This window comes from Spinacia oleracea, chromosome 5 (assembly GCF_020520425.1).
Source record: "Spinacia oleracea cultivar Varoflay chromosome 5, BTI_SOV_V1, whole genome shotgun sequence".
In the NCBI taxonomy this organism is placed as follows: domain Eukaryota; kingdom Viridiplantae; phylum Streptophyta; class Magnoliopsida; order Caryophyllales; family Amaranthaceae; genus Spinacia; species Spinacia oleracea.
The window spans coordinates 79,820,892-79,965,070 of record NC_079491.1 but is presented as its reverse complement, the minus strand read 5'-3'; the positions used below and the strand labels follow the sequence as shown (position 1 = coordinate 79,965,070).

General features: G+C 37.4%; 3 protein-coding genes, 1 long non-coding RNA gene, 1 other non-coding gene and 1 pseudogene across 21 annotated transcripts in view; 2 read left to right on the top strand and 4 right to left on the bottom strand.

Annotated features, from left to right (window-relative positions):
* LOC110778762 (uncharacterized) overlaps positions 1-2,125 on the bottom strand; it is a 2,852-nt gene extending 727 nt beyond the window's left edge. Inside the window, exons 1-3 of one of the 4 annotated variants that reach the window (XR_008920890.1) lie at positions 2,082-2,125; positions 1,547-1,845; positions 1,306-1,425 (exon numbers count right to left, since the gene is read on the bottom strand). This is a non-coding gene — a long non-coding RNA (uncharacterized lncRNA). The other 3 variants (XR_008920891.1, XR_002530927.2, XR_002530928.2) reach the window with 3 other exon arrangements.
* Positions 2,126-16,121: 13,996 nt separating this feature from the next.
* LOC130461635 (protein FAR1-RELATED SEQUENCE 5-like) lies at positions 16,122-18,957 on the bottom strand. The gene is made up of 5 exons (XM_056829788.1): positions 18,937-18,957; positions 18,249-18,532; positions 17,536-17,930; positions 16,652-16,887; positions 16,122-16,560 (listed from the first exon to the last, which is right to left on the bottom strand). The coding sequence occupies exons 1-5, from the start codon at positions 18,955-18,957 to the stop codon at positions 16,255-16,257; spliced, it is 1,242 nt and encodes a 413-aa protein (XP_056685766.1). The 3' UTR covers positions 16,122-16,254.
* A 46,567-nt stretch (positions 18,958-65,524) lies between these two features.
* On the bottom strand, positions 65,525-86,529 carry LOC110778046 (polyadenylate-binding protein RBP45-like; annotated as a pseudogene).
* Positions 75,488-103,838, top strand: LOC110778045 (uncharacterized). 14 transcript variants are annotated; one of them, XR_008920519.1, is made up of 14 exons: positions 75,488-75,840; positions 76,200-76,287; positions 76,393-76,565; positions 78,710-78,927; positions 79,653-79,800; positions 80,014-80,114; positions 80,261-80,333; positions 80,437-80,468; positions 80,879-80,995; positions 81,175-81,286; positions 86,974-87,219; positions 95,693-95,799; positions 101,718-101,773; positions 103,597-103,838. XR_008920519.1 is itself a non-coding variant. In XM_056827962.1 (9 exons), the coding sequence occupies exons 5-9, from the start codon at positions 79,796-79,798 to the stop codon at positions 81,249-81,251; spliced, it is 288 nt and encodes a 95-aa protein (XP_056683940.1). In that variant the 5' UTR covers positions 75,499-75,840; positions 76,204-76,287; positions 76,393-76,565; positions 78,710-78,927; positions 79,653-79,795; the 3' UTR covers positions 81,252-83,296. The 14 variants fall into 14 exon arrangements, 4 of the variants coding, with proteins under 4 accessions (XP_056683940.1, XP_056683939.1, XP_056683938.1 ...); XR_008920515.1 differs by lacking the exon at positions 80,879-80,995 and having other exon boundaries at positions 75,492-75,840; positions 95,698-95,799; XR_008920513.1 differs by lacking the exon at positions 80,879-80,995 and having other exon boundaries at positions 75,492-75,840.
* Positions 103,839-104,760: 922 nt separating this feature from the next.
* Positions 104,761-105,299, bottom strand: LOC130461634 (uncharacterized). The gene is made up of 2 exons (XM_056829787.1): positions 104,939-105,299; positions 104,761-104,852 (listed from the first exon to the last, which is right to left on the bottom strand). The coding sequence occupies exons 1-2, from the start codon at positions 105,297-105,299 to the stop codon at positions 104,761-104,763; spliced, it is 453 nt and encodes a 150-aa protein (XP_056685765.1).
* An 11,947-nt stretch (positions 105,300-117,246) lies between these two features.
* On the top strand, positions 117,247-117,352 carry LOC130462160 (small nucleolar RNA R71). Its single transcript, XR_008922298.1, has one exon. It is a non-coding gene; the product is annotated as a small nucleolar RNA R71 (small nucleolar RNA).
* The last annotated feature ends 26,827 nt before the right edge of the window (positions 117,353-144,179 follow it).

The window sequence follows — 144,179 nt, the reverse complement described above, 5'->3', positions numbered from 1 at the left end:
CTCACATGGTCAACTGACACTTCAGCATGACTTTCAAACTCATTAAACCAAAAACTGAAAACTATCGGTAATACTGAAAATCAAAAATTGAATAGAAACTGCCAACCACAACAATAACAGCACTGAATACAGGATACTCATTAAAAAGGTAACCATGTAAGTGTAACAAAGTAACATACGCATAAGCAAAGCTGAAAGGGAAAAAAAAAAGAGATAACCCTCAGCCAGAACACTGCAGCTGCTGCTGGGAAAAACAGAAGAAAAACAACACTTGAAACAACTGCAATGAACAACCCGTGGCAGCAGACTGTAACAACAGAACAAAGTAACAAACAGCCTGCAAACAATCTAACAGCACAATCAAACTGCACCTGCTAAATTTCTTGACGTTTTTGATAGTTGCTAAATTTGTGGTGTGATTAGTGGAGCAAAGTCGCAAACTAATGTGACTTTCCTTTTTCTTATTTCTGTTTCAATTATGGCATGATTTTTGGTGAGTTAACCTGTATATTCTGTTGTGATTAAGCTGTATATTCCTTATTTATTTTGTTGTTGATTTTTTTTTTAAAAAAAAGTTAATATTTTTTCCGGCTGTTTCATTTTTTGGCTATTTACAGATTTTATTTTTGATTTTTTTAAAATCTGTAAACCACTGCTGTGATTAAGCTGTATATTCCTTATTTATTTTGCTTCTACTTCTACTCTAGCTTCTAAAGTAGAGTAGAAGTAGAAGCACCAAATTGAAGCTTCTGAAAGTTTCTCGGGGAGCTATTTTGCTCACTTAATGAACTTTTCTTGCTGCCAAAAATACCCCCCACAATACATAAAATTCCATGCGTGTCTTTCATAAAAGAACAGAAACACAAATCTGACACTCCACCGCCTTCCTATTACTCATCTTCTTCCTCAAATGCACCGTACCAACATGAAATCAAGAACCCTAAAGAAGAGTCTCTTCATAAAATCAAAGAGACCAAAATTAACAAAAATTGGACAAAATTATAACAAATATAAACAATTTTATGCATGTATCATGAACTTCAAGCTTGACCAAATTGAAAAGAGGAGAGAGAGAATATTTAGTATTGTGCTTCTGTAAATAAGGAATATCAGTATTATTTTACAGCTTAATCACAGCAGTGGGTAATCACAGCAGTGGGTATTTGCCTATTTACAGATTTTGGCTATTTGGCTATTTACAGATTTTATTTTTTATGAGATCTTTTATGAGATCTTATCTAGCTTTTAATAAGATCTAAGTAGTGGGTGCTAGATTTTAAACTGAAATTAATTAAGATGTCATACCATTTGATTATTGCTGATAAATCTAAGCCCCCTGAGAGCTCTGTGCGCGCCAGGCTGAGTTCGATTGAGTTGTGCCAGCTGTTTCCGACCGATTCCTCGCCGCAATCTCCGGGTTAACCACTGCATCAGACCGAGTTCGATTACAAAAATGGAAGGAAAAGTAGAAGAACCCAATAAGTCGATCATTTATAACCCAAATTTGAGCCTATTTTTTTCAGTAATAAATTGAAACAAAAAGCACCTTTAATTTCGAGTAACGAAGATCTTCCATTTTGAAAAGTAGCCTCACACACATTAGCACCTTTAGTTTTAATTTTAGATGTTAATTGTTGTTGCATTAGTAAATTGCAATGAAAAGCGTGAAAGGAACCGACATACTCACTAAAATGCATTCCAGGAGCTTAGTAGAGAGGAACAGAGGAAAAGACTTGCTCAAGTGGGAATAGCTTCAATGAAGGAGAAAGAAACACAAAAAGCTTTAGATCTCACCCTTAGGAAGTTCTAACACGGAATCCAACACCTCGTTTCCACTTTTTTGCTCTGTAAAAAAAACATAACAGATTTTAATCAGCAATTATACAAAACCCAGAAACTCAAATTTCTTAATTTCCCGCCAAAGTTCATCTTCTTTGAGCGCATTATCTAAGAGCGCTAGTAGCCAAATTTTAGTATCAGGTGATTTTTAATCAGATAATTAATCATAAACAACATCAGAATAAAAAAAATCACCATGAAAGTAAGTCTTAAAGAGAAGCTAACTGTCAAAAAACTTTTACCAAGTGTTTGGATTGGTATCACAACTATCAATCACCCATTAAAATATGAAATATGTTATTATTATTAACACATTGAAAGTATGATAATACATACAGGTATGTGCTCTACAAAATGTCATTTTCGGTGTCTGATAGCTTGGATTAATGAAACTAAAGTTGTTGATAATCAAAGGTCCACAACGAAACTACGATAATTCATAATGTTTTGAATTAGAAGCACTGAATTATAGACAATTACTTGGCGCTGTTGTCTATCTTCGGCTTTCGGCTGAACCATTTTCGATTTCACATCATCATAAACACCATCATAATCAAACACGGAAGGGTCTTCTTCTAGCGCTTTCTTGTACTGATCCTCAACCTACAAACAAATGATACACTTTTCACCATTAATTTCCTCCCAATTTCGAAAAATCACAAAACCCGAAGAAATTAAGAGAGGGAGGGAGCTTACCTCTTTGAGGAACCTCTTCTTAGCAGTTTGGCAAGAAATTTCTCTTTCCACATAGTCGTCGTTGAAAGTTAGGGGTTTGGGGACCAATGGCCTGGGCTTGCTGCTGATAATTCAAGACATTTTCCCTCTGTGCAAAATTCAACAGAACTGTCTAATTAGTCAAAATATGAACTATCTTAGTAACATTTTCTAATTGGTGCACCAATAAATCATATCCCTGAAATTGAAAGCAATTCAATGATAAAAATATCAACAAAGCAATAAAATGGCAAATAAGAAATTAAAAACTAACACATTCAAATCCAATTCAGATCTTAATAGTGCAGAAAATACCTGCATAGCAATGATTCAATTGGGGCAGTTGGACCCCTATATTCCACATTGAGCCCCCTACAACCAAAAATTTATGCCAGAAAAATCTTCATTAAGGCTAACAGCTCAAATGTAAGCATGTAAGCATGTACAGACACATAATTCGGCCTCAAATCCATATAACTGTAAACTGTTTGTCACATTTCCAGTTCAAATTAGTGACTAATAAAATTCGGACTGTAACTGCTAAATTACATTATCAATGGGACTATTAAATTCAAAAAGGAAGAAACAATAATGAAGTAAAATTGCAAAGTAAAATTGAACTCACTGGATTAAGCGCTGAATTAAAAAATAAATTAGGAACAATCAATTACAGATCAAAAAAATGTAATTAAAATAATTACAACCCAACAAATTATTATTGGGATTTTGCTGAAACCAACAAATCCAGAAATCAAACATTCTTCCTGAAATTAAATGGTTTTTGAGATTTGTAAACCTTTAAATTTAAATAAATAAAGTACTTCTATCTTACCATCAAGAGGCAAATGCGAGAGAGAATAAGCAAAAAAATGACGATAAAAAATGGGGGAATTAGCAATTACCTGTGGAGATTGACGGAAAACCTGACGGATCTCCAACAGCCCTACAATGTTACCTAGCCATCGCCATCGCCTCCCCTCCTAATTTACCTAGCCATCGCAATCGCCTCCCCTCCTAATTTGCAATTCGTACTTGTTTGATCAGACTTTGAATTTCGACGATTTTCATGGTGAACGGGGAAGAAGACGGGGAGGTTTGGGAGGTTTGAGAGTTGCAGAAGAGGTTTGAGGCCAGAGAAAACGATGATGGAGTTGAGAGGCCAGAGAAAACGATGGAGTTGAGAGGAGAGGAGGGTGTGCGCTCAATCTCAGTGAATAGGGTTTGTAATGAAAGGTGGGGTTAGATTAGGACTGAGGGTATATTTGTAAATTCATAAGGGGACACGAAAAGTTAATTTACTTAAATACCCTCAGGAGTTGGCTTATATAATAGAGATATTTTGCAGATTTAATATCAATACCTAATTTTTTGCTTGCTATATAATCACAGGTTTCTTTTTTTTTCTCTTTTTTTTTCGGGGGTGGCACGTGCCCCCCTTGGCCCTTAGCTGGGTCCGCCACTGTCCCCAACCTGTCAACGGGACTCCATAAACCTTGAGTTTTGCTTCCCTCCATTTCGTTGCACACACATCATTAACATTTCGGATGTCCATGAACCATCTATTGAGCCAGTCACTTTCAAGCATTACCCTTTTGTTTTCAATGTATTCAAAGGATATTAAGTGTAGCATTACTCCATTGGCTAATTGATCGTTAAGCGATTTAGGATTAGGGGTTTGGTTTTAATGAGGCTTTGGGTTTGCTTTGGGTGATTGGGGTTCAAGATTGTGGTTTTGGGTATGATTTAGATTGAGACACATCTCTATAGGACCTGTGATCTCTAGTGAAGGAGGGGGGTAGGTTTAGGTGGGGGTTTCCTTGTGGAGGTATGTGGCTTCAATTGATGATTGCTGTTTGCGGTGGTTTTTGCCGGTGGGCTTTGGTCTTGTTTCGCCGGATGGATGCGAAGCCGATTAGGACCCATTACTCTTCCATCTTCACCTCTAATTGCATTGGGGAGGGATGAGCTGGCTTTGAATCTGACAAAAGCGTAGCAGTGTTTCCAACAAGGGTGGGGTTTTCCGGTAAGTATATGTTATTGATTTCTCCATATCGGCAGAAGAAGTGAAATAGTTCTTGCCGGCTGGTGTTTAAGGGTAGGAAGTTGATGCAGCATGTTTTCTGGGCTGAATGGTTGGAGGTGTTTCTAGGTTTTTTTCCGGTAAACTGTTGTCCATTGGTTGGGGATGGGGTTTCTCTCTCTAAAAACTCTCTCCCTCTCCATATATTTTGTGTTTATTTCCTTTTCCTTCACCCATATTTTATTATATTCAACTACAGTTTTCCAATTTTTGTCTTAATATTGTGCAAATAGGTAACCGTAAATATCTTTATGAAACGGGGGTAGTACTAGATAGGGGTGTTGTTTGGTTACTAGGTAGTGAAAAAGGGGAGAAGTCAAACATCCTTGGGAAGTTGCAATTCCCACAAGACATGGGAAATAGCTCACCCACTTCAATTCCTCCTTGGTCATTCACACTTCCTGGATAAATTGGGAATGCAAATTATAAAATTATCCTCAAAAATAAATCATAAAATAGTGTTTGTGGGAAAAGTATTCCCTCCGTTTCTTTTTGTTCTTTACGTTTGGTTTTTTACACGTTTATTAATGACTAATTAATATACAATGAAAATCCTCTAACTTTTTATTTAAACAAGGCAAATTACGTTTATTTATACTCCCTCCGTCCCTTAATACTCGCATCGCTTTCCTTTTCGGGCCGTCCCTTAATACTTGCACCGCTTCTATAAATGGAAATTTATACCAATATTATATTATTTCTCACACTTACTTACTAACCCCACATACACCCCTATTCCTTACAAAAAATCATTTAAAAATTCACACCACCACTCACCACTCCCCACCTCTTACACATTTCCAACTAACTATATTAAAAAATACCCCACTATCAACTAACACCCATTAAATTAATAAGTCAATTCAAATGTCTTAAACTCCGCACCGGTCAAACCGGTGCGAGTATTAAGGGACGGAGGGAGTAATGTTTTAACTTTTATTAAAATTTTGATATTGGGAAAATGAGAAAAATTTAATGTCGCAATGGAAAAGTGTGAAAGATTAAATGACCCAATGAATTTAATTGGTTAAAATAATCATTGGACACAAATTTTGATAGAATATTAAAACATTTATGTGATAATATAAAAGGAAATGTAAAGAACATTTTGAAACACCCAAAAAGGAAAACGTAAAGAACAAAAAGAAACGGAGGGAGTAGTTAAATTTGGTACAATATGGGAAATAGATCAAGTGAACCCAACAAGGTTTAGGAAGTCAATACTTAAAAAGTGCAAATTCATTAATTTGTGACAACCAAACAACTTATAAATATTTTACTTAATTGTGTTCTACTTCTTACTTTTTAATAAGTTTATTTGTGACAACCAAACTACAAATTATTGAATAAGGCGGACTGACAGCGTCAGACGGGTGACGTGGCAGCGCGGGTCGTGACGCGGGTCGTGACGCGGGTCAGGACGCGGGTCAAATCCGAATTGGGTCGAAAACGGTTATTTTTTCGGGTTTAGTATAAAAGGTTTTCTTTCCCACGTTTTTGCCCATTTTCAAATCACTGTTCACTTTTAGAGAGAGAAACCGCCGAGTTCTTCCATTTCAGGAGAGAGAAAGCTTCTACTCTTTGATCTTCTCTTCGATTTCTTCAATTTCTGTAAGTTTTTTGCATTTTCACTTGTTTTTCTTTGTTCGTGTGTAGTTCTTACTGATTTATCCTCTTTTTTTTCGTTCGATTTAGGGTTTTGAAGGTGTGATTGTGATATTTTCCGATTTACTTCAAGTTTCGGTAAGTTCTTTCTATTTTCATCTACTTTTTGTTCAATTTTGTCATCATTTGATGTTCGTTTTGTTTCTTACTGTTTTTGGTTTTGATTTAGGGTTTTGTAATTGTGATTTGTGATAATTTCGGTTGTTCTTCATTTTCGACAATATTTTTGAAGTTTTGTTGTCATTTTTTCTTCTTTTTGTTCAATTTTGTTATCATTTGAAGTTCGTTTTTGTTTCTTACTGTTTTGGTTGTGATTTAGGGTTTTGTAATTGTGATTTATGATACTTTTGGCTGTTCTTCATTTTCGACAATATTTTTGAAGCTTCTTGTCCTTTTTCCTTCTTTTTGTTCAATTTGATCATAATTTGAAGTTTGTTTTGGTGTTTTTGTTCAATTTGTTCAATTAAAAGTTCGCTGATAAATAATTAGTTTTTTAATCAATTAGTTAATTATTTTTACCAATTAGTTATTCTTTCAAAGCAATTAGTCATATTCTGACATTCATAAATCAAGTATTAAACGAATTAGTTAATTTATTTAATTTCAAACTTTCTTGAGCAATTAGTTTACTTTTTTGACCGATTAGTTAATTGCATAATCCAATTAGTTAACTATTTTAACCTGTTAGTGAAACATTCAAATCAATTAGTTACACAATGAAATTATTTTGTTTTTATTGCTATTTATACTGCTTATGTTCATTACACATTCTTTTTATTTGCGCATTACAATATATTGAACTACATTCATTTATAGTTTCAGTTCACATAATGAGGTCAAAAAATGCAAACAAAGCATCTGATTATCACGATGCTGGGAAGTCGAGTCAAGATGTTGAAGGCAGTTCAAGGCCGACTGAAGATATTCCAGCTAGTTCAAAGCTGAGTGCAGATGAGAGGAAAATTGGAAGGGGGCCAAAGAAGTCGAAAATTAAAGTAGAATATACTGAAGATGGTGGGGAAGTTGTAGAGTTGGATAGGTATAACTCCTATCTTTGTAACTGTTATTTATCACTGTTTAATTAGTTGGATAGGTATGACTATTTAAAAATTGATTTTGCAATTATCATAACTTATTTTACATTTAGTGAACTTTTTGCATAATTTAGTTAACTTTTGACTGCAATTAGTTAAATATTTTTCAGTAATTAGTTAACCGTTTTTAAAAAGAACTTTCCACTAATTAGTTAACTTTTTCCACTAATTAGTTAACCTTTTCCATTAATTAGTTAACTTTAGACTGCAATTAGTTAACTCAATAATTAGTTTACTTTTGACTGCAAATAGTTAACTTTTTCCATTAATTAGTTAATCTATTTCATCAATTAGTTAACCTATTGCATGATTAGTGAAGTTTTTTTCAGTTAGTTAACATATTTCTTCAATTAGTTAACCTATCTTTGTAACTGTTATTTATCACTGTTTAATTAGTTGGATAGGTATGACTATTTGTTATTTATTTTTAAATTAATTACTTTTGCTTTGAAACAAATTATTTTACCTATATGAAGTAGCTAGTTATGTAATTAAAATAATTAGTTAACCTTTAAACACAATTAGTTAAATATTTTTCAGTAATTAGTTAACCTTTTTTAAAAATAATCTTTCCACTAATTAGTTAACTTTTTCACTAATTAGTTAACCTTTTACATTAATTAGTTAACCTTTGACTGCAATTAGTTAAGTCAATAATTGGTTAACTTTTGACTGCAATTAGTTAACTTTTTCCATTAATTAGTTAACCTATTTTATCAATTAGTTAACCTATTGCATGAATAGTGAAGTTTTTTGCAGTTAGTTAACCTATTTCATTAAATAGTTAACATTTTTCTACAATTAGTTAAATTCTTAAGCAATTAGTTAAATATTTTCATTAATTAAATTCTTTTGTTTTGTGTAGGGGGTTACAAACTAAATTGTAGACCAGAGGCGTTGATTAATCTTCTTAATTCTATAAAGAAGAATGAAAACAAAGTGAAAGCCATTAAAGAGATAGGTTTTGGTGGTTTGTTGAGTGTTCGACTTCATGAAGTCAACACACGCCTTGTTCCATGGCTGCTTCAACATTTTAATTGTGTTGGTCATATGCTCCAGTTTGGAGAAACACAAAATGTTCAGTTATATGATTATGATGTCTATGACGTCTTTGGCTTGCCATGGAACAAGGATTTTGATGTTCAAGAGACGCCAAGAAAGCGGGTTGAAGGAGATGCCAACCATGAAATGATTCAAAGATGGAATGAGAAGTTCCACAAGAAACCAACTGTTCAGGCACCCACCTTGACGGAGTTGGAATCTTTTTTGAAAACAGATGAATGTGGAGATGATTTTAAACGTGCCTTTGTGGTATATGTTTTAGGTAAAAATTTCTAAATCAATCATGCTCAAGTTATTTACCTTTAACAGCAAGTATATAGTTCACTATTTACATTAATTAGTTTACCTTTTTTTATTAATTATTCTTCTTTTTTCATTAATTAGTTAATTTTAATAATTAGTTTAGCTTTTTTATCCATTAGTTACTGTTTTCATCAATCATTTAACCTATTTTACATTTAGTTAACTTTCTTCATCATTTAGTTAACTTTTTACATTAATTAATGAACTATTTTTATGAATTAGTTAACATATTATCTTATTGATTTCTGTAATTATCTTATTGTTTTTATAGGTGTATTTTTGGCTCCTACGTCTAACCGGTTGTTAGACATCAAGGTTTTGAAGGCTGTTGAGGATGTTTCACAGATTGTGAAACAAAATTGGTGTAAATACGTGTTAAACCAGCTTGGGTTTGCTGTTGAGAGGTGGAGAGCGAGTGTAAAAAATGACAAGGTTGGTGGCTGTGTTCTATTTTTGGAGATAATTTATCTCCAAAGATCGTTATTTCGGGGTGTAGTCCCCCCTAAGGAAATCCCACTTGTTCAACATTGGAATGATGAACAAGTGACTGAACGTCTGGTTTCCGAAGAGAAGATGGGTTTTGGGGTAGCTTTGGTTGATATAACCAGCTATCCCGTGTCTAAGACTTTTGCTGATTGGTTAGGGGGTCTTAACCCTATCAAACTCGAGGTTCCTGAAGCTTCTGCTGCTCCTGAAGCTTCTGCTGCTCCTTCTGCTTCTCCTGCTCCTTCTGCTTCTGCTGCTCGTGCTGCTTCTGGTGCTCCTGCTGCTTCTGCTAAAGCTTCGGAAGGTGCACCGGGTAATTCCCAAGCTGATCGAAGCAGGATTATTGAGTTTCAAATTCCGGAAAGTGCTCAAACAGATGCTGAAATTCAAGCTACCTACGATGATGTAAGTCATGATAATGTTCATATTTATTTTTGTTCATATTTAATGAATCTTTTTAATAGTTAACCTATTTTGTCAATTAGTTAACTTTTGTTATGAATTAGTAAACCTTTTTATTCAATTAGTTAACTTGTACCATCAATTAGTTAACCTTTTTTATGAATTAGTAAACATTTTTATTCAATTAGTTAACCTATTACAATAGTTAACCTTTTTCTTAAATTAGTTAACCTTTTACAGCAATTAGTCAACTTTTTCCATTAATTAGTTAACCAAGTGTTACTTGTTTTATGAATTAGTTAACCTATTTCAGCAATTAGTTATCTTATTTCATCAATTAGTTAACTTATTTTTTAATGAATTTTTCCAATCTTTCATCATTCCATCAATTAGTTAAGTTATTTCATCAAATAGTTAACCCTTTCCTTTAATTAGTTAACGTTATACAACAATTAGTTAATGTATTTCATCAATTAGTTATCTTTTTTTTGTGTGAAGGAGTTCCTATTTTGCATTTAGTTAACTTTTTTATGAATTAGTAAACCTTTTTATTCAATTAGTTAACCTGTACCATCAATTAGTTAACCTTTTTATGAATTAGTAAACCTTTTTATTCAATTAGTTAACTTGTACCATCCATTAGTTAATCTTTTTTATGAATTAGTAAACCTTTTTATTCAATTAGTTAACCTATCTCACAATAGTTAACCTTTTGCTTAAATTAGTTAAGTTTTTACAGCAATTAGTCAACTTTTTCCATTAAGTAGTTAACCAAGTGTTACTTCTTTTATGAATTAGTTAACCTATTTCAGCAATTAGTTATCTTATTTCATCAATTAGTTAACTATTTTTCTCTATAAGTGAACTTATTTTTTAATGAATTTTTCCAATGGTTTCATCATTCCATCAATTAGTTAAGTTATTTCATCGAATAGTTAACTTTTTCCTTTAATTAGTTAACTTTATACAGCAATTAGTTAATGTATTCCATCAAATAGTTATCTTTTTCCATGAATTATATAATTGTTTAGATAATTCAATTAGTTAATTATTTTGCTGTTGTTTTCTTTTCTTAATGTTTTTCTTTTTTTTTTGTGTGAAGGAGTTGCAATTGGCAATGAGAATATATTGTCGTGATTTATATGTTGTGTCCAGTTTCCATATGGACCGTATAAATTTGTTAAAGAGTCGGCGACAAGAATTATCAGACAGTCCAGGATACAGTGATCCTGTGTTTTTGGAGATAATTGACTCAATTGTTGCCTATGCTGAACACTTGAGAAATGAAAATAATGCTGTTGATGATAATGCTCCTTCTCAAGCTGTTGATGGTGCTGCTGACAAGGGGCCAATTCAGGAGAATGTTGGTGTTGCTGACAAGGGTTCTGGTGATAATGGACCTGGTGATAAAGGGTCAATTGAGAAAAATGTTGAAGGTTCTGGAAATGTTGCTCCCCAAGATGCTGAACCTGAACGAGAAGCTAGGAGTTTCTATAGCAGTCTTCCCATTGGTTCCGCTACAGAAGAAGTCTTCTGCTTATCTGAGTTAATGGAGAGATTTCCGAAGACCCTCGGTCGTCTGAGGAGACTGGAAAAAGAAGTAATTGACTTCTGTTTCTTGGATGATGAGGCACTTGATCAACGGTAATTTAACAATTAGTTAACTATATATGTCATTTAGTTGAGATTTTTACATAATTTAATATTTTCCTTATTTATTTGTTTTAATTTTTGTGTAACATGGCTGATGTTTTTATTTTTGGGATGCTCCACAAAATAAATAGGGAGGAAATGCAATGTTTGATTCCTGAGGAATATATCTTATCCAACATTGTTGAGATTTGGTCTATTCTCTTGAACAAAAATCAGTTCATGTTGAATAAAGAACAAAACAATTTCTATTTTGGTGTTGAGTACACGGTTAGTTTCTATTTTATGTAATTTTTTTTATTAATGTCCTTTACTTTTTTATGTTGTATCGTTTAAATAATGAGTTACTTATTTTTTTACATCAATTAGTTAACATTTTCCATTAAGTAGTTAACTTTTTAACTTTTTAAATCATTTAGTTAACTTGTTCTGACAATTAGTTAACCTTTTCAAACAATTAGTTAAGTTTTTCCATCAATTACCTACACTGTAAAGTAACTAGTTTTGTATTCATTTCAATTAGTTTGTGGTATTATTAGTTAATTTTTGCTATCAATTAGTTAACTTTTTCTATCAATTAGTGAACTTTTTCTATCAATTAGTGAACTTTTTCTATCAATTAGTTAACTTTTTCTATCAATTAGTGAACTTTTTCTATCAATTAGTTTCCCATGAATTAGTTATTCTATTAAGGTACCTAGGTTTGTATTCATTTCAGGTAGTTTGTTGTACATTTAGTAAACTTTTTCTATCAATTAGTTAACCTTTTCTATCAATTAGTGAACTTTTTTTATCAATTAGTGAACTTTTTCAATCAATTAGTTAGCCTTTTCCATGAATTAGTTATACTATTAAGGTACCTAGTTTCGTATTTACTTCAGTTAGTTTGTTGTACAATTAGTTAACTTTTTCTATCAATTAGTTAACTTTTGCTATCAATTAGTTAACTTTTGCAATCAAATAGTTAACTATTTCTATCAACTAGTTAACTTTTTCCATGAATTAGTTATCCTTTTCCATCAATTAGTTACACATGAAAGTACCTAGTTTTGTATTCAGTTCAGTTAATTTGTTTATACTGTTTTCTAATTAAATTTGGTTTTTTGCTTATGCCAGAGGATGCTTGAAGGTGCTCTTAAGACGAAGTCAGCTGAATCTCTAAATCAAATTATTGATGAACTTATCAATAGTTTGAAATATTGGGTGCAAATCAATGACCACAGATTCAATCTGAAAAATGTGGGAATGGTAAGTTGGTATTTTGGTAGTTATGCCTTTATATGTAATAGTTAATTTGTGATATTAAATAGTTAAGTTTTTATATATTTTAGTTTGATTTTTCTTACTTTTTTCCCTTGATTCATTTGCAGTTTTTCTTTCCCATTATTTACCAAGAACACCTCTCTCTGTTGATTGTCAACATAAATCAGAGAAGTCTTGTCTATGTTGACAACATAATTTGGAATAAGAAGATTCATGATGATTATATGGCAATGGTGTCATTGCTTATTGAAGCATTTGCACAGTTTCTGCTAGAGATTGGCCATGCGGCTGCTGCTGATTGCTTAAATTTTGAAATGTCAATTCTGGACTTTGCTAGGAGATCAGATAACCCTGATTATGTAGATTGCGGAATTTTTTTGATGACAGCAATGCAGTACTTTAATGGCAAAATTATTCCCATGGACCTTTCCTATGTAAGTCTACTTTAGTTAAGATTTTCAAGCAATTAGTTTATATTTTCTAGTTTCAATAGTTTCAAATTAAGTATTTCATGAATTAGGTAACCTTTTTCTTCAATTAGTTAACTTATTACTTCAAATAGTTAACCTTTTTTCAGTTAGTTTACTTTTTACATTAATTAGTTTACCTTTTGCATCCATTAAGCTTTTAACAATAATTAGTTAACTTTTTCCATCTATTAGTTAACTTGTCCCATCAATTAGTTATCTTTTTCATCAATTAGTTATTGTTTTAACTTTTTAACAACTTTTTCTATCAAGTAGTTAATCAATTTAGGTAACTTTTTACTGCAATTACTTAACTTTTTACAGCAATTAGTTAACTTTTTACAACAATTAGTTAACTTTTTACTGCAATTAGTTAACTTTTTATAGCAATTAGTTAACTTTTAACAGCAATTAGTTAACTTTTTACTGCAATAAGTTAACTTTTTACAGCCATTAGTTAACTTTTTATAACAATTAGTTAACTTTTTACAGCAATTAGTAAACTTTTTACAGCAATTAGTTAACTTTTTAGAACAATTAGTTAACTTTTTACTGCAATTAGTTAACTTTTAATAGCAATTAGTTAACTTTTAACAGCAATTAGTTAACTTTTAAATTTATTAGTGAACTTTTTACAGCAACTAGTTAACTTTTTTAATCTATTAATAAATCTATTTTTTGTTTCATACAATCAGTATTTAGTACACATACATTATCTTATATATTATGTTTTTATTTCAGCGCGGTACAAGGACAATGTTACGGGCTAAGATTTGTTCAACCTTAGTCCTTTCTGATATGAATGAAATTCGGGCTGTTGTGCTGGAGGAAATGGAATCATTCAACATGATTAAAGTTGGTATTTCCCATGCTGTTCGTGATCGCCGAAAGAAAAAGAAAGAAGAAGAAGAAAGACAGAAAAAAGAAGCAGAAGCAAAGAAGAAGCTAGAAGAAGAAGAGGCTGCAAAGTTGAAACAGCAGGCTGATTTAAAAAAGGCTGAAACTACAAGGAAAAGGTTAGAAACAATTGCAAAAAGAAAAGCAGCAGCCCAAGAGAAGCCAGAAGGAAATGACAATGCTCCTTTGAGAACATACAAGTCATCAAGGTGAATTGCCAAGAACAACGAACCAGTGGTAGCAGCTGAAGCAGTGCCAACAGTAGAAGCAGTGCCATTCTCTGATATGGATCAAAACAAAGCTTCTGTTGCACCGAAACAAAAGAGAGCAAAAGTTGTTCATCATAAGCCACCTTCCAGTTAATCAGTAAACTTATCTATCAGGTTGTTTTTAGTTGTTATTTAGTAAACAATTTATATGTGAATATTTTTATTAACTGTTTTGTTTGGTTGATATATTTTGAGAATAGGTGCTTTAAAACAGAAATTTAATCTTTGAATATTTTGGGCATGTAGCTCTTTTGGTATATATATATTCAGTAGGAGCTTATTTTGAATTATTTACTTGATATATTTCATAAGTATTAAATTCAATTAGTTAAATATCAAATTCAATTAGTTAACTAATTGATGCAAAAAATTAACTAATTGATGGAAAAGGTTAACTTATAGATTGTAAAGGTTAACTAATTGATGCAAAAAGTTGACTACTTTTAGGTTAACAATATTAGTTCAACTTTTGAAAATAAAATCAATTTGTTAACTTATTAAGGGAACAAGTTAACTAATTGATGGTACAAGTTCACTAATTAATGAAAAAAGTTAACTAATTGTACAACAAACTAACTGAAGTGAATACAAAACTAGGTACCTTAATAGAATAACTAATTCATGGAAAAGGCTAACTAATTCATAGAAAAAGTTCACTAATTGATAGAAAAAGTTAACTAATCGTACAACAAACTAACTGAAGTGAATACAAAACTAGGTACCTTAATAGAATAACTAATTCATGGAAAAGGCTAACTAATTGATAGAAAAAGTTCACTAATTGATAGAAAAAGTTAACTAATTGGTAGCAAAAGTTAACTAATAATACTATAAACTAATTGAGGGAACAAGTTAACTAATTGATGGAAAAATTTAACTAATTGGTGAAAAAGTTAACTAATTGAGGGAACAAGTTAATTAATAGATGGTACAAGTTAACTTATTGATGATAAAAGTTAACTAATTTTAAGAAAAAGGTAACTAATTGATGATAAAAGTTAACTAATTTTTACAAAAAGGTAACTATTTGAGGGAAAACGTTAACTAATTGAGGAAGCTTATTTTGAATTATTTACTTGGTATATTTCATAAGTCAGTCAATCTAATTCAATATATTATTAAGCATTAAATTCAATTAGTGAAATATCAAATTCAATTAGTTAAAACTTATTAATGAAAATAGTTAACTAATTGCTGCAAAAAGTTAACTATTTGGTGGAAAAGTTGACTAATTGATGGTAAAGGTTAACTAAAGAGTGGTAAGTTCAACTAATTGATGCAAAAAGTTAACTAATTTTAGGTTAACAATATTAGTTAAACATAGTCATCCTGCATATTGTGACGTCAACAATAATTACAGTAACTTGACTTTTGAAAATGAAATCAATTAGTTAACTAATTGAGGGAACAAGTTAACTAATTGATGAAAAAAGTTAACTAATTGAGGGAACAAGTTAACTAATAGATGGAAAAAGTTAACTAATTATTGTTAAAAGCTTAATGGATGCAAAAGGTAAACTAATTAATGAAAAAAGTTAACTAATTGATGAAAAAAGTTAACTAATTGATGGAAAAAGTTAACTAATTGATGGAAAAGGTTAACTAATGCATTGTAAGGTTAACAATATTAAATAATTGAGGGAAGAGGTTAACTAATTGCTATAAAAAGTTAACTAATTGCTGTAAAAAGTTAACTAATTGTAGTAAAAAGTTAACTAATTGCAATAAAAAGTTACCTAAATTGATTAACTACTTGATAGAAAAAGTTGTTAAAAAGTTAAAACAATAACTAATTGATGAAAAAGATAACTAATTGATGGGACAAGTTAACTAATAGATAGATAAAGTTAACTAATTATTGTTAAAAGCTTAATGGATGCAAAAGGTAAACTAATTAATTGCTGAAAAAAGTTAACTAATTGATGGAAAACGTTAACTAATGTATTGTAAGGTTAACAATATTAAATAATTGAGGGAAGAAGTTAACTAATTGAGGGAACAAGTTAACTAATTGCTGGTACAAGTTAACTAATTTGATAAACACTAAATTCAATCCAATGTCACTAAAAAAGTTGTTCTTTTGGTGTAAAAGTTCCAAATTCTGTAGGTGCTGTTGAAGATGTCCTTATCTCAAAGAATCCTTTTTTTCTTTTACTTCTTCCTTTTGTCTTCACTAGTGGTGGATTTTCAACTATTATTTGTGGTGCATTTGATGATGATGATGATGTAGACGGTGCTATGTTGATTGTGGTTTGTTGTGCTTCAACATCGTCTTGTGCCTTTTGTGCTGCCTCCTTTTCTGCTGCTTTTTCTTTTTCTAGAACCTTATTTATGCTTTCGTTAGCATGAGCATAAGCCTCTTTAAGCACCTATTAGTTAAGATTTAAAGCAAACTAGTTAGACTCTTGAAGTATTTAGTATTTATTGTTATGTATTAGTTAAATAATAGTTATTAAAAACCTTTTTAGCTGCATCACTCCCTTGACATTTAATAACCAAGTTGTACAAATTTCTTGCCATCTCATAACGCCATGGAGTAATTTTTTTCTTTTCTGTTCCATTATCTTCTCTATGTTCCATTCTTTTCCATACTTCACTTTTTGCAAACTTTGTCCACCTTTTTGAAATGTATTGCTCTGGAATGTTGACAATAGAATGTATATGTAGAACTCGTATTGCATGGAAACATAGCCATCCTGCATATTGTGACATCCAAATATTAACTAATTAATGAAAAAAGTTAACTAATTGATAGTAAAAGTTCACTAATTGTTAGAAAAAGTTAACTAATTGATGAATAAAGTTAACTAATTGTACAACAAACTAACTGAAGTGAATACAAAACTAGGCACCTTAATAGTATAACTAATTCATGAAAAATGATAACTAATAGATAGAAAAAGTTCACTAATTGATAGAAAAAGTTAACTAAGTGATGAAAAAATTAATTAGTAGATGGTACAAGTAAACTAATTGATGAATAAAGTTAACTAATTGTACAACAAACTAACTGAAGTGAATACAAAACTAGGTACGTTAATAGTATAACTAATTCATGGAAAAGGCTAACTAATTGATAGTAAAAGTTCACTAATTGTTAGAAAAAGTTAACTAATTGATGAAAAAATTAATTAATAGATGGTACAAGTAAACTAATTGATGAATAAAGTTAACTAATTGTACAACAAACTAACTGAAGTGAATACAAAACTAGGTAACTTAATAGTATAACTAATTCATGGAAAAAGCTAACTAATTGATAGAAAAAGTTCACTAATTGATAGAAAAAGTTCACTAATTGATAGTGTATGTAAAAATGCAATTAGTTAAGAGCATTAACTAACCTGATTCTTCGAAGTTCCTACAAGTGCATTTAATGGAATTTGTTGTTGGATCAAATGCCACATAATGGGCAGTATGTTCAGGCCAAGATTCATGTTGCACTTTGTAACCAATGAAATTTCCATTGATGTAGTTGACATTTGAGATGCAACCCATTGAATACTTGAATTCTTTTTCAAAATCTCTAAACAATGTAAGTGTGTAAACATTTGCCGCATGTTTTATCATTTCGACCATTGGAAAATCAGATTTAGGCAAAGCATTTCCACAATCATATTCATTTTGATCTTCTTGATATCTCCAACGATCCACTGTTGCTCCAAAAATGTGAAAGAATTCTGTTAGTGAAGTTGATTTGTTCCCTTTAAATCCAATAGCATTGTTAGTGCTCTCACTCCTGTGTAACAAGATTGAATTAGTTTAACATTTTATTTAATTAGTTAAGCAGGTACAGGAATTAGTTAAGCAAACAAAGGAACTAGTTAAGAAGGTGAAACATTTAGTTTAATTAGTTAATCTTTCTGATTAATTAGTTAAGCAGGCAAAGGAATTAGTTAAGTAGATGAAACAATTAGTTAAACTTTGTGAAGTATTAAAAGCAATTAGTGAAGTATTCATAGTAATTAGTGAAGTATTTATAGCAATTAGTGAATTATTCTGAGCAATTAGAATAGCATTAATAAAATTAGTGGACTTCTTTTATTTAAGCATTTACCTTTGTGAAGACAATATTCCAGCTGAGAAAAAATCTTTGTTCAAAGATGTACACCATTTTTCTTTTATTGTATAGAGATTTGTAAACCAATCATGATCTTGAAGGTTATACTTAGTAATCATGTCAAACCAAGTGGTTTCAAATTCTTCTTCATTGTAACAACGATATAAGCACTTCTTGAATGTGTCTTTGAATGTATTGTCAGCTTTTAAGTCTCCAAATCTTGACACAGCATTCTTTTGTAAGTGCCATAAGCATAATCTATGTCTTGTATTAGGAAATACCTGCAATTTTTTTGATGAATGATGTATTAGTTAAGAATTTAAACTATATAGTTAAGTCAGAACAGAATTCTGTATTAGTTAGGAATCTGAAAATGATGCAAAAAGTTAACTAATTCATGCAAAAAGTTAACTAATTCATGCAAAAAGGTAACTAATATATTATTAAAACAAAAGTTAACTAGTTCATGCAGAAACTTATCTAATTCATTGCAAAAGTTAACTAATTGATTCAAAAAGTTAACTAATGTATGTAATAGGATAACTAATTGATGGAAAAAGTAACTGGTGAATGGATATCAATTTAGTTAAACTTTTCAACTCATTAGTTAAAGACCAGTAGCAAATAGTTAACAATTTTTAGCAATTAGTTAACTATAAAACCCAAATAGTTAATACACTCTTACTTGTTCAATAGCATTTGCCATTGCTTGATCTGGATCTGTAAAGATAGTTATAGGTGCTTTGCCTCCCATAGAGTCCAGAAATGTTTCCAATAGCCACACAAAAGTGTGTGTCTTCTCATCAGCAATAAAAGCACAACCAAACATCACATTACTCCAATGGTTGTTGACACCTACAAATGGCGCACAAACTAAATTGTATTTGTTTGTTCTGAAAGTTGTGTCAAAGACACAGACATCACCATATATGTCATAATCTTCTTGCATCATTCCATCCCTCCAAAACATGCTTATTACTTGGTTTGCCTCGTTCACCTTTACTCGAAAATAAAAGTTTGGATCTTCTTCTCCTCTTTTAATTAACATGTTCACAACTGCTTGTGTATCTTTTCCTTCTAGTCTTTTCATTTTCAATCTACTTGTGAAATTCATGTGGTCAACTAATGTGTGTCCAACGACCCTTGCGTCGCCAGCTTCATTACACATATATCTATAGGAATCTACTGGTGTTATTCCTGATAGTGTGAGTCCTTCAATTACTTTTCCCTTTTCTTCATCAATTTTTCTTTGTGATCTGGAAATGATGCAAAACGTTAACTAATTGTTGTAAAAAGTTAACTAATATATGCAAAAAGTTAACTAATATATGCAAAAAGTTAACTAATATATGCAAAAAGTTAACTATTCATTGTAAAAGGTAAATAACTAATATATTATTAAAATAAAAGTTACCTAATTCATGCAAAAACGTAACTAATTGATTGAAAAAGTAAACTAATTGATGCAAAACATTAACTAAATGTTTTAAAAAGTTAACTAATGCATGGAAAAGGTTAACTAATTTATGAAAAAAGTTAAGTAATTGATGGTTAAAGATAAGTAACTGTTTTATCTAGTTTATTATTAAAACAAAATTATTTAAACGCTTAAGTAATTAATGTCAAAGCCTAACTAAATTTCTTTAATGGTTAACTAATTACTTGTATTTTGTTTTGTACCTTTGAAAGTTTTGCAGTGACTCTCTTGTTAAGGCATGATTGTGTTCTATAACATGATGAAAGACTATAAACTTTCCATCCTTTTGTAACTTCAATCGTATAGATGCGTTGCACCCTGTTCTAGTAAGGTTTTGCTGCCTTGCGTTCTTTGACTGCTCTTTCTGTTTGCTCTCACTTGATACAGTTGCTTCTTCTTTCTTTGTGTTCTTTGTGTTCTTTGTGTTTTCCTTTCTCTTTCCTTCCTTTGAACAACAAAAGTATCTTTCCTTTATCTCTCCCGTTTTTTGATCTCTCCTTAATGTGTTTTTTCTTATTGAAAATCCAAGAAGTATTGAATGTTTGTCATAAAGTTCATGTAGTTCATCTACAGTGCCAGTATATCCAGTCAAAGGTCCTCTAATATCATCCTCTGTTAAATCGTTCCAAATATCTTTTGAACCTGTAAAATGAACAAAAGTAATAATTAACAAAAGAAACTAATTAGTTACATAATTCAGGAAATTAGTTAACCAATTGAACTAATTGAGAGAACAAGTTAACTAATTGATGATAAAAGTTAACTAATTAAGGGAACAACTTAACTAATTGATGGTACAAGTTAACTAATTAAGGGAACAACTTAACTAATTGATGGTACAAGTTAACTAATTGATGATAAAAGTTAACTAATTGATGATAAAAGTTAACTATTTGATGATAAAAGTTACTAATTGCTTCAAAAAGTTAACTATTTGGTGGAAAAGGTTAACTAGTTGCTTCAAAAAGTTAACTATTTGGTGTAAAAGGTTACCTAAATGATAGTAATGGTTAACTTAGTAAAAAATGAAATTTGAAAAGTAGCTTTAAAAAAAAATAGTTTAGTATTGATATTAATTAGTTAAGTTCCTTTATATATTATTTAGTTTATTATCCAATTAGTTAACTATTTTTACCAGTTAGTGATTCTTTCAAAGCAATTAGTTAACCAATTTGTTTAGTTTTTTAGCCGCTTAGTTAATTGCACAATCTAATTAGTTACGACAAGTAATCAATTAGTTAACTATATTCATTAAATTAATTTTAAAACCTGAAAAATAAGCTGATGTTGTTTCTCCTGTTGTTGCAGAACTTGTTTCAGATGTGTTTTCCTTTGTTCCAGAACTTGTTTCAGTAGTTACTTGCTGCAATGTTGTAAAAGCCCTTTGATTAGGGTTATCAAATCGAGAAGGAGGATGAAGATCGCTTTGATAATGGTTATCAAAACGGGCAGGAGGTTGAAATCGAGGAGGAGGATGAAGGTTGCTTTGGTTAGGGTTATCAAATCGCGCAGGAGGTTGAAAACGAGGAGGAGGATGACGGTCGCGAGGTTGAAAAATCGGTGGTGGTAGAAATCGAGGATGTTGAAGGTGGCGAGGTTGAAAATTCGGTGGTGTTAAAAATCGAGGAGAATGTTGAAGGTGGCGAGGTTGAAAACTCGGTGGTTGAAATTGTGGCGGAAACATCTGTGTTGGTTGTTGAAATTGTGGCGAAAATAATGGTGGTGGTGGTTGAAAGTCGTCGGCCATGTCTGATCTGAAATTTGTCGGCGGTGATTGTGGCGGAAATATCGGTATTGGTGGTTGAAATTGCTCATAGCCGTCGTCGCCCATGTCGGATCTGAAAGTTGTTGGCGGCGATTGCGGCGGAGCAAGCTGAATAATTTCGCGAATTAGATTAGGGTTTGAGAAAGGTTGTCGTGAAGAAGGAAGGAAGAAGGAGGAAGGAGGAAGGAAGAAGAGAGAGAAAGAAAAGCGCTGTTTATGTGGCGCGTGAAGCCCACGCGCGCGTGGGGAGTCAGCGGACTGACAGGCGCGTGGCCGTCAGGCCGCCTGACAGAAAACGCGCTGCAACCAAACAACCAAAAACTTTGGAAGAGAATTTACTTCTTATGTTAATCAAACATTCCCTAATACTCTTATGTAATATTCTCCTATCCAAAGTAGGAAACAAAAGTTCCACCTCAAATTTTGATTTGGACTCCGTTGTATTTGTTCGGTTTAATTAAAGACACGATAGGAAATTAAATTACTCCCTCCGTCTCTTTTTGTTTTTTACGTTTGCCATTTTGTATGTTTATTAACGACTAATTAATGTGCATTGAGATTTCTCTATTTTTTTTATTTAAACAAGAAAAATTACGTTTATTTATAATGTTTTCACTTTTATCAAAATTATGATATTGGGAATATGAGAAAAATTTAATGTCCTTATAGAAAGGTGTGAGAAATTAAACAACCAATGAATTTATTTGGTTAAAAAATCATTTGACACAAATTTTGATAGAATATTAAATCATTAATGTGATGACATAAAAGCAAATGCAAAGAACATTTTGAGACACCCAAAAAAGAAAACGTAAAAAACAAAAAGAGACGGAGGGAGTAGACAATAGCTTTTGTGCATTTATTTCATTTATAACATTGGGTATAGGGGCAGACATTAATTGTCATTAATTAGACATTTAGACGTAGCGATATTAGTGTTCTTTTTCTCGACAACCCGATATTAAGGGCAGACATTAAATCTTATTTCTCGTAAGATTAAAAAGCTCGAGGGATCAAGTTTTTTTCACATTGGCAGAGAACTACAGCATTTCTGAAGAGTGAAATTTAAAGGATAACATCAAATTGATTTATACAAAATAAGGCGTGTATGTTTGCAAATTACACAAATTTCATACTATTTGCACACTACAAAATATGTTAAAAGATACTCCCTACGTCCCTTAATACTCGCATTGCTTTCTTTTTCGGGCCGTCCCTTAATACTTGCACCGCTTCTATAAATGGAAATTTATACCAATATTATATTATTTCTCACACTTACTTACTAACCCCACATACACCCCTATTCCCTACAAAAAATCATTTAAAAATTCACACCACCACTCACCACTCCCCACCTCTTACACATTTCCCACTAACTATATTAAAAAATACCCCACTATCAACTAACACCCATAAAATTAATAAATCAATTCAAATGTCTTAAACTCCGTACCGGTCAAACCGGTGCGAATATTAAGGGACAGAGGGAGTAAACTCAAATAAGATAATTGGATAAAATAAGGATGATGATAGAAGTACACAAGGTGTGCAAGAGCATCTTGCACACCACTACTCATAATATGCCACCTCAATTTTAAAAGATTCTATCTCTTTTGAAAATTTCAAACTGAAATTTGAAATGTGTTTTGAAATTTTAATTTTGAATTTCAAATTTGTTTTAAGTTCCCAACACAATCAACAATTAATTATCTTTAATTCTCCATAAAAGCAATGAGTGCATTCCCCATAAAGAAACGAGTAACCAAAAAGTTATCTAATATTTTGATCTTTTCATGACTAAAATGATCCCGTAAAATGGTTTTGATCCGCAATTAAAAATTTGGTTACTTATCCTCTTGAGAAGAATCGAACACGGGTTTGCACAGTTAGAGTAGATGTTGTAACAGCTTAGTAGTGACCATTGTAGCAAAGGGTATCAGCACGTAAGTCATTGCAAACATAAATCTTTTAATCTAATTTTACCGAGTTTGAGAATTCTAAATATGATTTATGTAAAGGTGAAATGATCATTTATAATCGTAGATAATATTATAACACATTCATGTGTTCTAGCTATTTTTTCTAATCTTTGTGGTGGGTCATAATTTTGTATTATAACAAGAAGTAAACAACTTACTCAGTAGATGTTTATGAAAATGTTAGGAGTTACACATCTATTTTACTTGAGTTTATTTTTGTTTAAATTTTATTTCTTCAAAAGTTATATAATCTTGTGTAATCTTAGCCAAACTTAGTAATTAAAGGCTAACTCTTCGAAGTTTGGTCTAAACAATTCATTTACAACGTACGGAGTTAGATTTTTGGATAACGTTACTATTTTACAGGTTTAGACATACGGTAATAAAAATTTCATTTGGAGATTGGTAAACATTTTCTGGTATCATTAAGTTTTATTGTAAGCTTTTGTGTAATCAAAAAAATATGTAGTATATAGTTTTTAAAAAATAAATTATATTTTTAACAACCAACTCTTTTTTGATAGTGAGGTAAATTAATTATCAGATAGTCCCTATAAAGATAACGATTTACCAAAAAATCATAGTTAAAGGTGAAAAAAATATTCAATATTAAGTTTGATGTTTTATTACTAAAATGATCCCATAATTTGGTTTGTCACATTTAAAAATTTGGTTATTTTTTCTCTAGTCAAGAATCAAGCACGGGTTCTCGCAGTTAGATCGAGTAGATGTTATAGCAGTGTAGTAGTGACCCCCTTAGCAAGAGGGATCAGCACATATGTCATTTCAAACGAAACTTTTTAATATAATTTTACGGAGTTTGAGAATTCCGAATAAGATTTCTTTAAAGGTGAAATCATCCTTTTTAATCGTAGATAATAATACAATATTCGGTCCTAATTCAACAAGGGGTTATTGGCAAAAAAAGCTTTTTTTTATTATATTTTTACTAGGAAGTACTCCGCGTGTTTTTTCAATGATAATTAAATTTTATAAGTATGTATTTTAATATGTGGGATCATTTTATGTATTATGAAATCTAAACATTCGCTGCTTATAAAACCTTATCTATATTCTCAAAATCTCAAATATATTATATATTTTCTAGCACAAATGGATGTGCTGATACCCCTTGCCAAACTGGTTACAACGAAATTTATATGATCATCTTTACACTTACCCTAGACCTGCGTTCGATCCTTTATATGTGGATCTTTTTTTTTCCTTTGGGCAATTGTTGTTTTATGTTATTATTGTTTTTACGGTTTCTTTTTAGTATTTACGGAATCATAATAAACAATACTTCTTTCTTTATGTATTGAATCTTTTTATGGGATCATTTGTGAGTTTATTCATAAATTTTATCAATTTTGTTTATATTTTCATCCAGTTATATGGCAGTAACGATATGATATTTCGACAATATATGATGTGGACTGTAATGACAGATGCTTGAAACGAACAATCTTTTGCATATCAAAAACTATTAGATGTAGTTTAAGCTTCAGATATTATGAATAATATAATGATTTTTCAAAAAATATATTTGTTGTAAACAATGAAGTTTAGACTTTGAGTTTAATTATCATGTGTAGCTTCATCAGAAAACTTGTTGTTATGTCTTGAAAAAAAATGCATGTACTCATATGATTCGTCGATGGATGATGAAAGAAAATGCATGTACTGATACTCATATCTTTAAACTTAAAAAATCATAGTTAAAGGTGAAGAAAAACATCAACAATTTGATCTTTTCATGACCAATGTGATCCCATAAAAATGGTTTGTCACAATTAAAAATTTGTTTTATTTGCTCTTGACAAGAATCGAACACTGGCACACACAGTTAGAGTATATGTTATATCAGTAGAGTAGTGACCATTGTAGCAAAGGGTATCAGCACGTAAGTCATTGCAAACATAAATCTTTTAATCTAATTTTACCGAGTTTGAGAATTCTAAATATGATTTATGTAAAGGTGAAATGATCATTTATAATCGTAGATAATATTATAACACATTCATGTGTTCTAGCTATTTTTTCTAATCTTTGTGGTGGGTCATAATTTTGTATTATAACAAGAAGTAAACAACTTACTCAGTAGATGTTTATGAAAATGTTAGGAGTTACACATCTATTTTACTTGAGTTTATTTTTGTTTAAATTTTATTTCTTCAAAAGTTATATAATCTTGTGTAATCTTAGCCAAACTTAGTAATTAAAGGCTAACTCTTCGAAGTTTGGTCTAAACAATTCATTTACAACGTACGGAGTTAGATTTTTGGATAACGTTACTATTTTACAGGTTTAGACATACGGTAATAAAAATTTCATTTGGAGATTGGTAAACATTTTCTGGTATCATTAAGTTTTATTGTAAGCTTTTGTGTAATCAAAAAAATATGTAGTATATAGTTTTTAAAAAATAAATTATATTTTTAACAACCAACTCTTTTTTGATAGTGAGGTAAATTAATTATCAGATAGTCCCTATAAAGATAACGATTTACCAAAAAATCATAGTTAAAGGTGAAAAAAATATTCAATATTAAGTTTGATGTTTTATTACTAAAATGATCCCATAATTTGGTTTGTCACATTTAAAAATTTGGTTATTTTTTCTCTAGTCAAGAATCAAGCACGGGTTCTCGCAGTTAGATCGAGTAGATGTTATAGCAGTGTAGTAGTGACCCCCTTAGCAAGAGGGATCAGCACATATGTCATTTCAAACGAAACTTTTTAATATAATTTTACGGAGTTTGAGAATTCCGAATAAGATTTCTTTAAAGGTGAAATCATCCTTTTTAATCGTAGATAATAATACAATATTCGGTCCTAATTCAACAAGGGGTTATTGGCAAAAAAAGCTTTTTTTTATTATATTTTTACTAGGAAGTACTCCGCGTGTTTTTTCAATGATAATTAAATTTTATAAGTATGTATTTTAATATGTGGGATCATTTTATGTATTATGAAATCTAAACATTCGCTGCTTATAAAACCTTATCTATATTCTCAAAATCTCAAATATATTATATATTTTCTAGCACAAATGGATGTGCTGATACCCCTTGCCAAACTGGTTACAACGAAATTTATATGATCATCTTTACACTTACCCTAGACCTGCGTTCGATCCTTTATATGTGGATCTTTTTTTTTCCTTTGGGCAATTGTTGTTTTATGTTATTATTGTTTTTACGGTTTCTTTTTAGTATTTACGGAATCATAATAAACAATACTTCTTTCTTTATGTATTGAATCTTTTTATGGGATCATTTGTGAGTTTATTCATAAATTTTATCAATTTTGTTTATATTTTCATCCAGTTATATGGCAGTAACGATATGATATTTAGACAATATATGATGTGGACTGTAATGACAGATGCGTGAAACGAACAATCTTTTGCATATCAAAAACTATTAGATGTAGTTTAAGCTTCAGATATTATGAATAATATAATGATTTTTCAAAAAATATATTTGTTGTAAACAATGAAGTTTAGACTTTGAGTTTAATTATCATGTGTAGCTTCATCAGAAAACTTGTTGTTATGTCTTGAAAAAAAATGCATGTACTCATATGATTCGTCGATGGATGATGAAAGAAAATGCATGTACTGATACTCATATCTTTAAACTTAAAAAATCATAGTTAAAGGTGAAGAAAAACATCAATAATTTGATCTTTTCATGACCAATGTGATCCCATAAAAATGGTTTGTCACAATTAAAAATTTGTTTTATTTGCTCTTGACAAGAATCGAACACTGGCACACACAGTTAGAGTATATGTTATATCAGTAGAGTAGTGACCATTGTAGCAAGGGATATCAGCACGTAAGTCATTGCAAACAAACATATTTTTATCTAATTTTACCGAGGTTGAGAATTCTGAATGTGATTTTTTTAAAAGGTGAAATGATCCTTTTCATCATAAATAAAGTTTTAACATTGTGTTTTCAAATTTTGGTGGTGGGTCGTCATTTTGCGTTTTAACAAGAAACAAACAACTTAGATGTTTATGAAAATGTTAGAAATAACGTATCTGTTTTACTTGAGTTTGGTTTTATTTAAATTTAAGTTCTTCAAAAGTTAAATGATCTCGTGTAAACGTAGTCAAACTTAGTTAGTTATTTAAATCTAGCTCACTAGTACGGAAAAGGCTTCTAGTGACGCTTTATAAATGTCTATTACGACGCATAAAATCGCCGCAAGTGCTTTTACCGACGCTTTCAAAAGCGCTTTGTTTGCCTGTGCCGCTACCCCCTATTACGACGCTATTCTTTTGCATAGGTAAAACTTATGATTAGCGTCGCTACAGACTTACTACGCTTTTAAGCGCCGCCAGAGATCTAATTCACGTTTTCCACTACCGTACCTTTTGGAGTACACTAAAAGCGTCGCAAGAGCTCACTAATAGTGTCGTAGAAACTTAATTTTCATGGTAAATGATAAATAACTTGTAAACTAAAAAAACTCATTCTACAAACACAAATGAATTGGAAGAACAAAATTCTATTGGATGATAAATAACTAACATTGTTTTACATGTTTCTAAAACTTACGAACCAAAAAGTGAATCAAGTACACCATCCAAATATCCTTGAAGACAAAATTCTAAAATATACAGTAGCTTAAACTAAATTGAAACATAAATACTCTTAATCTGTCATTTCTCATCCACATTCAGTTTTCAGTTTGAGAATTTTAGAACATTAACCTGCAAAAAAAGAAAAAAAAAAAGAAATTATAAGTACTTAATAATAACAATTACTTGGAGACGGATAAATTGCAAAAAATTTGGGTACATCTCCATATAATAGGAAGAAAGAAACAATTTTGGACAAACAATTACTCTCGATTGTCAAACGAAGTATCAATATCTAAATTCTAATCAAGACAGTTACAAAACACAGTCAATATACTGCATAAAGTGTGTTGATAAGAAAAAAATGCAGAATCTTGAGGAATAGTCATATAGAAAAGTAATTAAAGAATTCTGTAAACTGCCATAGGGGCCTAGGGGGATTATTATGCATTATAAGGTACGAGAATTTTAACTAGCACAAACAACACAATCTTCTGAGAAACCTGCCAAAATATTCAGTAATAAATGTGTGAAGCCAAGAATTTTTTAAACATACTGTAATTAAACTTCTTTGTCCCTGGTACCTACCGATGAGTGATGATAAAGAGCTGTTGCCATCTTATTAACATCACAACTAGTTGCTCTTCCGAAAACCACAGGGTTACAAAAATCTCGTGAAGCATATGCAATTCATGTAAAGAATGTAATCACTCTCAATTCATGAATTGAAGACATTACGACACTTTTCAAATTAACACCGGTTATTATCTTACTACTACTTTGATAAGAAGCTGGGATTAATCAAAGGTCGAGTACCTGGAAATAGGCCAGTGCCACAGTCCCCCCTTTAACTGAAATCCTGCTCAATACCAAAAGAATCCCCTTTAACAATCCAATCCCATATTTATCATCCCACTTCTAAGCAGTACGGATATTTAGAATAAATGGTAAAACTGAAGTGAAAACATTTGTTGTGGATAGAGAAAGAATCAACAGTAATCTTACTCAAGTAGTCATTGAAATAGGGTGTTAACTGACCCGCTTATTCAAATATAGAACCCTGTGGACAATCACTAAGACTGTTCTTTGGCTTTTGCATAGTGATCAATTAAATAAACCAAACTAAAATAAATTGTGCGTGGTTGAAACCAAACCTATGAGAGACACAAGCACCTTCAACAACACAAGCACCTTCAACAACACACTCTCAAATAAAAAGCTTAAGAACAGATGAGTAGAGAGGCATAGTACCTTATGTAGTCCGATATGCCTAACTTCCCATGTAGTAGCCAAAGTAACCAATCTGCTTGATGTAAGGCTAATTTCTCGAAAAAAAAAATCTTGAACCCAAGCATCGCAACTAAATCACCGACCAAAATCCGGTCAATCCTTCGATCAAAACGCCGAAGAGCGTAGAAACACATCAAAATCTATCGCCAATTTTCGGATTCTTGCAAAATAAATTGCTCCAAAATCTTCAAGAAACCCTAGAATTTGGGGATAAACTCAAGAATAAAAAATCATTTGATTCAAGGTTTCAAAGAAGATCTGTGAGTAAAATTAGAAGATAATTGGGAAAATTGAATCCCTAATTAATCGAATTCAAGCCCAGTTTGAGAAAAAAATATAATTGGGAAAATTAAATCCCTAATTAATCGAGTTTGAGCCAATTTGAGAAAAAAAAATGAAGCAGAAAATTTGGGGGAAAATTGATGAATTGGTAATTTGATTTGAACGAATTAGTAATTTGATTTGAACGAAGGAAAGAGTTTATGAAAAAAAGAAGGAAGGAAAGATTTTTCTGGTTATTAATGGCAGAAATAAGAAACGTAGAAGATGAGAGAGGTGATGTTTTTGGCGCTCAACCAAATTATCCCGCTCAACAAGAGTGTTATGGCGCAAATCAGTGTGAAAAAATACCGCCCAAAATCTCTTTTTTAGTTTTGCTTTCCCTCTCTTTTTTCAGTGGATTATTTGAGGTGTCTAAATATGAGTGGTGGTGTGCAAGATGCCTTTGTACACCATGTGTACCTCTAGCCTTTTCCATAAAATAAACAAAATTGAACACAAATTTTTAGAGTATACGTGCATTTAATTTATTTTGAATCTTCCTTATATAGTTTGATGCCAAAATTAATGCCTATTTATTTTATGTTGCGAATGTTGCTATAAGAATGTAGTTAGAATAGACTTATCTGGAATATGCGACCAATCGGATGAACATACAGCGTGCAATTGTTGTGCCGTGGGATACCACTGTCCTAAAAGACGATTCCGCACTACCTCCTGGTGCAGTAGAACAAAAGCGGTCGCCCTCTAGGATTAACACAGCTCCGAGTTTGTGTGCCCTCACAAACCCGAATGGAATCAGAATACATGCCCAAAACCGAGAGTAATTTGAGAGAGAAAGTATGTGTTTTAATTTTTCTGTGTATTGTGTATGCATTTTGGGAAGTTATAAAGTTTGATTAAATAATCAAACTTTAGGAAAAGCAAGAGACCAAAAACGGCCAGAATAATAAAGATTGTAACGGCCGCCATTAAGGCTAATTAAACCAACGGTTACGTAATCAATACAGATTCCCATAACAATGTTTTAACCGAAACAGCCAGGTACAGAAGAATATGTAAGGCCCACAAAATATGTAAGGCCCACAAAATCCACCCACGCTCGCGCATCACATTCCCAAGAGCCCAAGGCCCATGGCCTGACCCAACCCGGTCGGCCGGTACGCGCGCACGTGTGTGTGCTATGTGTCCACCCATACCACTTTCACACTTTTTCAAACAAGAGTTACACCTTCAACCCAATATATAAACAAAGAGGAAATGAGTAATTCTTTCAATGTGGGACAAAAACACCATTCACATTTTTACACTCTTTTCTTTTGTATTTCCTAACAAGAACTTCCAACAATCCCCCACAGGTTCGAAGATGAGAAAAAGAAAGAAAAGAAAGAATTGGTTTTGGACAAAACATACCAGTTGAATAGGTGCCAATGTCTTTCGACTTGAATTAACACTTAGTGACATTTGAGCTATGATCTCTTTCCTACCAAGTGACTTTCGTATTGAACTTGATAGGGGGTTAGAAACCCGTCACTCAAAGCACGCAACTGAATATGTACGATATTCTGACTCCGCGAATAAAGTGACGCCTTATACTGGCCATACGTCCGACCTGGATATGCTCATAGGTGCTCTAGAGAATAGCCCATATCACAATTCTCATAGGAAGCGGCCAAACTTCCACACCTACGTAGGTTAATCCCATCAAGTGTGAGCTACCTTCACACCACCAAAAATATGGATATGGGTTCATTAAAAGCCGTATGCTCAACCTCTTTCCAATTGTAGCAAGCACGTAATAACATCTAGGGGATGGACAAATATAAAATTTTGTGCTTCCGAATTGTATCATAATGTCGTCCTTTGAACTCTGAGAGTAGGAGTTCATTACTTTACAATTCATCCAATGGGCCTCAAGCCCATCCCTTCCAATGTTTCCAAAACTAGTTTTCATTATAGGCCTTTTCGTTTACGGATCCGCTTTATTCATTTCAAACTTTACACAGTCTAAAGATTCACTCAATAGACAACATATCTTTGACGGCTTTATACCTCAAACGAATGTGTCTTTCTTCCATTATAGGCATGGTTCTTTGCAACAACAATTGCAAATGAAGGAGCTGGCTTCCCCCACACTGGAATATCTGCAAGCACATTCCTCAACCATTTTGCCTCATAACCTGCCAATTCAATAGCAATAAATTCATATTCCACATTAGTCAAAACAGTCTGTACAAGATTGCTTGCAAGATTTCCAAGATACAGCTCCACCCCCTAGGGTGAAGAATAACAACTATTGGAGTGGACTTTATAATTATCAGATACCAAATAGGCATCACATGATCCCTCCAATCACTCCTGGAAATTTGGAGTAGTGCAAACTCCAATCCATGGTACCTACATGGTACCGAAGCAATCACCTTATAGCATCCCAATAATCATTACTTGGGCTATGATTGTACCTGCTCAAACCACTCACGGAATAATCAATGTCAAGCGTAGGGTAGTGCATACGAAACATAATACTACTAACAATCTTAGCATATTCAGATTTCACAAACTAGATCACTTTTATCTTTAAGTGGATATTTGGATCAAAAGGAGTCATAACTTGATCGACATTAAATGAGAAAAAAGTTTTAAGCAATTTTTTCAGCTTAGTGAGACAGACCAAGAAAATTTTCATTTGGAGTCCTTATAAATTTTACTCCCAAAATCACATTTGCCTCATCCATGGTTTAGCATTTCAAAATTCTGAATTTAAAAATTCTTTTATCTTATTTATTCGATCCAAGTTAGTGTCAAACATTATTATATCATCCACGTAAAGACAAATGATCACACAATCAAGAGAATCGTGCTTAGAATAAACACAAGAGTCTCCTTCAATGACATGAAAACATTACCAGACATAGTCTTGTCAAACTTGTAATACCGTCATTTAGGAGCTTGCTTAAGTCTTTCAACGTACGACTTAACCAACTTACAGACCTTGTTCTTTTGACATCTCGAATTCAGCCATATGAGCTCAACTTCATAGTGTAAAGTGCAATATACTTATGCTTTGCATCTTTTCATAACATTACACACTATCACCTGGTGAAGAACAAATTTACTAGTAATGATATGATCGTCCCAACTATAAAGCAACAACAACCAAGAGTAAGTGGGCACCGCATTATACTTACAAACACATTAGCATAATATTTTGAGGTTCTTTCTCAAAAACTAACAATAATATGCTAGAACTACAACGAGTGTACATTAGGTAATTGACGATTACCAAATACTCTCCATGCAGCGAGAATAAGATTAAATGTACATGTGCATGTACCAACTCATTTGCCTTACCAAGCCATCAAGTATCATATAATTGACCTCGAACCTTCATCTTGGCTTAAGACATTAGAAACATTAGTCTCACCAACATCATTAAAGCGTGTGAGAACCGACAATATATGATTACCACAATCCATATTTGCACACTCAAAACTAGTTAGGCTATACACATGCAATGAATCACAAACATTATAAGCCAAGAAAAGGGGTAATGTCAACGTCTTATGCAAACATATACTTAGGTGCTTGTAACGATCCATTCGTAGCTTTACAAACATATATATACTTACAATAACCAAGTTTGAAAGTAAGATTATATATATATGAACAATAGTAGTTTGACAACTATATTATAAAGAAATCAACGACTTTCCTACTACCGTGTCTGATGGGTATGCTACCATCACATCACTTGTTTGCCAAGTAGAGTATGAGCAGCCTCATTAGTATTGATCAGTATTGCCAACATTGCAAGAAAATAGTCGTATCAGCTGTGAGTCTAATACACATGCACAATCTTACTAGCAATAAATTTTGTACCACAACTTACTCGTTAGTGTTCAAATTTTAACCTTAACCCCCACATTCTCTGCTAGAGTATAAAATACCAAGCATTAGGAGACGATACATAAAATAATATATGTAAATAAGTTTAAACTTGACAATAATAAATTTGAGAAGGAACCACCCTTTTTTTTCCACACGTACTAGTTGGAGAGCTAAAGTTGTATATACGAATTAAATCACCATCGCCCAACACTATAATTGCTTCTCATGCTTGTCAAGCCCTCTAAGGCCTAAACTCGTACTATTGTACACTACAACCAATAGTCGTATAGATGGTCTCGCAAAGATCTACAACGTCTCTTTTATCACAAAGAAATATTCAACATTATTTTACTCTTCCTTATAAAGAATAAAGACATCATGTGAGAAACCTCCTTTCTAAGTACTTATATTTTCCAGACACTGCTATTGGCTTATGGCTAGACTAATGGATTCCTTCCCGTCGTAATTGAAGCTGCTAAAACAAATATGGAAATATGTTTATGGCCTTTGTAAATGAAAGGAATATATTTAGCTTCCTAAATGATAGCCTGGGATTACAATTATTTTGAGGAATATAAACCTTGTCATGGTATGAAATAAATGAAGGAATTAGTCCTTTCATACACCCTCATGGCCAGTTGAGAAAACGACCAAAGATCATAAATTAATATGGAGTTCGTCTAACATCCAACCAAGGTAAATAAGTGGTGCAATACATATAGACAACTTAAACACCTTGTACTTTTATATATCCGACCTTCCCAACAACGTCAGTATAATACACTAGCGTCTTCTACCCGCGTCGAGCGCTACATAAACTAAGAGGTTGCTTTGTCTTAATTAGGTGAAGCCTGGGACACTCAACATTTCGTTCATAAGAACAATATTCCAACTTTAATTGATAAAATCCAATATCAGCAATAGCTTGAGCCTAATAACCCAAACTTTTACGAGCACTTCGATTGACAACCAAAAAAATTAAAACCATATCATTTGTCCTTCCACGTGCAACACTTTGAATTGACAAACAACAACCAAATAAATAGGTCATCCCAAATAAGAAAAATATATGCAATTGAAGAAGAAATAACGAACATATGAATTATGGCCAGACTAGAGAATTGAATTTCCATTCCATTTGTCCTTCCGATTACACATTTTACATGACACAAAAGCACAAAATCAGCGGTCGTAGTGTCATGATTGAGTTCAGTAGACCAGGTAGACATTCAAACAAGAAATTCAATAACCACCATAATCATCAATTTAGCGCCTTTAATAATTTTAATTATAAACATTACCACATTGCGAAACCAATTCAATCTCTATTTAACTCAAAATAAATTACATGTGCAGATAATGAAAAGAATTAGATCTAACATGTAAGTAATAACTTAACAATCAGGACCAACCGATCAACTAAGCAATGATCAAACTGCTATATAAGACATTATCATAATGGAAATGATTATTACAAGGAAATCATAAACGAATCATAGACGGAAATCACGTGAAAAACCATTCAGTCCACGATCAATTGAACAGTCACAAATTACGTGATCCTTTTTCACTCGCGCATTCCTAGCTAATTAATATATTACCGTTACAAGAAAATGACCTTCATAACAATTTATATCAACATGTACAACGATATCACTAAGAACATCTGCAATACGCAACATATATCACTCGTCTTTTAGATGAACTTATCTGATTCGATGAACTGAACGAAGAATAATTGTTGCGTCGTGGACACTCAATGTCCTAAAAGACGATTCCGCGCTACCTCCCGGTGCAGTAGAACAGAATGCGGTCGCCCTCCAGGATTAGCGTAACTCCGACGTTGTGTGCACTCACAAAGTCGGATGGAGTCAGAACATATGCCCAAAACCGAGAGCAATTTTGTGTGAGAGAAAGAATGTGTTTTTGTATTTGTGTGAATGATTTTCTGTGTTTTTGAAAGAATCCGAAATCTGATTTAAGTAATCAGAAACAAAGCAAGGCAACAGACAGAAACGGCTGAAATCAATGAGGATTGCAACAGCCAAAAACGATCAGATTTAATCAATGTTGTAACTGACGCAATTAATCCAACGGTTACGTAATCAATACAGAATCTCGTAACAATGACTTAACCAAAACGGTCCAGTTACCAAAAAGAATAGGGTTGACCCACAAAACCCACCCCACGCCCGCGAACCAAGAGCCCAAGAGCCCAAGAGCCCACGGCCCGAGCCCCGAGCCCGGCCCGGCGCGCGCGCGCGTGTGTGTGATGTGTCCACCCATACCACTCTCACACTTTCTTAAACAAGAGTTACACTCATTCCCCAATTAATAAACAAGCAGAATATGAAGAGTTTTTTTTCCATGTGGGACTCTTTATTTTCACTCACTTTTTTCCCTTTGTGTTTCCCAATGAGAATTTCCAACAATCCCCCACAGGTTCGAATATGCGGAAAAGAAAGGAAAAAGGAGAAGGATATTAGTTTTGGGCAAAACAAAACAATTGAATAGGTGCCAATGTCTTTCGACTTGAATTAACAATTAGTGACATTTAAGCTATGATCTCTTTCCTACCAAGTGACTTTCGTATTGAACTTGGTAGGGAGTTAGAAACCCGTCACTTAAAGCACGCAACTGAATATGTATGACATTCTGACTCCGCGAATAAAGTGACGCCTTATACTGGCCATACGTCCGACCTGGATATGCTCATAGGTGCTGTAGAGAATAGCCCACATCGCAATTCACATAGGAAGCGGCCACACTTCCACACCTACGTAGGTGAATCCCATCAAGTGTGAGCTACATTCACACCACCAAACATATGGTATGAGTTCATTAAGAGCCGTATGCTCAACCTCTTTCCGATTGTAGCAAGCACATTATAACATCTAGGGGATGGACAAAAAAAAAAAAATTTGTGCTTCCGAATTATAACATAATGTCTTCCTTTGAACTCTGTGAGTAGGAGTTCATTATTTTACAATTCATTCAATGGGCTTCAAGCCCATCCCTTCCGATGTTTCTAAAACTAGTTTTCTACACAGGCCTTTCGTTAACGGATCCGCAATGTTCATTTCAGACTTTACATAGTCTAGTGATATCACCCCACTTGACAACAATTCTTTGACGGCCTTGTGCCTCAAACGAATGTGCCGTTTCTTCCCATTGTAGGCATGGTTGTTTGCCACAGCAATAGCCGCTTGCGAATCACAATGAAGTGCAACTGAAGGAGCTGGCTTCCCCCACAACGGAATATCTGCAAGCACATTTCTCAACCATTCTGCCTCATGACCTGCCAATTCAAGAGAAATAAACTCAGATTCCATAGTAGACATAGCAGTACAAGATTGTTTACAAGATTTCCAAGACACAGCTCCACCCCCTAGGGTGAAAACATAACCACTGGTAGAGTTAATTTCATCATTGCCAGTAACCCAGTTGGCATCGCAATAGCCTTCCAAAACTCCTGGAAACTTGGAGTAGTGCAAACTCCAATCCATGGTACCCTTTAGGTACTTAAGCAATCTCTTCAAAGCATCCCAATGTTCATGACTTGGGTTATGAGTGTACCTGCTCAATCTACTCACAGAATAAGCAATGTCAGGTCTAGTGTAGTTCATCAGAAACATAACACTACCAATAATCTTAGCATATTCAGATTGGCTAACAGGATCACCATTATTTTTCTTTAAGTGGATGCTTGGATCATAGGGAGTCCTAACTGGATCGACGTCAAAAGAGTTAAACTTTTTAAGTAATTTTTCAACATAGTGAGCTTGGCTAAGACAAATGCCATTTGGAGTTCTCTTGATTTTTACTCCTAAAATCACATCTGCCTCACCCATATCTTTCATTTCAAATTTAGAACTTAGAAAACTTTTTGTCTCATTTACACGATCCAAGTTAGTCCCAAAAATTAACATATCATCCACATAAAGACAAATAATCACACAACCATCAGAATCATGCTTAGAGTAAACACAAGAATCACCTTCATTTTGGAACCCATTACCTGTCATAGTCTTGTCAAATTTGTCATGCCATTGCTTTGGAGCTTGCTTAAGCCCATACAAAGACTTGACTAATTTACAAACCTTATTCTCTTGACCAGGAACAACAAACCCTTCTGGTTGAACCATGTAAATTTCCTCATCCAAATCACCATTTAAAAATGCAGTTTTAACATCCATTTGATGCACAACAAGATCATGAATGCAAGCAAGAGAAATCAAAGTTCTAATAGTAGCAATTTTAGTGACAGGAGAGTAATTATCAAAATAATCAACACCATGCCTTTGGGTGAATCCCCTTACCACAATTCTAGCCTTATACTTGTCAATGGATCCAGTGGATTTCAATTTTTTCCTAAAGATCCATTTACAAGTAATGGGCTTGCAACCCCTAGGAAAATCAACCAACTCCCAAGTGTTGTTACTTAGGATTGACTGAAGTACTAGCATTCTTATTCATAATTTCAAGTTTGACATCAAGAGTAAATAAACCCCCATTACAGAAACCCTTTCCCACAAACTCCCCATGGTGAGTAATAACAAGCCTATCAGAATCAAATGAAAGCTTCAATCCAGCCTTCATTAGCAAGCTACCAGAAATCAGGTTTCTACGCATTTCTGGAACATGCAACACATTGGTAAGAGTAATAAGTTTTCCAGAGGTAAGAGTGAGAACGATCTTCCCTTTGCCTTGAACAGTTGCAGAAGCTGAATTACCCATGAAGACATTTTCACCATCAATTTTTTTGTAGGTAGTGAACATGTCTTTGTTGGTGCAGATGTGTCTCGTTGCTCCAGTATCAACGATCCATTCAGCAACATTACCTGTCAAGTTAGCTTCTGAAACAACAGCAATAAAATGGTTAGGATCAGAAACTTCATTAGCTTCAGCAAGGTTGGCTTGGTTCTGATCAGGCTTCTTCTTGGATCTGCAATCTACAGACTTGTGACTAGTTTTCCCACATTCAAAACATTTCCCCTTGAACTTATACTTCATTGGTTTCCCTTGAGGCTTGAAAGGACTGCCCTTTCCCTTAAACCTATCAGAATATGCATTAGGCTTAGGTTCTACAAGGTTAGCCTTAGCGGAACCGGAAAACACAGATTGACCCTTACCCTTAATACGATTTTCCTCCTCAATTTTCAGGTGACCTACAAGCTCCTCTAAGGTAAGGTCCTTCTTTTTATGCATCAACTGATTACGAAAATCATTCCTAGAGGGTGGGAGTTTCTCAATTAAAACTATAGCAAGAGTAATATCACAAATACCCAAACCCTCGGCAGCCATAGCAATGCAAATATTTTCATAAGCATGAATCTGATCAATAATTGGTTTATCATCTTGAACTTGAAAACCTAACCACTTACTGACACAATAACGCTTAGTACCAGCATCATCAGTTCCATACTTCTTTTCTAATGCATCCCAAATATCCCTAGCATGACCAAACCCCATATAGATATCAAGCAATGCATTCGACATATGATGCAACAACATGCCCTTACATGTCCTATCATCTTTAGCAAATTTCAACTCAAAAGCATGCAATTCAGTTTCATCATCAGGTTCGACAACATCATCAAGCACATAAGCAATCTCAATTTGTTCTAAATAGAATCGCATCCTAACAGCCCAACGTTTATAATTCTTGCCATCAAGAGGTTCTAACTTAGACATATCAGGAATCATGAATTTCGAAGTCAAAGCCATAATAATCGTCTTTTAGATTGTTGCGATTAAACCAAAAAATTAGAACAAACTTATCTGATTCGATGAACTGAACGAAGAACAATTGTTGCGTCGTGGACACCCACTGTCCTAAAAGACGATTCTGCGCTACCTCCCGATGCAGTAGAACAGAATGCGGTCGCGCTCCAGGATTAGAGCAACTCCGACGTTGTGTGCACTCACAAAGTCGGATGGAGTCAGAACATATGCCCAAAACCGAGAGCAATTTTGTGTGAGAGAAAGAATGTGTTTTCGTATTTGTGTGAATGATTTTCTGTGTTTTTTAAAGAATCCGAAATCTGATTTAAGTAATCAGAAACAAAGCAAGGCAACAGACAGAAACGGCTGAAATCAATGAGGATTGCAACAGCCAAAAACGGTCAGATTTAATCAATGTTGTAACTGACGCAATTAATCCAACGGTTACGTAATCAATACAGATTCCCGTAACAATGACTTAACCAAAACGGTCCAGTTACCAAAAAGAATAGGGTTGACCCACAAAACCCACCCCACGCCCGCGAACCAAGAGCCCAAGAGCCCGGCCTGGCGCGCGCGCGTATGTGTGATGTGTCCACTCATACCACTCTCACACTTTCTTAAATAAGAATTACACTCATTCCCCAATTAATAAACAAGGAGAATATGAAGAGTTTTTTCCATGTGGGACTTTATTTTCACTCACTTTTTTCCCTTTGTGTTTCCCAATGAGAATTTCCAACATTTTATAATACGGAGTACCTTTTCTAAGCATCGGACTTAATTTATTCCCCTCTTCTAGGTAAATTTGGAGTAAAATAGGTAGAATAATTAACATTTTCGGTCCCACAATCAATATGACATCCATATATACTTAGTACAAACTTTTATTGCTTTCCCAATAATTCTACTAAAACCCACTTATAACTGTTATAAGAGGTATGTAACAGTTTCGTCTTCAGAAGTCTGATCTTTCGGAAATAATTCTACCAAGGGCCGGTGGGGGGTGAGTCATTATATATATAAGGGCAATAATAGCTTTCCTTCCAACATATGTAGCCACTCGCCCACTCCACACTTAAGAGGTGTACTAACCCAGCAAAATGGTAGTGTCGGTGTCTACAAATAATCAAACTCAAAAAACACTCTTTAGCTTCATCTTCATCTTCATACTCTTCTCTACAAAAACAACGCTACTTCCATGCCAGACTAGATTATTGGAGCTTAACAGCAAGATTACAACAAGTTCATCATTGCCCTGCGAAGGCGATATCAATCTGTGTGAGGCGAATTGTGAAACATTAAATGGATGTCGGTTCACTTGTATTGACGACGTTGGCTTCTACTGCCTTTGTCATTGCGACGGAGAATCGGAGCGGTTCGTCGAAACACCACGAGACGTCTCGTCGTTGGCGGCAATGAGGTAGCTTACTAGTGATTATCGTGGCGGATCGGAGGTGCCTTGAAGAAGGATCATGTTTAAGCTAGTCCAGGGTTGTTTTTGGCATCAAGGTCTCTCCCCCTTTCACTAAAATCTCTATTCTAGCTAGCTAGCTTAATCGTATGATAGTGATAAATTTGAAACATTTAGTTGTCATATTATTAGTTCAAATTACAGTATCTTATAGAGAAACTGATTTGTTTTCTTGAATGTAGATATATGTTTGTGTAAAATCCCACTCCCTTCATTGAACGTATTAGACAAGAGGTTATTCAGAATAAATTAATGTCAATGTAGTAATTAGATTAGCTCCGTGTAATGCAGATTTGCAAAATTAGTTGAAATAATCAATAGTAGCATTTACTCGGGGAAAGCATCCAAAGACCACTGCCCCACTAGAAGGGACTACAAGGATAGCTCGGTTACGTTGTCCCATCAATTTGTTGGTCATCTTTGAATCTTTGTTGCTTACTCCTTTTCAAACAGAGTGATGATTTTACAATTCTAACACAAACTTGTTAACTTTTCCTTGTTTTTATTTTTGGAAAGTTTTCCCTTACTAAAACAAATTTGTTAACTTATCTCTCTTTACAAAAATCATTCATTTCTGTGGATAAGAATTTGTTTATCTGGTAAAACTCGATCTCGTGTGCAGTTTTCAAGTTTTAACTTTTTAGATTCAACATCGTCTACATTATTATCCTCTTTTGTAACTTTCTTTACTCTTAAATTCCTGCTTAACTCTTTAATTCAATTAGGAATAATAATTGGCAAATCAATTCCTAGTATACAGTATTACTCACGTGCAGTCATTAATGCGAAATGAGAGTACTCCTTATAATATAATATTCGTTATTAAAAAAATAATAATCTTACATCTATGATTTTTCAAAGATTTGTCAACACAGGTTCAAAGCTCGAAGGAAGCACAAGCTTGAAACAATGTTAAAAATACAATTTATAAACTGGTATTTTTTCTGATAATATTCGTTAAATCGAAAACAAAAGATATTAACAATCATAAAATTTGTGTGATGTTAATTATGAATTTTACTTGAAAAATCCGCTTCATGAACAAAGTTCTGTTGTGGCTCCCTTTATAACGTCTGAAAACGTATTATATACATTTTGTTTGGGCTCCCAATTGAAAACCAATTGGGCCTCTAAGTCCAAAGCCCAAGGGCTCTATACAACAACATCAACTCACGACCAACTCCCTTGGCTTGTCAGCCACCATAGAGGCCCAAGGCCCAAATAGTAATAAATGACCTATGGGCACATTTATTACTCAAACACTATAAATAAGCCGCCAAGGCACACACCCCAAGGTACGTCCAATTTATCGCCTTAAGACTACTCTTCTAGAGAACTTCTCTCTAGAATCCGAGCATCGTTCTTACTTAGGCATCGAAGGGGCTTTCCTCGGAAACACCACCGAGGCTAGTAACTTGTCTATTGTGCAGGTGAATTCGGACACGACACACTCAAGCTAGCAAGATCTTCAACACGCGAAAGGGCCTTCATTCGAAGCCCATTGTTCCATCCACTTCAACACCGGAACAATTTGGTGCCGTCTGTGGGGAAGAACACTTGAAAGCTTTGAAAAAACTCTCCATTTTTTTATTCCAAAAAAGGGAAAATCTCAACGAAAATCATGACGACGTCCTTGTGCATACAGATTCAGAATCTAACGCGGAGGCGCCGAGAGAGTCAGGGGCGAGGTCGCAACCAACAAGGGCCACCGCCACAACTAGTAGACCACTTCCTTCTCGAGAAGAGTTCGCTGCGGCCATGACCATCATGCAGAACTTCCTCTTCAACGAGAAAGAACAAGCCCAGGCAGCAGCGAGACGAGAAGCGAGGAGAGCCAGGAGGCAGATCTTACTGAACATGCCCCCGGCTGACGAAGACATTGCGAGGCTCGAGCAGGATCTCCCCACAATGTCGGGAACGCACCTGATGACAAGGTGGAGAGAGAGCACGTGGGACACGCAGCAGAGAGCTGCACAACAGCCAGAATGGTTTGAAACACCGTCTCCAACACCGCAAGCTCTTCAAAGCGGGGCAAGTGATCGCACTCGGATCCGAAGCTCGGTCCATAGCAGACTGCGACCTTCGGTTCATGATAGGCTGGGTAGCCCCTGTGGGTCCAGTAGACAGCCCGAGGGCAGTGGCCAGTCGAGAAGGAGAAGGAGAAGGAGAAGGAGAAGTGACCGAACTCCTAGCCCCCTACACGCCCCCGAGCAATCCCTCAGAGGAAACTCGAGGAGCGAAGGTATCGGGGCGAGGCTAGGAAAGAGGATCATGACTCCAGCATCTTCCCCATTCTCGGATGACATTGTCATGGAAATAATCCCCAAAGTGAGGCTGCCAGCGCACTTGACATACAGCGGGATCACGGATCCGAGGGACCACGTCATCTCCTATGAACAACAGATGTTTCTAAGTCCCTACTCCGAGGCCTGTTGGTGCAAATACTTCCCAACCACGCTGACAGGAGTTGCGGGAGAATGGTTCAGATCGCTGCCGAAGGGATCGATCAAAAGTTGGAAGAAGCTGAAGAAGAGGTTTTGTGTGCAGTTCGTGAGTAACAATCGCCCAGAACGAACCACTGCCGAGCTAACTTCTATACAGCAAGAAAGGGACGAGAGCCTGCGAGACTTCATGGCCAGGTTCATGAAGGAATCCACCAACATTCCGAACCTGCAACCGGACGTGGCAATCTTCGCCTTGAAGCACGCGCTACGGGAGGGAAAATTCCAAGACAAACTGACAATGAAAAACCCCTCCAGGATAGCGGACGTGCTCCAAATGGCAGATGCGTTCATCAGAATGGAAGAATTCAACAAGGCCGCAGCAAGGCTAAAAGGATCCTCGGATCCGAAAGATAACAAAACAAATCAGAGTAAGCCCGAGGGCAACTCGAGAAAGGGGAAAGAGAAGGTGGGTGCGAGAGAAACGAGCCTAAAGAAAGATGGGAAAAAGGGTGAATTTCAACCCAAATACACTAACTACACTCCACTCACCATACCCCGAAGAGAAATTTTCAATCTCCACAAGGACGATGAAAAATGGAAGCTACCAGACAAACTCAGATCAAACCCCTTTCGCCGAAACAAGAACAAGTGGTGTGAGTTCCACGATGACTTCGGCCACACCACCGAAGAGTGCAACTCGCTGAAGGATAACATCGAGGACCTCATTTGCCAAGGATACCTAAAAACTTACTTGCTTGACCGAAGGGCGGGGAGGGAAGAAAAAGAAAAAGCAACGTCTGGAAAGTTACAAGAGCAAGCCCAGAGAAGGGTCCATGAGACCGAGGGGAAAAAGAAGAAACCAATTCTCGTGGTGTTCGGAGGACAAAGATCCGGCAACGCCAGCAAGAAACACTTAAGAGCTCTCTCCCACCGAGTCAACTTCAGCAATGTTGGGGAAAATCAGCCTACCCCCCCGAACATGACCTTCACTGCTGATGACTGCCTCAGGACCCAGTACAAACATGACGACCCGTTGGTGATCGAAATGGATCTCAACAACCACAATGTCCACAGAGTACTAGTCGATGGAGGGAGCGTATCATCTTCAGGAACTGTTTCGAACAGCTCATCCTCGAAGAGGGAGAAGAGTCACTGACTAAGGTCAGTTATCCACTGATCGGATTCAACGGATCCGCATCTATTCCCCGAGGAAAGATCACCCTACCCGTCACGATCGGCGAAGGCCTGGCGGCGAGAAACGTTCGAGAGGAAATCCTGGTGATGGACTGCGACTCAGTGTATAACGTCATCATGGGACGAACCATGATCCACAAAATACAAGCAGTCCCATCCACATACCATCAGATGATGATGTACGTCTCGGATGCAGGCTTCGCCGAGCGGATAAAAGGCGACCAAGAGGTGGCAAGATCAACCTGCCACACGACCATCCTAAAGCCGAAGCTAGCAGGCAGTCCCGAGGACGAAGATGAGAAAGGTCCCCCAAGTGGAGAAAAAGAGGCTAAGAGGAGAAAGGCAGAGCCAAGCAGTCTGGTAACACCCGCAGAGGTTGATGCTCGACCGGAGACCCTTTCCCCCGAACCAGATCAAGAAATGGAAGACATTACCCTAGAGGATGATTCAGACAGAAGTGTCTGAATAGGCAGAGGCCTAGGCTCGGGACTTCGAATAGAGTTGATCCAGTTGCTGAGGGATCACAAAGACATCTTCGCATGGTCGGCAGCCGACATGCCAGGGATAGATCCGAAGATGATCTTTCACAAGCTGGATGTCAGTCCCGAGGCTCGGCCAATCAAACAGAAGAAAAGAAACTACTCCTCAGAGAAAGACAAAGCTATAACCGAAGAGCTGAAGAAGCTGCGAGAGGCAGGCTTCATCGAGCCATGCATGTACCCCAAGTGGCTGGCCAATGTGGTCATGGTCAAGAAAGCAAACGGCTCATGGCGCATGTGCGTCGATTTCACGGATCTGAACCGAGCCTGCCCAAAAGATTGCCATCCCCTCCCGAGGATAGATCAGCTAGTGAACTCTACCAGCGGCCATGCATTGCTGAGCTTCATGGACGCCTTTTCAGGGTACCATCAAGTGTTCATGCACCCCGATGATAGAGCGAAGACCGCCTTCATCACAAGCGCGGGAGTGTTTAACTACAGAATGATGCCCTTCGGATTGAAAAATGCCGGAGCCACCTACCAAAGACTAGTTGATCATGTCTTCGCCGATCAAAAAGGAAGGAACGTCGAGGTTTATGTGGACGATTCCATAGTAAAAAGCGTGAAAGAAGAAGATCACATCAAAGACTTGGCTGAGACCTTCGCCAACCTGAGGAAATACAAAATGAAACTGAACCCGAAGAAATGTGTCTTCGGAGTAAAGTCAGGGAAGTTCCTCGGATTCATGGTGAGCGAAAGGGGAATCGACGCAAACCCGGACAAGGTCCAAGCCGCGCTAGATCTGCCCGAGCCGAAGACAAAGAGAGACGTGCAAAGGCTAACAGGCAGGTTAGCCGCGCTGTCAAGATTCATATCGAAAGCTTCGGACAAAGGGGCACCCTTCTTCAAAGCTCTCAAACCTAAGACTCTCCCAGGAGGAGAAGCAGAACCCATCAAAAAGAAAGGTGTCCCGAGGAAAGTGGACCCTGAGCTGACATGGGAACAAGAGCAGAAGGATGCATTCCAGCAACTCAGGGCTCACCTAGCTCAACTGACGCTAGCCAGGCCAAAAGAAGGAGAAACTTTGTATTTGTACGTCGCAGTTAGCCCCGGAACCGTAAGCGTAGTGCTTCTTCGGGAGGAGGAAAAGAAACAACAGCCAATCTATTTTACCAGCCAAACTCTGACGGATGCCGAGACTCGGTATCCACTCATCGAGAAAGTAACATTCCCAGTGGTGGTAGCAGCTCGGAAATTGAGACCCTATTTCGATTCCCATCAAATAGTGGTGCTAACTGACCAACCACTGGAGAAAGTGCTCGACAAAATAGAGAGATCGGGAAGATTGGCTGCATGGGCTTTCGAGTTATCTGAGTTCGGAATCAAGTATCAGCCAAGGACAGCCATCAAAGCGCAAGCGCTCGCAGACTTCTTGGCCGAATGCTCATATCAGGAAATGCTAGATGACACCAAAAGAACATGGGAGGTCTACACTGACGGATCTTCCACAGTGAATGGCTCGGGAGCCGGAGTAGTACTGATACCCCCAGTAGGGAAAAGCATAGAGTACGCCCTAAAGTTCGGTTTCAAAGCAACCAACAATAAGGCCGAATATGAGGCCGCAATCGCAGGGATAGAGCTATGCTTATCTCTGGAAGCCGAACATGTTTGTCTCAAGACTGATTCTCCGCTCGTAGTCAACCAGATCCGAGGGGAGTATGAGGCCAAATGGCCAAGCATGACAGCTTACCTAGCGTTAACGTCAAAGTTAAGATCCTTCGAAGTCATACTAATTCCCCGAGGTCAGAACGCACAAGCAGATGCACTGTCCAAGCTTGCAAGCTCAACGCTCACCGACCTGAACAGGCCAGTCCATGTGGAAGTACACCAGGAAAGGAGCATTGACATGCCGCCCCCTACAGTTTGCAATGTGCGTCCCGAGCCAAGTTGGATGGACGCAGTCATTGCATACAAAGAGAGAGGAGAACTTCCCGAAGACAAGCTGCAAGCAAGGAAGCTGAAAAGGTTCAACCAGTGGTTCATCATTGACGCCAACGGAGGGCTCATGAGAAAATCATTCTCAACCCCACTGGTGAAGTGTGTAGGCCCAATCGATGCCGATTATATCCTAAGGGAAATCCACCTCGGCATATGCGGAAATCATATCGGAGGCAGGGCACTGGCACACAAGGCACTACGGGCCGGGTTCTGGTGGCCCACCATGGTCTCCGAAGCAAAGGCGCTGACGAAGAAATGTGAAAAATGCCAAAAATTCGCACCTGCAATCCACCAACCAGCCCAAACCCTGCAAGCAACACTCTACCCCTTACCATTTCCAAAATGGGGCTTGGATATCATTGGTCCATTCCCCTCGGCTGTGAATCAGAAAAAGTGGCTGATTGTAGGGGTCGACTACTTCAGTAAGTGGATTGAGGCCGAGGCAGTCTCATCCATCACGGAACAGCAGGTCCCTTCGGACCACCGAGAAAGAAGCCACAGGACAGACACCCTTCCACTTGGTTTACGGTTCTGAAGCTGTCATCCCTGTAGATATCGGAACAGAAAGCCTAAGGGTCCAAGCATACAACAAGTATGATGGAGTCCATGGGCAAAGCAACAATCAACTGCTGTCCGAATCCTTGGATCTACTAGATGAAGCTCGAGACGAAGCCCGAACTCTCAACGCAGCCTATCAACAAAGAGTCAGCAAGCACTATAATCGAAGAGTCAATGCCAGACCTCTAAAGGTCGGTGACCTAGTGCTCAGAAACGCTGCTGCAGTTCAGAAGGGAAAGATCCACGGGAAACTCTCGGCAACATGGGAAGGACCATACATCATCCACTCTGAAAAGAGGACTGGCACCTTTATGCTTAAACAGTTAGATGGAACAATCTTGAAGAACCATTGGAATGCCGATGTTCTCAAGAAATATTTTGTATGACCTCACCCCCCTCCTTTTGTACTCCAAGTAAGTTGTTTAATGAGAAGAAAAAAGCCACTGGCACCATGTGTTTCATCAAACATATCCCTATGTCTTTTTATTCTATCACTATGTTCTTATATGCATGCATGCAACTTCGGATCTGATCAATCCGAAGCTAAAATCAACCCGAAGTAGCCATTCCTTGGGGTCAAAATGCCCAAGAAATAGCTAACTCAAAATAACCCGCAAGGTACCGTCCAGAACCCCCGGATTCGCGGTACCCAGGGATATTCCGTTCGCAACAAAGTCTCTCGAATACAGTTATATAGAGTTCGGCTCAGATCCACGGATCCCCGAAGCTCATAACTAAGAGTCAGACTTGCGATTTCTTGCCCAGGTTTCCGAACCACAAGAAATCGGAAGAACGGAAGTAGACATTAAAAGAGCTCAAAAGCAGACTCTCAATAGATCCACGGATCTGAAGAGCTCAAAAGCAGACTCTAGACATGTCAAACTTCAAAGAGCTCAAAAGTAGACTCTTAACAGATCCACGGATCGGAAGAGCTCAAAAGCAGACTCTAAACAAATTTTCAGACCTTAAAGGTCCCAAAGCCATCAAGCTCTTCAGCGAGGCCCTGACAAAGTCAACAGCAGAACGAGTCTCCTAACCGATCCACGGATCTGAAGAACTCGGAAAGAATAAGAGAGATCCACGAATGCGAGCAAAATCCAGGGATCCCAAAACAAAAGAGTTAGGTACTTGGGAAGTGCAAAAGAAGTAAAACGAAACAGCAAAGTCATTTTCCATTCAATATTGGGGAGAAACAAATACAATCATACCAACTACAACTCGGCACAGCGAGCAAACTCAAAAATTGATACAAAAATGACCTAAGAGCTAAAATCGGCAGCCATCAACAGATACATATCGGCCTACCGAAGTACTAAAAGAAAGCAAAAAGAAATTATTGAAGTACGAGGCAGCACCGAGGCAAAAGGGGAGAAAGTCAAAGCACAAGTTCGGAGGCCCTCAACTGGAACCAACCGACTCTGAAGAAGACGACTGCCCGAGTTCCTAAGGGACATCACCAACAGGTCCCTGAGGAGTTACCTTCGGAGAAGCAGCCGCAGTGGTATCACCCTCCGAGGCAACCTTCCGAGCTTGTTGCTCCTTCTCAGCTTCTTCACGCTCCTTAGCAGCGTCATCCCTATCAGCTTGGCACTCGACCAAGTTATCCTCAGCCTCGAGCCATTGGGGCACATTCTCGGCCCACTTGAAGCCAGGCATGTTCTTCGCAAACATCCTGCGAGCGCCAAGAATCCCCTCCCAGTACATATCTTGGCACTGCTTGGCGGTATACATCTGAGCCTTCGCCTCCTCGAGCTCCCGAACCTGCTCCTTGAGACGCTTGATGTCATCCTCAAGAACAGGAACTCGCTCAACAGAGGCTTGAAGCCGCAGATTGCTCACCCAAAGTTCAACAATGGTGGCATCCCTTTTGTGAAGCTTGGCCTCGAGGTCAGTTTTCTCCTCGGCACTCTTCTTCACAAAAGCCTTGTGCTTATTGGCATCCTCTTCCACCTATAAGGTCAGAACGCCAACCTCCTTGCCAATCTCCACCAGAGCAGCCCCCCCTTCCTTGGTAAACTCAGCAACCTCTTGCCTCGCCTTCGCAAGCTCGGACACAAGAAAGCTGAACTTATGGTCAAGATTGGGGATGTCCCGAGCATAGAGCTCCTCAAACCGCCGAAGCCTTCTCTCGTCGTGGAATTGGCATACAGCAGCAAAAGAGCTCCAATAGGCAGCCTAAGGAAACGCGAACAAAGTTAGTCAAGGCCAAAAGCAACGAACATAAAAAAGCGTTCGAACAACCAACACATTACCTCATTCAGTTGGTACTGAGCCATCTTTGCCGGGTGATTCGCCACCTCCCCAGGAATGCGGAACTGCGGGATCCCACGAAGCAGATTCTCATGGGCAGCTTCGGGACCGACCAAGGAACCCACATGAGCTAAAGGGTCCTCACCCAACACATCAGGGCGAGCATAACGAGCCATGGTCTCCCGAACTTCCAACGGAACCCTCTTCAAAGGGACATCCGTGCAGGGGTCACCGTGGACCAACCCTTCCAACACAGAAGTGAAAGTCGAGCCCAAGGTCTCACGAACCCTCTTGACTACATGACCATCGGAAGGTCCACCTTCAGCGAGCTGGAGAGTCGAAGGCTGCTCGGCACCTTCGGCAGCAGAGGGTTGGTTCTCCGCAGCCTCCGAATCAGAGATCTCCACCACTATCTTCAGTGGAGTCTTAGGATCCTCTCCCATACCATCAGCAGCTTCCTCAGCAGGGACCATAGGAATGTCTGCCTCGGCTTGCTCCACCTCGTGTGTAATGTCCTCGACAAACACTTCGGTTGGAGTCAAGGGCTTCAGCGGCGAGGGAATATTAGCTTCCTCGGCCAAAGGCTGGTCCACAGGATCATTGGGCACCAACACGGCCACGCTCTTCAGCTTCTGGCCAAGGACAGGAATAAAGCGGCGTAAGTTCTTAGGAGGACCCATCTCCTTCTCTTGGCGAGCAAGATATCGCTCCCCGGCTTCAGCAAGACTCGGATCCGAGGCCACAACCTGTCGAACCCTCTCCTCAGTCAAATAAGGCCGTTGGCTCAGAAATTCGAGAACCTCGGGGCGAGGGGTTACCTTAGAGAAGAGCGAAGACGACTTCTTCTTTTTCTTCGGAGAGCTCTCCCTCGAAATCGACTTTCCCTTCCGAGAAGTGTCCTCCTCCGAAGACTTCCGTTTCTTTAACCTCCGCGACTCCTAGAAAAGACAAGTGAGAAAGCGAGTAGAAAAGAACAAAGGGGAGGAGGAAGGAGAAGCAGCGCTTACCTCGGGAAGGGCAAAGGAAGGAGGAGACAAGGCAGACGAAACGACCGGAGCAGTGACTGTCACCTCAGGACCCTGCATAAAAAAAAAGAGAATAAATCTCCACCAACAGTGGGTACCTCATATCTGAACAGACATAACGAGAAGGTTACCGGATCAGAAGTAGTTACCAGTTCAGGCAGAACAGTCTGTCTCGGAACTGCTTCTCCAGGACGATTGGCAGACCAAGGATTAGCTCGGACGTCGTCAAGATGAGCCAAAGCGTGATCCGAGAACTTATAACTGTCTAGCCTCGGCTGACGAGGGTTACTTGCCTTGAAATCGTAAGGAGGGCAGCTAACAAGAATCTCCCCACCTTCCAACTTGTACCCCAACTTCTCAGGGTCAATAGCAGCCTCGCCGTACGCTGCAACAAGAAGAAAGAAAAGTCAAACACAGGCAAAGCCAAGGAGAGGCAAACACCTCAGCCGAAGCTCGATCTCAGCACAAGAAATCTCATCCCTATCATAGATCCTACTGAGACCGGCAGCAGCGAGGAGAGCCTCCTGGGTGATATAATGGAAATTAGGAAGCCAGTGCAAAGGCTCCCTAGTCGTCTTCGCTCGGAACCACTCCAACAGAGCAGCAAGCCTGCCCTCGGGATCTGCCTCCTCCCACCGCCTCGGGAAGAAAGGACGAACAGCAAATCGACCAGTAGCACCAGTTTTACGGCTCGGCCCAGCATGATCCCCACTCCTTGAGCGCTCATCAGCCTCGGAGGGGACTTTCGTCGATCTCTCCTCAGAACCACTAGATGATGAAACCACATCGGACTTGTTTTTCCACCTTCCCCCAGCCATGGCAGAACTCCGAAAAATAGAGTGCCGAAGAGAAAGAAATTGAAGGATAAAGAGAAACAGGAAACAAATTACCTTCCTCGGAGCGGAAGTTGCCGATGAATCGAATAGAACAAAGCCCCGAAGCTGATTCTTGACGAGTTCACGAAGATCTACAGAAAACTCACAAGAGAAACCACCGGAATTCTGGGAAGACTTGAGAAAGTGTTTTGCGAATAAAGTTTTGAACGATGATTTGGGTCGAGTATTTATAGGCCTTGGCTCGAAAAACCGCCCAACTTCCACTTTATCTTGAGCCGTACGATGGACACCACATCTGAAGCGTCCTTTGGACACCTGTCCCACTAGCGCATGGATTCATACGCCCCTTTTTTTGAAAAAAGAGGGGGAAATCTTTCAACTTTTGGAATTTGGAAACCCACCCATTTATTTCTAAATGGACCGGGTCTGGGGGGCATGTTGTTTGGGCTCCCAATTGGAAACCAATTGGGCCTCTAAGTCCAAAGCCCAAGGGCTCTATAAAGCAACATCAACCCACGACCAACTCCCTTGGCTTGTCAGCCACCATAGAGGCCCAAGGCCCAAATAGTAATAAATGACCTATGGGCACATTTATTACTCAAACACTATAAATAAGCCGCCAAGGCACACACCCCAAGGTACGTCCAATTTATCGCCTTAAGACTACTCTTCTAGAGAACTTCTCTCTAGAATCCGAGCATCGTTCTTACTTAGGCATCGAAGGGGCTTTCCTCGGAAACACCACCGAGGCTAGTAACTTGTCTATTGTGCAGGTGAATTCGGACACGACACACTCAAGCTAGCAAGATCTTCAACACACGAAAGGGCCTTCATTCGAAGCCCATTGTTCCAACCACTTCAACACCGGAACACATTTTAAACTTGTCATTGGAAAGGATATGACTAATTAAATGGACTCAAAACGACATTGGGGACCCAATATATGAAGGCCCGTGAAGAAGAAGCGAAGTCAACCTAAGGCCTTGCCTGGATTGAGGTTAGTGGTTTAGGGGAGAATTTTATGGGGGAAATATTTACCAGGGGACCAATTTAGGGTGTAATTTTTCTTTTGAACTAGGTTTGGAATCTAAGGGTGTTAATTACTAGAGTACTTTTTGCTTCCCAGTTTTGGTGTCATTTATTTATCTCACTTCCTGCTTATTATATATTCAAATTCCTTCCACGGACAGTTGATTTCCATAGCTTTACATCAAAAAAATCATCCAATATTCTACTCATGAAATTCAACATGCAAGTAAAATCGGCACTGTTTTTATTTTAAAAAAATAAATTGGTGAGATAGATCAAGAATTTTTGGAATTTTAACCATTTTTTTGAATAATAAAAAATTATCGTTAAAATTGATAATAATAATAATAATAATAATAATAATAAATAATAATAATAATAATAATAATAATAATTAAAAAGAAATTAAAACCTGATATCAAACAATTGAGTACTTGGTTAATTAAAGTTCATGTCTAGGGATTCATGGAAAAGAGAGAAGAGAAGAAATTTTCTAGCACTTGAAATATCAATTGGATTTCGAAGTTGGTAGAGTCCAGAAAAATGAAATTGGGTGGAGGAGAGAGGAAGAGATATTTTTTATAATAGGAGAGAAAAGGGATATTAACATAGACGAAGAATGAGAAGAGGGAAGTTACATAGATGAAAGAAAAGCATGGAGGAAGCAGAAAGAGAAAGAAGAAGAGGAGTTGATTTTCATGGGGAAAATGTTACCCGGGGGATGGTTGGGAGATTATTACCCTTGTTTTGAGGGGAATAAGTTACCCAATGAGATTATCACCATTAATCCAAACATGTCAAAACCCCATAATTTTTTCTCTTTTACTTTTCCCCTCTTATTCCTTACAATCCAGGCAGGGCCTAAGAAGAAGCAAGATCATCCTAAGGACGAGTGAAGCCCAGAAGGAATAAAAGCCTAGTGAGCCAAACTAAACATCATCTTCAATTATTTTGAACCCGTGGCCAAGTGAAGAGATATGGAGGCTGACGTGGCCACGAATTGCCATAACAACTCGATACTCCCCCATTCAGACAGTTAAGGGAAGTAACTCCCACTTTCCCTCAACCGCATCACAATCGCAACATGTCAGGAGTGTAATTGGCAGAATAGGGACACCATCAACAATACAAGAATGTTTATGAATTTCTTAGTTTTTCTTGGCATATTAGCCTTAGCGCATAGTTAGCCTTAGGCTTAGTAGCCTAGTAGTAGCATAGAGTAGTTTGTTGTATCCTCTATGTATTGAAGAACTCAGAGTTATGAGCGTCAGTGTATCCTTCCAAGCATTTAACCATGGAGGTAACAATTCTCGTGATTTAATGTTTGTCCAGTTTTATTACATATCAATCAATGATATTTATTAACTTTGTTTGTTGTTAATCGTAAGCCTTTTATTTCTCACTAATTGAGTTCAAATTCATAGTTTCTTATGAAATTACTTGTTCACGAGCGAGGCATGCACATAAAAAATCAACCGTCCCTAAGGAAAGTACTCCTAGACACCTTATACCCTAAAAGATACGGAGTAAGATACTATTGCTTATTTACTAATAAACTCAACAGAACGGTAGACCTTTAAACACCCCATCTCTACTGCTCAGGTCACTCACTCATTAACTGACATTATATATATATGATGTTTTTTGTTGAAAAATCCGCTAAATATCCAAAGTTATTATACAACTACACATATTCGTGGGGAATGAGTAATATTAGTATGATATTATGTCTACATTAGTAAATGTTAAATTTGTATTCAACTCATATGCTGTAAACATAATCATTTACTATGGAGTACTAAAAAAATCATTTAATATGAATCCTAACTAAGAGCATCTCCAATAGTTGTAGCTAGGGACTAGCTTGAAATTTATAAAAGTTTTAAACTAATAGCTAGATCATTAGAGTGCAAATTTAAATTAGCTAGCTTGTTTAAGCTAATTTGCTTGACAACTAGCTCTCAAAGTTGTCAAATAATTAATTGACAAGTGGAACAAGTGAAATTAATTTAATTAACAAGCTTGCTATCCATTAGAGCATAAATTAGCTAGACAATGAAATAGCTTGAAATCTTATGTGGCATAACAAGCTAATTGTCAAATTAGCTTACTATTGGAGATGCTCTAATGGCTCTAATTTGACAATTAGCTTGTTATGCCACATAAGATTTCAAGCTATTACATTGTCTAGCTAATTTGTGCTCTAATGGCTAGCAACTAGCTTGTTATTTAAATTGGTTCTACTTGTCCCACTTGTCAATTAATTATTTGACAATTTTTGGGAGCTAGTTGTCAAGCAATTTAGCTTGTTTAAGATAATTTGCTTGGCCAAACTAATTTATTACTCTCACTTCAATAGTCTAGCTATTAGCTTGAAACTTTTATAAATTTCAAGCTAGTCCCTAGCTACAACTATTGGAGATGCTCAATTGTCTAATTAATTAAAAAACTCAAGACCTTTGAGCGTATCATGGTCCCTATCCGGCCCCGTCCCCGTCCCCGTCCCCACTACTCCAACCACTTGGTTCACCCGGTCGCACCATCAATGGCAGCATCTCAACACCTTCACTAATCAACCCGAAATAATCACAGACTGCATATGGAGTAATTTATATACATATGAATGCTACCGACATATCCCCATGGTGATGGTGGAATGGTCCTACAGGGCTACCTTACCAGTTACCAGTACCACCATGTCCACCACTATGACAAATTGACAATATCCTGATGACCCTATCTATATCCTGACCTTAGGATATAAAGTCATTTAAATGCATAATAACATATTTTATGATATAGAGTCCAGGTTAGACTTATTACATTATGCTAAGGTACGTAAGATTTGCAACATATTTTCGGGTGGCCCTCCCCTCTTACACAAAGAACGTGAGGCATCGTAGATTTTTGTCCATCACAATTCCTTATATTTTCACAGATTAAGGAATTTTCACAGAAATTATTCTTGAGTGGACATGTTCTACAATTATATTCCTCGGTTTCTATTTACATGATATAATTGGATCTTTGACACTATTTATAAAAGCTCTTTTAATTTCATATCGTGATTTATATTTAAAGAAAAAACATAATCGTGTGTGGTTTTATTAGATTCGTTTCAATTAATATTTTTTAACTATCAACTTTTTTAAAAAATTTCTTATCCATAATTGACGACATTAATGTTTGAAATCGTGTGTTGGCAAACGTGCCTGAATAATTGTATCATTTAAGAAAGAACAAAGGAAGTATTATTTATTGTGGACCTACATTCAATAGTTACTCTATTACCCCTTTTAGATGCATATTGACATTTATTGTTCAAATAGTGACTATAATAAGTTAAGCACCAATTTTCTTAGATATATTAAACATTTTTTGAATCAAAGTAACCATATGTTTTTTAAAAGAGGATCGTGACTTAAATAAAATCACATTATTCAAGCACAACATGTACTTACGACGATTTGATGCTTTTTTCCTAATAATTCTAATAAACACATCAATAAACTAGAATTAAGTTGTTAACTTTTTTTTTAGCCATGGTACACAATAAATTTAGTGTAGAACAAGTTCATTTAAAAATTAGTGTATTTTCACGACTGATGATTGGACCGTTTTCCACTAAGTCTATGTTTTTTATAGCTTTTGTCCAGGGGTGTCAATTCGGACAAACGGGTCGGGTTTGGGTCGGGTTCAACGGTTCTGGTTGAAATAGATTAATTTTGCTAACGGGTCGGATCAGATCGGGTTCAAAAAGTAACAAGTCAGATCGGTCTGGGTTGATTAAGCACAAGTTCATACCGGTCCGAGTACTTGTTGGATCAGATTACAATCGGGTCGGGTTATTGTCATGTTGGAACGCGTCGGGTTGTACACGGGTTTAGCTAGATTGTAGCAGGTTTGTATCATTTCCGATTAGACTCATATAGGCTCACGTTCATATCATGTCGGGTTTCATCAAATAACGGTATGAAATTCGGTTCCAAATTAGAAAATTACAATATCACGTTATTAATAAAATCACAATGTTCAATAGGTTTATAAATTATAATATTGAGGCCTTATTTATGGGACAAGCGCGTTACCTAAAATTTAGAAGTATTAACAATTTAAGATTAGTAGCGGGATTAAATGAGTTACGTGTTGTAGACGGTTCAGATTAAACGAGTTACAGGTTGAAACAGTTTGGATTGTAAACGGATTAGATTAAACAGAACTTTTTCGGGTTAAAACGATTCCAGTTGAAATGGATTGTGTCATTATATTGCGCGCGGCCCCTAAGAAAGCCAAATCCAATTAGAGAAATAAATAGCTTAATTACTTTAGCTAAAGTATCTCAATTGTAGTTAGTTAACGTAATTCTAGTTTCATTTTGAAAGTAAATAATATATGCATTAGTCTTATTTGACCCTGTAATATAGTAGTGTGATGTTTGCTAAAAATATAGAAGAATATGAGTGTTTTGTTCAAGTTTGCATATTCTTTTTGAAATATATTATTTGAAAAATATAAATTACACTTCGTATCATATAATATCGTTCATCTATAATTACAATAATACTCCCTCCGTCCCAGATTAGTTGTTACACTTTCCTTTTTCGTCCGTTCCAGATTAGTTGTTATACTTCTAAATTAGGAATGACCCCACAATTATTATATTGTCTCTCTCTTCCCATCAACTTTTTTTTGTCCCCACACCCTCTCTCATTCAATTAAAAAAAATACTCCACTAACTCCTATCACATCTACTTTTTTAATAAAATAACAATTGATAACCAAACAACCACTTATCACCTAAAACATTGTGCAAAGGCAAGCGTAACAACTAATTTGGGACAGAGGGAGTATGATATACAAGAGATGTTTTCATTCTAGTAAGTCCTTTACAAAGAGTTGATAACCGTTAGTCGTTGCTGACAAGCAAGAGAATAGAGATAAAAGTAGACCTAACCTAAAAGGCTAAAATAACTTATTTGCATAGGACTTATACATCTTGATAAGTATCAACTCTAGATGCAACAATAACATTTGCTACGTATAAATCGATAAATGTGAATAACTTCTTAAACATTGGTAATGGAGCATTTGAACATCAGTGGCAAAATTTGTATCCTCATAACCCATGTCCGACAGACCAAAGGTGTCCCTATGCAATGTTGTAAAGCCGATGATCCATTGACCTCTTTTGGATCTTTCTTGATGTATCCATTTTATTTATCTTTCTATAGAAAATAATTACACACACATCAGTTTACTTGGATGCATCAACATAATAGCGATAAAGTAATTCAATTTTTTTTTTCCTATTTTGGCCAAAAATATATATTGATTTCATTTACCAAGTAAAGTTGTTTCCTCCAAAACAACAAAGCCACTATAGATTACATGATGCCCTAACAGGCAACCTAGATCCCAATCAACTCATTTAGTTTTACAAGCAATACAAAACATAATTCTACTGACTACTACATGAACAGGCTCCAATTGATTGTTGAACAACTTGGCATTTTTCTGCAGCCAAACTGCATACACAGTTTCACTGAATACCATGCTGAACTTAACATTTTTCTGCTTGGAGCTTCTATTCTTCTTTGTAGCCCACCGAACTTCCTCCTGCCAGCACTGTATACCGCTGTATATGCCTAGATCCTGCAACACCATTTTCCAAATTTCACCATAATAGCTACACTTAAAGAACAAATGAGTCAAGCTTTCATCATGCAACTGACATAAACCACAAGTTCTTACATGTTCAAATTCCAACTAATAAGTCTATCCTTAGTGGCCAACCTGTTCTGCACAACAAGCCAAGTAATGAAGGTACTCTTTGGGCTAGCCTTACTTTTACAAATGATTCTTCTCCACTCAACATGTTCTCCCATATTATGCAGGTGTTTGTACTTTTTCTGTATTGAATTTTCGTCCTATAACAAACTGACCAGCTCCTCCATTTTGCAGAAATACTTCTTTGTATTGCAATATTTTCCTTAACGACCAAGTAAGACTATTAGGACTATACATAGTCCAGAAATTATTGCTCTTTATATAATAGGTATGAATCCATTTGACCCATAACCTATCTTGCTTGAAAGAGAGATCCCAACAATGCTTCATAACAACTGCTTTGTCCTAAACTATAAGAACTTTAAGGTTTCATCCACCACAACCTTTAGGCAAGCACAACTGATCCCAAGACACAAGAGATTTTTTGGACTCTGCATCAGACCCAGTCTACATAAAACACCTACAAATTCTCTGTATTTCTTTTATTACCTTCTTTGGGAGGACAAAAATCTGGCACCAAATACAACTGTATTCCAAAAAGAATCTATTTTATCAGATACATCCTTCTAGCATGAGAAAGCATTCTAGCAGACAAACTCTTAATCATTGCTACATTTTTTTCAATAAGAGGCTTACACTCAATGTAACTGAGCTTTCTAGTGGTTAAAGGAACCCCTAGGTATTTGACTGAGAAGATGCCTTTAGGAATACCCAATACCTCCAGAATATATTCAACAACATCACATGTAACACCAGCTACATATACTTCACTCTTATGAAGATTAGCCTGCAGCCCAGAATCTTTAGAGAATTTACTAAAGGCTATAAACAGGGAAGTAACAGAAGGGACATCAGCCCTAGAAAACAACAAGAGATCATCTGCAAACATCATGTGAGTGAGCTCCACCTTCTTTCATCTTGGATGGAACCTAAACTTTGTGTCAGCAGTCAGAGAAGCTAGACACCTAGATAAGTATTCCATTCTAATAGCAAAGACGTATGGAGACATAGGGTCCCCCTGTCTTAGACCCTTTTTTGCTGGAATGGGTGAGGTAGGTAACCCATTAATCGAAATAGAATAAGAGAAAGTTTGCAAGCACTACATGGTCCACCAAATAAACCTTACAGGAAAGCCTAATTCAGCTAGCATTGCCTGCAAAAAGGGCCATTTAAGGGAGTCATAAGCTTTCTTGAGATCAACTCTAATCATTCACCTTGGAGAAATGTGCTTCCAGGTGTAGTATTTAACTAGCTCACATGCTAACAAAATGTTATCTGAAATTGTTCTACCAGGTATAAACCCAGCTTGATCACAATTAATCATATCATCAATCGCTCTTTGCATTCCTGAGGTAAGAATTTTTGAGATGATTTTGTAAACAACTGAGCAACATGCTATTGATCTAAAGTCCTTAACACTGGATGCATTCTGAATCTTTGGGATAAGAGTCATAGAGGTATTATTCACTTGCCTCAACATCACACTGAGTTAAATAATTCTCTTACAACTACATAAATGTCTTCTTTAATCACTCCCCATGCTTTAATAAAAAAAACTATTAAAGCCATCAAAGCCAGGAGTCTTGTTTATATCAATTCCTTTAATAGTAACATCTATTTCATCATGTGTAATAGGCTGAACCAAGGATTCAGTAGCATCAGTTGATAATTGTTTCCCTTGCCTTACCACATACACATCAATACCATTCAGCCTTAATGATGCAGTACCAATTAGCTCCATATAAAACGAGCTAATTTATCTCTTGATATCATATGTCTTCTCCAGTTTCCTCCCTGTACTATCATACATAATATCAATGCTATTTCTAGCATGACTGTCTTTCATAGCACTAAAGAAGAATTTGGAATTTAAATCACCAGCATGGAGCCATTGAATCCTAGATTTCTGCCTCTAAGCTATCTCCTGAATACCCAAAAATTTCTTCAATTGAAGCACTAGGTCCCTTTCAGCATTGTGTAAATCATTGTCAAGGTAATTAAAAGCCAATTGATTTTGAACTACTCTCAACTCCTCCCTTATACTTTCTATTCTTTCATCAAGTCTAGAAAATTCTTTATGATGAAGATACTTAAGGCCTTTCTTGATACTCTTCAGCTTTGTCCACAACTTGAACATTGTAGTACCCTGACACTCCACTTCCCAACCTTTTTATACCGTGACAATAAACTTCTCATGATCTTCCATATAGTTGAAAATTTTAAAGGGTCTCCCCCCTCCTCTAATTTTACATCTACATGACATCAACAAAGGAGAGTGGTCTGACAAGCCTGGATTCAGATAGTTAACCACTGCATCAGTGAAAATTGTATGCCAATCAACATTTCCCAAAGCCCTCTCTATCCTTGAACTGATTCTCATATCACCTTGCCATTTATTGTTCCAGAAATAAAAGTGGCCACGACTTTTCAATTATGTAAGCCTAGTAATATCTAGACAAGCTTTAAAATCCCTAGTTTCAACATCAGTTACAGCATTACCATTGTGCCTATCCCCTGATAACAATGTAGAGTTGAATTCCCCCATGACAAGCCAAGCACCACTAACCTATAGGTTCAACTGGACAAAAGATGCCCATAAAGGTCTCCTAGCATCCACTATATGCAAAACATAGATAATAGTAAAATAGTGTTGAATCCCCCATTTTTAGCAGCCACATAGGACTAAATTAGCTGCTCAGTAGTGTGGCTCACCTGCACAGTAAACAAATCATGCCTCCAACCTAACTAGATTCTTCCTCCAGAAGAGTGAGTATAGTTCACCTCCCACCTCCTGACAGGACTTAATTTGCCTTGAACTTTATTCACATTCCCTCTTTTTATTTTAGTCTCAACTAGAGCAATTACACTAATACTATTCTTCTGCAGAAATTTCTTTCTTTCCCCTATTTTAGAAGGGTCATTCATACCTCACATTCCAGGAGCATATATTCATGTAATATCAGAATTTCCCTCATCCATTCCCCCACCTCCATCACAAGGAACACCACTTGACCCAATATGAACTTGAGCTAACCCAACAGTTCTCATAAGACTATTAGCACTCCCCTTCCTCCTAGACACCACTCTCCACCCATCATCATGAACTGGAACAACAAGAGTGATAGGCATATCTAGTTGAGGACTCAAACTCTTACTAGACTCATCCTGCAACATTGTGTTTAGGTTAGTTTCTTTCTCAACATCAGTTTCAATTCTTTGAGGTTAAACCACCTGGTTGGGTTTCTAAACCTGGTTCACTTTCTTCTAAGTATAAGCAGGAAGCCTATACCTAGTTGTATTCTTATTAAGAGACCCATAGACATGGATAACAACCTTACAATACTGCAATAAGGTGGTAACCACTCATACACCACTTTACGATCAATAGAAAACCCGCATCATCCTGAATGGTTACTGATTTTGGCAGGACTTTAGTAACATCAATCTCAACAAGAATCCTGGAAAAGGAAATTCTCTGTTGACTAGTTGTACATTCATCAGCAAATAAAGGAGCCTCAATCAAACTCCCTATTATGCTGAGTGAGTCAGTCCCCCAACATGTTAGAGGCAGATTAGGCAACTTAACCCAAATAGGCACAACCCTAATGTAGGGGTTTTTTTTTTGTATTTTTTATAGGAAAACCCCTACGGCTTTCGAAAAATTAAATCTTGAAGGAATCGCCACCAAACATTTTAAGGATCCGGTTTGGAAGGACCAAAATTGACTATTTTGGATAAGGCATTAAATCTTGAAGCAGAATTTGTGAGATTTGGATACGGGAACGAACCGCTTTTTTTTGGCAAGCTTTAGAAATACATTCGAATACAAGACAAGGATCGTTTTTGTGAAACCTAATCATGGCACTAAGTTGGTTGAATCATGCATTTTAGAACATTGAAATTGCTACTTGTACGTGGTCACTTTGCTTTAAAGTTAATTAATGGAACCTAAGGCCGGTTTGTCCAAAAATTATCTTTGTTAAGCGTGATGTAACCTTTTTTATATTTTTGTATTTAGCATGTTAGGTGATGAAAGCGATAAACATGTAAAGCATCATCACAAATAAAAGGAATTATCGAAATGCGTACAAAACCACATCGCCTTGAAAAGACGAGTAAAGAGTGCGATATTGAAATTGCGAAATTGAAATTGCGATATTGAAAGTGCCGAATTGAAAGTGCGATATTGAAAGTGCGATATTGAAAGGACGATATTGAAATGACGATATTGAAATTGTACTATTATATTTGAAATCCGAACACCAAGCAACTTCTTAATAATAAGTGTGCCCGACACGGATTCAATTCTCTAGAAAATCTTAACTATAGATGTGTTGCTCATCTTGAAGCATCATTGATTTTGAATATCGAATTTGAATTGAAACTTGAACTTGAATATTGAAATTAGGAGATTTGACTCTTAAAGATTAGACCTTTCCATGTTAAAAGGCCTGACCTTTAATATGCTCCGTGACTTGAAATTAATTCTGGTTTAAGGAGAAGTTGATCTCACTTAAACATCATTGAATATTGAATATAGAACTTGAATATTGATGATAGAAATTGAAATGCTCACGTGTTCTAGTTTAGAAAAGGGTTTGCACTTTCCCAAACATCCTTGAAATTGTATAAAGTTGAGGTTTTTTTGAAGATTTGATGATAATTGTTGTAAGGAATACTTTCAAGGATGAAAGCTTCAACTTACTAATCATGTTTTTTGAAAGCAAAGCATAAAGATTGAAACTTGAAACTTGTAGAAGGAGTTTGGATGATCATTTGAGGGGGGTTTCGAGTATGAAATCCACTCAAAGATTTCTCCTTTTTGACATTTCCTGGCTCATGTATGCATGAACCAAAACAAGAACATCATAGGATTACTAAACTTGAAATTAGAAAGGTAGAAACTTTGATTGAATCATGGTAAATTGTATTAGGGATTCGGTTTACCTTGCTAGGTTTAAACTAGTTTTCTGATTTGTACTCCCAATTACTTTGATGTTTTAGAAAATTGTAGGAAAATTGAAAGTTTGAAGATTGAATTTGTGTTTGAGTTTTGAGAGGAAAAATCAGTATTACGACGTTGTATTGAATTTTCCCCCCCTCATTTGGTGAAAATGAGGGGTTTAAATAGAAGATTATGCGGATAAACGCCAAGCCACGTCAGCTCCCAGCGCAAGGGCAGCGCCTGGCGCAGGTGACGTGTCTCAGGTCCCGCCAAACAAGGAAGATGGCGCCGTCCTTTTCTTTTGTATTGTAGCTTGTACCTTGTACGAATTTTGGAGCGTAGCATTTCTTGGTGGTTAAGGCATTTTGCAACTAAAAATACACCTTTTCGCATCCCGGCATGCTCGATTTTATGGGTCGGCGCCCGATTTTTGATTGCTTAATGGGGGCATTTCGACTGGAAACGGCCTTGTAAAACCAATGTAGAGGTCCATTCGGTGAGATTGTATTCGAATTTTGAATTTGATTTATGGAAATTGAGTTTTGCACCGAGTTTCAGAATGGGAACGGGCTCGGGAATCGGACTTTGAAATTTTTATTTTGGAACATATATTAGCAATTGGGACTTCCGCACGGAGTTGTACCAACAACCTAGAAAGGGTAATGGTTTTGTCATTATCCCATTAGGGGAGACACGAATTAGGTGTCTATACCTAAGAACTTCCTGTTGAAAGTTAAAATTTTCAGACCAAGGCCTAACAATCAAAGGTCTCCCAAAGAAGGTGTGAGACCCTGCCATGACCACTGCATCTCTCTCCTTTTTAGTATTAAATCGAACAACAAAATATCACTCCTCATGAAGTAACATTTGAGGTTTATTCATATGAGGCCATTATTTAGCAAAGAACCAAATAACTTCCCTAATAGATAGTACATCCCCCACTACATACATAATAATAGCAGCATCCCATTTATTAGTCATTTTATCCATATCAGGCTTATCCAAAATAGCAACATGGGAACCATCAGAAATTTTGGGTGCTATTAAGGAGAGGGGTGTAACTTTTGCAGTGAGATTTGAGGGTTTAAAAAGATTAGTCCGTGGTGATTTCGGATTCGACTAAAGCCGACGTTGCATTGGTGGAGGAACTATGGAGTCAACACCCACTGTACGGAGTTGCTCTGTTTCTGGTAGCACAGGTTCAGATTCATTCTCAGGAATTACCCCAGAGGTAATTATAAATCCAAGTGCAGCATTAACACTTTTCATCATCTCTCTCATCTTCGCTATCGCAGACCCACTCTTGCTCCTATAGCATCTGTCATGGAAGTCACCATTGAAACTGGGTTGGGTTTCAGTAGGAGAAAGAAAAGGATTATAAATCGCATCATGATATGCATGAATCGTCACCATAAGTTCCGGTGATGGTGGTCCATTACTCGAGTGAGGTGGAACCGCATCAGGAACCACCATCGCACCATGGACACCACCATTGTCGCTGAGTGTTACTTTCCTCACTTGGTGTTGGTTTTTGGGCCGCAAAACCTCATCGCGAAGGAGGGCTGAAGCTCCCTCATTCACCTCAGCCCTCATTCACCCCGCGAACCTCATTCCTTTGCGTCTTCTTCTTCCTTGTCATTGCAATGGTGGGTGCACGTTAGCAAGAAGACCTTTACGTGCGCCTACTTCATGGTAGAGAGAGAAAGCCGTACATAGTTCATATGGAGTCTTTTTAGTAATTTAATTTTCCATAATGTGCATGAAGGTTAATGTAAAAATATGCTTGATCTCTCTTGCAAAAAGATATATGGAACCTACTTCCCCATTAATACATAGGAGATAGCCTAGACCATTGTAGTAAATCAATCCCCTTTCAGTTAGAAAAATGTAAAAAGTCATGTAAACAACTTACAATATATCTATCCATATACCTAGAAGAGAATTGCGATTGTTGGACCATTGAAGCCTTGATGACGGCATGTGCTTGTTCTTTGCGCCCGATGCAAAATTAGTTCAGTTGTATCAAGTATGATTGGAACTAAATACCTAGTTAAGCACCCCAAGAGGATGATAATAATGTACGAACCAATAAAACTCAACAACTAAACTAATGAGTGTTTAAAGAGGTTCATAACTCAATTAGAACACACTCTCATGTAGATGTTTTTTTAAAAGGAAGCAAATGCAGGCAAGATAAATCTGACTATAAAAGAAGAAAAAGAATACAAGCTAGGACTTGATAAATAATAATATCAAAGTACTAAAAGTGGGCAAAGGATCATTAAGAAAATTATTAATTAAGCGAAAAAAATACGATTAAATTAATGACATCTTGAATTGTAATGAAATTGAACGAAACTAACAACTGTATTTTTTTAATAATATACTAAACTGAATGGAAGAGTAACTTTTAGCACTGGAAGCTGCGTGAAATGGAAATTTTTTGACATTACTGACCTGCACAAGGCAACATACTAAGGGGGTAACCATTTCGTCTGAATTCAGCCCCAGGCCCCTAAATGGCAGAGCCTCTTGACGCCCTGCTTTGAGACAATGGGAGTTGTATAAGATTTTCAGTTGGCAATTAATTGTTCCCAAATTCTGAAAGGAAAGCAATGGAACTAAATTTATGCGCATCTTCAAGTGAATGTAGGAGACCCAAATAACAATAACCAATATAAAGAGAAACCAATCACCATGCTTCCCAACTAACCAACTCTAGGTTATGAATAACATACACCAGAAAAATGAAGATACTATACAAATTCATAAAATCAGAGAAGTTCATGCACATGGATAAAATAAAATACTGCCATTTGAAGTCATGTTAAACAATCTAACTAACACATACATGTTCCACCAACACTTTTCTTGTTGCATCAGCTCCGATACGCATTGCACGCCCTGGACACACCATTCCATTCATCTCTGACATGACACGTACTTGTTCATTTTCATCGGTGAAACAAACAAATCCATAACCCTTAGCTCTACCAGTTTGTCTATCTATGACAAATTGACAACCTTAGCACCTTTAATTGACAGATAACGAGCTCTAAAAGTTTCTTGCAATGTGTAATCAGTAACATCTGCTGCTAAATCTCTGACCAAAATTGTATAATCAAAAGCATCCTCTCCCCATTTCTCACCAGTTCCAAAGAAAACCCAATCCGGTCTGTAGTTTTGCTCAACATTTGGCATCAAAGTATTATTCAGAGTCTGCAGAATCCTCCCAGCAGTAACATGAGTGGTAAACTCAAGAAATCCGTAACACTCTAACTGCATGGTTTGTATATTACGAACGATATTGACATGGAAAGCTGCAAGATTTAGGAGCATTAGTAGTTAAGAGAGTGAATACGCTTAAGAGCCTAAGCTTGTTAAAAGTTAAGCTGCAACATGGAAGCGAACACAAGGATTTAACATATCTCACTTATAGAGTAGAAATACATTCACCAACTAATCCAATCAAAGAAAAAATGAGTTTAATTTTCCACCAAAAACAGGTCCTTGACCCTTAACATCACTTACAGGCTCAATCAACTCCAAAAACCTCAAACATTTCCTAATTTTGAAGATCATGACTTACAAAAAAAACCTAAACAATGTTGTAAGCTAGTTGCAACTTTGAATAAAAGTCTTCTACAAAACTTAATGACTTCAAAGTTATTTTCAGGGAAAACCGAGTACATCTAGACCTCTCAAGAGTCGTTTTGCCCGACAATATCCATCTTTCCACTTTTTTTTTCTTAACATGAGAAACAAATTACATCCAAAACTTTCAAGACCTCCGTCTTGACTAGATTTACAGGGAAAAACCATTTCAATTACTACACTTCATAAACACCAAAGGAAGCACCTTCCGGCCACAGTGCAGGCAAGAAAAGTAAATGCTTAAATCCTAAAATTTCCAGAAACTTCAACACAAAAAACTACACCCCCTACACTTATCCTCATTATCTTTATTCTAAACAATCTTTGTTACCTCACATAAAACAATTAATAAGTACGAGACATAATCCTAAAATATTCAATGATGATATTACACTGGAATCATCACATGACTTCTAAAAATTAAACACATATCCACAATATAGACATATCAGATCTTTTCATGGCATCAATAAAAAATCAAAAAAGTTACAAACTTAGAAGGAAATCGCCAAATCAAAGAACTTAATCGATGAAAATAAACAATTATAAACATTAGATTTGATATACCTCGCCGGTATGGGCAAAACAATTGCAAATATAATCTCGTCCATCGAATACTGCAGATCTCCAATCCAAAGCGTACGAACTGCCTGAGGCAAAAAACACCATGCGTTAATGCTAGCTTTACAACCAACATACTTTGTCACTCCAGAAAAGTGGAATTAAATTTTCCGTTTGGTGGCTAATATTGTTTTGTTTCGACATTCAAAGGATACCAAAACCATAATTTAACCATCGACATTGGAAAATAACCATAATTAGAGACGCATATAAAATAACGACTGAAAATCACTACCCACAATCCAATATAGCAGAACCCAAATAAAATGATGATTTGATAGCCCTTACCCCGCAATCAAATACAAAAAAGAAAGTAGAAATTAAGCAATATCCCGTTATCGTCTTGTCTTAGGAATTTAGGATTCGATTAAATTGAAACCAATACTGCCTCAATTAGACTCCCATCAAATTTTCTTTCTTGAAAGGAATAGTCCATATTATGGGTCTAGAATTCACAATATGGCAGCTACTCTTAAAGAACCTTAAAGATCTACCTTAATACCCATGTTGCCTCGAGGAGACTTTTATTATACTTTCTTTCTCGAAATTTTTACTACTTGTATAAAATGGTTTAAACAATAATTCATTGGCATAACTCAGACATAATAATCTAGGGAATGGTTCCCATTCCCAAATAAAATGAAAACCACCACAAATTGAAGAGGCCTTAATTATTCATCAAATCTATTTTTCCATGTACTTAATTTGGGGGTCGGGAAGAATTTACATCATGAAGCATACCACGAGCCCTACTGCAGAGAGTATATCGAACATGTTGTACAAAACAGAGTCACTTGGTATGGCATCTTGTGAAAAAATGTAACAACAATAGGCATTCAACAGTCAAATTTTAAAGAATTTATGTGTTGCCAGACAATAGAATCAACATATCAGGTTTTTGTCTGCCTTAGAAAGAAAAGGAAATCATGCACAACCATAGGTCAAACAATAAGATAAAGGCTATAAAATGTTTTCTTGGAAAAATAATGATTTTCTCCTCACTTGGGGCTTTGGCCGTGGCCAGCCCCATGATCTGATGAATATTACGCATACGACAAAATGAAGTAAGTCATACTGACCTCGAAAAAAAATGCAACTGAGACAAGGAGAAGGTTAGCAGTCATTCCTATTGAGGATACATGTTATGATTCAAAGTGATTAATCCTACTTACAGTAATGAATATCATCAACCAGATTCAATAATATCTAGAACGTATTATAAGTAGAACCCTTCAGCCATCCATGTCCATCACCCAAGTTCCAACTCCAGTAGCAACCACCTATTTAGTTTTCCAAAAAGATGAAGGTTTGAGTTTACCAGTTGTTCCGGGGTTGAAACGATGGAAGGAGCGTCCTTGATGTCTTGAGTTCCGATCACGTACGGTGCCTGCAAGATGAACTCCGGGCCAAGGGGGGGTCCCCGAGGCGGAGCCTCCGACGCTCAAGTCAGTACAATTGATGTATAAAATGAGGTGTTTAGGGGAGAGAGAGTAGGGTGGCTTCTCTAGGGTTAGAGAAATGGCCCCTTTACCTTGCCCTTTGAGGGGTATATATAGTGCCTTTGTTGGGCCTTTGAGGCCTTGTAAGGGATATTGGGCTTGAGCGGATTTTATTGGCTTTTGGGTTAAAATGGTGGGCCCATTTTAACACCCCAACAAATGCCCCCCAGACCCAATTCTATTTGAAAAATGGGTTGGGTTTTGATTTTGATCACTTCCAAGTGAAAGTCGATTTCAGCTCAGAATTTTAACCTCGGCTCGGATTGTAACATCGGTTCGAGTTGTAATCTCGGCTCGGTTTGTACCTTCGGATTTTTACCTTCGGCTCGGTTTTATCCTTCGGATTTTTACCTTCGGCTCGATTTTGTCCTTCGGATTTTTACCTTCGGCTCGGTTTTATCCTTCGGATTTTTACCTTCGGCTCGGTTTTATCCTTCGGATTTTTAAGTTGTAATCTTGGAGCGATTTCTTTACTTCGGCTCGGATTGTAACGTCGATTCGAGTTGTAATCTCGGAGCGATTTTTAACCTCGCTCTTCAAATCCGAAGATCTGTTCAAGAACGTGCTTCTAAAATCGGCTCGGATTGTAACATCGGTTCGAGTTGTAATCTCGGAGCGATTTCTTTACTTCGGCTCGGATTGTAACGTCGATTCGAGTTGTAATCTCGGAGCGATTTTTAACCTCGCTCTTCAAATCCGAAGATCTGTTCAAGAACGTGCTTCTAAAATCGGCTCGGATTGTAACATCGGTTCGAGTTGTAATCTCGGAGCGGCTTCTTTACCTTGGCTCGGATTGTAACGTCGATTCGAGTTGTAATCTCGGAGCGATTTTTAACCTCGCTCTTCAAATCCGAAGATCTGTTCAAGAACGTGCTTCTAAAATCGGCTCGGATTGTAACATCGGTTCGAGTTGTAATCTCGGAGCGATTTCTTTACTTCGGCTCGGATTGTAACGTCGATTCGAGTTGTAATCTCGGAGCGATTTTTAACCTCGCTCTTCAAATCCGAAGATCTGTTCAAGAACGTGCTTCTAAAATCGGCTCGGATTGTAACATCGGTTCGAGTTGTAATCTCGGAGCGGCTTCTTTACTTCGGCTCGGATTGTAACGTCGATTCGAGTTGTAATCTCGGAGCGATTTTTAACCTCGCTCTTCAAATCCGAAGATCTGTTCAAGAACGTGCTTCTAAAATCGGCTCGGATTGTAACATCGGTTCGAGTTGTAATCTCGGAGCGATTTCTTTACTTCGGCTCGGATTGTAACGTCGATTCGAGTTGTAATCTCGGAGCGATTTTTAACCTCGCTCTTCAAATCCGAAGATCTGTTCAAGAACGTGCTTCTAAAATCGGCTCGGATTGTAACATCGGTTCGAGTTGTAATCTCGGAGCGGCTTTTTACCTTCGGCTCGGATTGTAACATCGATTCGAGTTGTAATCTCGGAGCGGTTTTTTAGTCTTCTTTTAAATCCGTAGACTTGTTCGGAGACTTGCTACACAATTTTGATCTTCAACATTTGATGTATTTATGTTTGTCAAACATGAATGTATAATTCGTTTTGAACATGATGAACAATTTGAGGTGTATGCTCTTGCAAAATGACTTATTGTTAGACAATGTCTGTCAAATTAAGTTTCCAAGAATCTTAGCATTTTACCAAATTTATCAAGTCAAGTAAATTATATATGCTGACAAAATATAAAGTACAAAGCTTAAATAAATAGAAGACTTAGCTTTGTACTTGCGAAGTGGACAATATTGTTTTGAGACAATCTTGGGACCAAGGGATAAAACCCACTCCTTTTAAGCTTGAGATAATACTCGGACCAAGGACCAAGCAAGCCCACATGTAATAACTTATCATCAGGAGTCCGTACTTGCTTTCATATTTGCACAACATTTTTGATAAAGCTTATCCTTGTATTCCAGAGCATTCAAAATGTCTTCGTTTTTTATACGACATCAACAAGTAAATTCAAGATGGTGACTTTGAGCTCTTTATCTGGTTCAGCCGCATGTCCATTCTTTGAGGTACGAAACCGTCGAAAAGAGTAGATCTGGGTGCTAGATACTTTTCTGCTCATTTGTTGCTCTCAAATTTGTTTCCTCGTGTGGGTGATTTCTCATATGTTTTTAGTATCTAGTTGCATAGATAATTACACTTGAGGTAAAATTCTTCACACATGCTCTGTAATCGATGTCAAGTTGCCGAGGTGGATATTGGTCGGCCCCAGTCTCTCTTGCATTAATCTCATCTCGGTGGTCGACTTCGGCTGGGTCAGCCTCGGCGGGTCAACTTAAGTGTGACATTGGGTTAGCTTCGGCGTGACCTCGGGGACCTTTCAAAGCTCGGGAGCTCCGCTGCTATGCTTGGCGTCGCCTTTGGCACTGAGCTCGCATTGACCTCGACAATGAGCTTCGGCTTGGGCCTCGGAAGGCCGAACTTTTGATGCTAGCCTTGGGAGTTTAGCTTTGGCACCGCTATGCTCGAGAGATGAGCCTCGAGACTGCTGTGCTCGGCGCTGACCTCGGCATTGAGCTTTGGCATTTAGCTTCGGGAACTGCTGGCTTTGGCAATGAGCCTACATGTTCAGTACTGAGCTTTTATGCTGGTGACCCTGTCATCAACCTTCAGGTGCGGAGTTTAGCCTCGGGAGCGCAGGCTCGGACCGTGGCTCCACCTTCGGACGAGTTAGCCTCGACGGGTCAACTTCGGATTTCCAAGTACTTGCCTCGGCAATGAGCTTCGGCATTGAGCTCGGGAGGTGAGTTTTCATCTGTAATTGGTCTTTGAAGCATTTTATCAAACACTTGGTAGGCATTGGTTTGGACTATGTATTGAGGAAGCTCCTTTACAAGGTCCATAAAGTCTGAAAAAAAGTTGATAAACGAGATTCACCAGTTTTCATACCAATGTACCAGTCCAAATCAGTTATGATGATGAAGCAAAAGCATAAGATAGAATGAAGGGGACTTAGCTTTGGGGCAATTTAGAGTATTGTAGAACATTGACCACCGTCTTCCAAATGATGTAGTTGGGGCTCATTCATTGCCTCCGACTTGATCGATTTTGGTGGTTTGAAGAGGTATCATTTGATGAAACATATTGGGCCACATTTCTCGATTTCCTTACTTGCTGAATTAAGTTAGGCCATCAAATTGCCTAACTCGTTATTTTGTATGCAGTACTTGATATCCTCAATTGGTGAGGGTATCATGAGACATATTGGGCCATCAATTTCTTGGTTTGCCTCTTATTGCTTCTGACTACAATGTCATAATATGAGTTTGTTTTGCCAACATATTGCCCACTTTCCAATTATTCAGATCTGCTAGTAAAATGGCATTTTCGACCGGCTATCTTGGATTTTCTGGCCACTTTTTGTGTTTGAACATGATAGCCATGAGAGTGGATCTTCATGGGTTATTGCTCTCGGTCCCCACAGACGGCGCCAAATTGTTCCGGGGTTGAAACGATGGAAGGAGCGTCCTTGATGTCTTGAGTTCCGATCACGTACGGTGCCTGCAAGATGAACTCCGGGCCAAGGGGGGGTCCCCGAGGCGGAGCCTCCGACGCTCAAGTCAGTACAATTGATGTATAAAATGAGGTGTTTAGGGGAGAGAGAGTAGGGTGGCTTCTCTAGGGTTAGAGAAATGGCCCCTTTACCTTGCCCTTTGAGGGGTATATATAGTGCCTTTGTTGGGCCTTTGAGGCCTTGTAAGGGATATTGGGCTTGAGCGGATTTTATTGGCTTTTGGGTTAAAATGGTGGGCCCATTTTAACACCCCAACAAATGCCCCCCAGACCCAATTCTATTTGAAAAATGGGTTGGGTTTTGATTTTGATCACTTCCAAGTGAAAGTCGATTTCAGCTCAGAATTTTAACCTCGGCTCGGATTGTAACATCGGTTCGAGTTGTAATCTCGGCTCGGTTTGTACCTTCGGATTTTTACCTTCGGCTCGGTTTTATCCTTCGGATTTTTACCTTCGGCTCGATTTTGTCCTTCGGATTTTTACCTTCGGCTCGGTTTTATCCTTCGGATTTTTACCTTCGGCTCGGTTTTATCCTTCGGATTTTTAAGTTGTAATCTTGGAGCGATTTCTTTACTTCGGCTCGGATTGTAACGTCGATTCGAGTTGTAATCTCGGAGCGATTTTTAACCTCGCTCTTCAAATCCGAAGATCTGTTCAAGAACGTGCTTCTAAAATCGGCTCGGATTGTAACATCGGTTCGAGTTGTAATCTCGGAGCGATTTCTTTACTTCGGCTCGGATTGTAACGTCGATTCGAGTTGTAATCTCGGAGCGATTTTTAACCTCGCTCTTCAAATCCGAAGATCTGTTCAAGAACGTGCTTCTAAAATCGGCTCGGATTGTAACATCGGTTCGAGTTGTAATCTCGGAGCGATTTCTTTACTTCGGCTCGGATTGTAACGTCGATTCGAGTTGTAATCTCGGAGCGATTTTTAACCTCGCTCTTCAAATCCGAAGATCTGTTCAAGAACGTGCTTCTAAAATCGGCTCGGATTGTAACATCGGTTCGAGTTGTAATCTCGGAGCGGCTTTTTACCTTCGGCTCGGATTGTAACATCGATTCGAGTTGTAATCTCGGAGCGGTTTTTTAGTCTTCTTTTAAATCCGTAGACTTGTTCGGAGACTTGCTACACAATTTTGATCTTCAACATTTGATGTATTTATGTTTGTCAAACATGAATGTATAATTCGTTTTGAACATGATGAACAATTTGAGGTGTATGCTCTTGCAAAATGACTTATTGTTAGACAATGTCTGTCAAATTAAGTTTCCAAGAATATTAGCATTTTACCAAATTTATCAAGTCAAGTAAATTATATATGCTGACAAAATATAAAGTACAAAGCTTAAATAAATAGAAGACTTAGCTTTGTACTTGCGAAGTGGACAATATTGTTTTGAGACAATCTTGGGACCAAGGGATAAAACCCACTCCTTTTAAGCTTGAGATAATACTCGGACCAAGGACCAAGCAAGCCCACATGTAATAACTTATCATCAGGAGTCCGTACTTGCTTTCATATTTGCACAACATTTTTGATAAAGCTTATCCTTGTATTCCAGAGCATTCAAAATGTCTTCGTTTTTTATACGACATCAACAAGTAAATTCAAGATGGTGACTTTGAGCTCTTTATCTGGTTCAGCCGCATGTCCATTCTTTGAGGTACGAAACCGTCGAAAAGAGTAGATCTGGGTGCTAGATACTTTTCTGCTCATTTGTTGCTCTCAAATTTGTTTCCTCGTGTGGGTGATTTCTCATATGTTTTTAGTATCTAGTTGCATAGATAATTACACTTGAGGTAAAATTCTTCACACATGCTCTGTAATCGATGTCAAGTTGCCGAGGTGGATATTGGTCGGCCCCAGTCTCTCTTGCATTAATCTCATCTCGGTGGTCGACTTCGGCTGGGTCAGCCTCGGCGGGTCAACTTAAGTGTGACATTGGGTTAGCTTCGGCGTGACCTCGGGGACCTTTCAAAGCTCGGGAGCTCCGCTGCTATGCTTGGCGTCGCCTTTGGCACTGAGCTCGCATTGACCTCGACAATGAGCTTCGGCTTGGGCCTCGGAAGGCCGAACTTTTGATGCTAGCCTTGGGAGTTTAGCTTTGGCACCGCTATGCTCGAGAGATGAGCCTCGAGACTGCTGTGCTCGGCGCTGACCTCGGCATTGAGCTTTGGCATTTAGCTTCGGGAACTGCTGGCTTTGGCAATGAGCCTACATGTTCAGTACTGAGCTTTTATGCTGGTGACCCTGTCATCAACCTTCAGGTGCGGAGTTTAGCCTCGGGAGCGCAGGCTCGGACCGTGGCTCCACCTTCGGACGAGTTAGCCTCGACGGGTCAATTTCGGATTTCCAAGTTCTGTTCCGGGGGTTGAAACGATGGAAGGAGCGTCCTTGATGTCTTGAGTTCCGATCACGTACGGTGCCTGCAAGATGAACTCCGGGCCAAGGGGGGGTCCCCGAGGCGGAGCCTCCGACGCTCAAGTCAGTACAATTGATGTATAAAATGAGGTGTTTAGGGGAGAGAGAGTAGGGTGGCTTCTCTAGGGTTAGAGAAATGGCCCCTTTACCTTGCCCTTTGAGGGGTATATATAGTGCCTTTGTTGGGCCTTTGAGGCCTTGTAAGGGATATTGGGCTTGAGCGGATTTTATTGGCTTTTGGGTTAAAATGGTGGGCCCATTTTAACACCCCAACACCAGTAATCACCAATAAGAACATTAATATTTTGGGTTTAGAACAGAAGATATATTTGCAAATATATACACCAAATCCAACAAAGATAATTTGGACGTGTGTAAGGGAGAACATGAGAACATCCGGATATATGTGGTCACATATCTTACAACCTAAAAGCAAGGAATATGATTTCACTATTCATCCAATAGTGTATTGCCTAAAAAACCCTTAAGATTTTTATCATTTATCATTTGTGCCCTCCTCTAACTCTCGTGTTCACTCCTCCTTGCCTCGGTGCCTCCCTTCTCCCTCCTCCCTACTTCCTACTTGCCTTCTTCTTTTCCTTTCACCCGTGGTTCTTCCATTGATGGTTTTTCAGCAAACCCTAGATCTCACTCAATCTCCTACGCCCCCATTTTCTCTCTCCTCTCCTCTCCCTCCTTCTTTCTTTATCCATTTTCTTCTTCGCTACATCTATCTCACTCCACAATAACTGAATATGGCGGCTGATATCCTTGATTGTGGTTAGGGTTTTCTCGTTCTTCTTCTTTCAAGGTTAACTGGAAGTAGACGAAGATAATGGACAAGGTACTTTTCTTCTTTTCTCAATTTCTTAATGTTCTAGGTCTAGGTATTTAAAATTCGATTCTTTTAGGATTTTGGTGTTTCAGATTATAATTTCTCTCAATTTCTAAATTTTCTAAGTCTTGGTATTAAAAATTCGATTTTATAGGGGTTTTAGGTGTTTCAGATTTCTATCTTCTATCAATTTCTGAATTTTCTAGGTCTAGGTAATTTTAGGGGTTTTTGGGTTTCAGATTCTTATCATTTCTTAGTTTCTAAAATTTCTAGGTCTATGCATAAATAACTATCTTAGCATCTGGATTTCTTATGAGAGTGTTAGGATTCTACTCTTTTCATAATTGGTTGATTTATGAATTTGTTAGGTAGATTTCCAGCCAAAGGAAGGAGATAATGCTAAAACTAAGCTTGAAAATCACTAGGATACTCTTGGCTGAGATGGCTTGAGCTGAGGTGACATTCTACTATTTTTTTTCATCTCATTCATTGTGACTAAGGTTGGAAAACAATTGGTGTATAAATGTTGATTATGTATTGCCAACTTTTATTTGGTTTCAGGAAGCTAAGAAACTCTAGGCTTATATTAAAGTGAAGGATTTGCTCAAGATCCCAACAAGCGTAACATAAAATGTGACAAGCTGTTGCATTCCATTGTTCGTGTAGATACGATCAACAAGTTCCAGATGAATAAATCTCTCTATAAGCATGTATGTCCGCTCAATCAGAAGAAGGTAATACCGATCTCTTGTTTTATGATCATCTTTCATGAGATATTTCCATTTCAAGTTCTGATTAACAACTGAATTATCTGTGTATGGCAAATGACTCTGATCCTAGGACAGGGGCTCTGGTGCTCTATGATGGAATTTTTTTTTAGAAATTATACATTATGCAAAATGGGCATAGTAACATTGTGGTAACATTTATTATACATTATGCAAAAAGGTTTTTGGTTGTATCTATCAATTTATGAATTTTCGTAGGTCTTGGTGTGAAGCATAGTGGTTATGATTTGTGTGTGAACCAGAATTTATTTCCCAGTTTTCTTTGTTGTTATGTAATTACAATTTATGGCTCAATATTTTTTACATAGGTTTGGTACAATTACTATTCTTTGTTGTGAAATATATAATTTTTTGATCGAATTGTTGAATAAAATCTTCAATAGTTATTGCAATCAACTTAGTTTTTAGGGGTCTAATTAGTTGGGTTTTTTTTTCTACTTCCCAAACAAGATTGAGGGGTTTTTAATCCAATTTAGGTTATGATTATTTTGTACTTCCAATTAATTATAGGCTGGAAATTTATTTAAAATTTCAATTTTAGACAGTAATTGAATTGCCTGTTTTGCTTAATTTCTACCAACAGTGTGTCTTCATTTACAATGAGTTTGCCAATTTCGTAAAATTGTGTGTACATGATCATGAGATATTTCATTGAGTCAACCAAAAATAATTTGTTGAACTTTTGAAGAGAATGTGTTGGACCGATGTCCTGAGAAATAGTAGTATATAAATCTAGATTTTCCAGTTGGGACATGATTAAGTGTGCCATAAATTGAGGATTTTTTAGGGAGCAGGCACATATTGGGATATTAATCTTAGGAGAGTTTGGTCTTTTTATTAGAAGATCCTCTTTCCGCCCCTAGGTTTTTCATGTGAAAGAACGGGGAGAATGGTAACAGGATAAGGATGGTGAATTCTAATCAGATGTTAATCAGTCTAACGATCATGTTAATCAGATGTTTTGGAAAGGGAAGAACAACAATAGATTAATAATCAAACCAATTGCGAAGACGAGAAGTAGATAACAGCTTAGCAAAACAATTAGTTTTGACCGTTGGACTCCAAGCTAAAAATATGCACAATGTTGAGTGGGTTTTTCAGTTTTGATGGGATATGGCAATGTTGCGCATTGGTAGTGCTTAAGTTTTTCTTCTTCGTTCTTAAAGAATTGATTCTGTCAGAGTGAACTTTTGGTGGAAAGCATTTATCAATAAGCACTATAGTGTTATGACCAGCTAAAGATTATTATTTTAGTTTGCAGGCAAGCTGTGCTGTTATTGGGGAATCGGTGTCAAAATTTCTTTTAATATATTCACCCAATCTTATGGTGTACTTTCAAATTGCAAGATGTTATGTGTGCGTTCTTGATCCAACCAGTTAAGATAATTGCTCACCATTTCTGGTTAGACGTGATTCAAAATCTCATCTTAAATGGTTAAGATTTATGAGCCTTGCAGAGATGTTCTGTTCATAAGAATGGATACTCTGATCTTGTAGTTTGTCTCTGTCTCTTACACCAGGTTTTATGATCTTATTATGAAAATAGTTGCGGGGAACATTTCTAAGTTGTAGTCCATCTGCAATCTGCATTTCCCCTCCTATTTCCCATTCTTATTTTCTTATCAATTTCATTTTTTATCGCTGGTACTGTGTGATTAGTTATCAGTTTTTTTTCTTCATTTATATCCTCTCAATTTCTGTATTTTTCTTTGTTTATCTACTCTCAATTTCTAGGTCTAGGTACTTAATGTTTGATTTTAGGGGTTTTGGTGTTTCATATTCTTATACTCTATCAATTTCTGAATTTTTGTAGGTCCTGGTGTTAAAAAATCCATTTTTGGTTTTTTTTGGTGTTTTAAATTCCAATGTTCTCCCAAATTTCTGAATTTTCTTGGTCTAGGTACTTAATTTCTAATTTTAGGGGTTCTCGGTGTTCAGATTCTTATCTTCTCTCAATTTCTGAAACTTCTAGGTGTAGGTGTTAAATTTTATTTTAGGGGTTTTACTATCGTTTCTCTTCACGGAATTCAACCGTAGATACTTAGAATTTTGGTATAGTTTATTTGAGGGTTAAGTTATATTTTATGCAGGTTACTAATCAACGAGATTAGTCAGGAAAAGTTTCCCTTGTTGGTCAAAGAAAGCGGTGAAGTTTTAAAGGTGAAGCTAAAAGGCTAAACAAAATAGCCAAGTGTTGTTCAAGGTCAGGGAAAGAAGGCCATCTTAATTGCGGTGTGGATGCTGAGGGTGATCAACATTTTCAAGGGACTCCGTCATGTCGAGAAGAGAAGTCAGCAGGCTTAAAATTGTGAGTTGATTCTCAATGTGTTAGTTGTTTTCAAGTTTGCAACTTCCGAGTAGCAAGTCGTGTTTGAAAAATGATAAAGAATGGTACTTTTACTTATTGCTTATTTTGATTCTATAATTACTGCAGTTTTCATTTTCAAGTTTGCAATTTTTGAGGATGATAAAATACTATCGTTACTGACCAAAAAGTCTTTATTGTACTCATCGGCCTTTAGTCTTATGTTACTTCGGGATAACAAGCTCACACAGACATCATTATGCATGCACAAACTACAAAATGTTTCGAATAACAGCCAGATTGGAAATAATTTGTATCAAATAAACAAACATAATGTACTACCAAATCATTATTCTCCATTCCAATCAGCTGGTCATTCTTGAGTTAACATTCACACATGTGTGGCAAACCATCTATTGGGTAAAGGTCTAAATCAAACAGATGAAACACCTCATTCCTTGAGCAAACAAGAAAAAAAAAATCAGAATTAGGGATATTGTAATAAGACTCATTAATGTGTAGATGATTTTATACAGAGTAGCTTTATAATTTGTAATGTGTTATATGTGTATACAAGAGCAAGTATGTGTCATATATTTAAATGATGTATAGTTTTCTGTGATGCTGCTTAACTGATACCAAACGCGAGAAGGCAGCAAAACATGTTATGATTAATCAGGTCATGCTGCTTAACTGATACCAAATCTGTTTATCTTATACATTTACAGTTCAGTCATTACCTCAGTAATTATGGATTTAGAGAATTTTTCAAGCGCTGCGGAATTCAAATCTCTAACCAGGAGTGAGCTTAATGAGGTTATAGTTCTCTGTTGTCAAGTTTTTGGGTTGAGCTTCTCCAGGAGTGAGCTTAATGAGGTTATAGGCCTTTTCTCAGTTGCTGAATTCATCATCACAAGATTAGAGACCCTTTATATATTTTTTTAAATATTTGACTAAAACTTTCTTTTGAGGTGGAGAAGCTGAATTTGTTATTGTTTGCATTTTCTTTGTTCTATGGTCATATTTCATATTTTGCTCATTTCTCTTGGATCAGTGATGGTTTTGAAATTTCCTTGTGTTTAATTGTAGAGATGATGAATGGGATGTAAATAAATGGGCATGGGAGGGAGTCTTGAAAGTTATTAGCAAGGGAGAAGAGTGCATAATCAGACTTGAGGATAAGTCAACAGGTAAAACTATATACTCAGCAGTAGTTGTAATGGATACGTATCTACGGAGTATTATTGTAAATTAAGACTTAGGGTAGGTTAGTTGGAGAATGTTATTGTTACGTTTTGTTTAGCATTTTCATATTTCTTTGGTTGAATTGGTTCAGGTGAACTCTATGCTCGGGCTTTTTTGAGAAAAGGAGAGCCACATCATGTGGAAACTGTAATTGATAGTAGCAGGTTTACTACTTTGTTGTCTTTACACTTAGGAATAACCTTTTCTTAAATATCTTGTGCCAGCTAAGACCTTGTGTAGCGTCTAAGTTTATGTTCTCTTATGCAGATACCTTTTGCTTCGAATAGAAGAGAAAACAGGTGAGTGACAAATTTTTGTCTGATTGAATTTTAAATGTGTATTTACATTTCCATCTCTTGTCCCATTGCTTGATCAAGATGTAGCTGATTGATTTTCATGTCCTTTGTGAATTTGTGCCAAAGTTGTCATCCTTTGTTGGTCACCTGTTTCTTAGTATGATCCACATTTCCTGAATGTGTCCTAAATTGCTTTTGACATTTCATTTTCAGATAAAAACCCTACCTTGTGAGCACAAAACTCGAATGATGCGTTTTTGTTCTCCCCCTAATAATGGCATGCGTTCCACCACCCATTTTTGAGAAAATTAAACTATCCCATGCTATTTCCCCACTTATATCTCTTTATAAGAATCACGTGCAAAAACCACAAATAACCATTAATATATTCATCCCTTGCTTTGAAATTGTAGTTGAATTCTAATATGAAATTGTACACGTGGTCGTCTTCGACATGCTTTTGTTGGGATAGGGTTTCATGAGAGAACTGAAGCTTATGACTTCCAAGCTGCTCTGCATGACCATATGAAGTATCTCTCTGCTTATCTTTTGTGCAATTATAATTTTTTTTGTGTTAGATGCAACAAGTAAACATATAAAAAGTAGTTTTCTGTGTTAGATGCATGTTGTCTTCAAACAATTACCTGAAAGAACTGAGGCATCCATTGAATAACTAACTGTCTGTTTGATTTCCAAATTTCTAATTTAGATATCTCGATAACAAGAAAACTGCTGAAGAAATGGAGCAGCAATTCCAGAATTCTTCAGCCATTGATTACAGTTTGAAAGATGGAGAGACCCTTGTTCTTCAGTTAAAATAAGTAAGCTCGCTATTTGTCTGTTTCCTCACTGATTAAATAAATAATTTGCTACTCGAATGAATGATAATCTGTTTATGCTCAACATTTTATTATTAGAAACCTGGTGGCAATATAAATCTGAAATCCATTGATGAGGGTGTGAACAACCTATGAATAACAGATAAAAGTAAAGCTAAAGAGCCCTTGTTTTCTATCAGACCACCTCCTCCTCCACCAGGGGCGGACCTACATGGAACTTGAGGGGACCAAAGGGACCCCCATTTTCTGAAAAAATTAAACCAGGAATCTATATATTCTTGCTTAATGTCCGCTCAGAATAATAATAAATTGGTGTAGCTTAGTGGTTAATCTACTTGCTGTTACTCTATCCTTTGAACGCAGAAGTCATGTGTTCGAGTCCCGACCCTACACTCTTCAAAGCTGTTACACTTTTTTCCTTACCCGTGACCATTCATCTTCATGGTTTCTTACTTTCTAAAATGTTTTTGGCTTTATTTTTTATTTTTACCATTTTCTGATTTTTTCATGATTTATTTCTTGCTCTTTTTTTGTTTTTTTCTTCTGATTTTAGTACTGTATTTATATTTTATAATTGCTTAATTTCATTGCATTTTTTAGGGGTCTAATTATATAATAACAATATGGCCCATAAATATTGAAAAAGGTGCAACTTTTTTTATACAATGGTGTAGTTTTGTCATTCTTTTTGTTAGTAATTTGTAATGAATCAGATTTCTTATAACATGTAAAAACTCATCGTATACACTCGTAATAATTTTTTTCTTGAGATGAATCGCTGTAAATTATTGTTTGGACTGATATATTGATTTCTATTGCTCTTAAGCCTACACAAAAATTCCTAAATCTTCACTGCATAATTTTGTTATGGATATTAAGAAAATTTATTACCTAACGTTCCCCAATTCCCCTTAACAAAAGGGGCAAAATAGAAGGATAAGCAATTTTGTTTTTTTAAAAAAGTAAAAAGTTGGACCCCCATTTCTATATTACTGAGTCCACCACAGTCCTCCACCACCAACCCTCTCACCAACTTCTTCTCCTAAAACTCCTAGATCCCCAAGTTCTAATCCTAATAAAATATTCGAAGAGGAGAAAGAAGATCCCAGTAAAGAGCAGGTTCAACCTGATTTTAATTTTAAGGAAAATCAAAGTTCAGAAGATACAACAGATGAGGAATTTAGGGATTTTCAAGCAGCTGGCTGATTTTTTAACTTGTATAAATAAACTTCTGTTCATAAATGAAATTTCTTTCGGACAAGGCTGGTGTACATTGTGCATGATCAAGTGTTGATCCAAAGTCTATGCTATGCGAATTTTTAAGGCAGGGCAGTGTTCAGAAGGTGAGGAAAGGAGAAAAGATTGACATTTACACAGATGTGTGGTGATGGTGAGTAGTTAAATTGTTAATTTTTGGCTTAACCCAACTTTTTCGCTCGTTTATGTGATTGATAGTTGATACACGACATACAACGGGAAACAGGTACAAGATAAACCTATGGATGATAGGAAGACAGAACAAGTTGGGTTAATATGTTCTTTGTAATTATTTTTGTGGAGATGGGGGGGGGGGGGGGGGGGTTAGGGGTGACTTTTATATACTCTTATTCAGAGTTGGGTCTAATCTACTCAGCGCACTCTGTGCTGCTCATATCACTTAGTTTTTGGTTGTGTCAGCTGTTCTTAGTTGTTTTTCAAAGTACTAGCAACACTGGTGCCACAGTTCTATTCTCCGAAGTGTGCTGATGTTTTTGTGTTCAAGCTTGCATGAAGTTTGCTGGTCCGTGGCAGTGCAACAAGTTAGCTCAGGGTTGCCAAGTCTGGTTGTCTGTTGCTTGTTGTGTTTGTTGCTCCGTGAAGTTTTAACCAAAGTGGTCAGGTTGACTTGGTGTGGTGTTGTTTGCTATAAAAACATAGTCCCAATGACTTTGCATAATGGCCCCAGAATTGTTGTAACTGATTTCTTATTTATATACCTCATGTGTTTGCATATTTGTAACTTTTTTATCATTTCAGATCCTCAGTTGTCGGAAATGGAGGTGTTGCAACATGATATATCAGCTCCCTTACAAAACAAATGTTATTAATAATTCTTAAACAATAGGTTTCTTCCTAGAAATACATGGTTATAATACTAATTAAACATACTTGATATATTTTAATAAAAATAATTACGCCATACGTTTTTCCCTACCTTGGGGAACGGCGCGCGATAGCGCTTCGGCCAACAACTAGTATAACCAAACACGACTTACTTTTTCACTGCATCATCACCCCGGGTCCCTACATCATTAACGATGGGCTGAACTTGATAAACTGTAGGGAATTTTTTTTATATAGAATTAACAAGACTCTTAGAATGCTAAAATTTGTAATTTCAAAAATAAAAGAGAAAGAACCCCCCACCGCATTCCCCCACCCCCCAAAAAAAGGGGGAATCAGGTAAGAAAAATAAATAGAACTCCTAGAAGTTCCTATTCCCCCCCAAACCCTCTAGATCTCTTCCACTTAATACTGGGAAAATAAAATAATATCATTACCTTGTCCTATTAACAATGTGCATCAAATATAAAATCTTTTGATATTGACATGCTTCTATAGCACTACAAAAAACACTTATTTGTCAATGAAGACACATAAGGTATCTAAAATATATCAAAAAGTATTTGAAGCATATGGATGTAAAGAAAATATCAATAAAGGAAGAAGTAGCTCACCGCACTAAAAATAGAAGAAAAATAAATGCGGGGATAACATTTCATATTATCAACCTCAGATATAGAAAGTTCGAATAATTTGTAACACTTAAAGACACATTTCACCCCGTTACTCATTGATCCTAAGAATGGCGTCAAAATATCACACAATTGAACCACATAATTCAAGTAAAACACCAAGAACACAAACTAACCATTAGGTTATTTACACTAAGATAATAGTACAGAGTACTTCATGAAAGTAATACACCCAAATACACAAATTTAATCACCAAAATTAGAAAATATGAGAACATTTATGTTAGAACCATCATTAACTGCAATATGGTATGTTTAGGTACATGAAATGGATAAAAATTTATTTATTTTAACAGTCCTTCATCCAGAAAATCGTTGTCTGCACGCATTGTCTCAACCCATCACAATTATGATCAGGGATACGACAAAGTTTACTAAATTGCCGTGTATAATAATTGTATTATTCACACACTCTACAATCTCTGCACTCAATTTAAGTATGATCATTTGGGAAAGTTGATCATAGACCATTATTATAAAAAGAAAGGTGAAAACCTCTTTCAAACATTTGAATATAGTATTTGGGGGATTGAGAGGCATAACGGGAAGATCAACGGTATATGTGACTGTGTTAAAAACTTTTGAGGCTTTGATCAACACAAACTAAGAGACTCTATTAGTAAGTATTGTACATGGACTCCCTACCGGCCTTCCGTCATAAATAAATACAGGGTATATGTCACTTTTTACGAGTGTCGGACTTGGATAGTTTAGGAAGCATTAGAATCTTTCGTCTCAAGCCTCCAAATGCCTATAGGGCCTAAAAACAATGCTCTTCGCGATTCATAGCGAAAACAACAATAACAACAAATATTAAACAACTGCTAACTTTCGCAACATACATACATGAAACTAAAGTTTGCAAGAATCAACTTCTATAATTCAAGATCATAACACAAAACAATTACATCTCTAAAAAAATAAACTTGTCATCCCAAATAAGCAAGAAATAGTACACAGAGACCTAAAGACTGGATTAATAGAGTTAAAAAATTCAAGTAAAAGTACCTGATGAAAAAAATCAAAGGATGGAAATTAGTTTTTAACAAGCAGGAATGTGGAAGCCGAAAGGAACGAGCTCTAAAAAAGTTGAATAACAAACTGGTTCGATCTAAGCATACAAATTTAGCCTCCATCACAACTCTTTCAACCAATCTTAGTTGAGACAATTTATCAAACAAACTGTGGAAAGAACATTAACATTCAAATTATATGAATGAAAAACTCTACAATTCAAAACAGCGCCTGCAGTTTACAAAATTATAGAAATAATACTCGGTTTAGCAACCGAAAGAACGAAAACACAACATCAACACACAACTCCCAACCAAAATTGATCAATGGACAATGACATTAACCTTGATGAATTAAATTTCAAGCAACATATACATTAAAAAATGAGTTGGGAGAGGAGAAAACCCCGAATTAATCAAATTTTAAGAAAATATAGAAATAATACTCGGTTTAGCAACCGAAAGAATGAAAACACGATATCAACATACACAGCCTCCAACCAAAATTGATCAATGAAAAATAACATTAACATTAACCCAAATGAATCGAATTTAAAGCAATATATACATAAATTAAATGAATTTGGGAGAGGAGAAAACTCTAAATTATTTGAATTTTAAGAAAATATAGCTATAATATTCGGTTTAGCAACTTAACGAACCAAAACACGACATCAATAGACACAACCCCCAACCAAAATTGATCAATGAACAATAACATTAACCGAAACGAACCGAATTTCAAGATATATATACAACAAAATGAATTTGGGAGAAGTAAAAACCCTAAATTAATCGAATATTAAGCAAATGATAAACCAAGTTAGTCGGAAATTAAACGAAGAAAAACATAGATTAATCTAGAATTGAGCGTAGAGGGAAGAGATAGAGGCGGAGATTACCTAATTATTGAAGAGAGGGCAGATGTCTGTGTAGTCTTAATCGTTGAAGTCGACAATGATGAAAATACGATCCTTAAATCTAACCCTAATCTGAAGAAAACAATGATGAAACCAAGAGATATTGACAAATAACATTGATGGAGATGAGAAGAAACTCATCATTCTCACTTTGAGTAAGTGGCAGGGTAGGAGGAGAGAGTAAGTGGCAGGCTAGATGTAGAGGGAAACAACGGGGGAAAGCTGCAGCGTAAGGAGGATGAGGGAGGAGATCTTGGTTGTAGGGTGAAAGGGACACGTGGCATCGTCTAACAGGAGTGGGTAATTATGTAAATACAGTGTCTGTAAGGTAAAAGACAACAAAAAGAAGGAAGAAAAATGGGGGCAAGTTCGTTACTTCGCTATTGTGGGAATAATAATATCCACTCCTTGCCTTTATAAGTGCTAGGATTACATTTCAAAATCAATAAATTGGCGAATATTGGGAGGAATAGCTTCTTAAAGTTTATAAGTTTATCGTATTATACTTCGTATGACTTTCGTTTTAAAATAGTTTTTTCATTTTCACTTGTGATAATATTCACTTATCTTACTTTGACCCCGATCTACTAATAAATGAAAATAAATGCTATTATGCAAAATGTTATTGGATTTGTCTCAAATCCCAATGTACATTCTAAATATATCAACCTTTTTTTTGTTACTAATACATACTTACAAGTGTTGTTGGTCAAATTTATGAATTGACAAACATGAAAATTAAAATGATACAACTATTTGTTGACAAACATGAAAATAAATGTACATATTCTCATGAGTTCTCAAATCTCTCTCACTCAATGTTAATTACCCTTAATTTAATCTTTTTTAAGCATACTGCATATTTCTAATTTTCCATGTGAAAGGCTTCATTTTTCTTATGGCACTATTTGGGCTATGATAACATGACGATTTTTGTACAGGGTGTTCTACCGACATACCGGCAAATCTCCCGTGGGCAAACTCAGCCACTGGCTAAGTCAGATAAGAAGGACAACCAAGTCTTACCGGCATTAATCTACATATCTTACTGACATAAACCATCTTCCACGTGATCAGAGATCACCAAGAGGTCACCATCAGAAAAGTCATTGTCCTGCAAAGTAGAGGCTACTCGACTATACAAGGAAATTTGTGTATATAAGGAGGACCTTATTTATTGCTACAAGGTACAAAATCCTTAAATACTTTCACTAATACCACACAACTTACTTACTTACTTCTTAGTTAATCCTTAAATACTTTAAGTAATCTTACTTTAGCATCGGAGGGGAGATCCTCAAACCACCACCGAGGCTAGTTAATCCATTATGTTGTGCATATCACAATCAGTGATCTCAGCAGAAGACATCTATCCCACAGTCAACTGTTCTAATTCCACATCCGGAATATCTGATGCTAGAAGGAGGGGACCTCATCCCTTAGTAACGGTATATCAACTCACATGGAAATCTTTTCAAAAGACAGTAGTAAGAAATCGAAGAAAAATCAGGAGAAAATGACAACTCCACAACCAACGGGTAATGCAAAGCCTCATGCAGCAGTTGTACTGCCAGAAACAATCATCCCACCTATCCAATCGGTAATATCACCCATTGTAAGACATATCCCCCAGTAGGCCCCAGAGGGGTAATTATGGAGGTCGATGACGATGAAAATGAATAAGAGAGGCCACCTAGGAAACATCGAAGCATACCCCTCTCACAAATATTGACGAATCAGTTGTCGCCCCTTTCGGGAATATTCACAAGACCAAAATTGAAAACGTTGTCGGGTGTTATGAAAACATTGTCTGAACTAAAACCACCTCCGATTCCTAGTGGTGGTGTTACCGGTGAAGACACAAAACCAAGTGCACCCAAATTTCCAATCAAAAATCTTCTAGCATCCCTAAACTGAGAAAACCCAACACAAAAAAGGAAACATCCCCACCTGCAAGAGGAAGAACCAAGAGAGGAACTAGAGGAGGAACAACAACTATTCCCAGTGTCTGAGCATAGAAAACCAGTGCACCAAGTATACATACAGCATATTGTCCACCCAAAAGATTCCCCATTATGAAGAAAAGATCTAGAGGAGAGAATGAAAACAATCAAGATGCCAACCGACAAATATGATGGTACCACAGATCCTGAGAATCATTGCACCACGTTCGAGAAACACATAATGATGTACACTGACTCTGATTCCATGTGGTGTAAAGTCTTACTATCCACACTTCTCGATGAGGAGGCTAGTTGGTACAAGGGGTTGGAAGCCGGCTCAATATACAGTTTCAGGCAATTGCAAGTAGACTTCATGGCATGCTTTGTCAGTAAGCAAAAAAGAAAGATGTTAGGAGAACTGATGTCATTTCTCCAGAAATACAGGGAATCCCTAAGGGATTATCTCACCAGCTTTAACAATGAATCAATCACCAATTCAAACTTGCAGTAAGAGGTTGCGGTTCTTGCCTTGATGAGAGGGATGCACGACTGCGAGTTCAAAAAGTATCTCAGCCGAAAGTCATACACAAATCTAGGCGATGTTTTGCACAAAGAAAATGAGTACATAATGGGAGATGAAATGATAAGAATTTCAAATTCTACAGCCCCAACCATCTATAACTCAACGTATAGCTCATTTATAACCCAGACTACAACAATCAGCAACCCACGAAGGGTAATAATCAAAACAATCAGAACCACTATAAAGGGGGGAATTTCAAAAAGGAGAACGGAGGAAATACTGATCAGAAAGAAGAGAAGTCCGCGGATTTTTTGATAATCACACTCCGTTGAGTACGGCAAGAGCCACAATCTGCAATGTGAACAAAATACTGGACAGTTGGAAAAAACCACCGCCAATGATGAGCAAAGAGTGAAACCTCAAAGAGTTTCGCGATTTTCATAATGAGCACGACCATAATAAGGAGGACTGCCAAGACCTCATGGATAACATCAAGGATATGGTGAAAATGGGGCACTTCTAATAATACAGGGCGAGCCAAGGAAACAATAATTACAACCCAGCCAAAAATTTCCAGCAATAACAGTGGAAGTTCATACCAACCATCAGAACAACAATTGCAGAAGCAGGCTCCCAAAATTGAACAACCATACCAGGCACCAAGAATAGAGCAACGACCGGTTGAGACTAGTGCTAGGGGAGAACAAAAAGATAACAACAAGAAACTAATGATATACGTTATCTCTGGCGGTCTAATTCATGAGGTGACAATTAGTGGAGCATTGGCCGAAAGGCCATCGGAACGCATACGAGGAGCAGCCCACGAGCCGAGTGTGCGAAGAACTCAAGGCCCATGAGTGTCTGGGAGCAAGGCCGCACAACAACAACAGCGACAACAATCCCGTGGCTTGGTTGTGCTGCGCGCGTAGGCCGAGCGGAGGGAATAGAAGCAACAGCAGCATCAACAGCCGCTGGCTTGGGAGCGACCCAAGGATTAGCGTTAGGCGCATGCTTGCGGTATATTGTGTTTGCTGGCCACAAGGCTTCATGCATTGGTCAGTCAATTGAACTAATAGCTTAGGTCAATTTATTATCCTATTCCTAATAATTTTCCAACTAACCTAATTTGCACAAAATCCCAAGACACCTAAAGATCCCCGATTCTCACTGTGCCTCCTAATCAATGATCATCCAAAAAAGCCTACACCCTATGACTAAAGATCTAAGCTATCAATATTCAAGATGGATCTGCACGTGTCGGTGGACGTTTGTAGAGGAACTATGATCGGAGTTCTCATTCGTGTTCGTAGACTAATCGGGAATACACACATCAAATGTAACTATGCTTAAACTAACCTCAACTTTCACATTGTTCCTGCTATCAGCTTCAATCTTTTCAACACGCGCAACATAGGGTGGCTTGACTACATCAGCAGGTCTCATCAAAACACAATCTCCAGCAAAAAAATTGGAAGAAAATAAAAACGAAAATTCAGGGAATTAAAATTAACCCAGCAATCAATCAATTGGAAACATCGGAAACCAGAAACTATTCGATTTAGAAACTGTTGTTCTTACCTCTGACGACCTTGTTGGTGCCTTTAATGGTGTACGAATCAAGGTCCCGCTTTTCGGGGCGAGTCTTCGCCATTGGAGAGATATTGGGAGAGAAATGGGGAAGTAGAGAGAGAAAGATTGAATCTTGGAGAATAAAATGGGGGGAATTTGAGGAGAAAATGAAATGCGCAAAACCCTAGATTTTAGGGGAGAAAACCCTAGAGCTTGAAGGTGTTCATGGGAAGAGAAGGAGGAGAGAGAGAGAGTGAGTTTAGAAGGACTTTCAGACTGACGGAGTAAGGTCTTTCGAGCAGCAGGCAGGAGGACGAACGACCGTCCGGAGCAGTTGGCCTGGGTGCAGTGAAAAGTTGGAGGAAGGAAGGAAGCAGGAGGACAAGGCAGTGAAGGCTGAAGCAGATTTTCGATTTAGGTCACAGTAATATTAATTAATTAGAGCAAGTGAGAATAGAAGGTGAGCGCTAAACAAATTTCTGAAAAGTTTCAAACTCATTTGCGTCGCAGTGTCACTAATCTGCGACGCAAATGACTCTAGAGTCATTTGCGAGTCATTTGCGTCGCAGATTAGTAGCATTGCGGCGCAAATCGGTGAGTATATTGCGTCGCAGTTTTACTAATCTGCGACGCAAATGACTCTGCGAGCATCTTAGAGTCATTTGCGTCGCAGATTAATAAAACTGTGACGCAAATGACTAATTTTAATGATAAAATTTGTCATTTAATTTGCGTCACATGTTTATAATGGCGACGCAAATTCAGCGACGCAATTAAATAATTTTCCACTAGTATGGTTTCAGGATTAATTTCTCTTATAAGTTAATTAGATTAACTGTAAATCCCTACACCTCCGGTATGTATCGGCACGTTGGGTCATAAAGTGCCCCTAACCAAGGCTCTTCATCAAATACTCGACCTCGGTTTGAATTTCCAATTTGGTTACCTTCTCCTCACAATAAAACTTAGTGGGGCTGATAGTCCATTGGGAGAGCCCCTTGAAGTAATCGCAAGAGGACTGGTCATCAAACTCGATGCCCATGGTTTCCAGCCTGGGTGGTCTCACCCCCTTTTTCTTAGAATAGGAGGGTGCACTAGACTTTGACTTCTTTTAACTATACATGATGGAATGACAAAATGACCACTAAAACAACAACCCAAGAAACAACTCTCAAGAATTCCACAATCACCCAAACAACAACCTCGCACAACTCCAAAAATCCGAAATCCACCACATTGTATACTTCCACAAAAATAATTCAAACACCAACAACACAAACAAGATCAACAACCACACCCAAATCACCAAAAATACCACAATAATTCAACAACAACCAACAACTCACCCAAAAATTCAATCACCAAATCAAAAAAATTGAATTTTCAATATCAAGGAGCATAAAGTAAGTAGAGGAGAAGAGAAATATTACCCATGAGTTGGAATGTGACGATTAATCGACCCCAAGGACACCTTCAAGCTCCAAATGCTCCAAAATCCCCAAACTTGTGAATTTTTGAAAAATGGGTTTGAAACCCTAACCTGAGAAAACCAGATATTTTGAGTGTTTTAGGTGGATTTCGTGAAAAGAGATGATCAAATTGTGTGTTTGAGAGGAAGAAATGATGAATTTGGTGAGTGATTTGAGAAAAATGATGAAGAAATGAATATTTGAGAGAGGAGGGTGTTAGAAAACATGAGAAAAAGAAATGAGTAGTTAAGATATCGGGGAGGAGTTAAACAAATAATCCTAAAAAATTAACCGTGCTGGCTAACCAAATCCGTGCGAGCGCACATGCAAGGTTTAGGTGCGGGCGCACCAAATTTCCATGCGGACGCACATGAGCAGAAATGCCAAATTTTGCACAATCAGAATGTGTTTTATAGGCAATTTTTGTGAAGGGGTTGGCGCACAAGTTTGAGTGCGGCGTACACGAGCAGAGTTATATTTTTCACATGTTTTCAAAATCACCCTAAATGACTAGTTTCCATGGTTGTGCTAGCGCATAAGATTCTGCATGGGCGCACGGCTCTGGAAACATGATTTCTTTGATGGACATCAGTTTCAATTTTTAATGCTATTTTGGTGAAGGTTCGAGAGCACCAAGGTTGGTGAGGGCACACAGGGCCAGCAATACGAATTTTCCTGTAAACTCCTCCTTAACACAAATAAACTAAAAAAAAGTTAATAGCTCAAGTAAACTAAATAAAACCAAAAGAAAGGAAGATTTAGAAATCACGGATTACCTCTCGGGAAGTGCTTCTTTAACGTCACTAGATTGAAGACTCCCCCAAATGCATGGGGGGAGGAGAAGAAGAAATACCAAACTTCGGTTGCCTCCCGAATGCGCTTCTTTAACGTCACTTGCTTGACAGTTCCCCCCGAGTTAATGGGGGTCCAATAGATCCACGACGGCAAATGTGCCGCGAGAGTCACCATCACAATATTTCTTAAGCTTGTGCCCGTTGACCTTGGATTTTCCAGAGTCCTCACTCCAAATCTCAACGGCATCATGAGGAAATACTTTCAAGATTACAAACGGGCTACTCCACCTGGACTTGAGCTTACCCGGGAATAGCTTGAGTATAGAATTGTAGAGGAGCACCTTGTCCCTTTCTTTGAAGTCTCGTGTCTCAAGTCGGGCATCATGATACTTTTTGGATCGATCCTTGTAAGTACTAGCAGAGTTGTACGCGTTCATGCGAATCTTGTCAAGCTCATGAAGATCAAGTAGGCGTTGCTCACCCGCACTAGTGAGATCAAAGTTCAAAGTTTTAATGACCTACATGGCCTTATGTTCGAGCTTAACTGGCAAGTGGAAATTTTTTCCATAAGCAAGCTTGTAAGGAGTCATCCCAATTGGAGTTTTGATAGTCGTCCTATATGCCCACAGCATCATCATCAAGCTTGATTTCCAAATCTTTCCGATTTTTAGCAACCGTCTTCTCAAGGATTTCCTTTAGCTTACTATTAGTGACTTCTACTTGGCCACTCGTTTGAGGGTGATAGGCCAAGCCAACCTTGTGATGCACATCATATTCCGCAAGAGAGATTTGAACTTCACATGAGAAAAGTGGGATCCTACATCACTTATCAAAGCCCTAGGAACCCCAAAATGTGGAAAAAAATCTTCTTGAAAAGATTGAGAACCACCTTTGGATCATTGGTAGGTGAGGCAGCGGCTTCCGCTCATTACTACATAGTCAACAGCCACAAGAATATAGAGATTTCCTTAAGAAGAGGGAAAGGGTCCCATGAAATCAATTCCCCAAACATCAAACACCTACAACTCCAGGAGTTTGAGGCATCTCATGCCGCTTAGATATGTTTCTCGTCCTTTGACACCGATCACAAGACTTAACAAAAGCCCAAGCGTCATGGAAGGGAGTGGGCCACCAAAGCATACTCAATACCTTTGAGGCGGTCTTACCCCCCCCCCCCCCCATGTGTCCTCCACAAGGAGAGGAGTGGCACATGCGAAGGATACTATCAAGCTCATCATTTGGAACACAATTCCTCAATAGCCCATCGGCACCTTTCTTGTACAAAATAGGCTCAAACCCTATATACTTCTTTGCACAGTGCCTCAATTTCCACCTTTGTTGAGTGGAGAAATTTATGGGGACCTCCCCACAAGCCATGTAATTGACGAGGTCGGAAAACCAATGCAAAAAGGAGATCTCAACCATGTAAAAAGTATCATCACACAAGGAATCTTCAATTGGCACATCATCCGTTGCCCCATCATAAAGCTCAAGGCGAGAAAGGTGATCAGTGACAACATTTTCAGCACCTTTCTTGTCTCGAATTTCAATGTCAAACTCTTGGAGAAAAAGGACCCATTGGATAAGCCTAGGCTTGGCCTCCTTCTTGGTCATAAGATAGCGGATGACCGCATGATCGGTATACACAATGGTTTTGGAACTAACCAATTAGGTGCGAAACTTCTCAAAGGCATGAACAATGGGAAGGAACACCTTCTCCGTGGTGTTGTAGTTAGATTAAGATTTATTGAGGGTCTTGGACATGTAATAGATGATGTGAAGATTGTTTTCCTTCCTTTGACCCAAAACACCTCGAACGGAGTAGTCACTTGCATCACACATAAGCTGAAAGGGAAGTGACCAAAATGGAGCTTGGACAATAAGAGTGGAGACTAAAGCATACTTGAGCTTGTTGAAAGCATCATGACAAGCATCATCAAAGTGAAAATCACACTCCTTTTGTAGGAGGTTAGTAAGAGGCCTTACAATCAAAGAAACGTCCTTGATAAACCTCCTATAGAACCCGCATGCCCAAGGAAAGAACGAACTCCCTTGACATTGATTGGAGGGGTGAGCTTCTCAATGACCCGAATCTTAGCCTTGTCCACCTCCATTCCGAGATTGGAAACCTTATGCCCTAGAAAAATACCTTCTCGAACCATGAAGTGACACCTTTACCAATTCAAAACCAAGTGAACCTTCTCACATCTCTCAAGAAATTTTACCAAATTGAGAAGACACTCATCATATGAAGCATTACCCACCGAGAAGTCATCCATGAACACTTACATTTCCTCTTCAAGCATATCACCAAAAATACTCTTCATACATCGTTCAAATATTCTTGGAGCATTGCATAGCCCAAATGTCATCCTCTTATAAGCATAAGTACCTTAGGGAAAAGTGAAAGTGGTTTTCTCTTGGTATTCCAGGTTTATGGGGATTTGGAAAAACCCGGAATAAACATCAAAGAAACCAAAAAACGTATGCTTATACTAAATCTCTCTAGCAGTTGATCGATGAAAGTCAAGGGGAAATGGTCCTTCTTAGTGGAAGAGTTGTGTTGACGACAATCAATGCATATTCTCCACTTGGTCACTGTCCGGGTAGAGATAAGTTCACCACATGCATAAGTGACCATCGCCATCCTACCCTTATTTGGGACAACATGGACCTGAGACACCCACTTACTATTAAAAATAGGGTAGATGATCCCGGCCTCCAAAAGCTTCACTATTTCCTTCTTAACCACCTCACCCATAGGTGGATTATCCTTTGCCTTTCAAGATGAGGGGTGGCATTGTCCTTAATCTCAATATGATGCATACAAAGTGCCGGGCTAACACATTTCAAATCATCAATGGTGTAACCCAAGGCACTTTGATGACGTTCACTACTACAAAATAGGCTTATAGCAACGCCATTTTATGCAACAGTTTCATTGGCGTTGCTATATCATAACTATTGTAACAGTTAATTAATTATTAAATTGAGTAGAGTTTGACTTTGGAAAAATGTTGCTATAGAAAAACTATTGCAACAATAGTATATTGCGATTATTTTTTGCAACAGTTTTTATTTTTAAAATTTTGATGAAATATTGAACTTTCTTTTTTGGCATGTATCTAAAAAAATAGAAAATAGAAAATAGAAAATAAAAATTGAATATGTAAGTAAGTCATTGAATATTTTCATAGACTGCTTTTTATTTTTTGTTTCCCTCCTTCCCAACCCTTCTGTTTCACCCCAAACCCTTCTTCTCTTTCATCTGCTTCGTCCTTCTTCTCTTCTTTTTCATCTGATTCCTTCTTCTCTGTCATCTGCTTCCTTCTTCTCGATCCTCCCCATCATCGTTTCTGAAGCAAAGGCGAATTGGAGATTGGGGCTTTCTGAATTGGAAGTTGGGTCTATGATTTGGAGATAAGGTGAAATTGGCAAATTTTGTTTCTGAATTGGCGAGAAGAACAAGGTTAGTTATTATATATCTCTTCGAATTTCGTCTTAAGTTTCACAATTATGCTGTTTAATTAACTGGCTACAAATTGGGATTTTTTTGTGTGGTTTTGGGCCTAAATTAGGGTTTCTTATTTAGGGAATTCTGTTGATTTTTATTCATTTGTATTAGTTAATAAGGATGAAGCATCGTATGATTCTGTTAATTAGGGATGAAGCATCGTAATTAGGGATAAAGCATCGTATGCTTTAGTTACAACTTCTTTTTTTATTTTTTTAATTCAATATCAATCAATTTTGTGATCGATCGATGGATTATTTTGGATGATTTTAATTATGACTTTTGGTACTTTCCGTGGCAATTTATATGTGTTGCTATTTGTTTTTCGTGTGTCCGAGTGTTGCTGGTTTCGTTATGTTCAGGCATTGGGTGCTTACTCTGTTTAATCAGTTGTTGTTGGTGTATATGGTTTCGTGGGAGGTAGGGCAACTGGTGTTTTTTGTGTAATTTGTTGGGGTTCTGCTACAGGTCTGTGTTGTTGCTTCTGCAGATTATGCTGATCCAATATAGACTAAAATCATTCGAAATATCATGTATATGTGGCACTTCTAAGCAATGAAACCTCACTTTGCCTCCAAAATAATGTTGATCCAATATTGTCCTGGACTTTTGCTAAAGGATGCCTCCCCATGAGACTATTACTGAACTCTTTCTGATTTAATCCACTTGAGTAAAAAATTTCAAGGGTGTGACTACAACATATCCTTCAACCAACATCGACATTAATTAGTGATCACTAAATTTCAGCAGTATAGTTCTATAGTGTTCCAAGTGCCATGGATACATACCGAGATAGCAATTTATTCCTGACCAAGAATAATATTTTAATTCCCTCGACACCGAGATAGATAATTCTAGTAATTCATGATGTTTCTTTCACTATGTATCCAACATAAGTATTGGAATATAATTTAAAAGTTAAACCGAAATTAAAGTGCCTTTTTATGTCGATTTAAGTAGTTTTGTTAGATGTGAATGGATAGATTGAAAAATGGAAATGCATTTGCATGCAATTATGGATATTCTTGTAGCAGAATAACAGTCCACCTGCTTGATTGCTACTTATATTATGCTAAAATAATATTACTTTTGTATATTACATAAAGTTCTTCTAGTACAAATTAACTAAAGATTTACACTTAGTACATAAAAAACACTAGTGGAAAAAGGGTCATTTGCATCGCACTTTTAAGCACATTTGCGTCGCACATCGTGCGTGGCAAAAGCTCTCGACGCAAATGACTGAACCTTATTTGCGTCGCACAATTAGCTAATGTGCGACGCAAATAACTTTTCAGGCATGGTGCTGAAAAGTCATTTGCAACGCACATTAGCTAAATGTGCGACGCAAATGACTTTTCAATATGTTAAAAAAAATGTCATTTGCAACGCACATTAGCTAAATGTGCGACGCAAATGACTTTTCAATATGTTAAAAAAAATGTCATTTGCGTCGCAGATTAGCTAAAGTGCGACGCAAATGACTTTTGGATATTCTAAAAAAAATGAGCTGCTGATTTTATTTAATCCATAGATTAAATAAAATAAGCAGCTTTCAGTACTAGTATATTCAGAGCATAAAAATAAAAGTAAACTAGGTGAAAATTTTGACAATATTTCCTTTGTAATTTGACCCGCCCCAATACCGGGAATGTTATAATACATTAATATATACCTGTCAAAACAGTTTACAACCCAATAAAAGGCAAATTCACCATAGATCAACCAACATGTTGATAACCTAACTACACTTTAAACATAAAAGTTTAAGTAAATATTACAATAAACTAGCTAAATATCGACATTGCTCATAATGTAATCAGCCCAAAGAAAACAAACAAAAATAGCAGAACAATCACATTCTTAGCAACAAAGGCAATACATATTCACCCTTATTAAGAAAAGAAAAACATTAGAGTTGCATAACCCCAAACCTACTCTCAACAGGAGGTATAATAGTCTGCTAGTCTTGCTACCATTTGCAGTTTGAATTGCATTCAGAACAATTATATTCATATAAGGAAACAATAATTAAACCTCAATTATATGGGAACATTTCAGAAAAAGTAATAAACGCTAGCAAGAATTGGGGAATCAACAACAGAACATTAAAATTTGAACTTAGACCTCATAATAATCAAACACACGAGCTGTTATTTATTGTATGCACAAAATGGCAATGTGAAAAACATGTATCATTGGATAAGCAACTGAACATTTCAAACATAAGACATCCAAGGTGAGCAAGGGGGAAACCTGTAATCAGGTCTAAAGTCATGTCCCCATTTTGAAACACAATGTACTTCATTGATGGCAAATAAAGCTATTCCACGGTTCTCCGCAAGCCTCTGAAGTGGACTTATTAGTATGCATTATACACCTCATCAGACAGTGAAAGCTGACATCATACAGTCCCAAGTGACAACAGCAGGGCATTTAGAAACAATTCAAACTACAAGCAATACCAGATGATGTACAAATGTGTTCACCTAAGCAGTGTTTCGAGGCAAACGTATACAACGGAATACATGCCGTTCATTGCTTTCTTCTCAACGGTGTTATCTGGTTGTCCTGATCCAAGGAAACATGCAGAGATGCCATGTTTTGATAGCTTTAAGCACTGGTCATGCATCAAGCTTATCAATGGAGAAATCACGACCACGACCTTCCCTGTCAAAAGCGCAGGTAGCTGAAAGCACAAAAATTTCCCTGTAGAAACATTAAAGCCTCAAAAACATTGACACAGTATATACATTGTACAAAGGATTCAAGAAGAAATGCACAGAAAAGGGAGAATAAGAATCAGAAAATAAATACCAGACCCTGTTGCTGCAAGAACAAGACAGTCTTGCAGAGAAAACCAAGCTAGTTAATCATGGTAGACACTGGTCATGCATCAAGCTTATCGATGTACAAATGTGTGTCTATTAAGTTCTTGCTTCTACTGCAGGGTTGCCTAGCAATCATGGTAGACAAAGAAAAAAATCCAAAGGTAAATCTTACTGAATTTTTTCAACTGGATGGACTATATGTTTCATGATACTGTCTTAGCTAGTTAATGAATCTCTTTTAAGAGTTCGACATAATCAAAATCCTAAAATCAAAATCAAAATCTAGGGTTCAAACAATCAAAATTTAGATTCATCTGAAATCAAAATCCTAAAATCAAAATCAAAATCCTAAACAGATTCGACATAATCAATAACAAACTACAACATCTGAAATCAAAATCCTAAAAAGGTCACATTACATCAAATTCAATTCAACACTTAATTTATCATCAAATTCAAATCAATCACTTAATTTATCATCAAATTCAAAGCGAAACTCATAAAAAATTGAAAAAAAAATACTTGAATTCACAAACTAACCAACATAACTAAACCCTAAATTCAAATGAAAAAAACCAGAGAAAATTAATTGAACATGGAAATCAAGATACTCAAATTAACAATCCAAACAATTGGGCAAAAAGATACTCAAATTCACACATTAACCAAAATAATTAAACCCTAGATTCATAAGATTTTTTTTAAAATGTGCAAAACTAATTGAATTTGAAAATCAAGCAATATGACCCAGCGTGTTTCTTACCCTTAAAAAACCAAGCAATATGACCCGCCGGAAAATGCAAACCAATCGTATTGACATTTTCGCGGCGCCGACACCTAGGGTTTGCCTCTTCGCGGTAGTTTAGCATGTTTCTTAGAGGCAGTTCGGCGTATTCGGCGTTTCTTAGCCTTTTTCGCGGCAGTTCGGCATGTTTCTTAGCCTTCTTCGCGGCGCCGACACCTAGGGTTTGCCTCTTCTTGACATCGCAGATCTTGAATTTTCAGAGAAACCCAATTGACTATATTTGTGACAACTTTGGTGAGAGGAGATGTCGAAAAATAAGGTTGATATTGTGTTGTTGGAGGAGAGATGAAGAGGTGTTGGAGTACCAACAATGGAGATTCTAAAAGAATAGATGAGAGAGAAAGATAGAAGAGGCGGAAAGTTTGCGGTGTTGGTGTGGTGTGCTGGGTCAAAGCGAGAAAGTACATTCCTAGGTGGACACGCATTGCATCGCAGATTTACAAATCTGCGTGGCAAATGACTCTAGGATGCTCCTAGAGTCATTTGCCACGCAGATTTGTAAATCTGCGATGCACTTGATTGAGTCATTTGCCTCGCAGCTTTGTAAATCTGCGATGCAAATGACTCTGGGGGGCATCCTAGAGTCATTTGCCTCGCAGTTTAACAAAGCTGCGACGCAAATGAGTAAATTTTATGCTAAAATTTGTTATTTGCATCACATGTTCAGAATGGCGTGGCAAATGCGGGGATGCAAATAAGCCTTTTTCCACTAGTGAAATTATCAGGATCCTTAGATCATGTTACAAGGAGAGATAAAGTGGCAAATGAAAAAATTATCTGATGATTTCCTAATCCATCCCTAATCAACCTATATGAAAAATAATATTACTAATTATTATAGTAGGGCTTTGGTATACTAACAGTCTAGCATATAATACTATATGATGAAGCTCATGAAAATTAGATGCGAGCTTCCTACTATGTCCTCAATCAATTTGGTGGCATCAGATTGTTTAGACCCTAAACCTGAAGTGAAGTGGATGAAGTGAAGTCCTACGAGATTGTTTAGAGTTAGTATAAGTACTTTGTATATGTTAAGACTTACCTTACGATAAGGAAATTAACTCGAACTTTTGATTTACTCCAAAATTATATTAGAAAAGGAAGAGGGGTAAACATACTGCATAGGGAATTAAAATCAAGTTTTTTTTATCTTTATAAAATAATGCTTGAGTAGCTTTCAAGGAAAGTCCTCTGGTGGTCATGTTCCAGATTCGACCAGGCTGAAAAACTACTAGATCACAGGAAAAATAGAGAATTGCCAACTGATTTCAAAGTATAATTTCACATATAACACACACTATATATACAAACAAGGGGTGCATATGAAAACATACAAAATAGAAGAAATCACTAGATCCTTACTGAATATCAACATTGACTAATACTTCAGGGTATCGTTAACATGTCTAACCCCACTCTAAACTTTAAGCCTGCCTCTGCAACACAACAGAGAAATATGTACTTCAAGTAAATTTAAATTGTAAGTTAAGGTTCCAACTAGAATATTTTAGAATCTAATAGATCATTCTATATCTAGAGGTTACAAGTTATAAAAATAGAATTTTCATTAAAAGTTAACAGAATGTTCAAGAAATAATGATAACTAAAACACTGTTGTCCTCTTGAAAACACAGGTAGCTTCTAACAGTACCTAGCTAGGTTAATTTTGTATAATGTAATCCCATGGTGTAAGCTTATAATAATAGACAAGAAGTTAGGATAAAAAATTTACGAATAATTAAATATACAACTTCTCGTAACAATCACAAAGCATATACATAGTCTTTGAAATATCAGATTTCAATCTTGATGTGATAGCTTCGTCACTTGTACAACTTCGCCAAAAAGACCCTATCTTGAACCCGGAAATGATTGCAAAAGCTATAGTTTCAACTGCTACAAATGGTGCATAACATATAGGTTTCAAGCCTACTCGTATGTTTTCTAATCCATACTATTACGGTATTTGTTCTTTTTGCATTGTAATAATTAAACGAGACTTGGTTGTAATGGCTAAACAAAAAATAGAGCTAACTAGTGCATTCTTGAGCTATTATTATGCATATGACAACTATGAAGAGAGATTGAAACATCCGCCAGAGAGAGTGCCTGAAGCAAATTTCAAAACACTTATAGCTTATTGGGAGACTAATGCAGCAAAGGTAGGTTTGAAGCGTAATATATTCTTATGATTCTATTATTTCCATGTCTAATTTATATTTTTTTGCTGTTAGAAAACAAGTTGCAGAATTCAGAAAATTGCAAAGAGCGAGACAATGGTTACATATAGGTATGTTTCACAAAACTTCTTTACTTATTTTTTTACATGTAGATTTAGAATTATTGTATTTGATGCTTGTGAAATTATGGTGTTTGATGATTGTGAGCTTTTGTTGTTTGATAATTGTGGAATTATGGTGTTTGATGATTGTGAAGTTATGATAATTAGGCAGCAAGTTCATAATTAGGCATGACTTATTTGTGGATTGTGCTTGAGTTGTTTGTAGTTGTTCTTTTTCCAGTTAGCAGATTCTGATCTGCTAGTAGTTGTTCAATTTCCGCAAGGGTGGATTCTGGTTGCTTGAGTGTTTAGGCAGTATTGCAGCAAGTTTTATTGGACTGGGCTGTTTTCAGCTGCTGTACTGCCTGCCACTTCATAACAGTCGCACAATAAATACGTAACCTTAGCAGATGAGTTCTCGAAATCATTAATGTGTGACTAAGTCATAGACTGGTTTAACCATTACTCTAGGGACTAGGTTGCGGTACCAAGCCTCTCCAAGATAGGGGGACACCAGTAACGTCTTTCTCCTCCAGATTTACAATTGACTAGGCAGAACCTTTAACCTTAGCATATGAAACTTTTTTCCCGGACTTAGTTTTTTCTTCACTAACAACTCTTCCTTCTATTTCATTCTTCTGACTGAAGTTTACAGCTTCATGTCTGACAATTTCTTTATCTGATCCTCCACTATATCTTGGTCTCATACTTCTTTCTCCCTAATGCTTTGGCTTTTATGGCTCATCTAGATCTAGGCCGGGGTAGAGGATAGGTTTCATGAGAACTATAGGAGGTCTTTCGTCATCCCAACTATTTTTCGAGTAGAAGAAATCAGACTCCCTTGGAAAATGTAATTGAGTTCATTGCCTTCTCGTTTATAGCTACATGACTCTTGTAATATTCTTTACTTCTGCTTTTCCCCTAACTGAAGTGTCACATTGCCTTCTCATTTATAGCTAAAGTTTTGTTTCAAATAGAAGTAGAATAACCACATTCAAAGAAAAGTGATACAATGTTTCATTTCCATACACGCATAAACTGCAAACAGTGTCACACATTGCATAAACTTAAAAAATATGTCATAAGTGGACAGTCTTCCTTGAACTGCCAACCAGCCTACAAACACACATTTATGAGCAGCAGAGTTGTTGCATTTTTTTCCATGGTACCTTCACTACCTCTTAGAGAATTGTATACCTATCTAATACAAAAAGTGTCTCTCTGCAGCAGCCCAGAACCTTGTGGTATCCCTACAAAGTACGCAGTAGCAAACTTACTAAGTTTGTCAACAATTGAAAGGTATACAAGTATCAAATGAAAATTGAGTTTGGGCTTATAAATAAATATGACCTTTATTTTCCGTCTTATGCGAGTCTGCAACAATTTTGCTGGTTCTACTGGAGTTATTTGTTCTTGTTCTGAGTCTGCAATGTGTTTCTAGTTAGCGGATTTTGATCTTCTAGTAGTTGTTCAGTTCTGCAAGGGTGGCTATTCAGTTCCAGTTAGCAGATTTGGATATGCTACTAGTTGTTCAGATTTTAATCTGCTGCTTGTTGTTTAGTTATGTAAGGCTCTGATCTGCTGCCTGATGTTCAGTTCCGTAGGGCTCTGATTCTGATCTGCTGCTTGTTATATTCAGTTCAGTTCCAGTTAGCAGATTTTTTTGTTCAGGCAGGGGGTTTAGATTTCTGTCCTTCATGTGCAGTTGTGCTACTCGTTTGTGTTTCTTCTCATGCATCTGTGGTGTGTGGTTTACAAATTTTGTTTTGCAGAATTGATCATATTATTTCATTTTAATTACATGCATTAATTTTCCTATTTTTTTTTTACAGGATGGTAATAAAAGGAGAATGGTAGATAAAAGGATGGCAGAAAGGGCAAGGATTGAAGTTCTTTTGGATTGATTTTGGACAAATAAATTAAGTACTAGATAGGTTTTAGATTGCTTGAACGATTCTTTTTAGAATTCATTTTCTTAATTAATGTATTTATATTATAACAATGGTTTTTGTTATGAGAATGATTGTTATGGATATTTTATTTTAATAATAAGTAAAACTTAATTTGAAATAAATGTTTTCTATTTGTAGTAGTTGGATAGGTATAATATTTTCATTTTAATGAGCTACTAAATAAACGCGTATGAAATTGTTGCTATAAGCTCACATTAAAGTGTCGCAATAGTTGTATCAAGAAACGTTGCTATAGACTCACATAAAAATGCCGCCATAGTGTAGCAAGAAACGTTGCTATAGATCATGTAAAAATGTGGCAATAGTCGTATCAAGAAACGTTGCTATAGACTCACGCAAAAACGTCGCAATAGCGGTATCAAGAAATGTTGTTATAGACTACAAAAGTGTTGCAATATTAGAGCAACAAATGTTGCAATAGACTGTTGATAGTGCTGGTTTAGATAATAAAGTGTTAGCCTAGACACTAAAACTGTTGCTTGAAATCCTAAATAATTGTTACTAAAACTTAATAATTGTTGCCTTAGATATAATAAAATTGTTGGCAAAAGTTAAAAGTCGTTGCCTAAGAAAAGCGTTGCTAAAAAAAACTATGGCAGCAATTTTATAAAGTTGTTGCCTAAGACATCATAACTGTTGCCATAGAGTTATAGCAGCGCCACCTATTGACAACGCCATATAAACTGTTGCTATAGGTCTATGGCAACATTTAATGGATCTTTGCCAACACATTTAGGGCGTTGCTATAGCCCTATTTTGTAGTAGTGGTTTCAAGACATGAGTGAGCTTGAGAAATTGCTCATCGTCCAAACTTGCATTAACAATGACGGGATAAGAAGAATTGGGTCCAAGAAAAACGTATCTGAAGCTCGAAGGTAGAGGTTTAAGCACTTCCTTGGGAGCTTCCATACCATTTCGGTTCTTTAGATCATCCAAAACCTCATCCCGATTAAGCACAAGAAAACATTATCCGAGTTGTCAACAAGGTACGACAAAATCCATTAACTCCTTGTAGTTGGCCGTCTAAATCGCTACATCTGCTAAACCTTCTCCATTCAAAATAGCAAGCTCAAGAGGAACGTTAATAGTGAGCAAATGCTCATACATGTCATGGACTAGGGAATCAAAGAGTCAATCAAAAAGAATTTCTTATTTGTAGAACTAGAATAATGCATGGTTTGATTTAAATCAAAGAGAAGACTGTCCATCCCCACCTTAAAAGTGATTTTCCCATTTTTCACATCAATAATGGACCCCACCGTGGCCAATAATGGCCTACCAAGAATAATTGGGACGTGAACATCCTCATCAATATCTAACACAACAAAGTCGACGGGGATCATAAATTTCCCAACTCTCAATGGCACATCCTCAACTTTGCCAAAAGGATATTTGACCAAGCGGTCGGCAAGTGACAATGTAATGTTGGTAGGGATTAAATCACCAACCTCAATCTTAGTAAACACCGAATAACGCATTAAACTAACACTAGCAGCCAAATCACACAAAGCATTGCTAATTTCAAGATTCTTAATAGCACAAGGGATAGAAAAACTACCCATCTTTGAGTTTGGGTAGCATTTGGTTGAGAATTGAAGGAAATAATGCCCTTGGTCCAAGTATGCATTCTATGTTAAGTCTAATAAATGCGGTTCAGTATTAATTAACAAGTTAATAATTCAGTGAGATCAAGTGAGCTGAATGCCTAGCTAGAGGCCGCTTCAGTTCAAGTGGAATTAATGATATTAATCCACAGCTTACTCTTGACTGAACCCGTAGGGTCACACAAATAGTACGTAAACGGATCAAGTATTTAATGGCATTAAATACTCCATCTATGGATATTCGGAATCGACGGATCTTGGTTTCAGTGGGAGCTGAGATCGTCACAGGCAAGAAATGAATACTCCGGAAACGATGATATTGCCGGAAACGGAAATATGGATCGTATCGGAAATATAAATATTATCCAAGTCGTAGATGTTGCCGGAAACGGAAACATGGTACGTATCGGAAAATATTATCGGAAATGGAAATATTGCCAGAATCGGAAATATTGCCGGAAACGGAAATATTGTCAGAATCAGAAATATTATCGGAATCGGAAAATAATTCCGGAAACGGAAATATTAAATATTTGTTCGAAACGGAAATTGATTCCGGAATCGGAAATATTAAATATTGTTCGTATCGGAAATGAATTCTGGAATCGGGAATTTAATCAGAAGCGTATCGTACGAATTAGCATCGGACGAGGCCCGCTAGACGAAGGCCCAGCACGAAGCCAGGCCGTCGCCCAACGAGCCAACGCACACCATCGCACGCCAAGCCTCGACCAGACCCAGCGCAAGGCCAGGCCCAGCCAAGGCCTTGGGCGCGCGCGCGGAGCACAGCAATGGGCCGAGCGCTGTGCGCCTAGCGTGGGCCGCAAGGCTTGCGCGGGTGTACGGTGCTCGTGCAATGCTCGTGCGGGAGTCCTGAAGCAATCGGGATTCGAAGTGTGATTAAATCCTAAAACAATTAGATAATGATTGTTTAATTAGAGTCCTAGTAGGGTTATAATTAAATAAATTAGTATCCTAATAGGATTCCAAAACCCTTTCCATAACTCTATAAATAGGTGCCTAGGGTCACATATTTTCAGAGATTATTCAAGTATTCAAAGTGAGTTTTTGAGAGAAAATTCAGACACATTTCTTGACTATAAGTGCCGAAAATCTTTAGTACCTTAAGGGCGATTCTAGTTGGTCAATCTTAAGGCGGATCCGGACGTGCTGTGGACTATCTACGGAGGGACGACACTTGGAGTCCTAAAGACTTGTTCTTGTTCGGTTCGGGCGCAGCTAGGGAAGGCACGCAACAAAGAGTATGCATCTAAACTATGCTATATGATTATGTGTAAATAATATGTATTCCTGGCTAAATGGTTTTTCCGCATGATTTATGAATTGTCATATGTATCATAACCTAACAGTGGTATCACGAGCCTCTTATTATTTTCATAATCTAAATTGCATGAACATGGTTAAATATTACAAATTTGCAAGAATTAAAAGGGGTGATTAATTTTCGTAATTGTTAATTAATTGCAAATTGCGTTTATTTAATTATACGTACGCAGTTTTTCTGCAGTTTCTTCGTTACTCATCCAAATCGAGTGATTTTTGTGTCAATTCCGCATGTAAAAGGCATTCTAAAATTTTGACAAAAATAGTCTTTTTCTGCCGAAACCAGAATTCTCAAATTCGAAGCCTAACTATGACTTTTCGAAGGTTTTAGTTTTTCGAATGCAAAATTTCGTAAATTTAAGATGTTAAATTAAATATTTGCGATTCTTGTTGATAAATCTTGAATTTTTGATTGACCTACTGTATATGTTTAACAAGTTTGAATGCCTAGCCTTGTTAATTATGCAATCTAATTTGTAATTATGATTAATTTGTTGAAAATTAGAATAATTTAGAATTAATTTAATTTTCATAATTAATTATAATTTAATTAGAAACCTATGATTAAAAACCACCATAAAAATTGTAAATTTATGTTAAATTTTAAATTTTTATGACCTAGGCTTGAATCCATAATAATCGGAAATCAATTGAATAATAAATTTTCGATTTTTCGCCCTAAAATTATGAAATTAATATTATTTATTAATTTGTCATTAATTTTAAATATAAATTTTAAATTTTTATGCGATTCGTTCATATAACTTGCACGCACAAAGCAATGGACGCTTCGTGTTACCCTTAAGGGGTGTTGTATAGTGCGGGCATGCGACGACGAGCAAGGGAGCTCGTCGCCCGTGCGGCACGAATGCAATGAGCAGGGGCATGGTGCACGAGCACAAGGCAGCAGCCCTGCCTTGTGTCGTGGGCCACGAGCACAAGGCAGCAGCCCTGCCTTGTGTCGTGGGCCACGAGCTATGGATGAATGGGCATGGGCGAAGGCAAGGCATGGCAGTCGCGTGTGGGCAGCAAGCGAGCTGCGCCACAACGCGCACTGCCTCGCGCAAGCGCGCGCAGCCTCGCGCGCAGCGAGCGCAAGCTCGCGTGCCACGAGCGCTGCGCCCAGCGTTGATCGCGCGCAATTGCTCGTGCACAGCGAGCGATGGCTCGCGTGCATCAAGCGCCGGAGCGCGCGCAGCAAGCGCTGGCGAGCGCGCACAGCGAGCGATGGCTTGCGATGGGAAGATGCAGCAGCTATGCGACGAGTGCATGGGCTGCGCGCACATGGCCAGCGATGGCTGTGTGCGTGTGGCCCATGGGCGTGCGATGCGTAGGGTGTTGCGATTAGATCGTTTTGAATGTTTAATTTGAAATTTTCAGTTTACGTAATTTTAATTAATTTTAAAAATTAATAATTTAAATTATTTTCTTGGATTTTAATTTTGAATATTGTAATTATAATAAATTATATTTATTCTAATTATTTTACTAAAATTAAAATCATGAATTAATTTAAATACGACTGAAATTAAATTAAACTTTTTGGATTCAATTATAAATTCATATGAGCTTTAAATTTTAATTAAATTTGTATGTTTCCGGTTAGACTAGAAATACATTTTTATGTTTAAAATTAGTAAAGCATACGAATTTATTGGTTTAAGTGGGAGCCCTTTTAGTCATAAACTCTTGATTAGGTCCACAAATCCTTAAGGTTAAAACAACTTGATTAGAATTAATAAGGACTGAATAATTGGTAGATTATTGGTGCCCTTGATTAATTGCTGCAAATGTTTACGTGATGCATAATGTGTTTTACTAACCAGCTATGTGGGCCATTCATGATAATGAATGGGTGAATGGTATATATTGTATATGTACTGTTTTGCAGGTTATGAAGTGACTAGTATGGCCCAAATAGGATAGAAAAAATGGTCTGCGCACCATTAATTTGAATGTAATTGGTCTAAAGTACCAAAGTTATTTTTCAATTCAAATATGGTATGCGTACCATCAAATAGTTGTAATTAGTTTTAATTATAGCTTATCCTATTTGAAGAAAATGGTGCCTCCCACGGAGATTTTCAAGACGGACTTTGAAGTCAAAGCTTCAAGATGAAGTCGGGCCATACTAGATCACATTTATCTTATGCATGCTTTAAGTTATTTATTGCTTTAAATATGTCTTAATTATGCATGAGATTGTGGCTTGATTATGTTGCATGATTAAGGATTTTAGTTCACTTAAAATCTAACCAACATAGTAAGAGCCTTAAGTTCCAAACTTAAAAATTGAGTTAAAAGGTGCCATGCCAAAATATACACTTGCTTGGATATCCTTTACATCAATCTAGTAATAGTTTTCGCTCAGCGAGGTGTTACTTATGGGTCCTAAAGGGGCAAGGTACACAAATAATTGTGAGTACATGTTAGTTTTGGTGAAACTGAACGATATAAGTAAGGAGTCCTTTTATGTCGTGGCAAAATCGATAGGTTTACCTAATAAGTTCTTAGACGTACCTATCAACCAAGAATAGTTTCTAGACTATTAGCAAAAGGCTTTTGCTTACCTAAGATGTTTTAGGATTAAGTCGACAAACTGTGCTTAGTTCTTCAATGATTTTAGGATCTTGGAATCATTTTATTCACACCTGCCGGAACACATAACTTGAATAAAATGCTTAATAAACATTGAATTATGCATGTATGCTAGAATTTAAGTTTATTAAGAGAAACTGTGAATGGTTATTTATTTGTTTATTCTTTCAATTGTAGTTTTTAATATGGCAAACAACAATTCATTCAACATTCGATCAATTCTCGAAAAGGAGAAGTTGAACGGGAAAAACTTCCTTGACTGGCAAAGGAACTTGCAAATAGTTCTTATGCAGGAAGAAAAGGAGTATGTCCTAGATGAGGCGATGCCCGAAGCCGCAGGCGACGGGGTCACTCAGGCAGCCCTCAATCGTTGGATTGATGCCAACAAGGATGTGAAATGTCTAATGCTCGCCACCATGAGTGCGGATCTGCAGAAAACGTTCATCAACTCAGATGCTTTCACAATCATCAGTGAGTTGAAGAACATGTTCCAAGATCTGGCTCGAGTCGAAAGATTCGAGACTCATAGGCAAATTCTTGAGACCAAGCTTAAGAAAGGCGATCCCGTAAGTCCACATGTCCTCAAAATGATTGGACTCATTGAGAATATGAGTCGGCTGGATCAGCAATTTTCTCAGGAAATGGCTATAGACACCATCCTCCATTCTCTTCATAGCGGGTATGATCAGTTCAAACTGAACTACAGTATGAATAGTCTGGACAAAACGCTCACTGAGCTTCACGGTATGCTGAAGACCGCTGAAAAGACGCTCAAAAGTGATAAGCAGGATGTGCTTATGGTGCGTGGGGGCAAGTTCAAGAAATCTGGAAAGAAGAGGAATGCTAAGAAAGGTGGCGACAAGGCCAGCCCAACTAAGCAAACTGGCGCCAAATCTGTAAAGAGGAAGGTCAGTCAACCCACTTCTGAATCCGAATGCTTCTACTGCAAGAAGAAGGGGCATTGGAAGAGAGATTGCTTGAAGCTAAAGGAAGATCAGAAGAACGGAACAGTCGTTCCATCTTCAGGTATTTTCGTTATAGACTGTATACTTGCTAATTCAACTTCTTGGGTATTAGATACAGGTTGTGGCTCACACTTATGTTCCAATCCACAGGGACTAAGAAGAAGTAGAAAGTTAAGCAAGGGTGAAGTCGACCTACGAGTGGGAAATGGAGCACGGATTGCTGCATTAGCTGTAGGAACTTACTATTTGTCGTTGCCCTCCGGGCTAGTTTTGGAACTGGAAGAATTTTTCCATGTTCCAAGTCTTACTAAAAACATCATTTCAGTTTCTTGCTTAGATGCTAAGGGATTTTCCTTTTTAATAAAAGACAATAGTTGTTCGTTTTATTTTAAAGAGATGTTTTATGGATCTGCTAGATTAGTCAATGGACTTTATTTATTAGATCACGACAAACAAGTATATAACATAAATACCAAAAAGGCCAAAAAGGATGATTCAGATATCACCTATCTGTGGCATTGTCGATTAGGCCATATAAACTTGAAACGCTTAGAAAGACTTCAAAAGGAAGGAATTCTAGAACCATTTGACTTAGAGGATTATGGTAAATGCGAATCATGTTTACTTGGCAAAATGACAAAGCAACCTTTCTCTAAAGTTGGAGAAAGAGCAAATGAACTATTGGGTTTAATCCATACAGATGTATGTGGACCAATGAGTACAAATGCTAGAGGTGGTTTCAGCTACTTTATCACTTTCACTGATGACTTCAGTAGATATGGTTATGTCTACCTAATGAAGCATAAGTCTGAATCCTTTGACAAATTCAAGGAATTTCAGAGTGAAGTAGAGAATCAATTAGGCAAGAAGATTAAGGCACTGCGGTCTGATAGAGGCGGTGAATATCTGAGCTATGAATTTGATAACCATCTGAAAGAATGTGGAATTCTATCAGAATTGACTCCTCCTGGAACACCACAATGGAACGGTGTGTCGGAACGGAGGAACTGAACCTTGCTAGACATGGTCAGGTCAATGATGGGTCAGGCCGAACTTCCATTAGAATTTTGGGGACATGCACTAAATACAGCTGCACTCACTATAAATAGAGCTCCGTCTAAAGCTGTCGAAAAGACTCCATACGAATTATGGTTTGGAAAGCCTCCAAATGTGTGTTTTCTTAAGATTTGGGGATGTGAAGTATACGTCAAACGATTAATTTCAGACAAACTTCATCCAAAATCTGACAAATGTATCCTTGTGGGCTATCCAAAGGAAACAAAGGGGTATTACTTCTACAATACATCTGAGAACAAGGTGTTTGTTGCTCGAGATGGTGTCTATTTGGAGAAAGATCACATTTCCAAAATGACAAGTGGGAGAAAAGTAGACCTCGAAGAAATTCGAGTCGAACAACAAACTCTAGAGAATGCTCAAGATGACATTCAGGATGAAACTCAGAGATCTTTAGAAGAATCTGGTGAGAATCATGGTCAAACTAGAAATGTTACCCCGCGTAGATCGCAAAGATATAGATCTCTACCGGAAAGGTACTTAGGTATTTTAACAAACGAGAGCTATGACGTTCTATTACTTGAAAGTGATGAACCTGCGACTTACAAACAAGCTATGACGAGCCCTAGCTCCAAGCAATGGTAAGAAGCCATGCAATCTGAATTAGACTCCATGTCTGAAAACCAAGTATGGGATTTGGTCGATTTGCCAGATGGATACCAAGCCATTGGAAGCAAATGGGTTTTCAAACTGAAAAAGGACAAGGATGGGAAACTTGAAGTTTTCAAAGCTAGATTGGTTGCAAAAGGTTACAGGGAAGTCCACGGTGTGGATTACGAAGAAACCTTTTCACCAGTTGCAATGCTAAAGTCTATTCGGATAATGTTAGCAATCGCTGCATATTACGATTACGAAATATGGCAGATGGATGTCAAAACTGCTTTCTTAAACGGCGTTTTAACAGAAACTGTGTTTATGACACAGCCTGAAGGTTTTGAGGATCCAAAGAATGCTAAAAAGGTATGCAAGCTAAAGAAGTCAATCTACGGATTGAAGCAGGCATCCAGAAGCTGGAATATACGTTTGATGAAGCAGTCAGTGACTTTGGTTTCATCAAGAACGCAGACGAATCTTGTGTATACAAGAAGGTCAGTGGGAGCAAAATTGCTTTCCTAGTATTATATGTCGACGACATATTACTTATCGGAAATGACATTCCTATGTTGAACTCTGTCAAGATTTGGCTTGGGAAATGTTTTTCGATGAAAGATCTAGGAGAAGCACAGTACATATTGGGCATCAAGATTTACAGAGATAGATCTAAAAGGATGATTGGACTTAGTCAAAGCACTTATATCAATAAGGTGCTTGATAGGTTCAAGATGGCGGACTCCAAGCGAGGCCACCTACCCTTGTCTCATGGAATGACTCTAAGCAAGACTCAGTGCCCAAAAACACTTGATGAGCGTAGACGAATGAATGGGATTCCATATGCATCATTGATTGGTTCAATAATGTATGCTATGATATGTACACGCCCGGATGTTGCGTATGCACTCAGTGCTACGAGCAGATACCAGTCAGACCCAGGGGAGGCGCATTGGACTGCTGCCAAGAATATTCTGAAGTACCTGAAAAGGCACAAAGATGACTTCCTGGTCTATGGTGGAGATGATGAATTAATTGTTAAAGGCTATACGGACGCAAGTTTCCAAACCGACAAAGATGATTTCAGATCACAGTCTGGGTTTGTCTTCTGCCTCAACGGAGGAGCAGTAAGCTGGAAAAGTGCTAAACAAAGCACCATTGCGGATTCTACAACTGAAGCGGAGTACATTGCTGCACATGAAGCAGCAAAGGAAGCTATATGGCTAAGGAAGTTCATAGGTGAACTTGGTGTAGTCCCCTCCATTAAAGGACCAATAGCCCTGTATTGTGACAATAACGGAGCTATTGCACAGGCAAAGGAGCCTAGACACCACCAGAGAGTCAAGCATGTACTTCGTAGATTTCACCTTCTACGAGAGTTCGTTGAAAGAAAAGAAGTCGAGATAAGCAAGATTGGAACTGATGACAACATATCAGATCCATTGACTAAACCTCTGCCGCAGGCGAAGCACAACTCGCACACTGCAGCTATGGGAATCAAGCATATTGGAGAATGGCTTTGATGTCTCTGTTTAATGTTTTAAAGTTTTAGAGTTTAAATCTTTGTAAAACATTATTGGTTAATCATTCACAATAAATGAAAAGAATTCATTTTTCCATTTAATTTGTGGTTTATTAAATGATGAGTCCCTTCAATTTGACGATATATTCAAGACAGACTGTCAGGACCAGTCCTGTGACTAAGAAATGTCTATCAAGTGAACTTGAATGTCAAAGGTTGAAAATGGTCCCTAGTCGGAGTTTTCTATAAAATTGGACGCATAGAAAACGTTAGACGACTAGAATGCAAGATGACTAGTAGTTCTGTTTCTTGAACTATGTGGACATGGCAATGTCATAATCATTTGCATAGATACTTACTTTGGGAAGACTAGTATCGGACAAGACCTATGAAACTTTACTGTAAGAGAAGAAAATCTGTCATAAGTAAATTTCATTAAAATTATTAGACACTAAATCCTCAATACCTGAGTGATTTGAGATTACTTGTTTGAGAACTGGTTGCTTTGACGTTGACCAACCGTCGCACCGTAAAAGGAGGCTATAAAGGCAACGCTCAGGTAATCACCTATCAAACGAAGTCTAATCTCAAAATCGCAAGATTGGGATTGTCCTCCCATAAATCGGGATGAGATGCTTAAAAGTTGTACAAGGCCACTCGGAGAGCTAGAAACTGTGAAATGCATGGCCGTGCTCGGATGAATCATAGGCTATGATTATCTGTTTATTTGATCAGTTGAACTCTGAAACCGAGAAACACCTATGGACATAATAAGGATGACAACTTTTACCTTATGTTCAAGAGCAAGCATCGAGCGACAAAGGAATTAGGAAATGCACACTTGTCCCTAAGGACAAGTGGGAGACTGAAGGAAATAATGCCCTTGGTCCAAGTATGCATTCTATGTTAAGTCTAATAAATGCGGTTCAGTATTAATTAACAAGTTAATAATTCAGTGAGATCAAGTGAGCTGAATGCCTAGCTAGAGGCCGCTTCAGTTCAAGTGGAATTAATGATATTAATCCACAGCTTACTCTTGACTGAACCCGTAGGGTCACACAAATAGTACGTAAACGGATCAAGTATTTAATGGCATTAAATACTCCATCTATGGATATTCGGAATCGACGGATCTTGGTTTCAGTGGGAGCTGAGATCGTCACAGGCAAGAAATGAATACTCCGGAAACGATGATATTGCCGGAAACGGAAATATGGATCGTATCGGAAATATAAATATTATCCAAGTCGTAGATGTTGCCGGAAACGGAAACATGGTACGTATCGGAAAATATAATCGGAAATGGAAATATTGCGAGAATCGGAAATATTGCCGGAAACGGAAATATTGTCAGAATCGGAAATATTATCGGAATCGGAAAATAATTCCGGAAACGGAAATATTAAATATTTGTTCGAAACGGAAATTGATTCCGGAATCGGAAATATTAAATATTGTTCGTATCGGAAATGAATTCCGGAATCGGGAATTTAATCGGAAGCGTATCGTACGAATTAGCATCGGACGAGGCCCGCTAGACGAAGGCCCAGCACGAAGCCAGGCCGTCGCCCAACGAGCCAACGCACACCAGCGCACGCCAAGCCTCGACCAGGCCCAGCGCAAGGCCAGGCCCAGCCAAGGCCTTGGGCGCGCGCGCGGAGCACAGCAGTGGGCCGAGCGCTGTGCGCCTAGCGTGGGCCGCAAGGCTTGCGCGGGTGTACGGTGCTCGTGCAATGCTCGTGCGGGAGTCCTGAAGCAATCGGGATTCGAAGTGTGATTAAATCCTAAAACTATTAGATAATGATTGTTTAATTAGAGTCCTAGTAGGGTTATAATTAAATAAATTTGTATCCTAATAGGATTCCAAAACCCTTTCCATAACTCTATAAATAGGTGCCTAGGGTCACATATTTTCAGAGATTATTCAAGTATTCAAAGTGAGTTTTTGAGAGAAAATTCAGACACATTTCTTGACTATAAGTGCCGAAAATCTTTAGTACCTTAAGGGCGATTCTAGTTGGTCAATCTTAAGGCGGATCCGGACGTGCTGTGGACTATCTACGGAGGGACGACACTTGGAGTCCTAAAGACTTGTTCTTGTTCGGTTCGGGCGCAGCTAGGGAAGGCACGCAACAAAGAGTATGCATCTAAACTATGCTATATGATTATGTGTAAATAATATGTATTCCTGGCTAAATGGTTTTTCCGCATGATTTATGAATTGTCATATGTATCATAACCTAACAAGAATAACATCACTACAACTCTCGATGAGATTCACCATCTACTTTACGTCACAATCCCTTTTTCCATTCAAGATTTCCTTAAGAAATTTAGAGTAGGTAGGAATTTTCTTGATTGCATCCGTAAAGGGAATGGAGACATGCAACTTACTTATCACCTCAAGAAATTTTGCAAAATGAGCATCAACTTTTTTCCTAGTAAATATTTGGGAAAAGGGAGTTTAGGAACGAGAGGTTGGAGGGAAGTGGCCACCTTTGGTCTTGAATTATCCATCGCAACATCCTTAGGGGAAACAACTTGGTCAAAATAATCATCATCTAGGACTTCTACTACCCTCTTATCCCCCCCTCCCCAATGGGCTTACAGACATTACTAGACGTAGAACCATCATTTAAAACCTTCCCACTTCTAGTTATCATGACATTCATTTGTTTCTTAGATTCATGACCTTAAGGTGGAAGACTTGTGTATGATTGATTTTGCTTAATGGTGCTAGCTAGTTGAGCAAGTTGGGTTTCAATAATTTTCAAATGAGTGTTGAATTGCTTGAATCCATCCTCAAACTCCACATTTTTTTTGGCTTGAGCCCCCACAAAAGACTCCATAAGAGATTCTATATTGGACGTAGGAGAGGGGAGTGGTGGAGGAGCATTTTTAAATTCAGAAGAACTAGGAGGGTATTGATTTACATATGGTCTGGGTCTATTGAATACGGGAGGAGGAAATTGATTATCGCCATAATTTTTTCCCGGATTCCCTTTGTAGCCCCCATGAGAGCTCCCTCTATAATTTCCTTGACCGTAATTAGAACCCCCTCCACCTTGGTGGGTAGAATTACCTTGGTTGTATTGAGGTTGATTGTCATAACCATAAGGTTGGCCATAGGAAGCTTGGCTTTTAAAGCCTTGTCCGCTATGGTTACCTCAATTTTGGTAATCAAACCCACCACCGTGGCCTTAAATTTGATCCATGATAAGCATTAACATTAGTAGGGGGACCTCTAGGACTTTGTTGCCCACCAAAGCTAGGGTTTGGGGGACCATCACACCGAGTTATAACATTCAAAGCATTGGCATATTCCACATCAAATTCATTCTAATAAGAAGGATCATGCTCCACATAAGATACATTTTTCAAAAGAGGACACATAGATGGAATATGATCATATCCTCCACATAAATCACAATATATTGAACTTGGAGGCATTGTGTTGTACGATCTTACCTTTCCCTTCCCTTTGGTGAGAAGAGTGGTTGATGGAGAAGGAATCGTTGATGGAGATGGCGGTTGGGATGGAGCTTTCTCAAGCTTCTCAAGTCTAGAGGTGAGCTTCTCAATTATGGTAGCTTGCTCCAAAACATAAGCCGGTCCTTTTCCATCATCGTTGTGACTCCTACTATTATTTTTGGAACTCCTAGAACCAACATGCCAAGCTTGATAGTTTTAAAAAACATCCTCAATAATCTCCTCGGTTCTATTTATGATTGGCCCGCCCGCTCCAACCTCAAGGTTTGTGTTGGAAGCCGGGATAAGCCCCAAATAGAACGTTTGAAGGAAAAGCCATTTTTGAATCCAATGATGAGGGCATTCACGTTGATACTCTTTGTAACGATCCCAAGCATCAAACAAGGATTCATCCCTTTTATGCTCAAAGTATTGAATTTATTTCTTGTACTTAGTCGTCTTTCCGTGAGAATAGAATTTTCTTAGGAAGGCACTTGTCACTTCATTCCATGTTTTGAGTGAGTTTGGCTTGACCTCCTTGTCTAGCCTATCAATTGGCCTTCCTAGCAAGGATAACCGGAATAATTTGAGTCGAACATGTAGGGGAATACAGTTAAACATAATAACATGTGCGGAACAATCCCCAAAGCCAGGAAACATGTATAAAGCATAGATTAAGCAAACTTACATTCGAAGAGTGTTTTCCACAATAATCTGTCAACGAACACGAACAAAGAACTCCACTTGTCGTTCCTCTACTTGGTTCACCGACACGATCAGATCCGTCTTGATTATCGTAGCTTAGACAATTGATCAAGATACTTTGCTTTTTGCGAAGAACTCAATTTGGAGGCACAGAGAGAATTAGGGTTCTCTGTGTCTCTAGGGTTTGAGTGTATGAATTGTGTGTGTGTTGGAAACAAGGTTGTAAGGTTATATCATTAACCTTACTAACCGACCAAGCAAGAACCAAGGCCGGCTAGCAAGCCGTGCGAGCCAAGCAACACGGACACACGCCCGCGCCCAGCGATACACTGCAGGCCGAAGCCCACAGCGCGCGCGCCGAGCAGCTGGGCCGTGGGCCTTGCTCGCTCGTCGTGCTGTGCGCTAATGCTTGATGTTGCGTGCTCGCGCCCAATGGGCTTTCCTTGCTTGCTCGCGAGCTTGCCCTTCGTATTCGCGATTTAATATATTTCCGATACATTATTTATCGTTTCGTATACGACGAATCACTGTCGTACGATACGATTTATTCGTGTCGCCCAGCTTACGAATATTCGCGATACGATATACGATTCCGACAAAGGTCGTATCGTATAATACGTTTCCAACTAATTCCCAAAAAGCTATTAAATGAATTTTTGATTCATTTAATCCGGTGATCTGTTACGTGTCATTGGTGAGACCTTGTAGGTTCAGTCAAGAGTAAGTTGTGAGTTCAATATCCATTAGAACTCACTGATCGGAAGGATTGCTCCAGCTAGCTGTTCCGATCACTTGATCTCACTGAATTAATTGTTCGCAATTAATTTGAACCTTGGTATTAGACTTAATGCACCTTGGGTGAAGGACATATTTCCTTCAATCTCCCACTTGTCATTCAGACAAGTGTGCATCCACATTCCTTTGTCACTTAGTGTTACTTATTGAACATAAGGTAAGATCCAAGCCATCCTTATTAGGTCCATAAGTGTTTCTCGGATTACAGAGTTCAACTGTCAAACTTTTGCAGAAGGTTAAGCCTAACCATTCTGAGCACGGCCATGCATTTTACAGTATCTAACTCTCCGAGAGGCCTTGTTACACAACAACACCATATCCTATCAAAGATAGGAGGACAAACCATTCTTGCAATCTATGAACACTCACTTTGATTCATAGTACGCCCAATAACTGCTTTTATAGCCTCCTTTTACGGTGCGACGTTTAGCTAGTATCAAAGCGAACTAATTCTCAAACGAGCAGACATAATCGCTCATGTTCTGAGGAACGGTTTCTAATCACCATTAATGAGAACTACCTATGACATGACTTTAATCTCTTAAAGCGTTCTCATGGTCAATCCGATACAAGATCCAATAAGTATCTATGCAAAAGATCTTGACATCCAGTCACTCTAGTTCAAGAAACAGATATAAGTAATCTACTTGTAATCTAATCTTCATTAGTCATTGGTCGTCCACCTTTCAATGACCTGGATTAGGGATCCTTTGTGACTTCAATATTCAAGTTCACTTATGGGTGTTTCTTTGTCAAAGAATCCATCTTGACATCCCATTTGAATGATTTGAATCACATGGACTTATCATTTAATTCTAAACCACAATTAAATGAATATGAAATAAATATATTTCATAAATATGAAATGGTTAAACCAATTGTTTTAAACATAGATCTAACAGATGTTCTAAAACAATACTTAGAAAATCAAAGCCATTCTCCACCATGCTTGATTCCCATGGTTGCTACATGTGCGTTGTGTTTCACTTGTGGCAACGGTTTAGTCAATGGATCTGCGACGTTGTCGTCAGTTCCAACCTTGCAAATCTCGATTTCCTTTCTTTCAACGATCTCTTGAAGTATATGAAATCGCCGCAGTACGTGCTTCGACTTCTGGTGGCTCCTAGGCTCCTTTGCCTGGGCAATGGCTCCGCTATTGTCGTAATACAAAGCCACTGGTCCTTTAATGTAGGGGACAACACCAAGTTCTTCGATGAACTTCCGAATCCAAACAGCTTCCTTTGCTGCTTCTGAGGCAGCAATGTACTCGGCTTCAGTTGTAGAATCCGCAATAGTGCTTTGCTTAACACTTTTCCAGCTTACTGCTCCGCCGTTGAGGCAGAACACAAACCCAGACTGTGATCTGAAATCATCTCTGTCGGTTTGAAAGCTTGCGTCCATATAGCCCTTAACAATCAACTCATCTGTACCACCATAAACCAGAAATTGATCCTTTAGGATGTTCTTGGCAGCAGTCCTATGCGCCTCACCTGGTTTTGACTGGTACCTGCTCGTTGCACTGAGTGCAAACGAAACATCCGGCCTTGTACAAATCATAGCATACATGATGGATCCAATAGCCGAAGCATATGGAATTCCACTCATCTTTCTACGCTCATCAGATGTTTTGGGACACTGATTCTTGCTTAGATATACGCCATGTGACTAGGGTAGATGGCCTCTCTTGGCTTCCATCATATTGAACCTAGCTAGCACTTTGTCAATGTAAGTGCTTTGGCTTAGTCCAATCATCCTCTTAGATCTATCCCTATAGATCTTGATGCCCAATATGTACTGTGCCTCTCCTAAGTCCTTCATTGAGAAACACTTCCCGAGCCAAGTCTTTACAGACTCCAACATAGGAATGTCGTTTCCAATAAGTAGTATGTCATCAACATACAAGACTAGGAATGCAATTTTACTCCCACTGACCTTCTTGTATACACAATATTCGTCATGATTCTTGATGAAGCCAAACTTATTGACTGCTTCATCAAATCGTTTATTCCAACTCCTTGATGCCTGCTTTAGTCCGTAGATGGACTTCTTAAGCTTGCATACCTTTCCTTGGTTCTTTTGATCGACAAAACCCTCCGGCTGTGTCATGAACACAGTCTCTTAAAGAACACCATTCAAGAAGGTAGTTTTGACATCCATTTGCCATATTTCATAGTCATGAAAAGCGGCAATCGCAAGGATTATCCGAATAGACTTAAGCATCACGACTGGAGAAAAGGTTTCATCGTAGTCAACGCCGTGAACTTGCCTGTAACCTTTTGCTACCAATCTAGCCTTGTATATGTATACAATTCCATCTTTGTCTTTCATCAATTTGAAGACCCATTTGCATCTGATAGGTGTGAACCCATCCGGCAAATCAACCAAATCCCAGACTTGATTTTCAGACATGGAGTCTATTTCAGATTGCATAGCCTCTAACCATTTAATGGAGCTTGGGCTCGTCATAGCTTGCTTGTAAGTCAAAGGTTCATCACTATCCAATATGAGAACGTCTAAGTTTTCAGTCAAGAGGACACCTGTCCATCTGTCCGGCTGAAAAATAGTTCTATTTGACCTACGAGGGGCAACAACGTTTTGAGGAACTACTCCCACTGGCTCTTCTAAAGACCTTGGATGTTCATCAACTTGAACTGCTTCTAAAGAGTTCTGAGTTTGTTGTTCGTCTCGAATCTCTTCGAGGTCTATTATTCTCCCACTTGTCAATTTGGAAATATGATTTCTTTCCAAAAAGACACCGTCACGAGCAACGAATACCTTGTTGTCTAACTTGTTGTAGAAATAATACCCCATAGTTTCTTTTGGATACCCAACGAAGAAACATTTGTCAGATTTAGGTTATAGCTTGTCCGAAATTAATCGCTTGACATATGCTTCGCAACCCCAAATCTTCAGAAAAGACAACTTTGGAAGTTTCCCAGTCCATAATTCGTATGGAGTCTTTTCAACAGCTTTTGAGGGAGCACGATTCAGTGTGAGTGCTGCAGTTTACAACGCATGTCCCCAGAACTGTAAAGGAAGTTCGGCCTGATCCATCATTGACCTGACCATATCGAGTAAGGTCCTATTTCTCCGTTCCGACACTCCATTCCATTGAGGTGTCCCCGGAGCAGTCAATTCAGAAAGAATACCGCATTCTTTTAGATGGTCATCGAACTCGTGGCTAAGATATTCACCTCCTCGATCCGATCTTAGAGCTTTGATTTTCTTGCCATGTTGATTCTCTACTTCATTTTGAAATTCTCGGAATTTCTCAAACGATTCAGACTTGTGCTTCATTAAGTAAATATAGCCATATCTACTGAAGTCGTCCGTAAACGTTATGAAATAGCTGAACTCACCTCTAGCTTTCGTACTCATAGGCCCACATACGTCCGTATGTATTATCCCTAGTAGTTCGCTTGCTCTTTCTCCCACCTTTGAGAAAGGTTGCTTTGTCATTTTGCCAAGTAAACAAGATTCGCATTGATCAATCTTCTCTAAGTCGAATGATTCTAGAATTCCTTTCCGTTGAAGTAATTCCATGCGCTTTATGTTTATATGGCCTAATCGACAATGCCACAGAAATGTGAGATCCGAATCACCAGTTTTAGCCTTTTTGGTATTTATGTTATAAATGTGTTTGCTCGTATCTACCACATAAAGACCGTTTTCTTGTTGTGCTGAACCATAAAACATTCCATTCAAAGAAAAAGAAAAACTATTGTCTTTAAATTGAAAACTAAAACCTTTAGAATCCAAACTTGAAACGGAAATGATGTTTCTGGTGATACTAGGAACGTAGTAACAGTTTTCTAGTTCCAAAACAAACCCACTAGGCAAAGAAATAAAATAAGATCCTACGGCTAATGCAGCAATCCGTGCTCCATTTCCCACGCGTAGATCCATCTCGCGTTTATCAAGCCTTCTACTTCTCCTTAGTCCCTGTGAATTGGAACATAAGTGTGAGCCACAACCAGTATCTAATACCCATGAAGTAGAATTAGCAAGATTACAATGTATAACATACATACCTGAAGGAGAAGCAACGTTTCCGTCCTTCTTCTCTTCCTTTAGTTTGGGGCAATCTCGCTTGTAATGACCAATTTCATTACAATTGAAGCATTGCGATGTAGAAGGAGAAGCATTCCTCTTCATCTTGCTCTTGGAAGGCGCCAGATGCCCTCTGGGAGTGGACGAAGATGCAGCCTTGCTTTTCTTCCCCTCGCCTACTTTCTTGAATTTAGTGCACCTCACATTCAAAGGGTCTTGATTGTACTTAAGGATTTTCTCGCATTTCATGAGTAATTCCACAAGTTCACAGAATGTGCTCTCTTTCTGATGAAAGAGATAGTGCATCTTAAAACCCTCATAATCCTTATGAAGAGAATTCAGCACTAGTGCAATAGCTACCGACTCTTTGATGGAACCACCAAGTCTCTCAATTGTGAAAAATAATCCAGACATCATATCCACATGAGACCGAATTGATGTGTTTTTGTCCATCTTGACAGAGTAGATGCGCCTTTGTGCCTCCAGAAGTTCGATTTCTAGGCACGACTTGCGTGGGGTTATGAGCTTGAGATTTCTCATCGAATTAGCCAATTAGTCAACCCCATTGCCACCAGTTTGGCACAAGGGTCGAAAACCCGCACACTTATCCTCGAGGCTACTTAGGAGAGCTTGAAGTTCAAAAGTAATGAACCTCCCTCTCCAACTCTCAGGGATAGAATTAAGGATGAACTCCGTGACAAGGTACTTGTGAAGTGCCCAACTTCTGTACCTTTCAGGAGTCATGCCTCGCGCATCATAGCTAGGGAAAGGTTGTTTAATGACATAGTGTATGCCATTAACTTTCAAAACTTCGACAAGTTTCTCTTTCCATTCAAGAAAATTAATCAAGTCTAACTCGACATCCAGAATTTCGGATGATATGATTGTTGTTATGTTTGCGACCATTTTGATTGCTACAATCGAAAAGAATTTGCAATAAATAACCATTCATACAATTCAATAACTTTGAAATAAAAGCAAAACATGCAATCATTAAAGCTATAAAAAATTTCATTCATGCAAAAAGCAAAAAACATGGTCCAAAATGAATGAAACGATTCCAAGACCCCAAAAGTCCTAAATCCTTAAGCAGCTTTAGCATGTCTTAAGTAGTTTAAGATTTTAGGTAAGCAAAACCTATTGCTAGTAATCTCCAAATTACTCTTGGTTAATAAACTAATGCCATAATTTATCCCATTGCCACAACTTAATGCCATTGTTGTTTGAGTTGTAACCACAATCAACGTGCTCCTTTAGGACGCCTTACCACCTAAGTCAACTAAAATAGCACCTCGCTTTTGCGTAAACCTACTATCTTAGATCCCTAGATTTTTGTAAGTGTTGATTTGGAAGGCAATTTTTAAACTCAATATTACTTGGACTTAGTTATTTCTATGTTGGTTCGATTATTAAGTGAACTTAAAACTAATCGATTCATAGGAAACAACCTGTTCATGCAAAGCATACATACATTCATACATTCACGCATAATATATATATATATATATAGAAGTGCATAAATAAATGGTGATCTAGTATGGCCCAAAACATCTTTGTCTTGAAGCATCCAATCTTCATCACCTTCTTGTTAGCTTGGCATCGTCTTGAATCTTCGTTCAAATGCTAACTTAAAGTTCTAAACTTAGAAATATTTGAAAATAATAAAATTACATCAAAATTTCCATGGTACGCAGACCATATTTAAAACTTTACATTCAAAGATAGAACGGTACGCAGACCGTATTTAACTATCCTAAATTGGCCATACTAGTCACTTGGAGTACCTGCATTGCATAAAATATATATTCTACGCATTCACCCATTCGTATGCTAAAACGAATGGTCCATGTTAATATGCAAGTATTTACGTGAATTAATTAAAATTCACGTTCACATAAACGCGTCCTAAAAGATTAATCAATTTCCAAATTATTAATCTTAGACTTTATTCTAATTAAAATTGAATTTAATTAAAATAATGCGACCTACGAAAATAATTAAAAATAATTATTTCATTTTAATTTCATTTAGTGGCTCCCACTCAAACCAATAATTTTTCCGGATTATTAATTATGAAATATTAAATTAATACTCGCGGCCCGGCCCAAGCAAATAAAATATTAAATTAAATATCCTGTTAGCCCAAATTAATGCAAATATACGAAGCCCAACGAATTAAACGATTTAAAAAAAGTCCAATTGCTAGATCGGGCTAGGCTTGCGCCCAGCCCCGCCTTGCGTGAGGCCCAAGAGCACACGAGCAGAGCTCGCGCAACCCCAGCACCATCGCGCGCGCGCGCGCACCGCTTCCCCGCAGCATCGCTGCCCCTACGCTGCGTGTTGTGCATCGTGTGTGCTAGACGTCGCAAGGCTTGCGCCTCGCTTCGTCGCAGCCCTGCAAGCTACCTCGCCTGCCCCTCCCTCGCCTAGCGCGCACGAGGCACGCAGCATAGCTGCTGCTGCCCGTGTCGCATGGCTCGGTCGAGCACAATGGCCTCGTATGGCTCGACGAGCCATACTTCCATCATGCCCATGTTCGCGTTTTGGTTCGTAAAACGGACCAACTTAATTAAAATTAAATTAAATTCACGAACTTGCATTAATTTTATTTTTTCAAAAAAGTTACGATTTTTATTTTCGAAAAACAACGATTTTTAACGATTTAATAAACTTTAACGACAATCCAATTTCGTAAAATTAATAAATCAAGGGCTAACAATATTCAAACTTTCAAGAACGATCGAATCAACTTTAAAGTTTGAACTTTTAATTAATAAAATCCGAAACTTTATATCGTTCATAAACAATTAAATTTCAGATTATTAATAATTTGGTTTAAGTCGTGATGAAACCTTCGTATTCGCGATTTAATATATTTCCGATATATTATTTATCGTTTCGTATACGACGAATCACCGTCGTACGATACAATTTATTCGTGTCGTCCAGCTTACGAATATTCGCGATACGATATACGATTCCGACAAAGGTCGTATCGTATAATACGTTTCCAACTACTTCCCAAAAAGCTATTAAATGAATTTCCGATTCATTTAATCCGGTGATCTGTTACGTGTCATTGGTGTGACCTTGTAGGTTCAGTCAAGAGTAAGTTGTGAGTTCAATATCCATTAGAACTCACTGATCGGAAGCATTGCTCCAGCTAGCTGTTCCGGTCACTTGATCTCACTGAATTAATTGTTCGCAATTAATCTGAACCTTGGTATTAGACTTAATGCACCTTGAGTGAAGGACATATTTCCTTCAGAACATACTCCGACGTCACCCCACTGTGCTTGTTGGTGTCACAATAGTGCTCAAATTGTTTGAGGTGCTCGTGCTGAGATTGATTTGCATTGCCACAAAAAGGGTGGCTTCGAACAAGCGAGATCAATGCCAGACGTATCTCAAAGTTGTTGGAATTTGTGGTGGGATCTTGAATATCACATGTTTCTTCAAAAGTCCCCAGTATCCCAAGATTCTTCACCGGTAACGCCATGTCCTCAATGGTAGGACTTGGAGGGATTTTTTCGGGGGGACTCTCACGCAAGGCTTCAAATCGATTGTTGCTAAACGATCGAGTTCTTATACTTCTAAACCCCGTCAATTTCCTCTCAATCTCGTTGTCAAACGGAATGAGAGGTCTATGTCGTATCCTACCTCGGTTTTGCATGCACAACTAGGAGAAACGTTAGCAATGACAAGCACAAATAAAAAGGTAAAACTAAACTAGATTGGAAAGCTAAACTCAAAAATCAACAACCGTTCCCCGACAACGACACCATTTTGATAAGGGATTTTTGCGTCGTTTACAACCACCACTTAATCATACAATATTTATAGTACTCCTAAACTAACCAACTATATTGCTATAGTGGAAATTATAGGGATCGTGCAAAGAGAACGGGTGGGAGAGCTTAACAAACAAAAAAACTTGAGCTAGCTTGAAGAGAAAGGATTCACTAACAAGCTAACAATTCTAATTGATAGACAACCAAGAAGGAAAGAAACTAGGTGATCGGGGATCGGCAAGGATTCAGTGGGGAAAAAAAGTGAAGTGCAAGCATTCTTGGTATTGTAAGGACACAAGAGAGAGTCATAAGATCAACAAGGTAGCCCATATGGTGCTACCAATTCTCAATTTCTTGACAAACAAGTAATAGGCACTCTAATTAACAACTAATTAGTCTAGCATTTGCAACCCCTAACCTAGCAAGTCATGGAAATCCAAATCACCATATCACAATTTAGTCACAACATTGGAATGATTTCCGTTCTAATTTCTCAACTACTACCTAAGTCCTACCCGTACCCCTAGCAAGGACTTACTCTAGAGACATGGAAACAAAAAGCAAGCCAAGTTTGGAAATTAAACAATTTGTAACAGCCTAATAATTCCTTGCTTTTATAAAATCATTTTCCAATTTAAAATAAAGGAATTACTAAAGCATTACCGCCACCGTGATAACGGTTAAGGCTATTACCAGAATTACGCAGCGAAAATTAATGTCAACTAACTTTTAAAAACATAATTAATGAAATATTGAGGCCTCCTACAATTTGGAACCATAGCGGCCCAAAAACCAAAGTATAAATAGTTCAAACATTTCAAACAAAATTAAAGTATAATTAAATAGTTCAAAATACGAAAACATGCAACTCTCTCGATCATCCCAAGCCACATGATTCCGATCAACCAAGCTGCTATATTATTCTACTCCCCATTAATGCAAGTGCAAATGATAGATCATCATAGGGTCATTAAGGCAAAGGCCATGACCAAAACACACAAAGCACGTAGTCAGCAAAAGCTGAGTACTTACAAGAATAGAGTGAATGAAACTAAAATATGCATCACTCACTAAGTACTAACCATCATGCAAAAGCCATGTAATAAATAACAACCAATCATGAATACAAGACTCGACTCTTGACTCGACTCTTGACTCAAAATTTAATTAGAATAAGCTTCGAACGAGACAAAAGAAAGTTCCATAAAGGAAAAGGTGATGGGAGCCAACCATACACCAGGTAATAAATAATAAAATCGGGCCATACTGAGTGTCGGGCCATACAGACGGAATTCCTGCGCATAATATAAATGAAACAACGTCTTGTATCATTAGTAGGAGTACGAGCTTTCCGGCAAGACTCCCCCCATTGTTCATACTCAAGGTATATACGTTCCAAGAGTTTTGAAGCTTGTTCTGGTTGCACTTTATGTTTATTAATATTTTATTAAAGGTGAACTCAAGACTCAACAATGTACACATATACAATTAATAAACGACAACCAAAACAATCTTATTTTAATGCTTTAGGACTTGTGATCAACCAAACACGACTCTTGTGAAATTACTACCATGTTCCTCCTCACCAAAGTGAGATTCCACATCATGCTCATTAACATGAGGGTTGTGCCCTTGCACGACAAATCCTAATTCATTTCATACAAAATATTCCCAACTGAACCCTACATGTGCGGTGGCTTACGTGAGCTAACCCTTCACATGTGGTAAAATAAATAGTACAACGAAGTACGAATAATTGGCTCAAAGTATGCTAGACATCCGTACGATAGCATACAAATAAATGATCCATTTCTTGCATGTGAAACAAACCATACATGCATAAATATTGAACAACATGATTGACAATGAAATCCATACTCATAATGATCTCAACATGCTTGTTCAACAATTCAATAACTCCAATAATATTAATCCACATGATCGTTCACCAAAGCATATATGAATCCACATAATATAATTCACATCATCAACAATCATGTAATGTCATTGACAAAAGTGTGGTCGCCCTAGACTTGTACGTACCTTGAATACCTAAGCGTAGGGGCCACTTTGCAATAACGAGCACTTACTTAGAAATCACCTCCTATCATCAAAATAATGAAACTTAAATTATTTCCATGTTCATTAAATTTCTAGCAACTTTATAAAATCTAGTACGAAAACATACTTTTTCCGCCTTTAAAATCAATAAATATCAACACTTTAAGCCTTTATTCAAATCTGAAAATATAATTGTTTATCATAATTAAAATCATCACCTAATTATGCTAATCAATTGACTTATTAGGTCTAGATTAAAACCTTAACTTGAAAATCCCATTAAAACCAATTTATCATCATAAAAATCAATTCTTTATTAAATAAACGAATATGAAAATTCATAATTTAATAATTAAAACAAGCCTAATGAATCACAACACGCAAATCCTCAAAGCACGGTGTTCATAACCGATTCCCAACATTTTAATCATCCAAAACAATATTCATATTATAATTTAAAATACGGAATTGAAATAGAATAGGTAAGGAAGAAGAGAATTATACCAATCCGGCCTATAGCACGGAACAACCCCGAATTAGATTGATTGGGCGAAAAAGAATTGAATAACGAACACGAACAACACACACACACACACACACACACACACACACGTCCGTGTGTGTGCGCGCACAACAAGGGCGACAAAAAAAGGGGCAGCGACAGCGCAGCGTGCACGGGGCTGGCGCAGCGTGCGAGTGAGAGGGGCGAGCAGGGGTGTGCGCTAAGCACACGAGTAAGAGGACGAGCAAGTGTGTGGGCGAGAGGCGGGCACGAGGGAACGAGGTCGTGCGATGTGCGGGTGCAGCACGAGGGCACGAGGCCTTGAGGGCGTGCGGGAGCCAAGCAAAGAGAGAGAGAGAGGAGTTGGAGTGAGGGGCAAGCAAAGCAAAAGAGGCTTTATGAAATTTTAGGGGTTCATTAAATGATGAGGAGTCCTGTTTATAGGCTCCCTATTCTCAATGGGCTAGGCTTAGGAAAATAGAATTGGGCTTAGGGAATTAATTGATTGGGCTAGCTTATGACTTGAATTAAATTCTTTTGATTTGGCTCGTTGAATAAAACGAATTGTACTTTTCATTTAAAACCCAAAACCTTTGAAATCACTTGCAACCCATTTAATTTTCCGACTCAAGAATTAAATTCGTTTCGTAATTAATTAAAATAATAAATATTCTAATTAATTAAAATACATTTAAATATTATTTAAATACGAATTAATTTCCAAAAATCGTAAAATGCTTTATAAATATAATAAAATGTATTTATAAATATTATAAAAATACGAGGTATTACAGTCTACCCTCCTTAGAAGAAGTTTCGTCCCGAAACTTGGGTTCGGAAATTAAAATTTAACTCAAAACTGGAGATTTATGAGACTTTTAATGCGTTCACTTGCAAAAATTTAAGTTGTTGTACTCTTTACATGATTAAACAGGACAATAATAAGCGCAAATTCAATAGAAAGCACTAAATTGAGCATAAAATAGGGGAAAACAAAGCAAAAAGCGCGAAATTCTACCGCACTCTACCCCCCCTTAAAAGACACGAGTTACGACCCCGTAACTCAACTAACCTCGGGAAAAAGCTCGGGATATTTCTTTCTCATTTCGTCCTCCGCTTCCCAAGTTGCTTCCTCAGATTCTTGATTAGACCACAACACTTTGACAATTTTCACATCTTTAGTATGCGTAGTACGCACTTTGCTATCAAGGATTTTGACAGGTTTTTCCTCAAAGGTTAAACTTTGGTCTAATTCTATAGTCTCCGGTTTCAACACATGCGATTTCTCCGGGATATACTTCCTTAACTGAGATATGTGGAACACGTTATGCACTCTATGCAAGTCCGTAGGCAAGGCTAGTCTATAAGCTACCTTCCCAATTCTTTCTAAGATTTCATATGGGCCTATGTACTTAGGGCTTAACTTCCCTTTATTTCCAAATCTCATGACACCTTTCATTCGTGACACTTTGAGCAACACCTTATCACCTATATTGAACTCTTCATCCCTACGTTTCAAGTCTGCATAACTCTTTTGGCGATCCTGCGCCGCTTGAATCTTTGATTGGATGGTTCGGATTTGGTTCATGGTATCCTCTATCATTTGAGGTCCCAACACTACGGTTTCACTAATGTCGTTCCAGCAAAGGGGACTTCTACACTTTCGTCCATACAAAGCCTCAAATGGTGCCAATCCAATGCTAGCATGATAGCTATTATTATAGGAAAACAAAATCAAATCCAGGATATCTTCCCAACTTCCTTGGAAATCAATAACGCATGCCCGAAGCATGTCCTCCAGGGTTTTGATAGTCCTCTCAGTTTGTCCATCTGGAGCTGGGTGGAAGGCTGTACTCATTTTCAATGTCGTACCAAAGCTCTTCTGCACTCGTTTCCAGAAATTCGAAAGAAACCTTGAATCCCTATCCGATACGATATCCTTAGGAACTCCATGTAACCTCACAACATTCTTAATGTAGGCTTTAGCAAGTTGTTCTATTTTCCAGGTTTCCTTCATTGGTATAAACACTGCTGACTTAGTCAACCTATCTACCACAACCCAAATTGTATCATTTCCAGTCTTTGACTTAGGCAAACAAGTGACGAAGTCCATAGAAATACAATCCCATTTCCATCTTGGAATCTCCAAAGGTTGGACCTTTCCTTGAGGTCTCCTGTGCTCTATTTTAACTTTCTCACAAGTCAGACATCTAGCCACAAATTCAGCCACTTCGTTCTTCATTCTTGGCCACCAATAGACCTTTTTCAAGTCCTTATACAACTTGTCACCGCCTGGGTGCACAAAATATGGCGTATTATTCCCTTCTTTCATCAATTTCTCCTTCAATTCTCCACACTTTTGAGGCACGCACCACCTGCCTTTGTACCTCAAACTTCCATCATCATGGATTCGAAATTCTAACTCCTTACCTTGCGAAATCTTTTCCTTGATTCGCTCCAACTTCACATCACCAGCTTGATTCTCCCTAATCTCATCAAATATTGACGGCTGGATGGTTAAGGCATTCATCATTCCCTCAAGGCTTTTACCACTCACTATTTCAAGGTTCAAATGTTGCATGTCCTTACACAGCTCGTTAGCAACTACTAACGCATTAACACTATGACTTGATTTCCTACTCAAGGCATCTGCAACTACATTGGCTTTTACTTCATGGTACTGGATATCCAAATCATAGTCCTTAATTAATTCCAACCACCTTCGTTGGCGCATATTCAGATCCTTCTGTGTGAAGATGTACTTTAAACTCTTGTGATCCGTAAATATCCTAGACTTCACACCATACATGTAGTGTCTCCATATCTTCAATGCAAACACTATAGCAGCTAGCGCTAAATCATGGGTAGGGTAATTGGATTCATATGGCTTCAATTTCCTTGAAGCATACGCAATAACCTTCCCGTTCTGCATCAATACACACCCTAAACCATTCTTAGAGGAATCACTATACACATAATATGTACCACTCTCATCTGGCAAGGTTAACACTGGCGCGGTTGTCAATCGCGTCTTCAAGGCTTGGAATGCTTCCTCACATTGGTCACTCCATTCAAACTTTGCTTCCTTCTTCATCAAGGTAGTCATGGGCTTGGCTATCCTAGAGAAGTCTTGCACAAAGCGTCTATAGTAGCCAGCTAATCCCAGAAAACTTCGAATGCCAGTCACACTCTTGGATGTAGGCCATTCACTAACAGCTTTGATCTTAGCAGGGTCAACTGCCACTCCTTCTTTAGATACAAAATGTCCCAAAAATGCAACTCTTTCCAACCAAAACTCACACTTTGAGAACTTGGCATACAACTGATTATCTCTCAAGGTACTCAACACAGACCTCAAGTGTTCAGCGTGGTCCTCTTCACTCTTTGAATACACTAGGATGTCATCTATGAAAACCACTACAAACTTGTCCAAATAGGCATGGAATACACGTTTCATTAAGTCCATAAATATTGCAGGGGCATTGGTTAACCCAAAAGGCATAACAGTGAACTCATAATGTCCGTATCTAGTCCTGAATGCGGTCTTTGGTATGTCATGATCAGCGATTCTCAATTGATGATAACCCGAACGCAAATCGATCTTTGAAAAGATTCCTGCTCCTTTCAGTTGGTCAAATAGGTCTTCTATCCTAGGTAAAGGATACTTATTCTTGATCGTGACCTTATTGAGCTCCTTGTAGTCTATACAGAGCCTCATACTTCCATCCTTTTTCTTCACAAACAACACTGGTGCTCCCCAAGGAGATGCACTTGGCCTAATGTAACCTTTCTCCAATAGATCTTCTAGTTGGCCTTTTAACTCATTCATTTCTGCTGGAGCCATTCGATAAGGTGCTTTTGAAATAGGCGCGGTTCCAGGCACTAAATCTATGGTAAATTCAATAGGTCGATTGGGAGGCATCCCAGGGATCTCTTCCGGAAACACATCAAGGAATTCATTAACTACTTCAATATCTTCAGGCTGATCCTTGATCACATGCTCTAGGTTCCTCACATTACATAAGAAGACTGGGTTCCCTTTACCGACTAGCTTCATGAGTTCCATTGCCGTGATGATTCCTATGTTCTTAGGCTTACCAAAACGACGATATGAAACTACTTTTCCTAGGCTAGACCTCAAGTGAACCTTCTGCTTCTCACAATCTATTTTGGCTTTGAACATGGCCAACCAATCCATTCCTAGAATTACATCTAGCTCTCCTAACTCAAACTCGATTAGGTTAGATAAGAACACGGTCTTGGCTATGGTCAAAGGCACATCTCTATGGATTTTGGTACACTTCACTATACTACCAGTAGGATTTACTATAGGTACTTCAATTGTTTCAGGCTCTTTCAACCCTAGTTTCCCCAAAGCATCTACTGATATAAAAGAATAAGTCGCACCAGAATCAAATAGAACTTTAACTAAAACGGAATTAATATAAAAAGTACCCGCTATGACGTCAGAGGAAGTTTTCGTTTCCTGCCTAGATATCACATTCAACTTTCCTTGGGCAACTCCTTTGGTATAGCCACCCCCATTGGTGTTTCCATTGTTGTTTCAGTTCCCATTCTGCTGTTGGTTTCCTCCAGGATTTCCACGGTTCTAGTGATTGCCATTGCTATTTCCATTGTTACCACCTTGGTAGTTCCTTTGGTTTCCACCCCCATTTCCCCCATTTCGGTTCTGATTGTTCCGATTACTGCCTTGGTGGTTACCTTGGTTAGGCTTTCCATTCTTAGAATAGCATTCATGCTCCCTGTGGCCTAACTTCTGATAGAATCTACAAGTCACTAAGTTTCCATCACAATCCTTTCCAGGGTGATTCATGTTACAGCGTCTACAGTCGTAGGTCCATACTCCATTCCTTCCAGACTGATTTCCACCACCTTGGTTGTTGTGATTACCACCATTGTTAGCCCTAAACTGGAAGTTCCCATTTCCCTTGTGCTTCTTAAAATTCCCCTGATTCTGATGGTTATTCCCTTGATTCGAGCTTCCACCATCCTTTCTCTTTCCAGTACCCCCATTCTTCCTTTGTTGTAACCCATAAAGGTGAGCAGCTTTTCCGTACAGGGTGTCTAATGAGGTAAAGGTCTCTCCAGACAACAACAACTGTAAGTCCATGGTCAAACCATTCTCAAATCTTTGAGCCCTGAGCTCTTACTTTGCCACCACTTCAGGTGCAAACCTAGACAGCTCTATAAACTTAGAATAGTATTCCGTCACAGACAGACCCTCCATTTTGAGTTCAATGAACTCCTGCGCCTTTTGCTTCTTCAGGTAAGGTGGGTAAAACTTGTTCCTTAGTGCAGTTTTGAATGCTTCCCACCCAAAGTTAGGTGTGGCTCTAAGGGTATTCTCACATCCTTGCCACCATAAATCAACTTCACCTCTCAAGTAGTACACAGCACTGTTCACCCTAAGGTTTTCGGGGCAATTCACAGCTACAATGAGCTTATCAAACTCTCTCAACCAGTTTTCAAGCACACTTGGTTCAATATCTCCGCTGTAAAGTGGAGGCTTGCTTTGAGATATTTTCTTAAACGATTCCCCAGCTGGATCATGCACTGGGTTGGCTCTAGTTTGAGCTAGGTCTCGAACTACCTCGGCTAGTTGTCTAACCACTTCAGAAATCTCTTGGTTAGCCATATCCCTTCTCCTGAATAAAATAAAAAGGCTAACTTTAATATTGGTTGGACATGACATTACTAAGGCACTAGTTCGACAATGAACCTACTCACAACAAGAACACATTTAGGCGCACCCTAGGGGAAGAGTTGGCGCCACTTTTGGGCCTTCTCACCCCACTATTCGATGCATGTAAATTTAGATGGTTGCTACTTGACCACCTTGCACATAAAATTTTATTGAAGAAATAACAATTAATCCCTTTGCGATACCCACAAGACTTAGAATTGAGAATTGAACTTAAGAGATAACGAAAAGGAAATTCTATTCTTTTATTAATGCTTCAATGAATAGGTCTTACATCCACTAATGCCATAACATTTATTCTCCTACTATAATAGAACTAAAAACCATAAGTAGTAGCTTTGCCACTTTATTATTCAACGAAAAATAAATCTAAGGATTACATTTCTCTAGAGACTAGCGTCATCACGACGATCATTTCTTTCCTTGTATTGCTCTGGAGTAAAGTCTTGATCATTAGGATCATCCAAGTCTTCTTCCAGATCCGAGTCTTCATCCATAGCCTCATCATTCTGCTGTGGCTCACTATCAATAACCACATTGTTCTCTTCAAGCTCATCTTCAGATCCACTGGATATCTCAATGGTTGGTTCAGGAACTACAGGATTATGATTTTCAATCTCTACTACATCATCATCACTATCCTCCTCAACATCACTAGCTTGCTCATTATGGATCATGCCATCCTCACCATCACTTTCTATTCCTCCATAGCCTATACCTAGACCCGCAGAATACTTCCCATCCTCATAGCTATTCTCCGCAACCTCTAAGATAGTAGCAAGAACCTCAGAATCATACTTCCACCTACCATCTCTAGTCCCATATTTGTACCAATTAGGGGTACCATCATTAAAATGCATGTCACTAAACTTGTTCTTGAGGTCTATGTAAGGGTTCTTATGGGGAAAACAATGTACAACCATACTAGCCATCATATCTTTGTGCCTAAGGTGGGGCATATCCTTGGTCGAAGCCAAATAGTCGCAAGCAAACACGATCTTCTGAACATACATGCGAGGAGTCTCATTATCCATCTTCTCTAAGTATCCTATGTTAGGTTATGATACATATGACAATTCATAAATCATGCGGAAAAACCATTTAGCCAGGAATACATATTATTTACACATAATCATTTAGCATAGTTTAGATGAATACTCTTTGTTGCGTGCCTTCCCTAGCTGCGCCCGAACCGAACAAGAACAAGTCTTTAGGACTCCAAGTGTCGTCCCTCCGTAGATAGTCCACAGCACGTCCGGATCCGCCTTAAGATTGACCAACTAGAATCGCCCTTAAGGTACTAAAGATTTTCGGCACTCTTAGGTCAAGGAATGTGTCTGAATTTTCTCTCAAAAACTCACTTTGAATACTTGAATAATCTCTAAAAATATGTGACCCTAGGCACTTATTTATAGAGTTATGGAAAGGGTTTTGGAATCCTATTAGGATACTAATTTATTTAATTATAACCCTACTAGGACTCTAATTAAATAATCATTATCTAATAGTTTTAGGATTTAATCACACTTCGAATCCCGATTGCTTCAGGATTCCCGCACAAGCATTGCACGACCACCGTACACCCGCGCAAGCCTTGCGGCCCACGCTAGGCGCACAGCGCTCGGCCCATTGCTGTGCTCTTGCGCGCGCGCCCAAGGCCTTGGCTGGGCCTGGCCTTGCGCTGGGCCTGGTCGAGGCTTGGCGTGCGCTGTTGTGCGTTGGCTCGCTGGGCGACGGCCTGGCTTCGTGCTGGGCCTTCGTCTAGCGGGCCTCGTCCGATGCTAATTCGTACGATACGCTTCCGATTAAATTCCCGATTCCGGAATTCATTTCCGATACGAACAATATTTAATATTTCCGATTCCGGAATCAATTTCCGTTTCGAACAAATATTTAATATTTCCGTTTCCGGAATTATTTTCCGATTCCGATAATATTTCCGATTCTGACAATATTTCCGTTTCCGGCAATATTTCCGATTCTGGCAATATTTCCATTTCCGATAATATTTTCCGATACGTACCATGTTTCCGTTTCCGGCAACATCTACGACTTGGATAATATTTATATTTCCGATACGATCCATATTTCCGTTTCCGGCAATATCATCGTTTCCGGAGTATTCATTTCTTGCCTGTGACGATCTCAGCTCCCACTGAAACCAAGATCCGTCGATTCCGAATATCCATAGATGGAGTATTTAATGCCATTAAATACTTGATCCGTTTACGTACTATTTGTGTGACCCTACGGGTTCAGTCAAGAGTAAGCTGTGGATTAATATCATTAATTCCACTTGAACTGAAGCGGCCTCTAGCTAGGCATTCAGCTCACTTGATCTCACTGAATTATTAACTTGTTAATTAATACTGAACCGCATTTATTAGACTTAACATAGAATGCATACTTGGACCAAGGGCATTATTTCCTTCAGTCTCCCACTTGTCCTTAGGGACAAGTGTGCATTTCCTAATTCCTTTGTCGCTCGATGCTTGCTCTTGAACATAAGGTAAGAGTTGTCATCCTTATTATGTCCAGAGGTGTTTCTCGGTTTCAGAGTTCAACTGATCAAATAAACAGATAATCATAGCCTATGATTCATCCGAGCACGGCCATGAATTTCACAGTTTCTAGCTCTCCGAGTGGCCTTGTACAACTTTTAAGCATCTCATCCCGATTTATGGGAGGACAATCCCAGTCTTGTGATCTTGAGACTAGACTTCGTTTGATAGGTGATTACCTGAGCGTTGCCTTTATAGCCTCCTTTTACGGTGCGACGGTTGGTCAACGTCAAAGCAACCAGTTCTCAAACAAATCTCAAATCACTCAGGTATTGAGGATTTAGTATCTAATAATTTTAATGAAATTTACTTATGACAGATTTTCATCTCTTACAGTAAAGTTTCATAGGTCTTGTCCGATACTAGTCTTCCCAAAGTAAGTATCTATGCAAATGATTATGACATTGCCATGTCCACATAGTTCAAGAAACAGAACTACTAGTCATCTTGCATTCTAGTCGTCTAACATTTTCTATGCGTCCAATTTTATAGAAAACTCCGACTAGGGACCATTTTCAACCTTTGACATTCAAGTTCACTTGATAGACATTTCTTAGTCACAGGACTGGTCCTGACAGTCTATCTTGAATATATCGTCAAATTTGAAGGGACTCATCATTTAATACTAAACCAAGATTAAATGGAATATGAAAATACATTTCATATATGATAAATGTTCAACCCCAATGTTTTATAACCATGGGCCTCAAACCCATCTTCTAAAGCAATTCATGGAATTCAAAGCTATGCTTGATTTCCAGTGTTACAACGTGAGTGTTGCTTCTCACTTGTTGCATAGGTTTAGTTATCATGCTTTGCCAATCTTAATATCCTTTTCATCGAATGTTCTTCGAGATATGATGATAAGATCTTTTCGAGTTTGTTTATTATGTGATCTAGTCTTTCTTACTTCGATGGTGGTTTTACTCATTTTGCAATGAAGAACCATCAAGTTAGCAGACGTTTTTCTTGCTTCAAGAGTGGTTCTACGCATTTTTCAATGAAGAACCATCAAGCCAGCAGATAGGTGATCTACCCAAGTTCAGTGAAGAACTTTAAACAACCCTGTTTTATTGCTTCTTAGGCAATAATTACTTTTACTTCAACTGTATAGGTTGCTAGTGATGCTTTCTTTGGATTTACCTATCCAGGCAGTTCATAGATATGTGGAAGATTCTCCAACTATATCTTAGAACATAGAAATTATTATTTTAATTTCCCACGCAACAACTCATGGTCTCCAACCCATGTTGCCATTTTCAAAACACAATGCTCTATAGCTCGTCCTTATCAATGGTTAACTCCAAAGGGTCTTGCTTGATCCTTTGCCAGTGTTTATGCGTATAGCATCAATATTTAGCATATCTTTATTTCCTTGAATCAAGAACTATTCCTATGTACCTTTTCAAGTACCATAAGTATTCTTGATCTCAATCTAGTTGATCTTTACTTAGATCAATAGAGATTGGTATATGTTCGTCATGGCTAAAGTCATACGATACATTTTTGGCGATCCTCATATTATATCATACATGATAAATTCTTTTGCAGAATAATTCCCAATTGAATTCTATTCATGTAACTTTAGCTCATTCAATTTCAGTAGATACTGAATCCAGCTAAATTCTTTGACATATAATATAGGTGAAGAATCTCATTAGATTCTTTGATGTTAACTTAGTAAATGCTCATACATAGTTCAAACATTCTTTAACTTAGATTTATTCACATGGGTCGAATATCTCCAATGGAGTATTTCGTGTTTGATTTAGTAAATGCCATTACTTAATCCAAAACAATATTATAAGATCTTTATAAATAGATCTTAATACCCAGTATGCACTAAGTTTCGCCATGGTCCATCATTGATGAATAATTTCAAATCTAAGTCAATAGCATTTGAATGTTATTTCACAATAGAGAGATATGTGTGTAATACACATAGGACCAATTAAGTTTTAAGTACTCCCACTAAACTTCTTATATATCTATAAGAATCATGTATATTTTATGAAACTAAAATGCTTATTAGCTTCACTTAAAATATAGTTCCAATTCCCAATTGCTTGCTTAAATCTGTACTTAGATTTTATAAGCTAGCTTTCCTTTTCAAGCATTTATTTGGATCCACAAATTCTATGACATACCATGTATATATTATATTCCAACATTTGATTGAGGAATACGTTTTGTCATCCAATTGCCATATGTACCAATATGCAATCATTGCTTGAATTATAGACTTAAGCATTACGATTTGCATGAGGTTTCAACACAATCCATGCCATGAATTTGCTTTTATCCTTTAGCAACTAATCTAGCTTTGTGTGTGAACACAATTCCATGTTTGATGGTTTTTATCCTTAAAACAAACTTGCAACCAATAGGTGTGAAACTATTCTTGCAAATCAACAAAATTTCAATTTTTGTCATCAAAACATTGAGTATGTTTTATGGCCTTTAACCAATTAAACATATAGTCTATATATGGCCTCTAACCATTTTAGGGAATCTGGGTTTCGTCATAGCTTTCTTACAAGTCACTTCTTTTAGTTTGACTGCAAGTTGTAGGTTTCTTTACTATCTAATAGAAGAATTGCATAGTTTCAGTGACTTTAATTCTATGCCTACTTGGGTATAGAACATCAAACAATAGAATATCAATAGCCACTTGAAAGTCCTTTGAATATTCTGTTCTCCTTGAAGCACTTGTAAAGTCTTCTAAGAGATGTCTATTCTTTAAAGCTACTTCTAAAGTCCTTAAAGAATAAGTTCGGTTTTTCTGAAGCACTTCGAAAAGCCTCCGGAATGTCCGTTTATGTTTGTTGTTCGCCTCGAAGACTTTTGAGGTCTATTTTCTCCCACTTGTCATTTTGGAAACGAATCTCCAAAAGGACATTATTTCGAGCAAACAAACATTATGTTCTCAAAAATTTGTGGTAGAAACAATACCCTTGTGTCTCATTTGAATAAATCACAATGAAACATATATCTAGACTTGGGCCTTAGTTTGTTGAATAACAAACACTAAGCTCCCACTGAGTTTAGCAACTCTTTAGATATATATAATTGAAAAGATATCATGAAATTACTTTTCAATAGCTTTGACGAATTTGGTTTAGTTTGGTGGTAGTTGAGCATTTTGTTTTAGAAATTATAGGAAAAGTCTTTATGATTCATCATTGATCGAATCAAGTACTAATTGACTTCGATTATTCCAACTACGATATGCCATATCTTAGGGACCTAGATTGTGAAATTACAACACACAATCATTGATGATCATATTATCTCAAGTAATCATCAACATGATCTAACCTAGATCTTTATGATTTCTTGCCAAGTGGATTTTATACTTCTGAATCTTGGAACTACCCAAACAGATTCAACTTATATCACATTTGAGTCAATAAACCTATATTCACTCAAATCCATGTGAAATAATAAAGTCATAAAATCTTTCTTTAGCTTTGAACTCTATCGTCTAGGCGTTCTAACAATAGTTCATATCTTTTGTTACTTTCAACAAGTAAGACTAGCTTGTCTTAAGTTGATCTAGAAATCAACCAACTTTCAAAAGTCCATTAAAATAGAGCTTTTGAATGTTAACTTGTTGATATGGTCTAAGCAACAATGCCAAAGATTAGTGGAACTCAAATCAAGGGGTTGATTTGAACCTAGTAAAGTTCTTTAAAGAGTTGTTTGTTTTAATCAAGCATATTGACTCATTCCGTAAATGACCATTTCATTCAAATAAACAAACAAACAAGCATTGTTTTTGTTCTTCTGAATGTGAGTCTTTCTGTGTTTGAAGCAGAAATTTAGGTATGCTGATTATGGAACAAAATAGCCATTTAGTTCCAGCCTTTGAAAGGACTTAGAACAAACTAGATGACCCTACAACTAATGTAGCATTGCCATGCTTCATTTCTCACTTGTAGGTCATTAGTGTATCCTAGCTTCCATTGTTTGAGTTATTACCGAAGTAAGAACCTCAAGCGGTATATGATACCAAGGAAGTTTGATTGCTAGGTCACTTCTCTTTAAACATAAATTTATAGGTAGAAACGGAATCGTAAATTCCTTTCATTTGTTCCTCGTTTTCCTATTTCTTGTACCCTTTCTTATAGTCTTAAGAATTGAATTCTTTAGTGTTGACTTTTATACTTTGTTAGACATGTCCAATGTCACCAACAAGGTTCTTTACCATTTTAATTTATGTTGAATATTTTGTTTCAACTAGATGATCTTACCAGAAGCTTCTAAAGTTCTCTAAGCATCGATCTATTCGAATGTCTAGGGACTAGACTCATTCGAGAATTAAATGGACAAAGATATTAGGTTGTTAACCATTGGTAAAGCTGAGCGTATTAAACTCAATGCTTTATGATCTCAAAACTCTATGTATTTTGAATTCACAAGCACCAATTGGTTTGCCATTCGATTTTGATATTCGAAAACAACCATAAAAGTCGCTAAAAGAAACGTACATTTTAAATTGCTCACTTTCTCTCATTTCCGTGAATCGTTCTTGGATTCACTACCAATCGAGGAAATTTACTGTTACCTTTCTAAAAGGATTTATTGCAGTGCAAGATATTTAATTATAAACAATAATTAAAACATACATTGAAGCATGCAAAGTCTAAACATTTATCATGAATAATAACTTGAAAATCAAAGCAATCATGCAATTTCAACAAGTTATTAGCACTTTATTCGAATTTATTGTTCCGGCAGGTGTGAATAAAATGATTCCAAGATCCTAAAATCATTGAATAACTAAGCACAGTTTGTCGACTTAATCCTAAAACATCATAGGTAAGCAAAAGCCTTTTGCTAATAGTCTAGAAACTACTCTTGGTTGATAGGTACGTCTAAGAACTTATTAGGAAAACCTATCGATTTTGCCACGACATAAAAGGACTCCTTACTTATATCGTTGAGTTTCACCAAAACTAACATGTACTCACAATTATTTGTGTACCTTGCCCCTTTAGGACCAATAAGTAACACCTCGCTGAGCGAAAACTATTACTAGATTGATGTAAAGGATATCCAAGCAAGTGTATATTTTGGCATGGCACCTTTTAACTCAATTTTTTTAAGTTTGGAACTTAAGGCTCTTACTATGTTGGTTAGATTTTAAGTGAACTAAAATCCTTAATCATGCAACATAATCAAGCCACAATCTCATGCATAATTAAGACATATTTAAAGCAATAAATAACTTAAAGCATGCATAAGATAAATGTGATCTAGTATGGCCCGACTTCATCTTGAAGCTTTAACTTCAAAGTCCGTCTTGAAAATCTCCGTGGGAGGCACCATTTTCTTCAAATAGGATAAGCTATAATTAAAACTAATTATAACTATTTAATGGTACGCGGACCATATTTGAATTGAAAAACAACTTTGGTACTTTAGACCAATTACATTCAAATTAATGGTTCGCAGACCATATTTTCTATCCTATTTGGGCCATACTAGTCACTTCATAACCTGCAAAACAGTACATATACAATATATACCATTCACCCATTCATTATCATGAATGGCCCACATAGCTGGTTAGTATAACATATTATGCATCACGTAAACATTTGCAGCAATTAATCAAGGGCACCAATAATCTACCAATTATTCAGTCCTTATTAATTCTAATCAAGTTGTTTTAACCTTAAGGATTTGTAGACCTAATCAAAAGTTTATGACTAAAAGCGCTCCCACTTAAACCAATAAATTCATATGCTTTACTAATTTTAAACATAAAAATATATTTCAAGTCTAACCCGAAACATACAAATTTAATTAAAATTTAAAGCTCATATAAATTTATAATTGAATCCAAAAATTTTAATTTGATTTCAGTCGAATTTTAAATTAATTCATGATTTTACTTTTAGTAAAATAATTAGAATAAATAAAATTTATTATAATTACAATATTCAAAATTAAAATCCAAGAAAATAATTTAAATTATTAATTTTAAAATTAATTAAAATTACGTGAACTGAAAATTTCAAATTAAACATTCAAAACGATCTAATCGCAACGCAAACACCCTACGTATCGCACGCCCATGGGCCACACGCACACAGCCATCGCTGGCCATGTGCGCGCAGCCCATGCGTTCGTCGCATAGCTGCTGCATCTTCCATCGCAAGCCATCGCACAAGTGGTGCTCGCTGCGCGCGCGCCAACGCTCGACGCACGCGAGCCATCGCTCGCTATGCGCGCTCGCCAGCGCTTGCTGCGCGCGCTCCAGCGCTTGATGCACGCGAGCCATTGCTCGCTGTGCGCGAGCAATTGCGCGCGATCAACGCTGGGCGCAGCGCTCGTGGCACGCGAGCTTCCGCTCGCTGCGCGCGAGGCTGCGCGCGCTTGCGCGAGGCAGTGCGCGTTGTGGCGCAGCTCGCTTGCTGCCCACACGCGACTGCCATGCCTTGCCTTCGCCCATACCCATTCATCCATAGCTCGTGGCCCACGACACAAGGCAGGGCTGCTGCCTTGTGCTCGTGCACCATGCCCCAGCTCATTGCATTCGTGCCGCACGGGCGACGAGCTCCCTTGCTCGTCATCGCATGCCCGCACTATACAACACCCCTTAAGGGTAACACGAAGCGTCCATTGCTTTGTGCGTGCAAGTTATATGAACGAATCGCATAAAAATTTAAAATTTATATTTAAAATTAATGACAAATTAATAAATAATATTAATTTAATAATTTTAGGGCGAAAAATCGAAATTTTATTATTCAATTGATTTCCGATTATCATGGATTCAAGCCTAGGTCATAAAAATTTAAAATTTATCATAAATTTATAATTTTTATGGTGGTTTTTAATCATAGGTTTCTAATTAAATTATAATTAATTATGAAAATCAAATTAATTCTAAATTATTCTAATTTTCAACAAATTAATCATAATTACAAATTAGATTGCATAATTAACAAGGCTTGGCATTCAAACTTGTTAAACATATACAGTAGGTCAATCAAAAATTCAAGATTTATCAGCAAGAATCGCAAATGTTTAATTTAACATCTTAAATTTACGAAATTTTGCATTCGAAAAACTAAAACCTTC

What these genes read in the sequence shown, in the direction of transcription:
- LOC110778045 (XM_021984881.2), top strand. Translation starts at nt 101,421, where the DNA reads ATGTTTTCTAATCCATACTATTACGGTATTTGTTCTTTTTGCATTGTA. An exon ending in GGGAGACTAATGCAGCAAAG is followed by an intron (nt 101,646 to 101,717) that starts GTAGGTTTGAAG and finishes TTTTGCTGTTAG; the next exon opens with AAAACAAGTTGCAGAATTCA. An exon ending in GAGACAATGGTTACATATAG is followed by an intron (nt 101,774 to 103,596) that starts GTATGTTTCACA and finishes TTTTTTTTACAG; the next exon opens with GATGGTAATAAAAGGAGAAT.
- LOC130461634 (XM_056829787.1), bottom strand. Translation starts at nt 105,299, where the DNA reads ATGGGTAGTTTTTCTATCCCTTGTGCTATTAAGAATCTTGAAATTAGC. An exon ending in TTTTAAGGTGGGGATGGACA is followed by an intron (nt 104,853 to 104,938) that starts GTCTTCTCTTTG and finishes TTGATTCCCTAG; the next exon opens with TCCATGACATGTATGAGCAT.
- LOC130461635 (XM_056829788.1), bottom strand. Translation starts at nt 18,957, where the DNA reads ATGGCAAATGCTATTGAACAA. An exon ending in TGGCAAATGCTATTGAACAA is followed by an intron (nt 18,533 to 18,936) that starts GTAAGAGTGTAT and finishes AAAAAATTGCAG; the next exon opens with GTATTTCCTAATACAAGACA. An exon ending in GGAGTGATGCAGCTAAAAAG is followed by an intron (nt 16,561 to 16,651) that starts GTTTTTAATAAC and finishes CTTAACTAATAG; the next exon opens with GTGCTTAAAGAGGCTTATGC.